Below are 144,179 nucleotides of genomic sequence, written 5' to 3' on the forward strand. Positions count from 1 at the left end.
TCATAGGTTAATCACAGAGGGTTGGTCGGGCTGACCTTGGTGAACGAATGCAGGAGCCGACTGGTCCTCTCCGACAACTCAATGGGTGTATCGCAGGAAGGGGTTAAAAGCTTGCACCAGGGTTACATGTATTGGGGATTGTAGTAGCACTGACCTACCTTAGTTGTATTGATAGGTGGCTAATAAATAATTTGATCTGCACATTATGTAGGATCATGTAATTGTGGTTGCATATATATGCATGATGATATGTTTCATTCACGAGCTCAGTGGGGATCACACTCTGTTATGTATGTTTTTCTATTACATGATTCTGCAGGTCGATGTCACGGTGGCGGGGAGGTTTATTACCAGAGGAGGGCCATGGTGGTTATGATGATATTGGTATGGACCCCAATGGAGGTTGTGCCATTGATGCGAGTATTCTCAGTGGTTACTGAAGATGACCCATGAAGGGTGTTGTTGATGCTTTTTGTTTTGGGGACTCCTTTTTGTTTTTGACAGGAGTTTATCCCCATTTCTGCTTTTGGTTTTTCTTCTTTCTTTTTGGGGCTTGAGTTACCTCGCCCTATGTATATTTTTCTTTTGTTTCAGTTGACGTATATAATAGCTTTTACTGTTCTGTTTGTGGGAATAAGAGAGAGAATGATCACACCTATTTATGTATATAACATCATTTCCTGTACTGCTACACTTCTTTTATTTGTTAATGTAAATATAGTTTTCTACAGCAGTCTGAGTTGTACTTATTTTATTACGATGGATGTGTGTTTGTGAATGGATTAACTGTTTCTAGATCCGTGGGATTTGGCGGATTGGCGGCATGCAATTCGGGTCACCTACCTAATCCTCTCAGGGGGTGGTTTGGGGTGTGATAAAGCTTGGTAGCAGAGCGTGAAGCTCTTTCTACATTCACAGACAATAGAATAGGAATAATAAATTTACAAATGATAAAACATGCAATAATTAAAAGCTACAGCGGGTAAATGTAAATAAAAGACATAACACATTTATACATTAATAAAAGGTTAACTGTGACCGAAGCCACTACATAAGTTCAATTGGAAGTACTACTTCCAAATACATCAGCTGACAAAAAAAAAACTACTACATAAACCATGATAAAAAAAAAAAAAAAGGAAAGTCAGAACTACATCAAAATAAGTCTGGCTAAATATAAGAAAACTTGAGGGAGGAAGCTACTCCTGAGGAGGTATGTCGCTCGATGGAGGTTGAGTCTTTCAGGAGTTGATGCGATAGTAAGAATCCCAGAAATCCAAGCACCGCTCCATGGAACCTACTCTCCCCTCCAGGGACGTGAAGCGCTGATCCATCCTCGTAGACATCTCTATAAGCTGGGTGCGGAGGCCCTGAAACTGTGTCATCATATCAAACCATCCGTAGGACTCCGACACTTGCAAACTAGTAGCACCAATCGGCACATAGGAGAGCAAATCAGTAAACTGTGCTCTAATCCCCTTTATATCACCCTGCCCCTTTAGGCCAACCTCCTACTCCTGCTCCTGTCCCTACTCCATCTCATCTCCCTCCTCTGGATCACTCTCAGATTCCCCTTGCACCTTCATCTTCAAGATTGAGGTCTTACTAATAGGTCTAGACCTATCCCTATTCATGTACTCTCCGGCCAGGGGAACATCAAAATATCGAAACACTAAAGTTAGGAACTTCTCGTAAGGTAGGTTCCCATCAGAAGGGTTCTGTGCATGGTAAAGCATAGCCTGCATCAGTAAGTTGATCACTGGACCCCCCTTACCAGCTCCCAATAGATAGTAAGTAATGTAAGCCCTAAGCATTGAGATACTACCCCGGTTACCGCCTTTCGGGTAGATGTTGTAGGAGATACATCTACTAATAATCCTGGCACTAGGCTTATATTCAGCCTCAGACTTTGGAACCCCCTCTGATCTAGTCAATGCCTTGAAGACCATCCTCCTAGTCTCCAAGCAAAACATGTCTGAAATGTCTATCCTGGGCTTGTAGTAACATCTCTCGCCTTGTTAGGCAGCCCTAGGATCTCTGCCAGGATGGCAGTGGTAAGTCTGATGTCCACTCCCTTCACTCTACTGTCCAGACCAAATTCTTGTGCCCCAGATGGCACAAGGTTATAGTAGAAATACTAAACCATGATAGGGTAACATGGCTCTGCGGGCGACAACATGGATGCCCAGCCTAGGGCATTGAACCTAGAATTAAACCATATTGGTGGAAGTCATCCACATGTACCACCCTTGCGTTTACTATGCTCTTGGACTAGAATTTGGTCCAATCTCTAGATTGTTCAAACCTAGAAAACCAGAATCGGTTGAAGTCTGGCTCCTCTGAGGAAGAATCCTGTCTTGGTGAGGCTGGTGGCACTGCAGAGGACGAGGAAGGCTCGGGGTCTGACCGCAGCCTCTTGTGTGCCACTGTCTTCCTTGCCATACTATGTCTTGTAGACATGGTGCTGCAAGAAGGTAGAATAAAAACAATTTAGGGCAAGGAAAATCTGTAATTTCAAAGCAAAAGAAGTGAAATCTATGGACAATAGTCCAAAATAGAGAAGAAATGAGTAGAACTTACCCTAGGTTGGCGTGGGTGCGCGGGAGACTCGTGCAAACACGTGGTTTTGGTGAGGAAGATGCCAAAATAGCCCTTGGAGCTCTGCCTTGGGTGTTTGGAAGGCTGTAGAGAGAAAATGAAATGAAAATGACCTATCTCGGACTGAAATAGGCTGGGCTTCGATTCTCTGGGCGATATGGCCTAACGCCCAGAGAATCGCCCAGAAAATGATTTTTCTGCTGTTTTAATATAAATATGTATGGACTTGTAAATTTCACCCAAAAATAGCATAATAAACCTAAAAACATCAATTAAATAATTATTTGAATAAAAAAATATATTATATAATAATATAAATAATTAAATAATACTACACATTATTGGTTAAACAAGGCAATAATAGGTTATTACATATGGGTAAACTATCAAAGTAAGAAGTAAGATATTTGGGAAATAAAATTTCTCTTTTATTTAAATGAATATATATATATATAATAAATAATAATAGAGTGTACTTTTAATATTAAATATTATGTGCCTATATTCATATGTGTACGAACCATGGTTGATTGATGTTGTGCAAACTTGAACATAGGTATGTAGGTATGTTGGATTGAGTAGTCATAGGGAGCGTAGACCCTACCACACCCATAACCTAGTTCAACCAGGAATAGGATCTAATAGGCTGTCGAGTGGAATATGAACCACGTAGGTACCGAGACACCTTGTGCAACCTCGAGCTGACCTATTTATTTTCCTGCTCATGCTACTTAATTTCCCTATAGTGTTGTACCTAATTCTTGTGATTAAGTGACCATAGTGGCCTGATACTTAGAACTTCTTCATGGCAGGACCTTATTGCGTTGTTCGGGCTTGGAGACCCCAGCAACATGCTATATATTAGGCAACTGAGGAAGAGACTGATTCAGATACGAGAGATATAGACCCGAGCTGAGAACTAGTTGGTTGTTTTCCTAGCACTTGCAAATACTAGTGGACCCATGGGTCGAGCCGTTTACCTAACCCTAGCTAACAGAGTTAGGAGTGACATAGCATACCTTTACGTGCAGACTGTTATCACAAGTCGAAAGTTATAGAGACTTGCCTGCTAGATACAAGTATATAATTAAGAAATTGTTATTTAAATTAAATTCAAGATAACATCATGCATAACATATCATAGAATAAAACACTCCTCAATCATAAAACAAATAACAAGAACAGTATATTAAACAAATAATACACCTTGCTAGGATGACAACATAATTTTCACTAGAACTGTGGAATAGGTAATGTACATGTGTTAGATAGGAGTTATTGTTGACCTCGATAAGAAGTGTTGGATTATTGAATAATTGGTTTTTTCCAGAAAGCAGACATGTCAACACTAGAACTAACCGAGGTGATCGTCGAGGAAGATGCCCTTGAATTGTCCCAGAGGTTGAGCTGCCGGACAGAACCGAAGCTCAAAATTTTAAAGTGTCGGCTACTTCGTCGAGGGCACCAATGGCTGCTCAAGCCACTGCTATGGCACCTCAGCCAGGTATAGCTGCTGGTGCGGTGAATGCCTTCATGACCACTATAATGCTGCCATGCAGCAACAACAGGAACTACTGGGCCAAATGTCTACACAATTTACGGCCATGATGCAAGAGCGTGCAGCACTACCTCCACCACCCAACCAGCCAATACTTTTTCCACCACCTGTACCTCAACACCTAACAAAAAACTCTACAGCCAAGGTGATGGAGAGGTTTAAGAAAATCCAGCCACCTGTGTTTTCCAAGTTAAATTCGGAGGCAATGTAGCCGGAACGGTGGATTAGTGCTTTAGAGAAGGCATTTGATGTGCTTGAATGTACGGATATGCAAAAGCTAATATGTGTGGGTTATCAGCTACAGAAGGAGGGTGAAGCCTGGTGGAAGGCCACCAAGCCAAATCTTGAAACCGCTCATCCAAATCCTACTTGGGAGCAATTCAAAGAGGTTTTCTTCAAGAACTACTTCCCAGAGAGCTTTAGGACAGAAAGGAAGTTGAGTTCTCTGCACTTGTGCAAGGAACCAAGTCGGTGCTGGACTATCACCAACGGTTCGAAGATCTGTTCCATTTCACTCTAGAGCACCTGAAAGGGGAAGTAAGTAAGTCAAAGAAATTTGAGAAGGGACTTAAACCTGAGATCAGGTCTATCCTGTCAATTATGGATATTCGCGATTACGCTCAAATGGTCGATAAGGCGAAGACCATGGAAGATAGATTGAAGGAGAAAGAAAAAGGGAGAGCTACAACGTCGCCAAGATTGGGCAAGAGGCCAAATAACTACCAGAACTTTGGTTGGCCAAATAAGGCTTTCCAAGGAGCTAGTTCGAGCCCCAATCCGACTTCGTATCGTAGGCCATATGTGGGTCAGAACCCTTTTCGCCCCACTTATAATCGGCCTGCCAACCAACCGCGAGTCAAGCGACAACGACAGCCTCGCCAGGCCGACCAGATACAAGCCAAGTGAGCCAAGCCTCAACACCGGTCGTGTTGTCCAACAAGTTCTACGTGTGCAACAAAGTAGGACATATGGCCAGGGAACGCATGCACCACAGATACAATACTTACTCACCAAACCAGTCCTATGCTAGACCTTTTCAGCCACGGGACAATCGAACACGAGGAAAGGTATTCGTGTTGGCTAATGAAGAAGTGGAGGCGAACCCCGATGTAATGACAGGTAAGTCCACTGAACACTACTAAATTGTAGGGAATAACCTATGGTTATGCGAAACCTAAAATTTATACAAACCCTAGGTACCCTGAATGTCTCAACCATTCTCGCACGAGTACTATTCGACTCGGGCGCATCCCACTCTTTCATTTCTACTACCTTTACGAGTAGGGTGACTAATCAACCAAGGGACATTGGGCATGATTTAGTAATCAGCACGCCAATGGGTAGTGTCATGAGCCTGAAGGAAGTCTACGACCCCTGTCAGATAGAAATTTGTGGGAAGAACCTGACCGCACATCTGATAAAGTTCGATATGAGGGACTTTGACGTAATACTAGGCATGGATTGGCTATTCGCCTATGGAGCAAATGTCATGTGTGCAGAGAAGAAGATTATATTCAAGTTAGATGATGGGTCGATTTTCACCTACCAAAGTGAACCGATGAGGAAGCCCAAAAGAATAACCTTATCCACCCTCTAGGCGCAAAAGTTGCTAGATGAAGGATGTCAAGGGTTTTAGGCCACTGTGATAGACACCGTGGCAAAGATAAAGCCTTTGGAAGAACTTGACATCGTCAGATAATTTCCTGATGTGTTTCCAAAAAGATCTGACCCAGCTACCGCCGGATCGTGAGACAAAGTTCGCGATTGATCTGATCCCTGGTGCAGCATTGGTATCCAAGGCACTGTATCGAATGGCACCTATTGAGTTGAAAGAATTGCAGGTCCAACTACAAGACTTGCTGAAGAAGGGTTTTATATGACCTAGCATTTCTTCCTAGGGAGCACTCGTGCTATTCGTGAAGAAGGATGGTAGTATGCCTTTGTATATCGACTATCGTGAAGTAAATAAACTGACGATTAAGAATCGATACCCATTGCCACATATTGATGACCTATTTGATCAACTACAGGGAGCAAGAGTTTTCTCCAAGATTGATCTTAGGTCCTGATACCACCAGTTGAAGATTAAGAGTGGCGATATTCATAAAATGGTGTTTAGAACTTGATACGAACATTATGAATTTCTAGTCTTATCGTCCGGGTTAACTAATGCCCTAGTAGCATTTATGGATATGATGAATAGAGTATTCCATGATGTGTTGGACAAGTTCATCATCGTGTTTATCGATGACATTCTAGTATACTCCAAGAGTGAAGAGGAGCATGCTCGACACCTTACCTTCTTGTTGCAGCAGTTGCGAGAACACCAGCTTCACCAACTATATGCCAAGTTCAACAAGTGTGAATTTTGGCTTCACCAAATTGGATTCTTGGGACACATTGTCACCAAGGACGGCATCAAGGTAGACCCAGACAAAGTGAAGGCGGTTCTCGAGTGGGAGACCCCAAAGAATGCCACTGAGATCCGAAGTTTCTTGGGTTTGGCCGGATATTACCGCCGGTTTATTGAGAATTTCTTACGCATCTCGGTGTCCATGACAAAGTTGACAAAGAAGAGCACAAAGTTTGAGTGGAATGATGCTTGCGAGAAAAGCTTCCAAGAATTGAGAAAACGATTGGTGACGACACCAGTTTTAACTATTTCATATGGCACTGGAGGAATGGTGGTATACACTGACGCATCCAGAATGGGATTGGGTAGAGTCTTAATGCAAAAAGGTAAAGTGGTCACTTATGCCTCAAGGCAGCTGAAGGAACATGAAAAGAACTACCCCACTTATGACCTAGAGTTGGCTGCGGTAGTCTTCACGTTGAAGATATGGCGACATTACCTCTATGGTGAAAAGAGTGAGATCTTCAGCGATCACAAAAGTTTGAAGTATTTCTTCACCCAGAAGGAGTTGAACATGAGATAGAGATGGTGGTTAGAATTGGTGAAGGACTACGATTGTTAGATCCAGTACCACCCTGGCAGGGCCAACGTAGTGGAGGATGCGTTAAGCAAGAAATCACAGATTGCATCTCTCGCTTCCTTGGTTGTAAGCGAGCAACTGATAGAAGAAGCCCAGAAGTTTGACCTAGAGCTCTTAATCGAAGGAACGGTTACACAGCTAGCAGCTATGGAGATACAGCCGTCGATCCGAGAGGAGATAATTAAAAAGCAGCCTTTTGACCCCGAACTGGATAAGATAATCTGGGAAGTGCAGTATGGTGTCCACAAGGACCTAAACTTTTTGCTAGCCCATGATGGGGCATTGAAGTTTAGAGATAGATTGTGCGTGCCTGACAATTACGAGGTACAAGACTGAATCCTTAAAGAGGCACATAACTCACCCTATTCAATCCACCCTGGAAGCACAAAGATGTACAAGGATCTGAAGAAGTACTATTGGTGGACTGGGTTGAAGCAAACCATAGCTATATACGTGTTCGAATGCCTCACCTGCCAACAAATAAAGGCTGAGAGACACCGACTGTATGGATTGTTGCAACCACTCCCTATTCCTAAATGGAAGTGGGAAAGAATTACCATCAATTTTGTGATAAACTTACCCAACACCAGGAAAGGGATGAATGCAATCTAGGTGATTGTAGATGGACTGACAAAGGTAGCTCACTTCATTCTCATTAGAATAAACTATTCGATGGAAAAGCTCGCCCAACTATACATTGAGAATATAGTTCGCTTATACGGCATGCCTATCAGCATTGTTTCTGATAGGGATCCCCGATTTACCTCAAGGTTTTGGAGAAGTCTGCAGAAGGCACTAGGATCTCAACTAAATCTCAGTACGGCTTTCCATCCTCAGACGGATGGACAGTCCAAAAGAACAATCCAGACTCTAGAGGATATGCTCAGAGCCTGTATATTGAAAATGAACGACAGTTGGGATGCCCACATACCTTTGGTGGAATTTGCATACAACAATAGCTACCACTCCACCATTGGCTTGGCACCGTATCAAGCTCTTTATGGTCAAAAGTGTCATACCCCGTTGTATTGGGACAAAGTTGGAGAACGAAAGTATCTTGGGCCCGAGATGATACAAGCAACCTGTGAAAAGGTGGATATTATTAGAGAGAAGATTAAAGCGGCTCAATCAAGACAGAAGAGTTATGCCTATAATCGAAGGAAGAATATTGAATTTAGAGTTGGAGAGAAGGTATTCCTCCGAGTGTCTCCAACGAAGGGATTGGTATGTTTCAACAAGAAGGGCAAGCTAAGCCCAATAAGAAGGGCAAGCTAAGCCCAAGGTTTATCGGTCCCTATGAAATCCTCAACAGAGTGGGACCCATACTATACTGGCTGGCATTACCGCCATCTTTGCAAGGTGTCCATGATGTTTTCCATGTGTCGATGCTAAGAAAGCACATCAACCCGGCACATGTCCTCTCAACTAAACTTGAATAGTTAGATGTGGATATGACCTATGAAGAACAGCATACAGAGATATTGGACAAAAAAGAACATAACCTCTATAACCGCATAGTCGCATTCATTAAGGTTCGATAGGAAAACAGTCCCATAGAGGAAGCATCGTGGGAACGTGAAGAAGAAATGCAGGAAAAATATCCCCAACTCTTTGAGCTACAAAGTAAGCCAATTTCGAGGGTGAAATTTTTGTAAGGTGGGGAGAAATGTCAAACCTGTCCCTGACTGGCTGGGAATTTGAATGAAGAACAGGAAACCCTGGCCAATCATCCAAGCACTCTGTGGAGCATCACACTAGTAGCTGATCCAATAGGAATGACTTCCTACATACCTGCCAGAAGGTAGATTGCAGCTCCATGCCACTGTATTGCACACTACATAATGTACATCTTGGACTCCAGGTATTCTCTCCCCTCTCCATGAATGTGGGGCCCACACCTGGAAAGATGTGTATTAGACCTTGGATAAGGTGTAGGTATAAGGCCTAAACCTTGGGCCAAGCCCCTATGCAAGCACAGTGAGTTACAGCTTTACTGTATTCTCTAGGTGATGCACTGGGCGATGCACACATCACCCAGTGAATCGCCCAGAGCGGTAAACTTGAATATTTTAAACAACAGAGATGTGGGGACCACCCATACAGACCATGGACACCCCCTAGAGGTAGATGGGAGTCTTGGGCACCATAAATTACCCTTGGACCCCACCAGAGTGGCCAGAATGGCCAGAATGGCCCAAAATCAAATACAAAAATGCATTCTTGGGGTGGGCCAGGCTGCCAAACAAGACCTACTAATGGCTGGTCTATAAATAGAGAGACCTCAGCCTAAATTAGAACTCTTATTACTGTTCAAATCGTGGGAGGAAGATAAGAGAGGAAAAGAGAAGCAAGAGAAGAAGAAAGGAAGGAGAAGAAGAAGGGAAGGAAGAGGGAAGCTTACCCTTGCCTCCAGATTCAGCTCCAGCAGCAACCTCAGCATAGATTTAGGTATAAAAACCATGTCCTTCATGCTGCCACTGCTGGTTCTCTGTCTTTTCCCTTAGATCTCTGTGTTTTGGATGTGTTTCTGGTCAGGGACAGCCCAGAACACCTGGGGGCTGCCATGTACTGCTCCAGATCTGACATGCAAACCAATTGCATGAAAGATCTGAGCATATTGAAGTGACTTTGCTGTTGTTACCTACCTGAGACTGAAACCAGTCTTTGTGCCAGACTGCACTGCCCTGTTACACCTAGAACAGGCAGTCTGGGCTTGGATCTGTACATGCAAGCTAGTTCTTTCCTAGATCTTAGTAGGGACAGTCTACTGCTATGATTTCACATGTAAATATGTCCTTGTATGTAGCCCAAACCGTGGCTTTGTGCTGGGCTACTGTTCTCTGTGGTGACTGGACAGCTCCTGGCTGCCAAATGGTGGGCCTAGGTCATGATCCATGTGGACCACTGAAAACCACTCCTCATGAGGTCCACAACAACCTTACATGCAAGATGGGTCAACCTAGGCACTGACTATGGTGAAAATTACAAGATTTGGAGCCTGTTCACGTTTCAAACAGGCTCTGGGTGATGCACTGGGCGATGCACACATCACCCAGTGAATCGCCCAGAGAATAGAAAGGGGCTGTTTTGCAGACCAGACCTTGGGGGCTTCCACCAGTGGACCATGAACAGTATAAGGAGGTGGTAAATGACCAAAATACCCCTCCTCACATCTGTCCACAATTATTTACACCTTGGGTACCCAAGTGGGCCCCACAGGGCCTGGCAACCCTGCCAGAACTGGTCCAGCTACACTACTAACTTAAGGACTGAATTGTGGGACTGTCGGGACCATGTACTATGTACTACATAGGTAAAATACCATACCTGTCCCTAAACCACAATCTCCGGATGATGCACCGGGACATGGACCCAAGGCCCAGTGTAAGACCCAGAGAATTCCATGTGATACTATACTGAGCACCGAGTCAGACCAGTGAGCCTAGACCAACACTAGGACATCCAAAAATAGTTTTGAATAATAAAAAACATATTTCTGATTTAATACTTTAGGATTTGATCCCGCGCTCGAGGTGCACTGCCAGACACTGGCTGGAACTGAAACTGAAACTGCAACTGAACTTGTAGAACTAGACCAAGGTGAGTGGAATGTCATTGCGTATGTAGATGTAACATAAATGACATGCTGAATTCAATTTTATAATATTAATATTGTGATACATATTTAATTCATAAATCTTTAAAATTCAATACACACTGTGTTGACTGTTGGAAATTATGTTTGATTACTCTATGTTGATTGTGAATGCTAGACTAGATGCCGTAGCCGGCTTGGAAATGAGGCATGTGGTAGCCCGTAGAATGGGATACGGTTGACATCGCTCGACTCATTCGATGCCATATAGACATGGGGTTAGAGTTTCATCACCCGTGCTACGCACCCTTACCAACAGGGGTTAAGATGTTGGATGCCTGTGGACGTGACTATATATATGAGAAAAGAAAAGAAAATAAATATGATTACACCGGAATGGTGATGATGGGCTAGATGCCGAGCTATAAGCCAGAAAAGAAAAAGGGATGGATGCCTCACAGGTTAATCACAGAGTGCTGGTCGGGCTGACCTTGGTGAACGAATACAGGAGCTGACTGGTCCTCTCCGACAATTCAATGGGTGTATTGCGGGAAGGGGTTAAAAGCCTGCACCAGGGATACATGTATTGGGGATTGTAGTAGCACTAACCTACCTTAGTTGTATTGATAGGTGGCTAATAAAAATTTGATCTGCACATCATGTACGATCATGTGATTATGGTTGCATATGCATGCATGATGATATGTTTCATTCACGGGCTCAGTGGGGCTCACACTCTGTTATATATGTTTTTCTATTAGATGATTCTGCAGGTCGATGTCACTGTGGCGGGGAGGCTTATTATCCGGAGGAGGGCCATGGTGGTTATGATGATATTGGTATGGACCCCGATGGAGGTCGTGCCGTTGATGCGAGTATTCTCAGTGGTTACTGAAGATGACCTGTGAAGGGTGTTGTTGATGCTTTTTGTTTTGGGGGGCTCCTTTTTGTTTTTGACCGGAGTTTATCCCCATTTCTGCTTTTAATTTTTCTTCTGTCTATTTGGGGCTCGAGTTACCTCGCCCTGTGTATATTTTCCTCTTGTTTCAATTGATGTATATAATAGCTTTTACTGTTTTGTTTATGAGAATGAGAGAGGGAATGATCAGACCTATTTATGTATATATCATCATTTCCTGTACTGCTATGCTTCTTTTATTTGTTAATGTAAATATAGTTTTCTGCAACACTCTGAGTTGTACTTATTGTATTACGATGGATGTGTGTCTGTGAATGGACTAACTGCTTCTAGATTCGTGGGATTTGGTGGATTGCTGGCATGCAATTCCGGTCACCTACCTAATCCTCCCAGGGGTGGTTTGGGGTGTGACACCAGTGATATCAAAAGGATCTTCCCACAACTTTGGGGGAAATTGTTCCTTTAGGATTCCTTTGATTTCACACAGATGACCCCTTATCCTGAGCCAATCATTCTTCCAATTTTTTAGGTTGAAAACTTCTTCCAAGTCAAGATCAGTTCCTGAATGGAAAACACAATGTGGCCACTCCTTAACCATACTTGAAATTGATCCTTTTGGCGTCTCACTAGAATGGCATTCCGTAAGGTCATGAAAGGTATAGAGGATGTTCCATTTTGCACACTCGAACAGTTGTTTGAGCCATTGGGGTCAGAAAGTAATTGCCCAAATATCAGGCAGAATAATGGCATCGAAAAATCTTTGGAGAGTAGAGTAATTACCCGGATGTCAGGAAGAGTAACGGCGCACAAGTGTCGGGCACTAGGACCTCGGACAGAATAATGGCATCGAAAAGCTTTGGAAAGCAATCTCCTGGATGTCAGGCAGAATAACGACATCGAAAAGCTTTGGAAAGCAATCTCCCAGATGTCGGGCAGAATAACAACATCGAAAAGCTATGGAAAGTAATCTCCCGGATGTTGGGCAGAATAACGGTGTACGGGTGTCGGGTATTAGGACCTCGGACAAAATAACGGCGTTGGAAAGCTTAAAAAACTACGCATTAGGACGTCGGACAAGGTGACAAGGCCATGAGAGACTTCGGGGTTTTGGGTAGAAACGGGTTAGGGAAGGCGAGTCTGTGGGACCCGGACTCCGAATAGAGGGACGAGGCTCAAAGTCTTGAAATCGAATTGGAGCAAGGCCCCGAAACTAGGAAAAAGAGGAAAAAGGGAAAACTAGAACTCTGGGGGTCCCCCCTCTCCTCAACTTGGAACTTGTTGAAATGAGAGGTGGGGATATTTATAGGAAAAAGTCCCATCTGACGGCGGCGTTGCAAAATCTGTGGCACTGCCAGACCAAAAAATCACGTTTTGGGTCCCCACAGCACCACAGCTTGGGGCGCTGCGCTGTCGTGCAGTGTCGCGAGGCGAAGACTTTGCTGGGTGCAGTGCTACCTCGCGGCGCCTCGGCTGGGTGCGGCACTGCAGTGCCGCGGCTGCGCACAGTGCTTTCAAGCCGTGGCTTTGGGCGAGGGCGTCCTGTGGGGTCGTACCGAGGATGCGAAGGACTATGGGTGGAAGTGAGGTAGAGCAAGGGGTATCCGGATTACTCTGAAGAAAAAGAGTTTAGAGGGCATTGCCAGTCTTTCATGTTCGGTTGTCGTCATCGCTGGGGGGTGACAAAATTCAACGTCTACACTTCCCTTGGTGAGGAAGACATGAATCATGCCTTGATTATAGGGGAGGTCGCTAATCAAGCGTTGATTGTGCTCTCCACTTTAGAAAGTATTAATAATCAAACTTTGATTGAAAATTCAATTTTAAATCCTGATGAGGCGGCCACTCAATCAAGGATTGCTTTTCAAGCTTTGATAGAGAATCCAATCAATAGTCAAACTTTGATTGAGAATTCAAGTTTTAATTCTGATTAGGTGGCCACTCAATCAAGGATTGCTTTCCAATATGATCAAGATGAGGTACAGGGCGGGTGGACTTAGGTGTTGGGTCGAAAAATTGTGAGGGACATAGGAATGCTCTTCGAGGTTGTCGTGTGGGTTCCCATATAGCAACTCTAGTTATTAACAAAACTCGAAGTCAAAGGAATACAAATCTTGGTGTTAAGGTGGTGGACACGGAGGTAGAAAAACATCAGGTTGAAAAGGAGTTAGGAGTGGGGTTGCAAAAAATTTCATCTCCCTTTTCGCTAGAGGAGGAGACTCTTTTGGCCCGTGTGGCTCTTGATCGGCCTGGTGTATATGTTGAATTACCCCAACGATCAAATAGAATAAGAACCCCCTCGGTGCACCTCACAGATCCCCCGTAGCATTATTTTAGTACATCTCTTGGGTGAGCAAGTGGCTTGTTTCCCTCGCCAATATGGTTTAGGACTGAGTCCCCTTTTTTTTTAGCTTTAGCTTTCTTTGCCTATAGTCTGTCTTTAGGCTTGTTTGCCTCCTTTTTAATCTTCAATAAAAATTTTATTTAAAAAAATATATATTTAGATTTTGTTTTATAACTTAACTAATTGTCCTATATGTTTAGATTTATTTGTTTTTGTGTTCTCTCTTCCCCCCCCCCCCCCCCCATAAACCTCTCACATTGCAAATAAAAAAATATCCATTGGCCTACACTTTTTATGGGTTGCTGATGGATGCAGAACCTTCAAAGCTGACCGTAGAGTAGATGGTGGGGCTGACTTACCTGATGATCAACCCAATTTTGAGAGAAAAATTCTTGTAAGATATGCCATTATAAGGACCCAAAGTTGTATATGATGGAATGTTCTCTATTTTTTTTCTTTTTTGTTAGGGGGGTACATGTAGGAAAAACAGGCTTTTATGTTTTGTTTCTCTTTTATTGTAAAGGTTATTTTGTTTGCTTTTATTTAATAAAGCGATTTATTTGATTTGATTTTTTCTCGATAAAGATAATAGTTCTTTTGTTTGGCTGATGTCTCAATTCTTGAGTAACAACAATTCCTTTTTCTTTTCTTTTAGGAAGGTATGGAATTTGATGGGATGGGTGGAGAAAGTAGATGAAGAAAATGTTCATATTAAACTGAAAATGAAGGGCTTGCCTGTAACTACTGCAATCTATTTAAACTGTCCTGAAGTCCATATGCAAGGTCATATCTCTACATTGAAACTTCATCTGTCAATGAAAAAAATGACCTCTTTAGTGTTTGGATTCTGAAGAAAACTCTTGCTGTAAACGACAAGGCACTTTGCAAGTATTTTGAACCAAGGAATCATGTGAAAGTTGTTTCTGTCTATCTTTGAAAGATTCATGGGGTATGTTACTTTTAGAATATAATGCTTTCCCTCATTTTAGTCATCTGTGAACCTTAATCTATTAGTAACTATATCTTTGTAACATTGAATGTTCAGCTGCACTGATACATGGTTGCATGAGAACGGTTGTTAGAGATTGAGCATCTATGGGAAACCATAATGGAGGAAGGGTTAGCATTTATGATTTTATGAGCACTCAAAAATACAATTGCACTTATTTTTATTTTTTCCCCTTAAGAGTTGTCATGGATTGAACTGCAACCACAGATACCATTATTTTGTGATTTTTTTCTATATATTTTTGTAATTGAAGTGAAAGTGATGGCTTCTTGGTAATCTAGTTGGGAATCTAGATTTAGAACGATTCAAGGGACTTGCCAGGGCTGCCATGATTTGTTCCAACAATGTAATTGGTTGCAGCAAACAAGACATGAATTACAAAGCATTGTCTTCCTTTGATTGGATGGTATCCAAGGCTCTATCTTCTGTTATTATATGTCTATATTTCTGAATACAGACATGGCTTAATAGTATTCGTATGAAATTTAGAAGCTTGATTATTCTCAATATTTAATTGATTGGCTTCTAATTGTTGTTATTTAATTATTGTTCGATGATGTATGAATAAGAGGACAAGGAATCTGAACTACCATAGCTATTGATTGTAGCTGTCATAATCTGTATACTTATTCTCAACAACAATATGTTATCAATTCTTTCTGCTTGATTCATGTGAGTGCCTCTAGATGGGTAAAAAATCCAAAGAAATGGCTGGAAAGGCATTTGATTCAGCACAGGACCTCAGCAGCACAGCAACCCAAACGGCCATGCGCACATGGGAAATGACTCAGGACGCTACTGAAAAGATCAATGGCACGATGGCTGCCAAGAGACAAATCTATGATAGAAAGAGCTGAGTGTCAAGCAAGCCATGAATACCATGAATTGATATGGTCTACATGTCTTTCAATGTTCAGTCGATCTTCTCTATAAAATGATATTGGGCCACAGGCCCAGTCCAAACAGCCCACAAGGGGCAGACCGGCCGAACCCACATAGGGGAGAGGGAGCCGGTCCCTTAAGTGACCAACTTCGCTCCCCCCTCTCTGTTAGAGTCCCAGTGGGGATCTAAAAGGAGTGGTCCAGGGTTTTGGCTTTATATATCTAAGATAGTCCAAAATCCTAGTGAAGTGCATAAGAAATTATTCTCTCCCTCTCTTCAAGTCCTGTGTTTTTCTTTTGGGTTTCCATCCCTGCTGTCCAGGGATTTGTGGTGTGGATTTCTGTAAGGAGAAACCTGTAGAGATCGTGGGGCTTTGTTCGTGTGCTCGTAAGCATAAGCTTGACTATTGATCCTTCTTCCGTTGCGCTTCTGTACACATTCAGGTATGATCCAAACCTTTGTTTATTTGGATCTTGGTGTATGTGAATCAACAATGTTATCAGAGCTATTGGTTTATGGTGCGCCTATATGGGGAAGAGATTTTTTTTTTGCAATTAGGGTTTATTGGTTTGGAAGGAGCATGAACGCTACCCATGGAGCGCAGCTCATGCTTCTCCCCTATTTCTCTCTCTTTCCCATCTTTTTTCTTTTTTTTTTCTTTCTTCCCCATGCCATGCCCTTGGCGCACGCCCACAATAGCAGCAGGCCATAGCCAGCGGCTGCCGCGGGTGTGTACATGGCGCACATGCACTGGCTGCGCACAGCAGCAGCAGCAGCGGGCGGTGGCCGCGGTCCATTGGGGCGTGCACATGGCAGGAGCTGCTGGTTGGGCCACGCAACTGCTGCCAAGCAAAAACATGAACAAAAAAAAAATAGGGTTCATGATTACCCATCTTTATGAATGTAATGGTTATGTTTGTTTTTAACAAAAAAAAACAATAGAAAGGTTCTAATCATTATACCGTCATTATGGGAATCAATGTTCTTGTTTAATGGGTATACAATCCTTACGGCAATAAAAAAAAAAATTCTGCTGCCATACTGTTTTGGCAGTGGGCAGAATTGTTTTTTTAAGGTTTGTTTCTAGGGTTTTTTTATTGGGAAGGAGATGGGTGAAGTGGAAATCCCTTCACCCACCCCCTACTTTTCCCTAATTGATTTTCATTGTGATCGCATGCCTAATTGGTATTATTTGCCCTTTTTTTATTTTTTTCTATTATGTGCTTGCAATTTTAAATTGGCATTTTTACCCTCCCGTGGCGGCATGACTTTGTTTGACTCACACCATATGGGTAAGAGGTCAAACCCCATCCCATGCAACCCTAAAATTTTTGTTTTATGGGATGGAATATTGGTGCTTGTTCTAAGGGATATGTTTAATGTATGTGCGATAAAGTTGGTACCTGGACATGATACAAGGTGTGATGCTCCCCAATAGCGATGTAGTAGGATTCTTGAATGTAAAGAGCTGGTTGTAATTTTTTTATTTTTTTTTGAGAAGCCATGTAGAGGGAGGCTACTGCACTGCGTATCATGACTTTGTATCAACTCGGCCTATCACTTCAAGTACCAATATAGGTCTCTTGTATGAGTCTCTTGCGCACCTGATGTATGGCGCATTAAATTGTGGTTTGGAGATGTCTTTTCCTCCAATTTTTTTTGTTCAAAATCAATTAAAATTATACGTTTCCAAACCCACACACTATGAGATTTGATTATGAGCCTAGCGAAATTTTTGGTCTCACCGTGTGGAAGAGGGAACCATTAGTTTTAATTAGGGTTTCTTAAACAAAAATTATTTTTGTGTGGATGTATACTAAATGTCCTCCCTTGCACATTGTAGTGATGGCCACCAAGAATGTTGTTGCTAACCTTAATCAAGGCAACAAGTTGGATGGAACCAACTATGACATGTGGCATCGTAAGATAAAGTTCTTACTTAATGAACAAGATTACCTTGAACACCTAATCTCTGAGATGGCTAAACCCGATGAGGGTACTACCGCCTGTCACCATCAAGAAAAGGAAGCCTATGAGGCTTGGTTTAAGAAAGACCGTAGTGCTTACTTTATCATGTTAAGCTTGATGCACGATGATCTCATCAACCAGAATGAGAAATGTGACATAACAAGTCCATATGGGACTAGGTTAAGTTAGAATGTGACGGTACATCAACTACAAGGTTGCGGGCCATGTCCTTGAAGTTTGAAATGTACCGTAAGGACCCCAAGTACAACATGGTTGAACAACTTAGGATTGTGAAATATATGATCCAAAAATTAGGAGATGCAGGGGTACACCTTACCGATGAGCAGTAGGTTCAAGCCGTCATAAGGACGTTACCTAATTCCTGGGCCCAAATGAAAGTGGTTCTCACACATAACGATAGTGTCAAAACTTTCAATGACAATGCCGCTCATGTGGAGTTAGAGGTGGAGCGCCTAGAGGTGATCCAATCACATGCCCTTGTCGTCCAAGCAGGGTAGTGCAAGACTTCTGGGTCTAAACCCAAGAGACAAAGGAAAATAGGGAATCAGGGATAGGCTCAGAATGCTACACCAAGTGGAGGCAAATCCGCCAAGCGCAAACGTGGCAAGCAAGGTGGAAAGAGAAACATCACCAAGGTCAAGTGCTATAACTGCCAAAAGATGGGGCACTTCGCTCGTGATTGTACTAAAGCGAAGAAGGTACCATTTTTACCCCTCTCTCCCTGTACTTTTGTCTGTACTCATGTTTTGGTTGTCCAAACCCAATCTGACTGGATTATGGATACAGGAGCAACAAGAAACATAGCGCGTGATCAAGGAGGGTTCGTAGATTATAGAAAGATTCTGGATGGTGCCCAAAACATCTACATGGGGAATTACATGAGTGAAGCAGTTTGAGGAGTTAGTACTTATCAGCTCACCTTGCGCATTGGGCGCATCTTACTACTTCATGATGTGCTATACGCACTGGAAATCCAGCATAATCTACTTTTCGTTACTACACTTTTGACTTTAGGTTATTCCTTATTTTTAATAGTGACTCTTTTGAGATATGTTTGGATGGTGGTATTTTTGGATATTGTAAACTTGAGAATGGTTTTGTTAAATTAGATTTGATAATTCCTACTGTTTACTCTTCATCTTTTATGGTTAATTCTGATATTAGTTCGGATTTGATTATTTGGCATGCTAGACTAGGACATATAGGTCAGGATCGGATGGGACGGCTAGCTAAAGAAGGCCTTCTTGGCTCACACTCTAAAGTCAACCTACTGACATGTGAGGCCTGTTTAGCTGGTAAGGCCCACCAAAAATCTTTTAGAAAGGCTAAACGGTCAACCCAGACCCTAGAGCTTGTCCATTCGGACATCTACGGACCAATAAACGTGAAGGCATGTCATGGTGCTTCCTATTTTCTCACCTTTATCAACAATTACTCGTGATTTGGTTATATCTATCTGATCGCTCACCACTACAAAGCGCTAGAATGTTTCAAACGCTTTGTAGCAGAGATTAAGAATCAACAAGGCAAGAGTTTAATAACTCTACTAACTAACCGAGGACACGAATATTTGTCAGATCAATTTAAAGACATGTGTGAAGAGAAAGGAATCACCAAATAGTTCACTATTCCCCACACCCTGCAGCAACATAGTGCAGCGGAGTGGAGGAATAGGACACTTTTAGATATGGTTAGATCGATGATGGTGCAAGCCAACCTCCCAATGTCTTTCTAGGGGGATGCTGTGTTGACCGCTGCCTACATCCTTAATCGCGTGCCATCACAATCAGTTCGTTCCACTCCCTATGAATTATGGAAAGGCGCAAAGCCCACTTTGGGGCATATGCAACCATGGGGTTGTGTAGGATATGTTCATAGTACCTCCCATAAGTTTGGGAAACTTGACCCTAGAGCTAAAAAGAGTATCTTTATAAGGTATTCTGATACCTCGAAAGGCTATGTAGTATACGGCGAACATCAAGATGGAGGGATGACAGAGAGTAAGTCTCGTGATGTGGATTTTATTAAGATCGATTTCCCCAACATTAGTTATGCTAGCAGAGATCTTTTTCTTTTTGAGATAGAGACTGATGTTTCACCTACTCTTGGCGAGGTGAGGAATTCATAACTCATCAAAAGGTCACCAGAGAGGGTGAGACTGATCATCAGCCTAGTGGGAGTGCGCCACTTAGTGATAGTGCACAACCAGAAGGTCAAGAACCCTCAATGCGTAGGAGCACACATGGACACGTACCCGGATGTCATTTTGAGATTGAAGGGGACGCTACCCTCATTTGTGTTCCCAAGGATGAGGATGAGCTAGCTTCAATGAGTGAGGCGCTCACTTCTCCAGCTAAGGAAACGTGGCAAGTTGCTATGAAAGACGAGTTGAGTTCTATGAGTAAAAACCAAGTCTGGGAGTTAGTTGATCTTCCGCCTGGTCGCAAGGCTATCAAGAACAAGTGGGTCCTGAAGGTCAAGAGAAAGGTAGATGGATCAATTGATAAGTATAAGGCACATCTTGTGGCGAAGGAATTTACCCAAAAGGAGGGTATAGACTATGATGAGATGTTCTCCCCTGTGGTGAGAATGGCCTCCATATGCCTCATTCTAGCCATTATCGTAAAGTTGGATTTGGAACTCTACCAAATAGACATTAAAACTATTTTTCTCAATAGAGAACTGGATGAGGAGATCTATATGGCTCAGTTTGTGGGCTTTGAGAAGAAGGGAAATGAGCACAAAGTATGTTGTCTCCAACGTTCCATCTATGGCCTTAAGCAATCATCCAGGCAGTGGTACATTAGATTTCACCATGCCATTACCACTGCGGGTTTTGATATGATTGAAGAGGATCACTTTGTGTATGTTAAACGGTCTAAGTCAAGGTTTCTTATCCTATCCTTATATGTTGATGACATCTTGTTGGCTGGAAATGACATTGAAATGATTGTCGCCATTAAAGAGTGGCTATCATCTACTTTTGAGATGAAGGACATGGGAGAGGCCAACTTTGTGTTGGGCATGAAGATTGTGAGGGACCGCTCTAGGAGATTTCTTAGTCTATCTCAAGAGACTTATATAAAAAAAAGTCCTAGAGCAATTCCATATGAACAACTCAAAACCCATTGACACTCCAATGGACAAGGCATGCACTTTGAGCCTAGACTAGTGCCTTAAGACTGATGAAGAGAAAAACCTAAAGTCCAAAATACCCTATGCGGCAGCAGTTGGTAGTCTGATGTACGCGATGATGTGCACGTATCCAGATATATGCTTTGTTGTTGGCAGGGTTAGCCGTTACCAGAGCAACTCAGGACCAGTTCATTGGTAGGTAATGAAGAGAATCCTCCGATACCTATGTGGGACTACAGACCTCTCGCTCACCTTTAGTGGTTCAGACTTGAGGCTAAGAAGCTATAGTGATGCTGATTGGGCTAGTGACAGAGACGAACGCAAGTCCACTTCTGGGTATACGTTTATCATAGGAGGCGGAGTTGTTACTTGGAGTAGCAAAAAATAGACCTGCATCGCCCTATCCACGATGGAGTCTTAGTATGTCGCATGTTCAACAACAGTTCAAGGGGTCGTTTGGCTCAGAAGGTTCTTGCAGAGACTTAGTGTTTCTGCTTACTCAGACAATGATGAGCTTATACATTGTGATAGCATGACAGCGCTGGCATTTGCGAAGGACCCCAAGTTTCATGGTAGAGCCAAACACATTGATATATGGTACCACTACATTCGAGACATGGTCGTGCAAGGTGAAGTTGTTCTACAACACATCTCCACTGGCAATATGTTGGCTGACCCTTTGACAAAGCCCATTGCTAGAGATGTTTTCCTAGTTCATGTTAGGAACCTGGGACTCAAGCGGATATGATGTGTATTTTTTGGAATACTTTTTATGGATGGACATTATTAGTATTTCTCTTACATTTATTAATGAGTATATATTTTTTTGAGCAATATTGTGTGTATATATTTATTATTGTAAAGATGTCACCAAACATTGAATCGACCCACTCACACGGGTGATTTGCCTCGGCGCTTGCGTATAGCGAGCGAGATGAGCCCATGAGCATTTGTGTTGGCCGGCACCTTAGTCGGAGTTAAGATGAGACCTTTACTTGGTCCAACTTAGAAGATACCACACTTCTAAGTAGCTTGTTAAATAGCCTGATGTGAGATTCTAGGCAGAAACCATGAGGGTGACTGTGCTAGACACTCAAGTTAGGCGCTTGAAGCAGCGACTAGACTAAGATCTGTATGGCATTTATATTTTCGTGAGTGACATGCTCACCTTAGTGGGAGTTGCGCCATAGCATGCATATCATACGGCATGTGCTTAAAATGACTAATAGTGAGAGTGACTGAATGGATCCCTGCTTCGTCATTGTGTGAGCCACATGGATTATATTAATCCCACAGTACCCTTATCACCTGAGACAATGTCATGAAGAGGACATCCAATGATGCTACTTTAATGTTCTCCCTAGGATCATGGATGATGCGGTCCAACGAGAAACGATTGGGAAAGTTGTTGGGGATAATTGGATTGACATGAAGGGCTCAGGGAAAGCCATCTGATATTATATCTTTATTTTGTGACTCATTGCTCGGGCGACTTGTTGTATTTGTGATCGACGTAGTCATGAGTGCATTGCATACAAAGGGTTAGCACTGCTCATCATGAGGGGTCGAGAGTGCTAGATCTGGTGTAATTGGATCATTAGGATATTTTGAGATTGTTTATGAGTGATGTACTATGTTGGCTAGATGGAAGTTTGATATAGTACTCCTACCCTGTATTATCTCGACAGGTCACACGTCGCATTTCATATATGAAGGATAAACACGGAATGAGAGAAACTTGAAGGCATACTTAAACTTATGCACCCTATGTGGGCGAGTGGGAGATGTAAAGCAATATTGGGCCACGGGCCCGGTCCAGACCACCTGCAAGGGGCACACCGGCCGAACCCGCATTGGGGAGATGGAGTTGATCACTTAAGTGACCAACTCCTCTCCCCCTCTCTCTTAGAGTCCCAGTGGGGATCTAAAAGGGGTGGTCTAAGGTTTTGGCTTTATATATCTAAGATAGCACAAAACCCTAGTGAAGCGTATAAGAAATTATTCTTTCCCTCTCTTCAAGTCCTATGTTTTTCTTTTGGGTTTTCATCCCTACAGTCCAGGGATTTGTGGTGTGGATTTCTCTAAGGAGAAACCTATAGAGATCATGGAGCTTTGTTCGTGTACTCGTAACCATAAGCTTGGCTATTGATCCTTCTTCCACTGCGCTTCCGTACACATTCAGGTATGATCCAAACCCTAGTTTATTTGAATCTTGGTGTATATGAATCAACATTCTCAATAGGATAGCCTAATGCTTTATCTGTTTTGTAACTAATTTTGTCTTTTTTTACCCCTCTCATGAAGGGGATATTATTTGGTAAAAATGGAACAGAAGTACTCTTTCTATGTAGGATTTATAGATGGCTAGGGAGTGCAGTACGATTTTTGTAGCAATAAATTCCATCTATTACATTCTTTTTCACATTTTTGTTTTGCAAGCATTAGACTTCTTCATAACTATATGATTTAATTAGTAACATAATAACTTAAGGTTACATTACATGTTTTGAAAGAAAAAAAAACTACGCTCATTCCCATTGTTCAAGATGGTTTGCCCATATACTCATTCTCATTGTTCATATTTTGGTTCTTTTTTCAACTTACATTATTCACGTGCAATTGCACAGATGCACACGTGCGTTTGCACGTGCGAGACTGAGGTTAATTGAGGCTTTTCATTGATTTTCTATTTAATTTGTTCTTTTTCCCTTATTTCTATTTTACTTTCTACAGGAGATTTTTCACACCTACACGGGTCGACACAAATTGAACACAAGCTTAAGACAGATATCATCAAAGCCTATGGTATGCTTACTACAGACAAATATCATCCTCCATAGCTTAACTTTATGCTCATGTTTCCAGTTTAGTAATTTTTATTTGATAATAATATATAATTCTTTGAGGTGGATAAGATGAATATGTTTTCTCTTCTCTTCATGTTTATAGAACTTTTGCAAAATGAGTAATCAAATACAATTACATTCAAAAAGCAGATTGAAAGAACAATGGAGAGATTGAAAAGTTGGAATGAGGTGGCTCACAATGACACTTTCAAAATTTGTTTTTATTTCTCCTTTTTTTTTGGGGGGGGGGGGTTGGGTTAGCTCTTTAATTTTTATTTTTTTGGCTTCTTTATGCATTATTTTCCTGTGCGATTGAAGCTTACAAGCAATGAGGACTTTCCTATAAGAGATAGTATTAATATCAAAAGTATATTGCATTTGCAGCATTTCGAATTTAACAGGTTTGCATCATCTTGTAAGAATCAAGCTCTTTCAACTTTTTGACCATCTTCTTGGATGCTTTGTTGGTAGTCAAGGAATTCCTTAGACTGCTCTGACAATTGTAGTGACTGTTCTATAGAAACTTCTTATTAGATAGTGAGTTTACTGTTGATTGTTTTTCTTCAATATATCTTCTTTTTGCTGAAAAAAATTGGATCACTCATATGGTGAAATCTTTTCCTTTTTGGGTCTATTTTGATTCTTTTGCCTGCTTTTCCCCCCTCCTTTGCTTATAGATGCTTTCAAAGTGATGAAGTCTGTTTTTCTTTCAATGAATACTGATACATCCAAGATTCACCGGACCAATCAACGGCTGCCACGTGTCACCGAGCGACCCGCTCTAGAACCAAGGAGAACCAACCGATGGTCCCACCCGGGCACAGCCAGCACCCAGGAGTGGCCTGCACCTAGGCGCGGCCTCACCCAGGCGCGGCCACACCCAGGAGCGGCCTCACCCAGGCGCGGCCTGCACCCAGGCGCGGCCTGCACTCAGGCGTGGCCTCACCTAGGCGCGGCCACACCCAGGCGTGGTCTGCACCCAGGCGCGGCCTCTCACTCAGGCGCTGCCTGCACCCAGGGGCAGCCTCTCACCCAGGCGCGGCCTGCACCCAGGCGCGGCATCGTGGACGCAGACGCGGACATCGGGGCCACTCATACCCAATCGTGTCACTACAGACTCATGTCACCACCAGGACTCTAGGCCACCGCTTAGAAGTCACGTCACCCAGACGGATTCAAGCACCAATGACGTTATCACCACACGCGGGTATCTATCCACCAAGGATCTTGATACCACCAGGACACTCCCTCTCGCGGGGAGATGGCCAAACAGGATAGAGCCCCGTTACCCAGGGCCTCTATCCACTCAACGGCACAATCGCCATCAAACTGGGACTCTCCACACCGCCATACACTACTATAAAAGGCAAGGTACACAACCCCATTGGGGGACATCTAAACTCATATTGAATAATCACTATTCATCTATTTGCTCAGGAGATCTAACTTTGGCATCGGATAGCCCCAGGCCGGAACCACACCGGTTCTCTTTGTTGACCCCTTGGTCCACTTGCAGGTGACAGCACTCGCAGGACCACTCGACGATTTCTTGACGCAACAAATACCTTCAAATTAAAAGGAAAGAAAGTTCTAATATTACCTGGAAAACAGATTTATTATTCGTACACTCCCAACCTAATACTGTTTCTCAACCAAGATTTTACATAACGCCCTGAAGCTAATTATGGAGAATCCAACAATGGAAAGGGATTAATAAATAATTTAAAAAAAAATAAACAGAATTGGATTGAAAGAAAAACATCCCTAGGTCAGAATGATTTAGCTCTTGCACATGCTATATGGATTTCTATTCAGTCAGGATGTAAATTTCTTTTGTAAAAGGAAGCTAATCAATAAAACCTTGCCCTACAGCTAAAAAAAAGAATAAAAGCAGTTGAATCCTCTATACTTAACTCACTTGGAAAAGGAATCTATTGATTTTTCATTTAAAGTTAGATCGGTTGGCAGAGTAACTATGATTTGAATTCCTTACCTGAACCAGTAATGCAACCTTCTTCTAAGGGGTTATTCCCCTTGAGAACATCCTAGGTGACAGTGCGGCTAAAATGATTAAACAGCCTCTTAATTTTAAAGTTGTAAATCTGGAAATCTACTTAGAGTTGGTTTGGGTTTCATTTTGCAAGAATTTGACTCAGTAGGTACATCACAGCAAGTTCAAGTTATACCAAAAGTAATGCTAATCACCTTGTTATTTATGGATATTAGGCAAATCTTCTAATATTGAATCGCAGCCAATCTTTTGCACCAATTTGTAGCCATCCTCAATTTATCTCAACTCGGAATTCTGTTATTGAACCACCAATTTGGACCGGATGGCTCAGCCTCTAGGTTGGAGTTCCTTGCCTGATAAATAAAAGGTTTGGGTATGGTTAGAGTCAACAGCTGACTACCTATCATCCTATATTGAAACAGATTAGAATCATTTTACTCCAATGAAATAAAATCTGTAGATTTCCATCTTCTATATTCTCAACCAAAAGGAAACTTCCTATAAGTACACACCCATCTTAACTATTCACGCTCTCTCATATCTCTCCAACAGTAACCCCTATGTTTTCTCACTGTCTCTCACATACGTCTCTTCTCTCCCTCTCACACTTTCTCAACTAATCTCTCTCTCTCTCTCTCTCTCTCTCTCTCTCTCTCTAACTAGCCATGAGATTTTGTACTTGGGTTTCTTTATTTTTGATAATTTTTAGTTTGGGTGGGTGAAATTGAAAGATGGGGCTATGACAACGGACTACAATCACTACCTAAAGATTAATGCTAGATATTTTGATTTAGATCAGGAACACTGGCTCTGCTCCAATTTCATTGCTAATCATCTGCCAAGGTCTATTAGTTACAATTGTCGATCCTGAGCTTGTTCCTTATGGAAACCAAACTACAAGATAATGACAACATCGTCTACCAGGTGCTATGGGACTCTATGCCCTTTTTGCTCAAATTTCATTGTTAACCTTTATTGATTTAGCTAGATTGATTTTGACCTATGGGTTTGGATTCATATTCTCCTTTAGACATTTTGGAGGAGTCTTTTTCTTTAAACTCAATTTCTCTCTCCTCCCCCCTTCAAACTCTTCCCCTCTATGCCCTCCCCTTCTCTCATTCCCAAGCTCTCTCTCTCTCTCTCTCTCTCTCTCTCTCTCTCTCTCTCTCTCTCTCTCAATACACACTTAAAGCCGATCCTGATTCTCTCTCGAACTCTCCCCAATGTTCCTTCCCTGTCACAAATTCTCTCATTCTCTCAATATATTGTTGGATTTATGTGTCCATCAAACCCAGTTTGGTCCGTTTTAATCCGGTTTTACTTTGTATTGAACCTTTATACATTTCAAACTTTTTGAGCATTATGTGTCTGTAAGTTTTACTTAAAATGGTAGTCACGACTAGGGTTTGGGCTGGGCACCCTTATCATATGGTCGTCGCATTGGGTATGCCTAGACATGTGATGTCAGGGTATGAATGCGAGTACTCACATGATCGATGTGTGTATTGGTGAAGAATCTACTTTGTCGATTCCCTCATGTATTACTGCCAGATGTAGGAAGGGATAGACATGTGTCACCAACACCCTTTACCTGAGGGAACCCTATCGCGGCAAAGTATGATCGCATTCTTTGGTTCATCAATGACTGAGACTTAAGTGAGTCAAAGCCGGTGTTGAGATGTGTGTCAGACCCTGGATGAGGTGTTGGTGCAATGCTCAAGCCATGGGCCAAACACATGTGTAAGCCCAAGGCCTATACAACAATGTTGCATTCTCTGGGCGATGCACTGGGCGATTGGCCCAAAGGCCCAGAGAATCGCCCAGAGTGGCTGAAACGATTTTTTTGGACTCCAGACATGTGGGGACCACCCATACAGACCATGAACACCCTCTAGGGATAGATGGGAATTTTAAGAACCATTACCCACCCCTGGAACCATGTTGACCCCACCAGTGCAGCCAGAATGCAGTTAAAAGTGCATTCTTGGAGAGGGGAGCCTAAGGCCAAACAGGCCTTAGTCAGGCCAACTCTATAAATAGAGGGGGGGGACTGCCATTTCGTCCTTGCTGTTGTAACTGAAAGAGAGAAAGAGAGAAAGAGAGAAAGAGAAGGAAAGGAAGAAGAAGAGAAGAAAAGGAAGAGAGAAGAAGAAGGAGGATCTATGCTGTCAATCTGTGCACTGAATCAGCTGCATATCACCTCCAGGTAATAATCTTTACCTTTGTATGTTGTTGTTCTCTGTGTTAGTTCCTTGATCTCTGCTCTGATGATTGTATCCCAGACCTGTAATGCCCAGAACATCACTAGGATGGCTTGGGATGCATCAAATCTAGAATGCAAAGCCATTGCATGTAAGATCTGATCATGATATATCAGTTTTACTACTGTTTTTACTACTGAGACTGAAGTCAGTCTCTATGCTTGACTGCACAGCACAGTTGCACCCAGATTAGGCAGTCTAAGCATGGATCTTTGCATGCAAGCTGATCCTTGCTTACTTTAGCATAGTATTAGTGTTCTACCATGAAAGTATAAGTAGAACATGCACTATATGTAGCCAAAACCGAATCCTTGAGCTTGAGCACAGCCTGGAAAGTTGTTCTCTGTGCAGTCAGAACAGCTGACTTCCAAACGGGAAAACCAAACCCAAAACCATTATGACCAATGGATTATACTCCAATTATGGTCCATGACCATACCTCATGCATCCCTAATTGAAGCCATCGCAGCCCCTGCTGCAAAATCCAAGAAAAACTACCCAAACTCGTGTTAAACAGGCTCTAGGCGATGCACTAGGCGATTAGCCCAATCACCCAGTGAAACGCCCAAAGATATAAATTGGGCTTATTTTGTGTCTTGGCTTTTTGGGCCTCCACCAGTGACCCGTGGGCTGTGTGAGGAGGTGGTAAATGACAAAAATACCCCTCTCCGCTTATGCTTGCTATCCTCCATACCCTAGGTACTCAAGTGGGCCCCACAAGGCCAGGTAACCATGTCCAAGATTGGTTTCAGCTGAACTGCTGACCTGGGTACTGGTTTGTGTGACTATTTGGGCCATGTATTGGCTGACTATGCGGTTAGGTACCAAGTCAGACAAATTTCCATTTCTTTGGATGATGCGCCGGGAGATAGACCCGAAAGCCCAGTGTAAAGCCCAGAGAATTCCAAGTAATAGCAGTATAAACACAAAGTCAGACCAGTAAGCCTAGACCAACACTAGGATATTAATACAACTTTAAATATTATTTGACACACATTATGATCTGACAAATTAGGTTTTGATCCCGTGCTCGAGGTGCACAATCAACCACTAATCGGAACAGAACCGACAGCTAAACCAGTAGGACCAGAACAAGGTGAGTGGAATTATACCGTGTATGTAAATGCGACACTGCTAATATGTCAACACAAATTACAAAAATACTGTTACACTGTTCACTTAATTCGATTACTATGAATTCTATTGAATAAAGAATACTTGTCCGGTGAATTTTGTGATTGAACATTGAATGTTGTATGAATTGCTAGATTAGATGTCGTAGCCAGCTTGGAAATGAGGCATGTGGTAGCCCGTAGAATGGGATACGGTTGATACCACCCAACTCATACGATGCCATATAAATGCATTGGGCTAGAGTATCATCACCTGTGCTACGCACCCTTGCCAACAGGGGTTAAGGTGTTGGATGCCTGTGAGAGTGACCATATGAAAGAAAGAAAGAAAAAAACAAGAAAAAAACAAGAAAAATGTTATGGGCTATAAGCCAGAGAAAAGACATGTGATATATGAAAGAAATGATGGATGCCTCACAGGTTAATCCCAGAGGGCTGGTCGGGCTGACCTTGGTGACTGATGCGGGAGCTGATCGGTCCTCTCTGACAACTCAATGGGTGTATCGCGGGAAGGGGTTAAAAGCCCGAACTAGGGATACATGTATTGGGGATTGTAGTAGCACTAACCCACCTTAGTTGTGATGTTAGGTGGCTAATAAATAAAATGAATTGCACCTCATGTAGGACTCATATGGTTGTGCTTGCATGTGCTTGCATGGTGATATTTCATTCACGAGCTTGATGGAGCTCACACTCTGTTATATATGTTTCTGTTAGATGATCCTATAGGTGGATGTTACTGTGGCGGGGAGGCTTATCTCCCAGAGGTGAGCTATGGTGGTTATAACGATATTGGTATGGACCCGGACAGAGGTCATACCGCTGGTACGAGTATTTTCGGTGGTAGTTGAGGATGACCCGTGAAGGGTGCAGCTGACTCTGTTTGATCTTGGGACTCCTTTTGTTTTTGTTGGAATTCCATCTTTTGTAGAGCTTTGTTTTTGGGTCTCGGGTTACTTTGCCCTATTTATATTATTGTATAAAGCTGTATCTAATAAAGTTAGGAGTTGCTTGTGTTTTGGGAGTGAGAGAGAGAAAGAACTAAAAACACTGTTGACGTATATATTTTCCTTTCTTTGTTTTTCCCTTTTAAGTTAATTTAAATATAGCTTTCCGCAGCTCTCTGAGTTATATATTATGTAATATTGTGGATGTGTGTGTCTGTGAATGGATTAATTGCTTTTAGATCCCTAGGGTTTGGCGGATTGCTACAGTGCAATTCAGGTCACCTACCTAATCCTCCCAATGGGTGGTTTGGGGTGTGACAAAGCTTGGTATCAGAGCGAGAAGCTCTTTCTACATTCACAGACAGTGGATTAGGTTGCAAGGAACTAAACATGTAATAAATAAAACTTATGGGGGCAGATGTAAATAAAAGATAAAACACTAACAATAAGCTTTAATAAAAACATGGCGGAAGCCATTACATAGATGCTAAATTGGAAGTACTACTTCCAGATACAACTGCAGGGAAACCAAAAAAAAAAAAACTACAAGCAAAGAATTACATAATCCACGATAATAAAAAAAAAACTACATAAAGTATGGCTGTAGTAAAAGAGACTAAATCCTAGGTATGAAACTGAAGCTGGGGACTACTCCTATGGACGATCATCGCTCTGCGGAGGCCAAGCTTGTCGTGAGTCAACTCGGTGGTAGGAGTCCCAGAAGTCAAGGCGCTGCTCAATGGAACCTACTCTCCCCTCTAGGGAAGTGAAACCCTGATCCATCCGCGTCGACATCTGGGCAAGCTAAGTGTGGAGACCTCGAAAATATGCCACCACATTAGACCAACCATAGGACTGAGGCACTGGAGGTGGCACCTGAGAACTAGAAGCTCCAGTCAGCCCATAGGAAGGTAGGCCTCCAAACTGTGTACCAGGATCCACCGGATCACCCTCCTGCTCACCCAACCCAGCTCCCTGTGCTGGCTCATGCCCCTCCTCCATCTCCTCCTCCTCAAACTCTGGATCGCTCTCTGGTTCCTCCTGCATCTTCATCTTCTGGATGGAGGTTTTGCTGATAGGCTTCGACCTATCACCTCCCTCATACTCGCCAGTAAGGGTAAGCCCAAAATATTGGAACATATGAGTCAGGAATCTACCATAGGGTAGGTTCCCATCTGATGGGTTCTGTGCATGGTAGAGCGTCACCTGCATCAGTAAGTAAGGGAGGTTGATCACTAAACCCCCCTTGCCGGCCCTCAACAAGCAGTAGGTAATGTAAGCCTAGAGCATAGAAATACTACCCCGGTTCCCACCCTTGGGATAGATGTTATAGGAGATGCATCTACTAATGATCCTAGCAGTAGGCGTGTAATCTGCCTCAGATTTCAAAATCCCTTCAGCCCTAGTCAAAGCTTTGAAGACCGTCCTCCTGGTCTACAAAGAAAACATATCAGAAATATCCACTCTAGGCTTATAGTAGCACCTGTTGCCTGTGTCAGGCAGTCTTAAAATCTCTACTAGTGTGGCTATAGTGAACTTTATGTCTACCCCTCTCACCCTGCTCTATAATCCAAACCCTTGCACCCCAGAGGCTGATACAAGGTTGCAGTAGAAATACCGAACCAGGTTCGATTAGCACGGTAGCGTAGGAGTTAGCATCGGTGCCCAACCTAGGGCATTAAAGTTGGCATATAGCCCGTACTGGTGGAAGTCATCTTCTTGCACCACCCTACCATTCATAATGTTTTTAAAATAGAACTTCACCGATTTTGGTTCCTCGGATGAGGAATCTTCTTTGGGCAATGGAGAAGGTACTGCCGAAGGTGAAGAAGGCACTAGGCCAGACCGCAGGCATTTGCGGGTCACTGCCTTCCTCGTTGTGCTGTGTCTGCCGCTTGTAGACATGGGTGCTGCAAAGCACGAAGAAGGAGAAAGGAAATTAGGGCACAAAACAGTAAAAATCAAACAAATAGCAAAGGAAAATGGGAACAATAGTCCTATAACAGTAAAATCGCGATGAAAACCTACTTGAACTCGCGTAGATGCGCGGGAGACTTGCAAAGATGCTTGGATTTGGTGAGGAATTAGCCAAAAAGTCCTTTTGAGCACTGCCCTAGTGGTTTGAGCTCTCAAAATAGAATTTGGAATGAAATAATGAGCTCATGGACTGTTTATAATTGAGCCCCGATTCTCTAGGCGATGCACTAGGCGATTGAGCCAAACGCCCAGAGAATGGAATTTCAACAAGAAATGCAATTTTAACACATGGGCTTATGTTTCCTATAAAGTAATGGTATAAATAACACCATTAAAGTATTTGTATGATAATGTGAATAAAAATAAATAAATAAATACATATAATAAATATCAATATTAAGCAAAATACATAAATGTATACGAGGTAGGATAAATAAGTAGGAAGTTGCAAGAAGAATATTTTTTTTTTATGTAGCCAAATTTGGGCATAAATATTATGCATAAGGTAATATTTATATACGCTTGGATGTATGAATCTTTGTGTGGATGATGGATGTGAAAACTCAAACATAAATATGTAGGCATAAATGGTGATGTGTGGTTGCGAAGTTTTGGGAATTTAGACATTACTTAAAACGTTGTGCCTGCAAGTAGGCCATACCTTACCCATAGCCTAGCTCAACCAAAGATAAACCCAATAGGCTACAGAGAAAAATAAGAAAATTTATACACTGTATAAATCCCTACCTGAGTGGTGTGTTAGACCCAGTGAAACACTGTAGCATTGTGTGCAACCTCGAGCTGATCCATTTAACTTCCTGTCTATGTTGCTTTAATTACCTATAGTGTTGAGTATGATTTTGAGCTAAGTGACCATAGAAACCTAATACCTAGAAATTCTCCATGACAAGATCTGACTGTGTTGTTCGGGCTTGGAGACCCTAGCAACATGCTCTACATTGGCGACTGAGGAAGAGACTAGCTTGGATTCGAGAGATTCAGTCCCAGGAAGAAAAGCGACTGATCATTTTCTTGGCACTCGCAGATACTAGCGGACCAGCGGAGTGTGCTATGTACCTTGCCTTAGCTAATGAGTGTAAGAGTGATATAGGATACTTATATATACAGGCCTTTATGACCGGGAAGAAGTTGGAGAGACTTGAATGCTAGGTACAGGTATAAGACTAAGTAACCACTGTTTAAAATAAATCTTTAACATGACATCTTGCATAACATACCATGGCATAAAACATTTCACAGACATAAAACTCTTAGCAGTAGGTAATATAGACGGAAATATCGTTGGTAAATATCACTTCTTACTGGAATGCTAACATTATTACACTGGAACTGTGGAAATGACAACGTACATGTGGTAGTTAGAAATTATATATTGTTCCCGTTAAGGGTGTGGGAATATTGAACATAAAGCTTCTTTCAGAGAATCAAACATGGTTAATACTAGATCCAACTAAGGTGGTCGTCATGGAAGACGCCCTCGATTTATCCCAGAAGTTGAGCTACCGGACGGAGCCGAAGCTCAGAATTTTGAAGTATCAGTTACTTCGCCAAGGGTACCAATGGCTGCCCGAGCTACTGCCGCTGCACCTCAACCAAGTTTGGTAGCTAAAGAGGTGAACACCATCGTGACCACCATGATGCGAACCATGCAACAACAACAGGAGTTGCTGGGCCAAATGTCTACACAATTCGCTGCCATGATGCAAGAGCGAGTAGTGCCACCACCACCACCCAACCAGCCAATACAATTTCCACCACATGTGCCCCCAACACATAGTGGAAAGCTCTACAGCAAAGATGATGGAGAGATTTAAGAAGCTCCAGCCGCCCGCATTTTCCAAATTAAATTCTAAGGCAATGCAGCTGGAGAAGTGGATTAGCGCCTTGGAAAAGGCATTTGACGTACTTGAATGTACGGATGCGCAGAAACTGATATGTGCTGGATATCAGCTACAGAACAAGGCAGTAGCATGGTGGAAGGCAACCAAGCCTAATTTAGATGCAACTCATCTAAATCCCACCTGGGAGCAATTCAAAGAAGTTTTCTTTAAGAACTACTTCCCTGAGAGCTTTAGAGACAAGAAGGAAGCTGAGTTCTCTGCTCTCTTGCAAGGAACCAAGACCGTGCTGGACTACCAGCAGTAGTTCAAAGATTTGTTCCATTTTGCCCCGAATCACATGAAGGGGGAAGCTAGTAAGACTAAGAAATTTGAAAAAGGACTCAAACCAGAGATCGGGTCTATTCTGTCGGTCCTAGATATTCAGGACCAACGCTTGCAAGAAAAGCTTCCAAGAGTTAAGGAACCGATTGGTAACGGTGCTAGTATTGACTATTCTAGATGGCACCGGGGGAATGGTGGTCAACACTGACGCATCCTGAATAGGATTGGGCGGTGTATTGACGTAGAAAGGTAAGGTGGTTGCCTATGCCTCAAGGTAATTGAAGGAACACGAAAAGAACTACCCCACTCACGACCTAGAGTTGGCAGCGGTAGTTTTTGCGTTGAAAATTTGGCGATATTATCTCTATGGTGAAAAGAGTGAGATCTTCAGTGATCACAAGAGTCTGAATTATTTCTCCACCTAGAAAGAGTTGAATATGAGGCAGAGGTGGTGGTTAGAATTGGTAAAGGATTATGATTGTGAGATTCAATATCACCCTTGCAAGGCCAACGGAGTGGCGGATGCATTAAGCAAAAAATCTCAAACCGCATCCCTCGCTTCCTTGGTCGTTAGCGAACAACTGATGGAAGAAGCTCAAAAGTTTGATCTAGAACTCATGATCGAAGGAACGGCTATGCAACTAGCAGTTATGGATATACAGTCGTCGATCCAGGAAGAGATAATTGAGAAGCAACTCAAAGACCCCGATCTAGCCAAGATAATCTGGGAAGTGAAGTATAGAGTTCACAGCGACCTAGACTTCTCATTAGCCCACGACGGGGCATTAAAATTTAGAGATAGATTGTGCATGCCTAGTGACTATGATGCGCAGGACCGAATTCTTCGAAGGCACATAATTCACCCTACACAATCCACCCTGGAAGCACAAAGATGTATAAGGATCTAAAGAAGTACCATTGGTTGATTGGAATGAAGCAAACTGTAGCTATATACGTGTCTGAATGTCTCACCTATCAGCAAATAAAGGCAGAAAGACACAAACTATATGGGTTATTGCAGCCACTCCCTATTCCCGAGTGGAAATGGGAAAGAATTACCATGGATTTCGTGACCAATCTACCCAACACCAGGAAAGCGATGAATGCAATCTGGGTGATTGTTGACGAACTAACGAAGGCAGCTCACTTTATTCCCATTAGGATAAACTATTCGATGGAAAAGCTCGCCCAATTATACATTGAGAATGTAGTCTGCCTGCATGGCATGCCCGTCAGCATTGTATTCGACAGGGACCCTCGATTCACCTCAAGATTTTGGAGGAGTCTACAACAGGTACTGGGACCTCAACTAAATCTCAACACGATTTTCCATCCTCTGATAGATGGACAGTCCGAAAGAACCATTCAAACTCTAGAGGACATGCTCAGAGCCTGTATATTAGAAATGAACGACAGTTGGGATGCCCACATACCCTTGGTGGAATTTGCATATAGCAACAACTACCACTCCACCATTGGCATGGCACCATATGAAGCTTTATATGGTCGGAAGTGCCGTACACCGTTGTATTAAGACGAAGTCAGAGAATGGAAGTATCTTAGGCCCGAAATGATACAGGCAACCTGCGAGAAGGTGAATGCAATCAGAGAAAAGATTAAAGCGGCCCAATCAAGATAGAAAAGTTATGCCAACAATCGGAGAAAGAATATGGAATTTAGGGTAAGAGAAAAGGTATTTCTCTAAGTATCTCCAACGAAGGGGTTGCTACGCTTCAACAAGAAGGGAAAACTAAACCCAAGATATATTGGTCCTTACGAAGTCTTCAACAGAGTGGGACCCGTAGCGTATCGACTGGCATTACCGCCATCCTTACAAGGCATCCATGATGTTTTCCATGTGTCAATGCTAAGGAAGTACATCAACAACCTGGCACATGTACTCTCAGCTGAACCTGAACAACTAGATGTGGATATGACCTACGAAGAGTAGCCAATGGAGATATTAGACAGAAAGGAACATAACCTCCGTAATCGCATGGTCGCATTCGTCAAGGTTCGGTGGGGAAATTGTCCCATAGAGGAAGCATCGTGGGAATGCGAAGAGGAAATGCGAGAGAAGTATCCCCAACTCTTCGAACTACAAGGAAAGACAATTTCGAGGATGAAATTTTTGTAAGGTGGGGAGAAATGTCAAACTTGCCCCTGATTGACTGGAATTTTGGAAGAAGGACAGGGACCTCTGACCAAACACCTAAACACACTATCGAGCATCACTCCAGTGGTTGAATTCAGTGGAGAACCCCTGAGGAAGTCCTCCTATATACCTGTCAGAAGATGGATTGCAGACCCATGCAGCGACACTGCCCACAGCATGATGTACTGCATCAACTACAGGTACTCTCTCTCCTATCCATATTTGTGGGGCCCACACCTATTTAGATGTGTGTCAGACACTGGATGAGTGCAATTCCCAAGCCATGGGCCAAGCACCTGTGCAAGCCTAAGGCCAATACAGCAATGCTACATTCTCTGGGCGATGCACTAGGCAATTGGCCCAAAGGTCCAAAGAATCGCTCAAGGAAGAAGAAGAGAAGGAAAGGAAGAGAGAAGACGAAGGAGGATTTGTGCTGCCATTCTGTCCACTGAATCAACTGCATATCACCTCCAGGTAATAATCCTTACCTCTGTATGCTGTTGTTCTCTGTGTTAGTTCCTTGATCTCGGCTCTGATGGTTGTATCCCAGACCTGTAATGCCTAGAACATCACTGGGATGGCTTGGGATGCATCAGATCTAGCATGCAAAGCCATTGCATGTAAGATCTGATCATGATACATCAATTTTACTACTGTTTTTATTCCTGAGACTGAAGTCAGTCTATAGTTGCACCCAAATTAGGCAGTCTGGGCATGGATCTTTGCATGCAAGCTGATCCTTGCTTACCTTAGCATAGGATCAATGTTCTACCATGAAATTATACGTAGAACAGGCCCTACATGCAGACCAAACCGAATCCTTGTGCCTGAGCATAGCCTGGACAGCTGTTCTCCGTGCTGTCAGAACAGCTCCTAGCTTCCAAATGGGAAAACCAAACCCAAAACCATTATGACTAGTGGATTATGGTCCATGACCATCCCTCATGCATCCCTGATCAAAGCCATGGCAGCCCCTGCTGTAAAATCTAAGAAAAATTGCCCAAACCCGTGTCGAATAGGCTCTGGGCGATTGGCCCAATCACCCAGTAAAACGCCCAGAGATATAAATTGGGCTTATTTTGTGTCCTGGCTTTTTGGGCCTTTACCAGTGACCTGTGGGCTTTGTGATGAGGTGGTAAATGGCCAAAATACCCCTCTCCACTTATGCTTGTTGTCCTCCATACCCTGGGAACTCAAGTGGGCCCCACAGGACCAGGTAACCATGTCCAAGATTGGTTTCAGCTGCACTGCTGACTTGGGTACTGGTTTGTGTGACTATTTGGGCCATGTATTGCCTGACTAAGCTGTTAGGTACCAAGTCAGACAAATTTCTACATCTCTGGATGTTGCACCAGGAGATAGACCCAAAAGCCCAATGCAAGGCCCAGAGAATTCCAAGTAACATCAGCATAAACACAAAGTTAGACCAGTAAGCCTAGACCAACACTAGGATATTAATAAAACTTTAAATATTATTTGACACACATTTATGATCCGATAAATTAGGTTTTGATCTTGTGCTCGAAGTGCACAGTCAACCACCAACCGGAACAGAACCGACAGCTGAACCAGTAAGACCTGAACACGGTGAGTGGAATTACACCGTGTATGTAAATGCAACACGGCTAATATGTCAACACAAATTACAATGATACTATTACATTGTTCACTTAATTCAATTACTGTGAATTCTATTGAAGAAAGAATACTTGTCCGGTGAATTCTGTGATTGGACATTGAATGCTGTATGTGAATTGCTAGACTATATGCCATAGCCGACTTGGAAATAAGGCCTGTGGTAGCGCGTAGAATGCGATACGACTAACACCACCTGACTCATACGATGCCATATAAATGCATTGGGCTAGAGTATCATCACCTGTGCTACACACCCTTGCCAACAGGGGTTAAGGTGTTGGATGCCTATGAGAGTGACCATATGAAAGAAAGAAAAAAGAAAAAGAAAAGAAAAGAAAAGAGAAATGTTATGGGCTATAAGCTAGGGAAAAGAAATGTGATATGTGAAAGAAAGGATGGATGCCTCATAGGTTAATCCTAGAGGGTTGGTCAGGCTGACCTTGTTGACTGATGCGGGAGCTGATCGGTCCTCTCTGACAACTCAATGGGTATATCGCGGGAAGGAGTTAAAAGCCCGCACCAGGGATACATGTATTGGGGATTGTAGTAGCACTAACCCGCCTTAGTTGTGATGTTAGGTGGTTAATAAATAAAATGAACTACACCTCATGTAGGACTCATATGGTTGTGTTTGCATGTGCATGCATGGTGATATTTCATTCACGGGCTCGGTGGAGCTCACACTCTATTATATATGATTCTGTTAGATGATCCTATAGGTAGATGTTAGTGTGGCTGGGAGGCTTATCTCCCGGAGGCGAGCTATGGTGGTTATGACGATATTGGTATGAACCCGAACAGAAGTCATACCGCTGGTACGAGTATTTTTGGTGGTCACTGAGGATGATCCGTGAAGGATGCAGCTGACTCTGTTTGATCTAGGGACTCCTTTTATTTTTGTTGGAATTCCATCTTTTGTACAACTTTGTTTTTGGGGCTCTGGTTAGCCCTATTTATATTATTGTATAAAGATATATCTAATAGAGTTAGGAGCTGCTTGTGTTCTGAGAGTGAGAGAGAGAAAGAACTAAAACACTATTGATGTATATATTTTCCTTTCTTTGTTTTTCCTTTTTAAGTTAATATAAATATAGCTTTCCGCAGCACTCTGAGTTTTACATTATTTAATATTGTGGATGTGTGTATCTGTGAATGGACTAACTACTTCTAGATCCTTGGGGTTTGACGGATTGCTACAGTGCAATTTGGGTCACCTACCTAATCCTCCCAGGGGGTGGTTTGGGGTGTACAAATGGTTTTTGCAAAATCTATTTTACATAAAATAATAGATTATATGTAATTATTTGAATAAAGTGTTTTATCGAATTTTGCGGGACCCAATCAGATACACAGACACTCTTATATGGACATGTACTACGGAATGGGGTTTGGCAGTACAAGTGTACATGCCCTAGATTCCATAATGATGGTGTTGATTAGTGGGGAGTTGTACATGATAATTTATTATCATATAGGGAGTTATTTAGAATTTGCTAAAATAATTGGTTCTATATTTAATTAATGGATATGGTGTTAATTGTAATTATCCATGAATTAAATAAAGTAATTAATTATATCATTCCCTATTAGATTCTGCTTTTTCATCAATAAGAAGCACTTTAAGTTTAAACAGAACTGCCAAACAAAGACAGAGAGAGAGAGTCAGACTCTCACTGGATTTTTTATTTTTCCATCCAGGGTTTTAAAAAACTCTAGTATTATAAAAGGGCCCAAAAACATAGAGGGGGGAGTGCTCCACGTTTTTGCCTGCCCCCCCCCCCCCTCTTGGATGGTTTTTGGCTCCCCCTCTCTCTCTTGTGATCTCTTCTTCTCCTTCTTCTTACTCTCGACTTGTTTGAGAGTTAGGGTTTTGGAAACCCAGATCTACTTGAAGAACAGAAGAGCATCTGAGATTGGCTTGAAGAACCTTGGTTGCACCATTGTAGGTTCAGATCTGTTTACTTGGAGTGCTCATTGGAGGAAGAACCATTGTCTATTGGAGGAGCAACACTTGAGGCTCATCAGGTTAGCATTTCTATATTAATTCTTCTTGTTTTTAATTATTGATTATTCATGGGATGCGAAAGAAACCCGAATTGATTTGTTTCTGCTGCGCATTCGGGTATGGGATGGATCCCTCTTTCCATGAGATGGAATAGAGATGAATTTTTCCATCTCTTTTGGGTTCCATAATTCTAAGGGACACAAAAGAGAAGGACAGGGCATTGGTTTATCAGACCAAACCCTAATTGGGATGCACCAGAGTTCCCATGGGCGACCATGTGAAACCCTAAAATTAAAATAGGGCATCCATGGGCAACCGTGGGCTAACCCAGGGGGTGCAATACCCTAATTGGTTTATAATTGGTTTCCCAGGGGAACCATGACATGATCCCAGGACCGTAGTTTAACCTATAGTGTAGTATTAGAGCCACCTTTCTCACCCATGAATAGGAACAAATTCTTACCTAAAACAAGGCCGAGCCCATGATCGATGCTCTCCAGACCATCATAGCCAGCCCCAACTCCAGCCATGAGCAGCGCGTTGCAGCTCAAAGCTTCACAGAACTCTTATACTTGGCAGCCAATAGTCCCCCCTGCATTTTAAGCACTAAGGGATGAAGGGGAAAACTCAAGACTGAAGGCTGAGAAGAAGGTTCAACTCACAACCCTCTCGACCAAGCTGCGAGGATACAAGCAAGAGGTAGCGGAGCTTGAGGCTGAGCTAGCTGATCTAGAGCACCGTAGGAAGGCTGTGTCCAAGAAACTGGAGAGGGCCAAGGCTACTCTGGCCACTGGGGTGTCCTCGGCCACTGATAAAAAGCAAGCATATTGCATCATCTTGTCGACGGGGGAGAAGCTCTCACACTAAGTAGCCTTTGCTTAATCGGAGATTGATAGGGTCGAGAAGCTGCTAGAGCAGGTTCGAGGGGATTTGGAGGGCAAACTGGAATCGCATGACGTCATAGGGAACTTACTCTTTCTTGGCCGATCTTTGATGATCTGGCCCTTGGTACCTGTTATTTTATGGTGGCTGCTGTGTCTCGGCTCGAACAATCTTTTTTTTTTTTGGTGGCCGATTCATAGCCTTGGATCATTTTGCGACCTCCCACATTGTTGGGTGGTACTTTTTCAAATACTTGCCGTTCAACGGCCTTAGCTACACTTGGCCATCCACTGTTCTCAAGCGATACGCCCCTCCCTTTAAGACCTGATGCACAACAAACGGTCCTTCCCAGGTAGGCGACCACTACCCAAATTTGAGATGCTTGTGCCCAATTGGTAACACGGCTTTCAAAACTAGATCTAAGTCAGTGAACACCTTATGCCTAACCGTTTTGTTATAGGCCTTAGCCACTTTGGCCTTTTGAGCCTGTACCCGATCGAGGGCCAACAAACGTTCTTCGTCCAAATCATCAAGCTCAGCCATCATGGAGTCCTTATACTGATTGGGGGACATCTCGTATTGTCTTGCCACCCATAGGGACTTTACGGTCACTTCCATAGGCAGGATGGCATCATGACCAAAGGTTAGCGCATAGGGGGTTGTCCCTGTCGCTATCCTCTTTGAGGTCCTGAAAGCCCACAGAACTTCTGACAGCATCCGCCCAAGACCTTGGGTTATCATCGATGACTTTGGACAAATTTACCTTGATAGCCTTATTACTTGCCTAGGCTTGACTGTTGCCCTGCACATAGTAAAGCATCGAGAAGGTAACGGCCATGCCATACTCCTACGCAAACTGAGACACTTCCCCCCCGGAGAAAACTGACCCATTATCGCAAGTGAGGGTCTCAGGCAGGCCAAAGCGGTGTATTATCTCACGCTTCACAAACCTTAACACGTCGGCCTGGTTGACTGACTTCATCGGCGCAGCTTCCACCCACTTGGTAAAGTAGTCGGTTGCCACGATAACGAATGCATGCCCCTGGGCTGATGGGGGAGTAACCTTCCCAATCAGATTGAGTGCCCACCCTCTGAACGGCCAAGGCTTGACAATGGGATGAAGCTGTGCCGCAAGCACTCCTTGCATGGGTGCATGCCTTTGACAAGCCTGGCGCCCTTTTGCATATTTGATGTAGTCCTGCAAGATGGTCGACCAATAATAGCCATGGCGCCTAAGCAGCCACCTCATTTTAATTCTAGCTTGGTGGGAACCACAAATCCCCTCGTGCACTTCGGCCATGACGAGCATAGACTCATCCAATCCTAAGCACTTGAGTAGGAGATCATCCTGACCTCGTTTAAAAAATTCTTCTCCAAGCAGGAAATAATTCAATGCATGATACCTCGTCTTTCGGTCTACTTTAGCATTAGGATTCTGGAGGTAATGAATGACCAGGGAAATCCAATCTGGCCGAACCTCATCCAAATTCCCCACCTTAAACGTTTCTTCCTCCAGGATGGAAGAGAAAGTCTTCCTCTGGATGATGAACACCTTCTCCACCTCTCCCCTTGAGAATGAAACACTTGAAGTGGCTTGGGCCAGGCCGTTCGCCACACTATTCTTTGCTCGTGGGACATGCTTGACCGTGCTGTCATCAAACTTGCCCAAACACTACTGAGCTAGAGACAAGTATGGGAGCAAGGTCTGACTCTCACAGCGGTACTCCTTGGCTAGATGCCTGATGACTAACTGGGAGTCACCAATGACTTTGACATTCTGGGCTCCCATCGCGTTGAGGGTCCTGAGGCCAATTATCAAGACCTCATACTCAGCCTGATGTTCTAGAAGGTGAGATGGGTCTCAACACCGACGGGGGATACCAGTACTATCCTTGCCCCTGCTGAGGCAATAGTCCTGGATCCATCAAAGAATAATTGTCAGGGTGTCTGCGCAATGGCGCTCACCCCTTCGCTCATGTCTGCCTCCCCTAGCTCGAGTGGGGGATGCACAGCGAGGAAGTCAGCTAAAGCCTAACCTTTGACCGATTTCTGAGGTACATATTGGAGTGAGAACTCCATTAAGGCCAGCATCCATTTTTCTATCTACGCCCTTATAATCGGTCTAGATACTTAATAACATATGTTTGACAAAGGACCAACATTGACGTGGGCAGTAAGTAATACATGAGTTTTGTACAGGCGACATACAATGCCAAGCAAAGCTTCTCGATGGGCACGTACTTCCTTTCCATATCGGTCAAAGCGCGGCTTAAGTAATAAAAAGCTTGCTCAAAACCAGCCTCATTGTCTTGAGCAAGTAGACTACCAATCGACTCATTTGAGGCCGAGACATACAGCTTGAGCGGCACCCCCTTTCGTGGTGGCATCAGTACAGGGGGTTCGGTCAAATAACGCTTTACCTCTTCAAAAGCCTACTGGTGCTCAGCCCCCCAGTGGAACTCATTGTTTAACCGAAGCCGTAACAATGAAGAGAAAGTCCTAACTCGACCAACAAAGTTGGAGATAAACCTCCTAAGGAAGTTGATCTGTCCCAAAAACTTTTGAAGTTCCTTCTTATTCCTAGGAGCCGGCGTCTGCATTATTGCCTTGGTTTTATTCTTATCGACCTCAATTCCTTTTTGGTGAACAAGGAAACCAAGGAAATTTCCTGCTGACACCCTGAAAGCGCATTTAAGGGGATTCATCTTGAGGTCGTGGTGCCTCATCCGCTTAAAGGATCTCCGGAGGTGCTCCTCCTGACTTATGGACTTGGCCATGACATCATCAATGTACACCTCTAAGAAATGGCCAATCATGTCATGGAAAATGAGGTTCATTCCCCTTTGGTATGTGGCCACAGCGTTCTTCAAGCCGAAGGGCATCACGACCCACTCAAACTTCCCAATAGCTCCAGGGCATCTAAAGGTCGTTTTGGACACGTCCTCCTCGGTGATAAAGATTTGATTGTACCTTGCATGCCCATCCATGAATGACAAGATCTGATGCTTTACGGCCGAATTGACCAGCATGTCCGCCATCGTCATTGGATACTCGTCCTTGGGGGTCACAGCATTCAGGTCTCAGAAGTCAATACAGACTCTTAACTTTTTGTTCTTCTTAAGGACGGGGATGACATTCGCCAACCACTGGACATAGCGAGTTGGCCAAATAAACCCTGCCTTAAGAAGCCTCTCAATCTTGTCCTTAATATTTGCCATAACCTCTGTCGCCATGCGCCTAGGGAGTTGTTTGACCAGTTTACACCCTTTCAAGATAGGTAAACGATGCTCAACAAGACTCCGGTCTAAACTAGGCAATTTGGTATAGTCCCAAGCAAAACAATCTTTATATTCCATTAACAAGTTTACAATTGACGCCCGGAACCCTAGAGTAAGCAGGCCACTAACAAATGTTGGCCTCTTGACATCCCCAGAGTCTAAATCAATCTCCTGGAGTAGATCTTGGACTTCGGCCAATGTCTCCTCCATCTTGGGTGGCGCCAGCCGGAGATGTTTCAACTCCAATCCTCGGCCCCTGGTCTGCACCGTTTGTAGAACACTCGGCCATATGAGCCTGAGCCGGCATCAAACGTTGTTCCAGACTGTAGAGATCCAGCCTCTTTATTATATCTATCGCTACGCCTTCCTTCTTGGACCTTCTATCCATCAAACTTTACTGTACTCAATGTAGGCCCGTCGACATCTGACGGCCTAAGGAGCCCAGAAAGGGCGTAGCTCAACTGTTTAGTGTCTTTAGCCACTATCGAGGCCATTGCCATTGCCATCGATCTTCCATCCTCGTCCTGGCCGATGAACGTAATGGGGGTAATCTCTCCACCATAGAGCTTGGCCTCCGCGTGGTTCGTGTTGACAAGGAAAGGCCTACTATCAGCACTTACCCACTTGATCTTTCCTTTGTCATTCCAAAAGACTAACAACTGATGGAGAGACGATGGGATGCAACTATTGGCGTGGATCCAATCTCGTCCCAGCAAAGCATTATAATTGGCATCAACATCCATAACAAAGAAGGTGGTTAAGGATTCCTTGCCCCCAATCCTAAGATCAATCAGGAGTATCCCTTTGGGTTTGGAAGCTCCGCCCAAAAAGTTAGTGACTGAGATGTCTGCCAATAGGAGTTCGGTCTTGTCATGGCCTAAACGCTTCATCATCCTTAAGGGGAGTATGTTAACCGCAGCTCCGTTATCGACCAAAACTCGTGAGATCGACTTCCCATTCATCTGGACATTGATGTATAAAGGTTTCAGATGCTATGTCATCTCTTTGCTAGGCTTCTCGAAACTCGCACTCAATTGGGTGGACTGTTGCCCCTTGGCCGTTGTCCCCAAGTCAATCATGCCGATCATCAACAACCCTTGAGGGACGGGGCTTTCAACCACACTCTTGGGGTCAACACCCATGATCATAGGACCGCCATCTTCCTCCTCAAACTCCTCATCAACAACATCCCGACCTCACAACTTGACTGGTACATCCATGGTAGAAAATAAACCATGTTGGTATGGGCCTTAAACAGGACTGGGGTCTTCACCGGGATCATATCGATCATCATAGTCTGGATGTACCGTTGAAGCTCAGAATTGTTGGTATACTCCTACTCTAAATAGTTGGATGTTCCTTTCTCGGGAAAAGAGGACTCTGACTTGGTCAACCCCTTTTCCTCCTCTACTGTGGCAAGAAAACCCGAGACCAGCTGCTGATCTACCTCGAAACTCGCTTAAGATCCTTTGCCTATGGCTGCAGGCTTCGTCCCAGTCAACATCTTCTCCTTCCCCTTTAAAGGGGGCTTGACCATCTATTGGTTGCCTCCTTTGCCGGCCTTGGGGTGGCCCATCAAAAGTGAGGTCTCCCCACGGACATCCCTTTCCCTCGGGAGCCTGCGTACCTGGCGCCTCCGCTCCTCCCTGGTTGGGAGAACGTCTACTCGGTCAGGCGGCCCCTTAAGCTGGCGACACGTCGTGGCTTGCTGCCTCTGCCATTTGCGTTTCTGGGTTCTAGTCATCCTTCTCCCTTGGTCGAAAGGGAACTTTGGATGTCTTGCCACATTCTAATGATAGTCCCTCTCGACCCTCGATCGGGGAATCACCATCCTGGGTGGATAGGGTGTGGAGAACCCTCTTGGTGAACCCTCTCGCACTCCCTGCTCTAGTATGGTAACGACAGATTGTAGGCGCGTTGGCGCCAACACTGATGGTCTTGCCACTCGATCCTTGGCAGATGGCCGCAGTCATGGTCTTCTTTTCGGTCTGCCAATTAACTGACGGTCTAGACCCTCTCCAATGAACCGTCTTTCTGACCTCGTCTCTAGCTGTCGTAGGGGCTCTCTTGACCATCCGTGGTCAGACCCCATGGCAGGATGCGTTGGCTTGACTTGTCTAGCAGGCTCTGCAGCGCGTGCAAGCTTCTCCTCTCGGCTACCTGGTTGATAATCCACTGAAGGAGCGCTCGACTCTGCCTGAGGCTTATTCTTATATAACTTCTTGTAGTGCACATAAATCCCCCATTGGAAGCGCTGGTCTGGTAACAGTTCAATGACCTCTGGGTCAACCCCTTTCTTCTTCTCCTCAGACAAATGCTGGAGATGCTTCAACGTGACTAACGGCTCTTTCCTCTTGAGTAGGCATAGCTTTGACAGGTCAGCATCCACCATGTTAACCGGTAGTAAAGGGTTCTCATTGACCAATATGATGCCTTTTCCCTTGTCTGGGAACTTTAGGTGTCCATCATTAATAGCTTTCTGCAATGCCATGTGCAATATAATACAACCATCAGTATTATGAGTAAAGGAGTTGTGCCACTTACAATACCTTTTCCCCTTAATCTCTTCGGCCGAAGGTATTTGATGTCCCTCTGACAGCTTGATCTGCTTGTCCTTAAGAAGGTGGTCAAAAATCGACTCGGCCTTGGATATATCGTAAGAATATTGAGTTCTACTATCCAAATTCCTAGCCGGAGTCAGCTTTGGCGTTGGGCTTGCCTCTGTGCGCTCGGCCATGGGGGACAGAGCCTTGCACACGTAGGGCTTCCCTGAGACTATCTCGGTGATGCTAACCTCGCATTCCTCATCAACCTCGAAGTCTGAAAAGTTAATCGAACTAGGGGTAGTGGCCCCCATGATTGCCTAAGCCGGTTGTTTATAGTAAGTCCCTGAGGTCGAGGCCTTTCGATCTTCCTCCTCCTTGAGGAGCAACTCGTAACTGGTTGCTTGGGCTACGAGCTGACCGAGGTCTGGGAACTCCTGACCGAAAATGCTTTCGTAATTTGAAGGAAAGCCCGCCCAAGGCCATCTTAGCATATTCTGGCTCTTACAAAATAGTCGTGCACTTGTATCGTGCCAACTTGAATCTATTAACAAACTTTATGGCTGACTCATCGGGCAATTGGTACATGCGTGCTAAGTCCAGTATGGAGACAAGGGGGTCAATCCAATAAAACTGGGTATGAAACTGATCCTCCATCTCACGCCAAGTTTGGATCGAGTCAGCCAGTAAGTTAATGTACCAAGTAAACGTTGAACCGGTCAGGGAATTTGGGAACAACCTAAGCTTCATGATTTCGTTAGCCCCTAAACTTCCACACTGGGTAATAAACCTCACTATGTGCTCGACAGTAGACGTATTGTCTTCTCCCGAGAACTTGGCAAACTGTGGAATTTTCTGAGTATACCCAAAGTCCAACTGGTCATAATGCTCTGGGTAAGGCTTTCTATACACCGGCCGGGTAATAGACCAAAATAAAGGATTAATCTGCTCTTGGATCAATCGAGTCAAATCCTCCTGCTTAACAAGTACTTGATTAGCCTGCTCTGCAACCATTGGCTGCCTCGGTCGGACCTCTGCCTGCCCCTCGTTGGTTGGTGGAGGAAAATGACCAGCATACGGCCATTCTGGCTCTAGCAGATTCATCCTAGGTACCATTGGCCTTTGATAAAAAATTGTACTCGCAAGCCCAACGCGCTCTCCTCCTCCTGCTTGGAGTCCTGCTGTTGGACCAACCGTGGTGACTGGCACGACCGGGTTCTCGATCTGCAATGCCGGAGCAATAGCTCCATTCTGGGGGAGTGAGGTCCTAAACGCTATGCCACTTGGTCGTGCCGACTGGCTGGACAAACTACTTGCCTGACTGAAAACACCGAGATAAGCTCCCTGAGCCGCTGGCATGCCGCTCCTTTTCCTACCACACTGCCAACTTGCACAGCTAGGGTCTAACCGATATAGAGTTGGGCAATCTGAGGTGGCCGCTGTTGGGCCAGAAACATCATAACCAACTCTTCAAAACGGGTCTGGGTGCCATTATAAGCCTGGGCCATGGAAGCCACGATGCCTTTCATGTCCTCTATCCCCAATTGCAGGCACCCTTGTGTTTTAGCGGCCATGCGGGCCTGCCCTTGCAACAATGCAGCCACGAAAGGAGGTACATCAGCGTCTAATTGTTGTTCACCTTGCTTGACTAGCTAATCAACATTTTCGACGTCAGACTCATCCGTACTGATATCCTTGTTACGTTGACTTGCTCTGGTCTCAACCACCATCACTATCGAGCGTCCGACCGGGTGTGCCAAAAATGTTATGCTAAAAATCCTTCAACCAGCATAGTGTGGCTGGAATGGAACAAGACACTATGATCAGTCGTGGCGGTCTAGGGTTCTACTTGTGCCCCGGTATTCCAAGGACTTCTCAAAGATAACAAACAGACAAATGACCTAGATAATGGATTAGAATTGCACTTAGATTACTTGTCGTGAACGATCTACAGTGCAAATCAAAAGGGTGCATAAAGCAAAAAAAACCTTAAGTTCACACCATCGTGAAAGTAAAAGAAAACAATGCAAGGAAAGTAAAGATAAGTAAAAATTGGAGGTTTGTTGTGTGTTTGATTGATGCCTCTTCCTTGCTCCCCCTGCTTATTCATATAGTAAGTATAACCGCAAGAGACAGTTTCCTTGATTATCGGCCATAACTGTGCCATGTTTAGGGGACCACTCCTTCTCAGTTCAAACTGCAAAGAAATTGCCCGCCGCCTTGGCCGATGAAACCACTTCTGACTGAAAGTGCCAAGATGCTATCGGTCAACTTGCTTGGCCAAGCTGCCCTGTGGCCGAGAGCCCCTTCCTGACCGTGACAGAGTAGAGCGAAATCTGGGTGTAAACAGTTGGTAAAAAACTGACATGGTCCAATCAAAAGCTGGCCAGAATAGAAACCGACTGATTAAAGGCCGGTTAAGTGGCCTCTCTCAATTGTCTATCTACTTTCTGATGTTTTCTTTCTCCAACCAATGTTGTTCTAAGTTTTCACATTCCATACTCTCTTGCTTTGCTGTTTACATGGCTTTAGTCCTACATCAACTAGCGACTAAAGGTGAGGAGAGACAAAATTCTATGAATAAGGTTTCTCGGTTGTGTTGGTTAATCGGTGGTTTAATCATCCAAAACTGAACTGGTTGGTATAAACTTGATTATCGATTGATTGGAATGAGCCTGATTGCACTGCTATATTGACCGATTATAGGTAGATCAAAATCCAGCCTATGAGGATCGATTAGTTAAACGACGTGGTCAAAATTCTAGGTTCTTAAAGTGGTGTGACCAATTTCTACCAACAAAAAAAAAAAGGGAAATTTTCATGTACCACCCCCTCAGGTATCATGAAAGTATAATCACACTCCCCAGTTTTGGAAAATTCTGCATACCCCCCTGAGGTTCACAAAAGTTAACACATGCCCCCATTCCGTTAGTTTATGACTAACAATGTTAAAAACATGGGGTGAACTAACAAAATTTCCCTTGCAAAAAAAAAAAGAACCTGCAACTCATCTTCCCCAAATCGATTGGGGAAGATGAGTTGCAGGTATCCTTGAGTCTTGGATGTGCTAGGGTTTTGGTTCCTGTATAAACATCACCAGTGTAGACCCTATACACTCCATACCCATGCCTAAGGCTCTGCTTGCATTGGTCTCGATATTGACTCCCTCTCGCCCAAGTCTCCACACCATATCCATCATAATTCTCATTGAACCAGTCACCCTCATACCTCCTACTCATGTAATAGTAATAAACACCACTACCAGAGCACTTACCCTTATAAAATTCACCCTCATAGACATCTCCATTACTGTATGGTTGTGCGGTGATGGACCTTTCTCTCAGATTTCTGCTTCGACCCAATTGACCAAAGAACCGGTGGAGGAGGGCGAGAGGCAGTGGAAAAGGAGAGCTTTAGAGGGAATGACCGGGTCAGGAGTAGATGGATTGAGGGCAGGCAAGGAAGGGCAGGGGTTGATGGAGAGAAGAAGAGCGGCAGAGAAAGCGAGAGTAGAAAGGAAGTTGAGGAGGAATGAACGGCGAGGGTTGAAAAGGAAGAACTAGAAAGAGGGCAAGGAAAAGAGGATGAGGAGGCGGAGATGGACATAGATTCGGTGGATGTGTGACAGAGGTCGTGGGGGAGGCGGGAGGCAGCAACCCTAGTGGGCAATGATATCTCCAGTGGAGAGGGACAGGGTGAAGTCAGCGAAGATGAAGAATTCAAAGGAGAATAAGGTGATTGGTGGAGATGGTTGTTGTTATGGTGATGAAGTGAAGATAAGGTGGGTGAGCGGGAGAGGATGGAAAAAGGGGTGTGGTTCATAATGGGTCTCTTATGGGTAGTAGAGAGAAGGGTCTTGGTTGATGGGTTTGTGATTGCATTGTGGTGGGTTTGATTTTGATGGGGGTACAGATAATGTTGTGGTGTTGATTGCAACAGTTGGTGATTGAGATTGTGAGGGTGGGGTTGCTGATGTTGGTGAAGATTATAATGGGGATGAAGATGAGGAAGAGAAAGATAAAGGGTTTGAGATTTGGATTTGAAGAAGGCTTGAGGGTTGAGGGAAGGAGGAGGATTGGGTGGTGTGGAATTGATGGTGGAGGTGCTTCTGGTGGATTGGGAGGAGAGGCGGTGTTGGATTGAAATCGGAAGAGATAATGGCACACTGAGACGAACTCAGTAACTCAAAGATCTGAAACAATATTAAAAAGCGCCATTTCCGGAACCAATACCCTAGCACATCCAAGACTCAAGGATACCTGCAACTCATCTTCCACAATCGATTTGGGGGAGATGGGGAAGATGAGGTGCAGATTTTTTTTTTCTTGCAAGGGCAATTTTGTCAGTTCACCCCATGTTTTTAACATTGTTAGTCATAAACTAATGGAATGAGGGCATGTGTTAACTTTTGTAAACCTCAGGGGTACGTAGAATATTCTAAAATGGGGGTGTGATTATACTTTCGTGATTCCACAGGGGTGTAAGTGAAAATTTGACCGAAACTAACTTGAACCGACCGATTGGCACCCCAGCTTTGCATCATGAACCCTGAAAATGACTATGAAGATGAGAAATTACTTGAAAATATGACTATCAACTCGCTGTTTCTTAAATCAACATTCCCTTTCTCGTTCTCTTTTTCTCTCTCTAATGGAGTCTCTCTTGGCCAACTATGCTTCTTCAGACGACGAAGAAGAACAGCAGCAAATCTCCTCCAAGTCCACCTCAAATTTTTGCGAACCAACCTCCATCTCTAGAGAACCCCCTAAACTTTCTTCTTCTCTTCCCCAACCCAAATCCTTTTCTTCTCTCTTCTCCTCCCTTCCTCCTCCCAAGTCTCACCACCCAAATCCACAAACCCCTACAAACCCTTCATCTTTAGAACCCAATCCTGAACCCACCAAACCTAATTCCATCTTCTCTTCCCTTCCCCCTCCCAAGTCTAGCCTCCCAGACCCATTAGCACTCACGAATCCCTCAGCTTCAGATTCCAATCCCAAAAGGGTTGTTCAATTCAGGCCTCCCATAAACCAATCTCTGCTGTCCCGAGATGTCGACGATGATGAAGATGAGGATGATAAGCAAAAGGAGAGAAAACCCACCAACGAATTCAAGTCTTCAGAACCAATCTCCTCTTTGAAATCTTTCTTTTCCAGTCTACCAGCTCCCAAGAACTCGCTGGGTTCAGGTACTCCGTCACTGGGCTCTGGTCGGAGATCTATCGTCAAAGCCGAGGTACCCACATCGAATTCCGACGGTTTCAAGCAGGAGAATGAAACCGGCACAAGTAGATACCTGGGGAGTCATGAGGGAAATTGGGTTGATGGGTCATCTGTGGCAATGGTGGAAGCAATGGATGGTTCTTCAGAATCTTCATTTACAGGAGCTGAAACTGCGATTTGGCTTCCGGGAAATAATCCTTATGAGAACTCTGACTATGAGATTTGTGGGAACTATGCGGGCTATGGGACCTACGGTACCTATGAGGATGGGACCTATGGTACCTATGAGGGTAACCGGGTCGATGAATCCGCGAAGGTGAAGATGACGTGGCCAACACCAGAGATGTCAGGGGCAGCTGAAAATGTGGTGAGCATGCCTGGGAAGAGGGGACGGAATGACGTACCTGCAGAAATAGTTGAGGTGAAGCAGGATGAGTTGATAAAAAATAGACCAAGGGAGGACCAGGTGAAATTGACTGGGATAGCTTTTGGGCCTTCTTACCAGGTACCAGACATGGCCTTTATGTATTCTTCTTTTCCTGAGCTCCATGTGTTGAACTTCATGTTGGTTTGACCTTTTGTTTCTTTGTAGTTCTGCTAAGCGATTTGCAATTTTTTTGCTCTCACTTTCATGGTCTTATTTTGCCACTGAATTGTAATACCTGTGTACTCCTAGTAATGTATACTTCACATAGAATTATATCGTTCCTAAAAGAATAAGGATCACCAACTGAACTAATTACACAGTATAGCCATTCAGTAATATAGATCCTTGTATTCTGCAAACTCAATTCACAATACTTGTGGTTGGCTACACAACTCCTGTTCCACCCTTCCACTCTATTTATGCTTATATGGCCCATTTCATCTTTGCCCCTTTTTGTTACCACCTGTGCTTGTTGTTTCCATACCTCCAATTTTCGGCAAATCAGTTCTTCTTACTGGTGTATTTATTTGTTGCTCGTGTCTGGACCCTTTTTTAAAGACTTTCCTTGTCTTATAAACCCTTGTTGCTACTCCAAAGTCCCTCTTAATGTGTTCAATTTTGTTCTGTCCTTGCTAGTCTTTTTAGTCATCCATCTCAACGTCATTTGTTGGCTAGAGACTCATTTACCTGGTAAATTGTTTATTTGTTCCTCAACTTTCAGTTCTATTTGCCATTGTTTTTCTTATAGGTGCCTTATAATCTGCCTTTGGATTTAATGCAATGCATTGACACTACAATATGCCATGGACTCCTTTTCAATTTATCCACCTTGTTTTAATTCTTTGAGTAAATCCTGCTCAATTCCCTCCTTAGTTTTGACTGAATGAAAATAACAGACATGGTGACTCTAAGGTTTGACAACCCCCCAACCCCCCCCCCCCCCCAAAAAAAAAAAAAGAAAAAAGAAAAAAGAAAAACAAATTCACTCTAATTTTTCGTTGTGTCAACTATCTTGATTGTTTCTTCATTTGCACTCGTACATTTACTAAATTTTTACTACTGTGTTTTTTTTTTATTTGTCTGACTTATCTACTTATCTTAAAGCCTGTTGATTCTAATGTTTTGGTTCATAATTCTGTTCATGGCATTTATACCTTCTTTGGTCTTATCAACTAAAACAGTTCGCATTTATGCCTTCTTTGGTCTTATCAATTAAAACAGTTCATCAGCTAACAAAATATTAACTATGGGACTTCATCTTGTATATGTATGGCAGAACAGCTTCCAAGATGGATCTATCTTGTGCCAATTTTAAAAAAATACTCTTGAGCAAGTACATTATGTGAGTAACAAATGTCATGTAATCATGGTTGTATGCAAATATGCCCTTATAAAAGTTTTGATAATTTAAGAACTCCAACAAAATTGGGGACAAGGCACAGTTTCAATTTGTGCAGTTTAAATGATGCAGGGAGAAATTGGCTCACAAGGTTCTAATATAGAACCTGGTCCACATGTTGGTCCCAGACCAGCACCAAGCCAAGCCCAGACCTTACGGATAGGCTGGCCAGGACCTGGCCTTCTGAGTTTATTTATATGGTTCTTTTTTTTTTGATCCACTTAGGTCCATTATTTTGGAACAACTGCTGGAGAGGACTTTTAGTATTTTTAGTGTCTCTTTTAGAATTCCAGGAGTTAGTTAATTTTCATGGTTTATGTTTCTATGTATTAGGGGTGGGGTTCAATGTATTGGGTGTTGTTTTCTATGTATGGGAGATAGGATCTATGTATCAGAACTCCTTTTCTTGTTTGGAGTTCTAAGAGGCCAAAACAACCTCTTCTTCTCCCCCCTCCTATATAATGAAATTTGTGGGTTGCAGTTATAGCATCCAGAACATTGTGGAAAATTCCTCTCTCTCTTGAGATTGAATGCTTGTGTCACTCAGCATTTGCCAAGGTTGACTCCTACGGCGGGTAGACTGGTGGTACTCCAATTCTACATCTATCTATCCATCTTCATCTTCACCACCACCAGCATCATCACCATCATCCAAGGTAACCTCCATATCAGATCTGATTCTTCATCTTCCATCCCTTATATTACCTATAGGTCCCAAGATCTGAACTAGATCTTGAAACCCATAATCCCTCTATCTATTAACTTATAACCTACCCCATAATAGCCCTATTAAGTTAGTATTCTCATCCAGATAGATCCTGATATGCTACGCCTTCCTGGCTCCGCCCTATTAACTCCCTTCATTTTTAAGACCCAAGTTCTTTTACCCAATGGGAGAACAACCATATTATTTGTTGATGAAAGGCGACGAGACAACATTATTTCACAATCTGTGGTGGATTTGTTGTCCTAGACAAACGAGATATTCATCAAGCCTGCCAATCAAGTGATTGTTGAATTTGAAATGTCCTCATACTATGACAGAGCTCAATGTCGAATCTTTCCAAGTTCAAAGAGAATTATCAGAGTTGGTCGTGATTGGCTAGAACAGCCAAAAGGTGAGATTGATCCGATGACAATGTTAGGCGATATGGTGCTCTCGGTATTAGTGTCTTGCACTAATAACGAGATGAGAGAAAGGGTAGAGTAGGTAGTATTTTGTTATTTTATTTTTTATCTTTTTACTGTTATGCCCTAAGTTATTATTATATATTGAAGGTTTGTGATTCCCACGTTGCACAATCAATTCTCTCTCTTGGTTTTCTCTTCTCTTCTCTTTATTTTTCTCTCATTATTTACAAGGTATCAGAGCTATAGGCACTGTTACAGCTCTTCTTGATCATCTTCTTCTCTTTTCTTAAGACTTCTATTGGGATTGAAGTGTTCGTGGTACATTGAAGCTTTGCGCCATCTCTTCTCTTTCGGTTGAAGGGGTGCAACACCCTATGCTGTGTTTTGGGATTGTTTAAGAGACTAGTTCATGTTCTAAATTAAGAACTAGTTCTCTTTTTATGCTTTTGGGTGATTGATGGAGTGAAGATTGCGTTGGAGCTTGAACAACAATATCGGCAGCACCCTGTCAGGGTTTGGAGATCGATTTCTCCCAAGGTGAGAATCGATTTTTTGTTGAGCTTTTGGAATTCCCTTTTTTGAATTTGCTAGGGTTTTTGGAGCTTGTTGAAGATTTCAGAAGCTACTACAGAGGCAGAATTTGGTTTGGATCAACCTTCTTTTCAGATCGATTTTTGTCAGGGTTTTCTGACAAAATCGATATTGGTCAGGGTTTTTTTTAGAATCGATTTTTTCTGGATTTTTCACCTTCTATTGCATCTTTACTCCATCTGTCGGCTGTGAATAATGTTTGAACACTCGAAGAATGTGGTGATTGAAGTTTTATCTTCAACATCAAATCGTATTACTGAAAAGAAATTGGAGGGGCTTACCAACTTTCAACAATGGAAGAAAATTGTTAAGTTGGTTCTGACCGGACATGATCAGCAGCATCATTTGTTCAAAACTAAACCTGATGATGACCCATTATGGGATACTATTGATGCAAAAATCTTGGGACAGATGCTGAATTCTATGGAGAACCAAATTGTTGATCTAGTGACTCACATTGACACTGTCAAGGAGCTGTGAGAGTATCTTAATTGATTTGACCCAGGAGTTCTATAGGTCTGATTGAAAGGGTCGCCCTTTGACCCAATATTTTGGTGATTTCAAGAGTATGTATGAGGAGCTGAATTCTCTACTTCCTATCGCTTCTAATGTGGAACAAATGCAAAGTCAGCGGGAGCAGCTCACTGTTATGGGATTTTTGGGAGGACTTGGGAAAGAGTTTGATTCAATCCGTTCTCAAATTCTTGGTGGTGACAAAGTAGCCATACTATCAGAAGCATTTTCCCGAGTGCTGCATGTCTCTCGTGAGAGTTCTACTTCAGTGGATACATATGCTCTTGCTTCTTTTCCACCTAACCGTGGGCCCAATAGTGGGGTTGGTAATGGTGGTAATGGTAATAGTGGTGGTGGTGGTGGTCGTGGTCGTGGTCGTGGGGCTGGTTCTGGTAAACCTCCTACTTTTGATACTCAGGTTGCTTTTGATAATTGTGGTTTGGTGAAGACTTGTCACCATTGTGGTTGCCCAGGACAATCTAATGTTTTTGTTGGAAACTTCATGGCAAACCACCACAACAACAGTTTGCCAATTCTGCTGCAACTACTGAGGGTGCTATTTCTACATCTCCACAGTCTGAGGGTAAGACCGTAAAGATGTTTGATGAGGAGTATTCTCGTTTTACCCATTTTCAGATTTCTCAGTCATCCTAGCCTCAACTGCCACTTGTATTCAGACAGGTAATGCCACTGCATGTCTTTCGATTGCTACTTATCTCTGGATCATTGATTCAAGGGCTTCAGATCATATGATTGGTGTCTCAGGTATATTCTCTTCCTTTCATAAATCATCATCTAGTGTTACTTTAGCTGATGGTTCCTTAGCTAAAGTGACTGGTATTGGCATTGGCACTGTTCATGTTACATCTTTGTCCTTATCTTCGGTTCTTTACTTACCTGACCTTTCTTTTAATCTCGGCTATTAATTGGTTCATCAAAACCTATAATTGTTCAATAACCTTTTTCTCGGACTCTTGTGGATTTCAGGATCTTACGACGAAGAAGATGATTGTTAGAGGTCGTGAATCGGGGGGGGGGGGGAGGGGCTATATATACTTGAGGACACTTCATCTGTGGCGTGTTCCAGTGTGGCATCACCCTCACCAGATTCATTGTCTTTTGGGTCATCATCCTTCTTTGGAGAGTTTGAAACTTTTAGATTCTCGTTTTAGGTCTCTTTCTAGTTTAAATTGTGAGTCCTGTCAATTTTGGAAACTTCACTGTGTGAGATATCCTCGTAGAGTCAATAAACGGTCTGACCAACCTTTTCCTTTAGTTCATTCTGATGTATGGAGTCCTTGTCCAGCCATTTCCAAGTTGGGTTTCCGTTATTTTGTTACCTTTGTTGATGACTATTCCAGGGTTACCTGGCTTTATTTAATGAAAAATTGTTCTAAATTATGTTCCATCCATAGTACGAAATCTTGCGCGATCTCGTCGAGATTCTCGGTTTTTTAGAAATCCGAGTCGAGATGGAAGGGGAAACATGAAAGTGCAAGATCTCGTCTCGAAAAAGCTTCAAAAATCAGTGAAAAAACAAGAGGAAAAATGCAAGATCTCGGCGAGATCTCTGCGAGATCTCGGGTCGAAAAGTGGATCTCGGGTATGGGTACCATGATTTGACCCAAATGACTTGTTTTAAGTCTTAAAACAAGTCTGATTTTGCCAATTCTGTCGACAGAGAGCTCTCCAACACTCTTCTTCTCTCCAACTCTCTTCTTCTATCTTCTTCTCTCAATCTTCTCTTCCCATGTTCATTTTTTGGTTGGATTGAAACATTTGGAAGGTGAATTTGGGGGGTAAAGTGAAGATTACAGCTCAATTTTGGAGGATTGCTCAAGTTTGTGAAGGTTTTTTGAAAGGTAAACCCATTTTCCCTAAACCTATTTTTTTGAAAAAAATTTGATGAAATCTTGGTAGATGGGTGTGATTTTGAGGTATGTTATACAAGTTAGGCCGATCTATCACTTGATGGTGGCCGAATTTTTTTTGGGTTATTAAATTATTTATTATAATACATCATTATGTTATAATATTTTATATTTGAAGGTATAATTATTTTTAATAAAAATTATAAATATTATTTTTAATTAATATATAAATACTAGGGTTAGGGAATAAATAAGAGATAGGTATTTGATTGTTCTAGTAGCTTCATATTATGTGTAATAGTTATAAATACAATACTTTAAGTGTTTCTTACCTTACTTTAAGTCTATAATAATTACTAATACATGTTTTTTTATGTAACAGTGTAAAAAATCAGATGAGGGTTACACAATGGGGGATATAGCATGGTTACATGGAGCCCCAATGTCTGAGGACAAAAAGAAGTCAAAGTGTAACTACTGTGGGAAGATTCTAAATTCTGGAGGAGCAACTAGGTTAAAGGAACATTTGTCTGGTCTGGGCAAGAATGTTGCCAAATGCCAAAATGTTCCGAGCCAAGTGAAACTGGCAATGGCACAAAATTTAAGAGGAATACGGACAAAGAAAGCTGAGAGGGAGAGAACAAATAGCTTTCGATGAGGCAGTGCTAGAGAGGCGTGGTGTAGACATCCTTGGGGGAGTAGGAGATGATACTGAATATAGGCCTACACCTGGTGAGTTCCAATCAGAGGCTAAATGGAGGATTTACCAGTAGACTTTGGCAGCGAGTAGGCAAAGTTTTCATTTTGACAATATCAGGTCATATGAGCAAGCAAGAGGAGCTGGTGGATCTGGCTCAGCTGCATCAGTGCAAGAAGATGAGAGGAGGAGAAGCACTGGCACAAGAGATATCCCATGGCCCCAAGCCCGACCACGAGCACGTTCCCCAGATACCATTTTTGAGCAGGATCCATCTACCTTTAGGCAGCAAGATGCCTTCCAGCCAACCATCCCACAAGTGTTTGGTGGTAAACAAGAGGATGCACGGAAAGCCTTCAGCAAGTTCATGCTATGCAATGGCATTCCGGCTAATGTAGCTCAAGGAACCTATTATAATGCATTCCTTGATGCTGCAGGGAGGGCTGGCCCAGGATGGAAGGGGCCTACACCATATGAGTTGTATAATGTATATTTGCCTAAAGAGGTAGAGGAGCTGAAAGAGTACATAGAGGGTCTGAAGCCATTGTGAGACGCATATGGGGTTACTCTAATGGCTGATGGTTGGACTGGACCTACTAGACAGTCCATTATAAATTTCATGGTGAGTTGTAATGGGAAGATTGTCTTCTTGAAGTCTGTTGATGCATCAAAGCATGTCAAGGATGCATCATACTTGTACAAGCTACTAAAGCAAGTGGTAGAGGAAGATATATGAGCAAAGAACGTTATCCAAATTGTGATGGATAACGGTTTTAATTTTAAGAAGATTGGAGAGAAACTGATGAACAAGAAGAGTAAGAGGATCCGCCTCTTTTGGACTCCATGTGCAGCCCATTCTATTGATCTAATGCTGAAGGACATGGGGAAAAAAGCTTTGGTGGCTGGTGTGGTCAATAGGGCAAGGCAAGTGACCACCTTTGTGTATAACCATGGTTATGCTTTATCCTTGATGAGGGAGAAATGCAAGGGGGATTTAGTGAGGCCAGGTGTCACTAGATTTGCCACCAATTACATTGCATTGAAGAGCATCCAGTCAAAGGTGGTAGGTCTTAGGTCAATGTTTGCAAGTGACCAATGGTTTACTTGGCCAGGCTCTAGGACACAAGAAGGGAAGGCAGCACAAGAGACCATTGCAAGTAACGGATTTTGGAATGACTTATATAAAGTTGTTGCCATATTAGAACCGGTGGTGGCAGTACTAAGGATGGTTGACACTGAGAAGAAGCCTACCTTGCCCCACATATATGCTGCCCTGCAAAAGCTAAAGGAAATGGTCCGAGCTGCAGTACCCCGAAGTGCTCGCTCATACATTAACATCATTGATGAGCGATGGGAGAAGCACTTGAGTCATCCCTTGCATAAAGCTGGTGAATTCAACACTTCAACATCTATACACTTTATGTGAGTTTTTACATTTACATATTCAAACTTCTAAAGTATTAAGTCACTAACAACTTATATTTGTGGTTTCCCCTTTACTAACATACTATTTGAATCCAAAGTACCAGTACTCGCATGATCTTGGGCTGACACGGATTTATTCTTGGCGATTGATTGTTATTGAGAAGTTGGAGGTCAATCCCAAGACACAATCTGACTGCAATGATGAGGTGAGACTATGGGACTTTGGTATTTTGCTAGTCAGTAAAGGCATGTAATTACTAAATAGCAAACACTGATGCCTCTAACCCTGTTTCAAATTTCAAATGTAAATAGATCAAGGCCTTCAGAGAGGCCTCAGCAAGTTTCGGTCGAAAATCTGTAGTGGAGGGTAGACAAAAGTCAGACCCTGGTAGGTGGCAATGTGGCATGATTTTACATATATGACTTATAATTTTATCCCTTTACAATTTATATATTCTTAATATTCTTTGTTTATAATGCAGCTGACTAGTGGGTGCTGTATGGTACAAGTTCACCCAACCTGAGGAAGGTAGCAATCAAAGTGTTGTCACAAACCTGTTCATCCTCTGGCTGTGAGCGCAACTGGAGTACATTCGCCTTGATACACTCAAAGAGGCGGAACAGATTGGGTAGTCAACGACTAGAGCAACTGGTGTATGTGCATTATAATATGAGACTAAGGATGAGGCACATACAAGAAGAATTTGAGAAGAATGACAAAGAGCCCATCGAGCTAGCCAACATATTCCAGGAGGACTCTGATGAGGATGAGGATCCCCTATTCCAGTGGGTGAGGGATCGTGGTGCACCAGAGATGGATGAGCCTGGAGGTAGGCCTGATTCCACTATTCCGTCCGTAATCGGCACAGATATTGAGGACTATATGTCGCAAGAGGGGCGTGCACATTCTCAGTCACCGAGACCATTTGAGGCTGCAACAGGAACTCCTCTTGATGATGATGGTGATGGTGATGGTGATTGTGATGGTGATGACCCTGTTGGTGGTGATGACCCTCCTGCTGGTAGTGGTGGTGGTGGTACTGGTGGTGGCATGCCTGCTGGTGGTTATTATGATGATTGTCATGAGGGGATGCACGACCAATACCAGCAAGAAGTGGGAACACAGCAGGACCCTGTGCGTTTCATAGGTGAGTTTCAGTTTACACATGCCACACAAGATCAAGACCATGGTGGCCACAACAAAACTTACAAGAGAAGGACGGGTCCCAAACAGAACTAACCTCAGTATGATGACACGAGTATGAACACCATGGTAGCAAGTTTTGGAAGCATGAGTATGGATACTGGTAGTCAGCATCAACCGTGGCAATCATATTAACCTCATTATGAGTATGATTATGGCCAGCAGAGCACCGGTTCTGAATATAGTTCCTATTGTCAATTTGGGCAGCCAACACATGCGTATGACTATCAAAGTAGTGAGTCTGGCATTGGGTCTAGCATTGGGTCCATCGATCTGTCCACATTCCAAGTCCCAGGCATTCCTCAATATGACAGTAGCATAAGCGGTGCACCTCATCCTTCATGGCAACGGTCTAACTCCACTGTGGAACAGTTATACCCTAAGTTAGGGATGTTGGCATATGTGGATGAGAACTCTTATATGAATGCTGTGGAGGACTATACACAACAGTTTAGCAACAATATGTCATGGGAAGACTATGTGGTACAAATAGGGAATGAATATGCCATTCAATCTCATTTTATGTGATAAAGTTGTAACTTGTAACTTGTAACTTGTAATGCTTATTAACTTGTTTCCTATTAATTGAATGTTTTGTTTGAGTTCTATATACATAAATTATGTCATTAATGTATCTATTATGCTATTTTAATATGTTGCCACCTAGCAACTAAGGGTCCGATGTAAAAGTCATATTTGGACTTTGTTTTTGCAAAATCTAATAATGCCATTGTGTTTAAATGGCCTAAAATAGGCTATGTACCAATTTTCAGACCCAACAGAGCCCTAAAACCCACCGAGATGGGCCTCCGAGTCAAAAAAAAAAAAATTGCAAAAACTCACCGAGATCTTGGCGAGATCTCGGCCCAACTCGGTTTTTTCGTGGGCCGAGTTGGCTCCGAGACCCGAGTTTTCGGACCATGGTTCCATCTTTTATGCATTTGTGAATGAAATTAATACTTAGTTTCAGACTCCTTTGCTTGATCTATATCGTAATAATGCTAAGGAGTATTTTCTGTCCCCTTTACTGAATTTATGGTTCAACGTAGTAATATTCATCAATCTTCTTGTGCCAACTGTCCTCAACAAAATGGTGTGGCTGAGAGGAAGAATAGACATTTAATGAAAGTCACTCGATCTCTTTTGTTTGAGATAAAAGTGGCTGAAACTTTTTTGGGCAGATGCTGTTTTAACTGCGTGTTACTTTCTTAATTGCATGCCTTCCTCTGTTTTACGTGGTAGTATCCCTTATTCTCTATTATTTCCTTTTATGCCTTTGTTTGAATTACCACCACAGGTGTTTGGTAGTGTTTGCTTCATTCGGATCATCGTCCTAGTGTTTCAGAGTTGGATCCTAAAGCTCTTAAGTGTCTTTTTGTTGGTTATTCCCGCACCTAGAAGGGTTATCATTGTTACCCCTTTGAATTACAAAAATAGTTTGTTATTGCTGATGTTACCTTCTTTGAATCCACCCTTTATGATGCGTCTTCATTTACTATTTTTGAATTGGATGATGATCTTCCCGATTATGTTGTTCAGTCTCTTATTAACCCTGTTCCACAATCTGCCTCATCACAGACACCTCCTATTGTGTTCCAACGTCACCAATGGAAAGTATGGGCCCCACTCGTTCCGATTGCCTTTACTCCATCTACCGCTTTGCCTACTAATCCTACAATAGGTACCTCCTTCTTCCTTGGAATCTTCTTTTGATCTTGATATTCCTATTGCTCATTGTAAAGGTGTTCGGAGTTGTACCCAACACCCCATTTCTAATTTTGTGTCCTATTCTGGTTTGGCTTCCACCTTCAATTTATGTTGCATACCATTGAAAATCATCTTATTCCTAAGTTTGTTGCAGAGGCATTATCTAATCCTGGTTGGAGGGCTGCTATGAATGAGGAACTGTTGGCATTGGACGAAAATCAGACCTGGGATTTTGTTCCCTTTACCCTCAGGTAAATGTGCTATTGATTGTCGTTGGGTGTATGTGGTGAAAGTAAACCCTAATAGATCCTTGGCCCGTCTTGTGGCAAAGGGCGATGCCCAAGTATATGGTGTGGATTGCTTGGATACATTTTCTCTTGTGGCGAAGCTTACTTCTGTTTGTATTTTGATTTTCCTTGCATCTACTTATCAATGGCTTTCATATCTGTGGCTATGCCCAAGAATGCCTTTTTGCATGGGGATCTTCATGAGGAGGTTTATATGGAGCAACCTCCTGGGTTTGTTGCTCAGGGGGAGTTTGTTTGTTGCTCAGTGTGTCAGCTCAATAAGTCGTTGTATGGGCTAAAACAGTCCTCTGGGGCTTGGTTTGGCCGGTTCATTGAAGTTGTTTTAGAATTTGGGCTAACACGGTGTGATAGTGACTATTTAGTGTTTTTTTGCCGTTCTGATACAAGGAAGATATTCCTTGTTGTTTATGTAAATGATATAGTTATTACAGGAGATGATGCTTCTGGTATTGAGAACTTGAAGGTACATTTATAGCAAAAGTTTTAGACCAAGGATCTGGGAAAGTTTTTGAAGTATTTTTTGGGTGTGGAATTGGCTCAGTCAAAGAAAGGGATTTCGCTGTCACAGCAAAAATATATTATTGATCTTCTTTTAGAAACAGGGATGTTGGGTTCTAAACCTCTAGATACTCACATGGATCCCAATTTAAATCTTATAGCTGATGATAGTGATGTTTTAAGTAATCTTGAGAAGTATCGGAGGCTAGTTGGGAAAATGAATTATCTAACAGTGATTCGGCCTGATATTGCCTGTCCTGTTAGTGTGGTGAGTCAGTTTTTATCTGTTCCTTGGACGTCTCACTGGAGGCAATTGTGCGCATCTTGCGTTACCTCAAAAAGGCTCCTGGATGTGGTCTCCTCTATAGTGATCATGGTTATGGACGGATAGAGGGTTTTTTGGATGCTGATTGGGCAGGATCTCCAGTTGATAGGCGGTTGACTACAGGTTATTGTACATTTGTTGGATGGAAGTTGGTGCCTTGGAAGAGCAAGAAACAGACGATAGTTGCTTGTTCCAATGCAGAGTTAGAATATAGGGCTATGGCACATGCTACTTGTGAGTTAATGTGGGTGAAACTGTTAAATAAGGTGCACCAGAATACCCCCACGGTATTCTGGTCTTTTTACAGCTTTATTTTTATTTCTTCATGTATTCCTAGCTATGTCGGTTATGCTTGGGCTATTTTTGTCTTTTGGTTGTACTTCCTCATATAATAAATATAAGGCTTGACTGATCTCATCGATCATTCAAGTATTCTCCCAAATTCTGTCTTTTATCATGGTATCAGAGCTACATTCTCTAATCTAGCCTGTTTCTTAGCCCCCCCCTTCCATTGTTCTCCCCTTTCTTCTCCTTCCACTTGATCCTCTTCCCCCCCCCTTCCTACTCGATCTTCTCCACTTTTTTTCCTTGTTTCGCTTTCCAAATTAGGGCAGATCTAATGAGGTGATCGTGTGATATAGATGCTCTGCCCTAATTAATCACCTCTTCAATTGATGGTTTAATAAGTTTTATGGTTCGATAGCTGCTGCCCATATTTTTGCGATTTTTTTTGGAGCTCTCCCCTCTTGAAGATCAGTCTCTCCTTGCAAATTGAAGCTAGTTTTCTTATTTGGGATCCATCACTGCAGTTTTTGGACAGCTGCTTACACAGGTTCTCTTCCCAAGCATTGAAGCATCTCCCCATATCGATCTCCTTTCAGGGTTTTTTGAAAAACCTTGACACTTGTCGATTTGGGTATTTTTTGTTCTCTGCATGGGCTGTTAATCGATTTTCTCTTTCAGGGTTTTCTTCAAAACCCTGCTTATCGATTTTTTGGGATTTAGGGTTGCTTGTTGCTGCCATTATATTCCCAGTTTTTTGTGCTGCCAGGGGGACCTTCCATATCAGGCCTTTATTTTTTGTTTTGCTGCCGAGGTTTTATCTACCCCATGGGAGACTCGGAAGTTACCACGGCCAACTCTGGAGGTGATTCTCAGCCCTGGACAGAATTCCTCCCTTATGCTGCCTCCATTAAACTTGATGGCACCAATTACCTCATGTGGGCCAGGTCTCTCTCCTTGACTGTGGCAAGTAGAGGACTCAGTGGGCATCTTAATGGCACTTCTAAACAGCCTACTGAAGATGGCCCTGCCAAGACTTGATGGGCTGCCAATGATGCTATGGTTATGTCTTTTGTCTTGAACTCCATGCCACAGGAACTTTCCAACCAGTACCTTCTTCTTGACACAGCCGCATAGATATGGGCTGCTGCTAAGGGCACTTATGGACAATTGGGGAATGACGCACAGGTGTATGACATCCGGAAGACACTCCATTATACTACCCAAGAGGAGCTGTCAGTTACTAAGTACTATGCTGTCCTCAAAAGTCTGTGGCAACAATTAGATCACTATGCTCCCTTTCAGCCCACCACAGCTGCTGATGTTACTGCTTATTCAACTTATGTGGATAAGTTTCGTGTTTATGATTTTCTGGTTGGTCTTAATGCTGATTAAGATCCCATCCGTGTGCGCAAGTCCTTGGTAGGGTGCCTTTCCCTACATTGGAGCAGGCCTTCCCTTATGTTCTTACTGAGGAAACATGTCGGGCTGCAATGATGTTGGGTCCTCCAGTTGAAAGATCAGCCCTACAGGCTGCTGGTTCTAAAGCTTCTCCATCTGACACTAGTGCTACTGCCACTGCTACTGCTGCTGCCCCTACCAGGGAGCCTGTCAAGTGTGAACATTGCAATAAACTCTACCACACTAAGGCCCAGTGCTGGAAATTACATGGGAAACCTACTGATATTGAGGCTAAACGTGGTCGTGCTAAACCTAAAAACAAAGCCAATCACACTGAAAGTGTAGCTCTAGCACCCACTGCTGACAACAGTTTCTCCCAGGAGGAGTTCCAGGCTCTCCGGCGTGTGTTACAGTCTTTCACTGCATCTACTACATCTGTTCCTGCTTGTTATTCCACTCCATCAGGTTCCCACTTTGCCCGCTCAGGTATTTCCTTTGCTGGTCACTGTGCATTGGTTGTCTTCACTCCCAGGATTATAGACTCCGGTGCCACTGATCACATGACAGGTTCTTCTACCCTTTTTTATACATATTCCCCTTCTTCTGGCAAAGATAAAGTTCGGGTGGCTGATGGTTCCCTCTCTTCTGTTTCTGGAAAGGGGTCCATCAGTTGCTCCCCTTCACTTACCTTGTCCTTTGTTTTGCGCATTTCAAAATTTACTACTAATCTTCTCTCTGGTAGTAGTATTACCAAAAATTCAAAGTGACTTTTTTCCCTACTCATTGTGTCTTTCAGGAACTGGACTCGGGGGAGACGATTGGATCGGGTAGGCTGCATAGTGCCATATAGGGATGTAAATGGATAACCGAAATCCGAATCCGAATTCGCATCCGTATTCGTTTAGGGGCATCCGTATTCGTTTAGAGATATCCGGAAAAAAATCCGAATACTCCGATTAAAATCCGTCCGACAAAAAATCCGAATACTTAATAATAAAAAATTAAGTAAATAATGATTTTTAGGGTTTTTGAAGATTAAACAAGTTCTAGAATATGATGAAAAGAGAATCATGATCTAAGAGATATGGATTGAGAGAGAATTGTATCCGCTAGGGGGAGGAAGGTCCGGGTTACACAAGGCAGATATGTAAACGGATGGTCGAAAATCCGAATCCGATCCGCATCCGAATCCGTTTAGAGGTATCCGTATTCGGCCAGGGAATATCCGGCTCCGATCACATCCGATCCGTATCCGATCCGAATCCGATCCGTTTACATCCCTAGTGCCATAGTGGATTGTATCTTCTTGATGATGGACCGCAACAAGCTTTGCCTTCTCAGTTATGTTAGCCATCTTCTTTTTCTTCTGAATTGCACCAGTGGCATTCTAGATTAGGACACCCCCCTTTGGGCACATTATCACTTTTATTTTCAGCTTTGTTTAAACATTGTAATTAGGAAGAATTTTTTTGTGAGCCTGGTGTCTTGGCCAAACAGACACGATCAAATTATCCTATATCTAATAAAAGAAGTTCTTCCCTATTTCAATTAATTCATACTGATGTGTGGGGACCTAGTCGTAAAGCCTCTCTTCATGGCCAACGGTGGTTTGTTACATTCATTGACTGTCATTCCTGTTTCACTTGGGTATACCTTAAGCAAAACAAGAGTGAAGTTTTCTCTTGGTTTCAGCATTTTCATAAGATGGTCCAGACCCAGTGTAATGCCACTCTCAAGATTTTAAGGAGTGACAATGGGACAGAGTGCATGAAAGGTCAGTTCCAACGATACCTTGCTGCCCATGACATTTTACATCAAACCAGTTGTGTTGATACTCCAGCCCAAAATGGTGTGGTTGAGAGAAAAAATCACCATCTCTTAGAGGTGGCTCGGGCCCTAATGTTTGCCCGCCATGTTCCCTCCTTTTATTTGGGGGATGCTGTCCTTACTAGTTACTACGGCCTATTTGATTAATAGGCTGCCCACTCGGGTTCTTGCTTCCAAGTCCCCTATTGAGCTTTTACATGGCTCTTCCTTTTATATTGTTCCCCTTAAGGTTTTTGAGTGTGTGTGTTATGCTAGGGTTACTAGATCTCCTGGCAAACTTGAGCCCCGTGGTCTCTGCTGCATTTTCTTAGGTTACTCTGCCACCCAGAAAGGGTGCAAATATTATTATCCTCCTGCCCGCCGTACCATGGTCAGTAAGGATGTTATCTTCCATGAAGCTCTCTCTTATTATTTGTCCCCACCTCTTCAGGGGGAGAGTTCTAGTGAAGATGTGTTGACCATAGACCCCCCTTTTAGGCATGTATATGATGAGTCTACCCCTGCTGTCCCTGATGTTCAGCCGGCTGTCCCTGCTGTTTCGAGTGTGCCTGATGTTCAGCCTGCTGTCCCTGCTGTTCCGAGTGTGCCTACCCCTACCCTTCCCTCTACGTCAGGAGGAGATATTCCTACACAGGGGGAGCTTCCCTATTCTCCTTCAGGGGGAGATGTTCCTGCGTAGGGGGAGGTTCCTACAATTCCTGCTCAAGGGGAGGTCACCCCAGTCCAGAGAACCATTGGTGAATTTCAGCGAAGGATTGATGCGACAAATTTGAAGGTTTTTGCAAGGAGCAGGACCAGACCTTGGGAGCTTCAATCCATTATGACACAAGTTCCCATTCAATTGCCAACTCCGGATCTAGAACCTACTTCTCCACCTGGTAATACTTCCTCTTTGGATCTCCCCATTGCTGTTCGCAAAGGTGTGAGGACTTGTACTCAACACCCTTTATCTCATGTTGTTTCTTATGATTCTCTTTCTCCATCTTTTCGTGCATTTGTTTCTTCTCTTTCTTTTGTTCGTATTCCTCAAAATTGGTAGGAAACTCTTACATATGGAAAGTGGAAGGCAGCAATGATGGAAGAAATGGACGCCGTGAAAAAAAATAACACATGGGAGCTTATGACTCTTCCACCAGGGAAACAGACTGTTGGATGCAAGTAGGTGTTTGTAGTGAAACAGAAGGTGGATGGCACTGTGGATAGGTATAAGGCACGTCTAGTGGCCAAAGGATTTACTCAGACATATGGAACGATTACCAGGAGACTTTTGCCCCTGTAGCTAAGCTAAATACTGTCCGAGTATTATTATCTTGTGTAATCAATCTTGGATGGGACTTGCAACAGCTTGATGTGAAGAATGCCTTTCTGAATGGGGAACTCGATGAGGAAGTGTACATGGACATTCCACCAGGATTCTCTTGTGACTCCAATCAAGGCAAAGTGTGTAGATTGAAACGTGCTCTTTATGGGCTGAAACAGTCCCCTCGAGCATGGTTTGGCCGTTTTCACAAAGCAATGGTTTCTGTAGGTTACAAGCACAGTAATGCAGATCATACTCTCTTTATAAAGAGGGTTGGTGAAAAACTTACTATCTTGATAGTCTACGTTGATGATATTATTGTTACTGGCAATGATTGTGGTGAGATCAGCAGGTTGAAGACATTTATTGGCCAAGAGTTCGAGATTAAGGATCTAGGGAGACTAAGGTATTTTCTTGGGATTGAAGTTGCCAGATCTTCGAAAGGTATCTTCCTTTCCCAACGAAAGTATGTCCTAGACCTACTGACTGAGACGGGTTTGTTAGGGTGCCATCCTTCCGATACTCCTATGGATGCCAATGTTTGTCTCAAGGAAAAGGAGGGTGAACCGGTTGATAAAGGGAGATATCAAAGACTAGTAGGGAAGTTGATTTTTCTCCCTCATACTCGTCCTGACATTGCCATTGCTGTAAGTCTTGTCAGTCTATTTATGCATGATCCCTACACTTCACATATGGAGGATGTTCTTCGGATTCTTCGCTACTTGAAGTCAGCTCCTAGGAAAGGAATTCTCTTGTCTCCTCATGGTCACTTGCGGATAGAGGCATACACTGATGCTGATTAGGTAGGTTCCCTAGACCGTAAGTCTATTTCTGGTTACTGTTCTTTTGTGGGTGGCAATCTTGTCACCTGGTGTAGCAAGAAGCAGAATGTGGTGGCTCGTTCAAGTGTTGAGGCAGAATTTCATGCTATGGCACAAGGTATTTGTGAGCTACTCTGGTTGAAAGGTTTGCTACAAGATCTTGGAGTTCCTATTCGCCTTCCCATGATGCTGTATTGCGACAACAAGGCTGCCATTAGCATTGCACATAATCCGGTACAGCATGATCGAACCAAGCATGTTGAGGTTGATATGCATTTCATCAAGGAAAAATTAGAAGAAGGCCTTATTTGTGTTCCTTACGTGAAGTTTGCTGATCAGCTTGCTGATATGTTCACCAAGGAACAACCTGGAAAGGTCTTTCATCCTAGTTTAGTCAAGTTGGGCATGAGTGACATTTTTGCTCCAACTTGAGGGGGAGTGTTAAGTAAGGTGCACCAGAATACCGTGGGGGTATTCTGGTCTTTTTACAGCTTTATTTTTATTTCTTCATGTATTCCTAGCTATGTCGGTTATGCTAGGGCTATTTTTGTCTTTTGGTTGTACTTCCTCATATTATAAATATAAGGCTTGACGGATCTCATCGATCATTCAAGTATTCTCCCAAATTCTGTCTTTTATCAGAAACAGTTATTGGCTGAGCTTGGGTTCGTTGTTGGTTCTTCGATGCGGCTGTGATGTGTCAATCAAGCTGCTGCCCATATTGCTTCAATTCTTGTGTTCCATGAAAGAACGAAACACATTGAGGTTGATTGTCATTTTGTTCGAGAGAAGCTGCAACAAGGGCTTGATTTCTCCTTTTCATGTTCGTACAAGAGAGCAACTTGCAGATGTTTTTACAAAGCCTTTGGGGAGTGCAAGAGTGGTTTATATTTGTAACAAGTTGGGCATGATTAACATCTATGCTCCAGCTTGAGTGGGAGTGTTAGGCGATATTGTAAGTATTATTTTGTTTTTTTTTTTTGTTTGTCTTTTTCCTATGATGCCCTTATTTTATATTGAAGGTTTGTGGGAGATCCAACACAAGTTGCGACTCCCAAGTTACACAATCAATTCTCTCTCTCGGTTTTCTCTTCTCTTCTCTTTCTTTTTCTCTCATTATTTACAGACAATATTTGTATCCTAATACCCTCACATCTACGCAAGACTCAAGTTCTGAGAGGATTAAAGCCAATAATGACCACACCAACTGTGCAACCACAGGACGAACTGACTAGATCATCACTAGATAAAGAAACAATGATTGAAGCATCGTCAACAATAATTGAACAGATCGAAGATTCTACTGGACAGCGTATGTTGAAGAAATTCAAGTGCACAAAACATAAGAAATTCAAGAAGACCACCAAGCTAAAACAATAGATGAGAACGTGATCAATAAGTTCAACACTTCCATTGAAGCAAAGATTGCTGATACAGATCCGAAGATTTCTATGGATACTGTTTCCACTATTGAGATAAAGAATAGTGAAATAGTTTCTGAAGAATATGTGGTTACTCACTTCGTAACTGAGATTGAATCAAAGGTGGAGACTGGGAATATTGATTTTATTTTTGCCCAAACTGTTTTGACGAACGTGAACCACAGTTGCACGACTACATCCCCGACTTCAGAGAGCTGCCAGAGCATTGTTTTGGATTAAAGTCTGATCTCCATCACACCATGCTGATTCCTTCCTTGACCAAAGAAGGGGAGAATTGATGCAGGGAGAAATTGGCTCACAAGGTTCTCATACAGAACCTGGTCTACATGTTGGTCCAAGACCAGCACCAAGCCAAGCCCAGACCTTGCGGATAGGCTGGCAAGGACCTGGCCTGCTGAATTTATTTTATATGGTTCTTGTTTTTTTGAGTTAGTCGATTATGGAATGGGCAAAAAACAAGTGGAATCCAGAGCTTCTATTTTTTGGTTTATAGATCATCTAAGGATTGCAGATCTAGGGTTTTTCTTGGAGCTTTTTGGAGGGTGTTAGGGTTTCAAGATCGTTTTTTAGCTGAATGTTTCCATAGAGAGCAATATTTCAGAAGAAGAAGAAGAAATTACCTTCTGAGTTGAATGAGATGCAGTAGCAGGCAGTTGCAACCGGTTGCAGGCGATGAGCTCCAACCCTTAGTGATGGAGAGTTGCAGTTCCTTTGCTTGCTACTCTTTTCATTTCGTTCTTTGCCTTCGTTCAGGTGGTGCTGATGCGCAGTGGTAGCAGGGGTGGTTGTGGCAGATCCGATCTACAGTATGATGCTTCCACAAGGATGGAGGATGCAGGTTGGATCGTTTGCACAAGGAGCAGGAAAGATGGGCCTTGGCGATGCTGTTCTGTCCTCAGATCAGTCCTTCAAGCTTCTGCGAGAGAGAGACTGGGGTGAGCTTGAGGAAAAGTCGTTCGCAAGGTTTATCAACCCTTTTTTTATCGAGAACAAGTGTTTTAAACAACATGCATGCTCAATGCTTCCCTTCTCAGCACTATACCTTCTTTGCCTCTTATGATCCTTGTTATGCTTGGTGGAGGCTAACCTCTTTTTGTTCCTTGTTGGTTGTCTCAAGTAGTCAAGTACTCCTTGTTCTTACCCTTGATTGCTTTGATACTTGATAACTAACTTGAACATGTAAACACTTATGTGTGCTCTTTGGTATCCATTTTAAGTTGGGTCCAATTTAGTTAGTCAGAAGGTGGCATTAAAATTTCATATGCCTCTTTCTACCCCATCCATAACATATAGTATTTGAAGCTAAGGGTGCTTAAACATGAGATACCTATTTAATGGAATTTATAGGTCTATGTATATTAATATTCATTGCTCCATTAGTGAGCTTCTCAAGTGATGCACTCAAGTCATTAACTTTTGAGCTCAAGGTCTCACTGGTTTTTATAAGAGAATCATTTGCATTTGATAGAGTTGAGATCCTATTCAAGTCATCATTTTTTGAACATACAACCTCAAATGCAACATTTTGTTCTTCAAAAAAGTTTAATTATTCATCATAAGAGGGATAATCACTCTCCTTTTATTTACCTTGCTGGAAGTTATTTTCACTTTCAAGTGCTTTCAAGGAAGAGCTTAAACTATCAATTTTTTAATTCAAAGTTCTCACTTTTGAGAATTTCATTTGATAGCAAGGATCTCGCCACTGAGGGGTCTAGGGAGGGTTATAAAGTACGCAGTCTTACCCCCGCTTCGCAGAGAGGCTGTTTCCTAACTCGAATCTGTGACTACTAGGTCGTAATGGAGCAAGCGTTACCATTGCGCAGAGGTCTGCCCTCTGTATAAATTATTAATTATACTTAGTAATTCTTCATTTGAAGAAGAACTAACGTTATGAGATTATTTATTATCCGTTGAGTAAGAATCCTCAATGTGGTTGTAGGACAGACATTGATTGTCCCCGAACCTTATTGTTATTGACATTGCTCTTCGGAGTGTTAAGTCCTTGACGAAGAGAACTGGGCTTTGAAACCAATTGTTGGACTGGTGTCAACTGTCAACCCAAGAGGGGTGAATTGGGTGATGCGGAATAATATACCCAAATAAAAACTTTACTATCCAAATCAATAGATGAATGCAATTATTGTAAGGAAAGGCGAAACACAATTTAGAGAAAGGGGGAAAGAGACATTGATAACTCAATAAGATTTAGAGGGTTCGGCCTCTTGTTTACATCCACTACCTACTGATACTCATACACTTGAACTTTCCACTATGGATCAATTTTCAAATGACATTGCCTTCTCACAGTTGTTCTTCCAAGCTCACAATTGACCCAATTGTTTTGGTTAACACTCAAACCCAAGTAATTTCTCAACAATGAAGTCAAAAGAAATAGGGTTTGTGGTTTGGAGCTGTAAAGCAGAAGGGAAATCAGTAGGGAGCAGGATTAGGGGCTGTTAGAACATGGGAGATTGGGAGTAGTGTTGGATCTGAACCTGATGAACTAGAAATTGGATGATTTCAGGCATAGTTGCCACGGCATCTAGGCGACCTAAGGCGGTGGACAGGGTCCAAAACAAAGGCGACACCAACAAGGCGACCAAGGCGCCTGGACGCCTTGACAACTATGGTTTCAGTAAGATAACATAATCTAGTTTTAGTTGGGACAATGAACAAGAAATAGTTTCTTTTATAGTTGTACCCGGGAAACTGAGTACTATTTTCAAGGCACAGGAGCTTCTATGCAATGATCAATCAAGACTGTCACCAAGTTTGACATTTGACGTTTCAGTTTAGAATAGTATTTTGCCTCATGTAGTTGTGGAAAATTGGGGAAGTTTTGTTATAATATTTTAAAATGAGGTTATATGCAGTGGACATTCTTAGGACCAAAAACTACAAAAAAAAGCATCAATATATAAACTATAAGAAATAAACAACGCTGGGTATCATAGTAGCTGAGAAGATTTGATTCATTATCACCCAAGCTTTTTTGTTTTTTCATATTTGAACTTTACTTCAAATACTTATTCCATAGATCCATATAGACATGATAAACCATTGTAGAATCCTTGCATCGTGTTCTCCTTCAAACACAATATAATCTTGTGTCATAATATTGAAATAGTAAATGGAAGCATTCATATCTATTGTATGATTTACAATTCTGGACAGTAGTACCTGGTGAATCTTCCCTTCCACAAGCTGTATTAGAAAAGGTTCCCCTTTCTACTTGATTGTTTATTATTATTGAGGTAGTTGAGGTGTTCGATAAACTCACAATAAACTTAAAGTATGGTGGCTCATTGAAGGAATTAAGGTGAAAGTAGTTATGGTAAAATCGTACATATCCAGTAAGCTTCATGCTTGTCCAGTATTCTGATGGTATGGCTATATTTTGGGTCTTTTGCTAGAACAAGTGGACTATGTTGGGGTTAGAATTGAGTTCTCTGAAGCCTTATCTCTCTTTCTTATTAATTTAAAAAGAAATAAAATAGAAGCTGGGGGTAGAAAGACGAGCTGTTTCAAAATCTGCTTTACTTATCCTATGCTTTGTGGGTATAGGCAAACTCCTATTGACTTACTTGGGCATAAATTAGGTGCTCCATCTAAATCTTGTGAATGTTGAGACTTGGTGGTGGACAGACTGTGTGATAGGTTTTCCCTCTGGAATTAAGGCATCTGTCTAGTGATTTGCATCACTCCCAGCAAAAGAATCTAAATAGGCTTTACAGAATATTTTACGCCTTTGATGCATATACATCACATAAATGGGTTTATTATACTGGAAAAGTCTTGGGTTGGGTTCAGTACATGTTGGGCCTTTGGTTCAATGGGTTTTTATGTAATAAACCACTTTAAAGGGCCTAAAATATGGGTTGGAGGAATGAATATGGGACTTGTTATTACTTAAGTTGTGGGGTCTAGTTAGAGTCCTATTTCCTTCTGTTTAATTGCTATTACAGTGTTTTAGTTGGGCTGGATTAGGTCTCTATGAGTCCAGCTTTGTTTCAAGTTGTTTTCTTGATTATTTTATAGTATCCTAGTCAGTTAAGCTTAGTTTGAGTATGTTTTTGAGTCTTTTATATAATTTTGTAAAGGGCTATAGCCCTCCATTCAAATGTAATTAGGAGAAATTTGATCCTTATTGTCCGATTCAGAGCTATTCTATGTTTAATTGTTAGGGTAAATTTCATGGACACCCCTTGTAGGTTATTCGAATGGCACAGACACCCCAAAAATTATCAAAATATCAACCTTCCCCCTGACGTTAAGCACTGTTAGCTTAAAAGTTGAAATGTCTATTTTCACCCTCTTAGTTATTTAAATAAAAACTTCTCATTCCATCTTCTTCCTTCTTCTTCCCTCTTCATACTGTTGGAGAACTGCGGCATTGCAATCTTGGGCGACCATCACCTATGGCAACTCCAGCTCCGGCGACAATCAACTGCGGCAACTCCATCTCCGGCATCACCTGCGGCAACTCATCATCATTCCCTTTAACTTTTCTTTCTCTCAAAGTCACCTGTGTATCCATCAAACTGACCCAAGTCAGAGTTCAGAAGAAAGACCTACTTCCATAAAACACTCTGGAGCCAGTGCCCTTCGAAGCTGGTGATTTCAGATCGGAGTTTGACTTGGGAGTTGCAGTTCCCAATTTGGTAGGCTCGTTGTCAATGTCTAGTGGGAGTTTCATCTTTGCCAAAGAGACTGTAAATTGTTGCATGCTTTTCATGTACATGTCCATAATATCTCTTTCTAGTTTCTATAAAGTTTAATACAATCAGTCCTCGACTGCCCAGGCTAGATCTGGCACTACTGCTGTCGAGAAAGAGAAGCCACTTCTGGTGGGTACTCGAAGGACCAACAATTTCTTCCGCTAGTCTTCCAATGAAACCACAAATCCGTCAGATTGAGTCATTAATGATTATCTCTTGTGAATTCACCTAGAAGGGGGGAAATAGGTGAAGGTAGGGAAATATAAAAACTTATGCGGAAATTAAAATCAATCACCAATGTAAAGACAAGCAATAAATGAAATTGACATAAGAGAATTATAGTGGTTCGGCCAACATTTGCCTACGTCCACTCCTCTCACCTTAGAGAGAATTTCACTAAAACAAATCTTGAGTGAGAGCAAGAGAACTCGTACAAATCTTGATTAAGAGCAAGAGAACTCAACTACTCTTGATTCCGAGCAAGAGGACTCAACCAATCTTGATTCTGAGCAAGAGGACTCACTACTCTTGATTCCGAGCAAGAGGACTCAATTAAAACATAAAGTAAAAACTACTAGGAAAAGGGTTACCTCAACCTTAGTAGGAGTGTATGCTACTTTCCACCTTTGGACCTTAAGCTAGATGAGGTTGAGGAGCTTGAGTGTGTGAGCTTGTGATGATTGGATGCTTGAATACTCACTTAGGCTATTACAATTAGAGCTTGTGATGAAGTCTCTTAATGATGATAATTAGTAGTCATTAGATCCTTAATCAAGTGAGTATTTATAGGCTAGATAGCTCTAATCAATTAGGAATCTATTTCAAGATCGGATTCCAAAAGCCATAAATAATCCGGTATGCTAGATTATGATCCGGTATGCTAGATTACAATCCGGCATGGGCTGGAAGGCTACTATGAGTAATTTCCTGAGATTGCAACACTGATCCGGTATGCCGTTTCATGATCCGGTATGCTGGATTTTCAAATTTGTTAAGTCCTTTATTGGACTTACATGGATGAATCCAATTGGGTTTGGTCACATGGATTGGGTTTAATTTAAACTCCTAAAGTCCATCTAAATGAATGTATGCAAGTTTGTGCAATACATTAATTGTGACTATAAACATGATACAAGATTAAACAAGTTCTATGAGGTCTTGTATCCCATTGAGTTGCTTGAATAGAAGTCTTGAACGTAGTCCTTCATTTTACAACATTCTTTTGAAATCTTTGTCTTAGTGCATCAAGCTTTTACATGCTCCCCCTTACTTGATGCTCATCTCTTATGAAGTCTCTCTATACAATATAACACAGGTTAGTACAACTAACTTATTTGTTATCATCAAAACCATAATGGGTGATGTGTGGAATTTACCCCAACATCTCTGACCCTCCCCGAGTGTCAACTTGGGACTTCTGTATCTCTTTCTAGTTTCTATAAAGTTTAATACAATATATTGTTTTTCAAAAGAAAAAACAAGTAGATGAAGGATTGAGAAAGCAATCTGGATAATCGGCTAATTTTATGCCGTTTAGTTATCTTCTCGTTCAACAGTAAAATACTGCTTGATTCATTACATCCTTAATTCCTTTTTTCAATGCACAGTTACGAGTGATAGCTTGTGGCAGAAGTTTCCCCCTCCCTCCACCAAATTCATTACATCCTTAATTTTATGCTGCTCTTGCTGTTCTTGCTTCTTCCACCTTCAAAGCATGGAAATCGAAGAAAAAATGACATCGATTACAGAACCCCCCTTCCTTGTTCTTGCTTCTTCCACCTTCAAACCATCGAAGAAGACGATGATGAGAATGGTGTTTGTATTTGGGGTTTTAACCTTAAGGGTATTATGGGAAGTTCACCTTGTGGTAAGGGTACTTTTGCCATTAAAAAAGAGTTAACAGTCACTTAACTGCACAGACCTAATGGAGTGGACTAAGTAGAAATAAAGTCATACTATAAGGGGTGTCTGTGATATTTTGATAGTTTTTGGGGTCTGTGCCATTCGACTAACCTACAAGGGGTGTCCATGAAATTTACCCTAATTGTTATTACAATGTTTAAGTTGGGCTGGATAAGGTCTCTCTGAGTTCAGCCTTGTTTCAAGCATGGTTCGAGAACTCGCGAGATCTCGCCGAGTTTCTTGGTATTTCAAAAAACCGGGTCGAAACCACCTACGCATTATATTTTTCCAATTTCTCGGCGAGATCTTGAGATCTCGGTATCGTTTCGAACCATGGTTTTGACCCATATTTTTAAGGTTTTTTCTATAATTTTAACATTATATTTTTTACAATTTCTCGGCGAGATCTCGGTATCAGTTCTGGATATTGTTTTGACCCATATTTTTAACCCATTTTAGACCCATCTACCCCATTTAAAAGAACCTAACATGGACAGAACTCGCAAATCCCGGCGAGTTCTGTCCTAACGCTCTAAAAAATAGAAAAAAACACCTCCCACCTCCATTTTCTTCTTCTTTGCTTCAAATCTTGGATGGATTGCATGGTTTCAAGTGTGATTCAACTACTAAATTGAAGATTCAACTCCAATAGTCAAAGAAACATCACCTATTTGAAGATTTTTCAAAGGTATTCCCTCTTTTACCCAAGTCTATTTTTTTCAACAAAATTTGTGCAATCGTTGATAGATTCATGTGGTTTTGAGATATGTTAAACATCTTTGGCCGATCTATCACTTGATGGAGTCGGAATTATTTTTCAGTTATTAATTTTTTTATTATAATTTCTGGAAAAATAAATGATTTATTTGAAAAAAAAAATTGAAAAAAATAGGATGAATAGTGATTGTTTGGAAATGATTTTCATATATGTTGAACAACTTAGGATACTCTATAGTCTCATGGATCAGTTTTTTATTTTCACCCATTAAAAAAGTTATTTTATTTTTCAGATTTAATAAAAATATTATTAAAATTAAAAAAATATATAATATTAAGGAAAAATACTTGTTGTTTATGGAAAATTATGTGCAACATATGTACATAATGTTCAACTTCAAATGGTGTCAAATACATCATTACATTATATTTTTCTTATACTTTAAGGTATAAATATTTTTAATAAAAATTCTAAATATTATTTTTAATTAAGAAGTAAATACTAGGGTTAGGGGATGAATAAGAGAGTTATTTTATAGTTCTAGTAGCTCAACATTATGTTTAATAGTTATGAATAGCATACTTTAAGTCTTGAATACATTACTTTAAGTGAACTATGGTTATTAATACATGCTTTTTTATGTAACAATGTAAAATATAAGACATTTTGTACACAATGTCTGATATAGTATGGCAACATGGAGCCCCGATGTCCGAAGACAAAAAGAAGTCCAAATGCAATTATTGTGAAAGTTGCTATCTAGAGGAGCCACCAGGTTAAAGCAACATTTGTCTGGTACAGGCAAGGATGTTGCCTCATGCCCAAATGTTCCTACCCAAGTGAAACTGACAATGGCACAACACTTGAAAGGAGGAAGAATAAAGGAAGCTGAGAGGGAAAGAATGCAACAACAGTTTGATGAGGCAGTACTAGAGAGGCCTGGTGTAGAGGTCCGTGGAGGAGATGATACTGACTTTAGGCCTCCACCTGGTGAGTTTCAATCGGAGGCTGAATGGAGAATTTACCAGTAGACTTTGGCAGAGAGTAGACAAAGTTTGCATTTTGAGAATGTGAGAAGATATGAGCAGGCAAGAGGAGCTGGTGGATCTGGCTCAGCTGCACCAGTGCAAGAAGATGAGAAAAGGAAAAGCACTGGGACAAGAAATATACTACGACCCCCAACCCGACCACGAGCACATTCTCCAGATCCCATTTTTGAGTAGGATCCAACAATTTTTAGGCAACCTGATGCCTACCAGCCAACCATCCTGCAAATGTTTGGTGGTAAACAAGAGGAAGCACGGAAAGTCTTCAGCAAGTTCATGCTTTACCATGGCATTCCAGCTAATGTAGCACAAGGAACATACTATAATGCATTCCTTGACGCTGCAGGGAAGGCTGGCCCAGGATGGAAGGGGCCTTCGCCACATGAATTATATAATGTATATTTGCCTCAAGAGGTACAGGAGCTGAAAGATTACATTGATGGTTTGAAGCCAATGTGGGAGACATATAGGATTACTCTTATGGCTGATGGTTGGACTGGACCTACTTAGGGGTGTCAATGGGTCGGGTTGGGCCGGGCCTGCCCCAAACCCTGACCCGACCGTAGAGGCCTTAACCCTGACCCAACCCTGCCAGGGTCAAGAAACTCTCAACCTTGACCCGACCCTGCCAGGGTCGGGCCGGGTCGGGTTGGTCCTGATTTATGGCGCCGTCCACGTGTCTCGTTAGACCATGTTTTTGTAACATAGGATCTCAACCTGTGGGACAGCTAATAAATATGTTGAAAAAAACGGCGTGTGTATAGACTCTCTACAATTGTAATGGTATCCCCTCAATAGGCTTGGAAGCTTATAGGGGCTACAACTAAATAACAATCATGTCAATGACTCTTTTTATGGCCCTGATCAAAATAGTAGATGATCTACTCTTTTTATGGGTTCCCACTTCATGATGATGACAAAGCTAGTAGTTGTCTCTCTACAATTCTCTTCTGTTTTTTTTTTCCTGTTTTTTTTTTTGTTAAGAAAATACTTATATTAAGTATATAATATATATATATATATATATATATGTAATATTATATATTTATAATTAATACAGGGTCGGGCCGGGCTAGGCCCAGGATCTAAACCCTGACCCGACCCGACCCTGCCAGGGTCAGACTATAACTAAACCCAAACGCGTCCTCAGGGTTGAAAAATCAAGGTCGGGCCCTGGCCGGGCTCAGGGTGGGTTCGGGCCAGCCGGGCTTTATTGACACCCCTAGACCTACTAGACTGTCCATTATAAATTTCATGGTGAGTTGCAATGGGAAGACTGCATTCTTGAAGTCTGTCGATGCATCAAAGCGTGTAAAGGATGCGTCATACTTGTATAAGGAGTTGAAGCAAGTGGTGGAGGAGGTAGGAGCAAAGAATGTTATCCAAATTGTGCCGGATAACGGTTCCAACTTTAAAAAGGCTGGAGAGAAGTTGATGAATAAGAAGAGTAAGAGGATCCGACTCTTTTGGACTCCATGTGCAGCACATTCTATTGATTTAATGCTGAAAGACATGGGGAAAAAAACTTTGGTGGCGGGTGTGGTAAATAGGGCAAGACAAGTGACAAATTTTGTGTATAACTATGGTTATGTTTTAGCCTTGTTGAGGGAAAAATGCAATGGAGATTTAGTGAGGCCTCGTGTCACTCGATTTGCCACCAATTACATTGCATTGAAGAGCTTTCAGACGAAGGTAATAGGTCTGAGGTTTATGTTTGCAAGTGAACAATGGTTTGGTTAGCATGGTTCTAGGTCAGAAGAAGGGAAGGCAGCACAACAGACCATTGCAAGTGACGGATTCTGGAAGGACTTGCATAAAGTGGTTGCTTTATTAGAGCCAGTGGTGGCAGTACTGAGGATGGTTGATACAGAGAAGAAGCCTACCTTGGCCTACATTTATGCTGCCATTCAAAAAATGAAGGAAATGGTTAGAGCTGCTATACCTCGAAGTGCAAAGTCCTACATTAACATCATTGATGAGCGGTGGGAGAAGCACTTGAGTCATCCATTGCATAAAGCTGGTGAGTTCAACATACTTTACACTTTAAATGTTAAAACTTTTTTACATTTACATATTCAAAACCCAAAGGCATTAAGTCACTAACAAATTATATTTGTGGTGTCTACTTTACCAGCATACTATTTGAATCCAAAGTATCAGTACTCCCATGGTCTTGGGCTAGACATAGATTTGTTAGTGGCAGTTCAAGCTGTTATTGAGAAGTTGGAGCCCAATCCAAAGATATAAGCTACCTGCAATGATGAGGTGAGAGTATGGGACTTTGGTACTTTGGTAGTTAGTTTATGAATGTAATTACTAAATAGCAAATACTAATGCCTCTAACAATGTTTGAAATTTAAAATGAAAATAGATCAAATACTTCAGAGAAGCCTCAGCAAGTTTCAGTCGACAAGTTGCAGTAGAGGGTAGACAAAATTCAGACCCTGGTAGGTGGCATGATATTACATTTATGAATTATAATTTTATCTCTTTAGAATGTACATATTCTTAATATTCTATATTTGTAATGCAGCCGACTGGTGGGTGCTTTATGGTACAAGTTCACCCAACTTGAGGAAGGTAGCAGTGAGAGTGCTTTCACAAATTTGTTCATCCTCCTGATGTGAGCGCAATTGGAGTACATTCTCATTGATATATTCAAAGAGACGGAACAGGTTGGGTAGCGAACGACTGGAGCAGCTTGTGTATGTGTACTACAATATGAGATTAAGGATGAGGCACATACGTGGAGGAATTGAAGCTAATGACAAAAAACCCATTGAACTGTCCAACATTTTTCAGGAGGATTCTGATGAGGATGAGGATCCCCCATTCCAGTGGGTGAGGGATCGTGGTACACCCGATATGGATCAGCCTGGGGGTAGTCCCGACCCCACCATTGCGTCTGTAACCGGTACTGATGTTGAGGAATATATGTCGCAAGAGGGGCATGCACATTCAGAGTCACCGAGACCTTTTGAGCCTGTTGTAGGAAGTCCTGCTGATGATGATGATGGTGGTGATGATGACAGTGGTGATGGTGATGGTGGTGGTGGTGGTGGTTATTATGATGATCGTCATGAGGGGATGTGCGAGCAGTACCAGTATGAAGTGGGAACGCAGGAGGATCCTGTGCGTTTCACAGGTGAGTCTCAGTTTACACATGCCACTCAAGATCAAGACCATGGTGGCCACATTAAAACATACAACAGAAAGAAGGATCGCAAACACTCACATGCTCAGGATGATGACAGTAGTATGAACACCATGCTTGCAAGTTTCGGAAGCATGAGTATAGATACTACTAGTGAGCATCAGTCATGGCATTCATCTCAGCATCATCACGGCCCGGTTCTAAATATGGTGACTATGGTCAGTTTGGGCAGTCAGCAGTTGAGTTTGACAATCAAAGCATTGGGTCAGGTTTTGAGTACATATTCCCAGTCCCAAACCAGCCATACACGCCTCAAACTCAATATGACAGTAGCAGTGGATCTCACACCTCATACCAACAGCCTCCCATGTACCCTAGGATAGGGAGTTTGGTATATGTTGATGACAATACTTATGTGGAGGCTGTGGCACACTATGCGTAACACTTCAGCAATTCTATGACATGAGAATTCTTTGTGGATCAATATGGGGAAGAATTCATTATTCGATCACATTTTATGTAACAAATTCAGAGAACATTGATGTAATGTACTTTTTATTTGAATGTTTTGATTGATATGTACTAAATTGAACGTTTTGATTGCTAATTTGCTATGTACTACTAAATTATGTGTAGAGTAGGCTGTTTTAGTACGACTCGTCGCCTACCAACCTATGGTCTAAAGTGAAACTCATATTTGGACTTATTTTTTTGGGAAATCTGGGCATGCCATTGTGTTTAAATGGCCTGAAATAGGCTGAATACCAAGTTTCAGACCAAAAATGTGTAAAACCCACCGAGTTGGGGGTTCGAGTAAAAAAAAAAAAAAAATGCAATAACTTGCCGAGATCTCGACTTGTCTCGGTTTTTGGCTGGGCCGAGATGCCTCCGAGACCCGAGTTTTCGAACCTTGGTTTCAAGGGGTTTTCTTGATTATTGTATATTCCTAGTCAGTTAAGGATCCTAGAGGGCGGGATTTGGTGCAACTGTATGTGACCAAGTGGTTATAGGTTCGAGTCTGGAAATAGCCTCTTTGAGAAAGCAGGGACTACATACATTATGACCCTTCCTAGACCCCGCAATGGCGGGAGCCTCGTGCACTGGGTATACCCTTTTTTATCCTAGTCAGTTAAGCTTAGTTTGAGTCTGTTTTTGAGTCTTCTATAATTTAGTAAAGGGCTACAACCCTCCATTCAAATGTAATTATGAGAATTTGGAACCTTTTGGTTCTGTGAGATTCAGAGCTATTCTACTGTGGTGATTCAATAGTGTCTGGTGGTGATTCTTGAATCACATTTATTATTCTTCTTCTTCATTTGTTTTGTTAATCGATTTTCAATTTTTCACTCTAAGTTAACTTCTTCGAAACCCTGTTTTCTCATCTGAAATCTTAAATTTGAGTTCTGATTACTGTTCTGGTTTTATTACTAAGTCGTTGCTGTTATTTGTTCTTAAAAATAACAGTTTTCTGAATCTGGTTTTCTATTTTGTTTCCTGCTTTACTGGTTTATTTAACTTTTGAAGCACTTAACTGAATTCTGATTAGAATCCTATTTGCCCATCGATTCTGCAATTCTTGAGTTTTCCTACTTCCAGTAGGAATACTTCATAACTGAAAATCTGGCCATTAGATTTCGGTCTTACCTTGCAGAATTGTTCTACATTAAATTCAGACGAATCGACCAGACTTTGACTGAGATCTATCTTGTTTGGATTCTGTTATTGGTTTTCTATTGAAATCTGGTTTATTCCTTACCTGAGATCCTGTTGCAAGCTGATCTCCCACTGGATCTCATTGGTTTGAGGTTAGCACTGCAGTTGTCTTTACTGAGGATCCTGGCATTGGTGGCTAAAGAAGATTCAAAGTTTACAAAAGAAACTTTCTGTGGAAGGTAAAGGAGATGAGAGGAAATTTCAATTGGTTGGCATTGAATTTGCAAAGTGAAAGAGTTTGTGGGTTTGATCATGACGAATGTGAGAAAGATGGACATCTTTTTACCTGGCAAATGTCTTTGGTGGCTCAATGAGGGGCAATTCTTCATGGAAAAATCATTGATACAGGCAGGGTCTAGAAGCCTGTGGGTGATGGCCTTTAATTGCAAAGTAACAGTTGAGGAACTGATTTCTATATCTAGTCCAAGGGAAAACCTGTAGTACTATTAGAGGGATAAGTTCATTTATTGGGAAAAAAAAAAGTGGTGGTTACCGTTGTATTCATAAAAATCAGAACTGAAGCTCTAAACAGAAATTTACATTTAGTTTTGATGCAGATAAGTCATCTTAGGGGCTTATTTTATTGGAAATAAGCTTTGGGTTGGGTTATGTATGTCTAGGGGCTTTGATCCCATGGGTTTTCTTTGTAATTGGCCACTTTAATGGGCTTAAAATGGGGGTACAAAGTTGGAAAACGGGATTTACTTCATTAGTTTAGTTAGAGTCCTGTTTTGAGTCTGTTTCTTTCATTATTTTAGTTTCCTAGTCCATTTGGGTTACCTTATTAGTTTAGGATTGGGTTAGGCCTTTCCTTTTTAGTGTCTAAGTCTATTTTTTGAGTCTTTTATATAAATTTGTAAGGGAGGCCAGCATTGTACACGAATTTGATTAATGAAATATTGGCTTGAGCCTTTGTGAAAATCATGAGATAGGATGGGTGAGATGCCCAGGCTGAGATGGCTAACCCCACCTTCCCCATTCCCTTCCTCCATCCCCTTCCATCGGTTTTTTATTCCAAACCCTAGTTCCAGTCAAATCGAGTTCAAGAGTGCTATAAGCTTTTGGGATTTTTTTCAACTGATTGTCACATTGATTTCTTGAAGATTACTATATCAAGATCATTGCTGCCAGGGTACATCTCCGTCAACCAATTAGCAAGAGCAATCCAAACATCGATATTGGATAATCTAGCGTTTTCTCAAGACCCTAATTGCTGCTTGATTTCCATTTTCTTGTTCTGATTGGTTTCTTCTATTAGGGAGTTTAACTTAATTTTTCAAGAGATTATTCAACTTCAATTACAGCTTCAACAGGTCATTGATTTGAAGGATTCTATTGTTTATTTCTCTTGTTCACTTGTGGTTACCAATTTGAGATCTCATCATTCTCTTCCAACCAATTTGAGATCCCATTGTTCTGGAATTATTGGACTGATCTTTTGCTGGAAAATGTTCTTCATTTTAGATAATGAAACCATTCCATTATTACCAACCCAAAGAAATACGACCTCTCCGAGATGTACGGTTCATACCTCTTTCTCCTAAGATTCTGAAGGTTTTCTATTTGATCCTGCCCCGGATTAGACCTATTCTGGTTCTAATCTTATATTATTTGGTATCAGAGTCTACCGTGGCCAGCCATGAAGACGCTAAATTCAGTCATTGTGGATATGGAAGCTAACCCCGATATACAGATTTGCGAGCCTCAGGTTGATGATGATTGGGCAGTTAATGCAGCCCTTGATGGTGACAATGATGATGACCTCTTGGATGATGATACTGAAGAGATCTATGAAGTCAATGTCACGCCCCAAACCCCCCCTGGGAGGATTTAGGCAAGTGACCCGGATATCCTACGATATCCGCCAATCCCCAAGGATCCAGAAGCAGTACTTACACATCACAAACCACACAATGAGGGTAAAAAGATAATAAATGTATATTAGAGTGCAACGGAAGGCTTGAACTACCCATAGATGATTTATATCATTTATAATAAAATCCCAAATACCTATGTTATACCATATACATATCCATTTATGTTCAATAAATACATTATCTTGGTGATTACACTTCTTGAAAGAAAGAAACTTAAATAATCACAAAATCGTCGCTAAGCAATAAGATGAGGAAGATCTACAGTTCCATCGACAGTCTCATTGTCCATTGGCAAACTAGTACCTGCAAAATCACCTAAAAGAGAATATACAAGAGTGTGAGCTCCACCGAGCCCGTGAATGAAATAAAACCATGCATGCACATGCAAGCATAACCAAATGAATCCTATATGAAATAAGATTCTTTATTATTATTAAGCCACCTAACATCACAACTAAGGCAGGTGAAAGTGCTACTACAATCCCCAATACATGTATCCCTGGTGCGGGTTTTTAACCCCTTCCCGCGATACACCCATTGAGTTGTCGGAGAGGACCAGTCAGCTCCTGCAGCTGTCACCAAGGTCAGCCCGACCTGCCCTCTAGGTTACCACTGTGCTACCACTAGTCCTATTAACTGATGGGCCTATAGATAGAGCAATGTCTCCTTGAGACATTGGCCTCACACATTTCTGTGCTACCACCACGTCCTAGTGATCATGATGGGTCTACTGACCGAGCAATGCCTTTCAGGACATTGGCCTCCTTTTGTGGTATCCAACACCGAAACCCCTGTTGGCAAGGGTTCGTAGCACGGGTGATGATTTCCTAGCCATATGCATTCTATATGACATAGTATGAGTCGGGTGGTGTCAACCGTATCCCATTCTACGGGCTACTACTGGCATCATTTCCAAGCCGGCTATGGCATCTAATCTAGCATTTTCACATATAAGCATTATCATCCATTTTCAATGTCATCAGATAAGATTTAGAATTTAAATAAGAATATAAAGCAATTTAAAGTAATTAAAGACGGTAAATATTGTTCTTCTTGTTGTCATGACCCATCAGTCATGTTACACCTACACTCATGGTGTAATTCGACTCACTTTGTAGTGCTCCTGCTTGCTCTTCTGTCGGCTCGGTCCCAACCGGTGTCTGACACTGTGTCTCATACTCGGGGTTATAACCTAAATTAATTGGATAATTAACATACATCAAACATGAATCACATCTGATTGTGGTCCTAGGATTGGTCTGGGTTAGCTTGGATTCAGTCTTGGGTACACAACCAACAAGTTACAGATCTCTGGGACTTGCACTGGGCCTTTAGGTCAAACGCCCAATGCATCATCCCAGAGATGCAGTACCTCAGTTTTAAATAATTTTAAGGGAAAATTAACTTGAACATGGTCCTACCAAGTCTGCATATCAGGGCCAAAGGTTGCAGCTCATGCTTGGCCCAATTTGGGTGTGGATACTTGGCTCTGTGGGGCCCACTTGAGCACCCAAAGCATAGATACCAGCAAGGGCAGTTGGGGGAGGGTATTTAGGTCATTTATGGGTTGTACACACTGTTCTAGGCTTGAGAATGAAGGTCCCAAAAGGCTGATCTCGATTCTAGCCAAAACAGCGTCACTGGGCCTTGCACTGGGCATTTGGGTCAATCGCCCAGTGCATCACCCAGAGATTTCATTTGCAGGATTTTCTTGGATTGAAATGAAATTTCAGTTCATTTAGAGGCATAATTGGGTTATGGTTCCTTCTAAGAAAATGAAGATCTATGAATCTAGTTTCTAGCAAAGTTGGAATCAAAGAAAATGAAGATTGGATTATGAAGTTATGTTATTTTTATTATACAAAGGGCAATCTGTCAAAACAGTAGGATTCGATTTTGACAGCAACTTGAAATGAACTTTTAACTAACTTAGAGACATAACTAGGTAATGGTTTCTGCTAATAAAATGCAGCCCTATGAGTCTACTTTCTAACAAAATTGGAACCAAGACAAATGGAGTTCGGATGGTGGAGTTATATCATTTTAACTAAGAGAATGTCAATCTGCAGAGTAACAGAATTTGATATTTATGTTGGGATTTAACATGCATGTATGGATCCGTGGCTCTATCTTACTATTCATGCTTTATGCACATGGTTTGGCATAAAACTAAGCTATATTCATGGCTGGAATTGAGGTCTAAGCAATTCTGGGTTTGTAAGAATGTGGATGAAGAGCAATAACATAGAATCCATGGCATGCATACAAGGATCCATGGTTCTATCCTGCAAATCATGGCTTACATTCATAGTTTAGCACGATGGTTAGCCAAATCATGGCTGGACCTTAAGTTTAGGTACATTCCAAGTTTGAGAAGAAGGTAGGAGGTAGGAGGTAGGAGGGAGAGGTTATGCAAGAGGATCATGCATCCTAGCTACCAATTTAAGCATTTCATACATGGTAGCATGCAAGGTAGGAGTTTGGGTTCAATTTTGTAACTGTTTTTCCAAAACATAATTTTATAAGGAAGGTTTATGAGATGAGAAGGTCGGATTCTAGTGGTGCTTATCTTGGGCCTTGAGAGCAAGAGGTGAGCAAGGCTCCTTATTCTTCTCCTTCTCTCTCTTCTTCTTCTCATCTTTTCTTTCTTCTCCTCTCCCCCACTTTCTTTCAAGTTCTCTTTTTTTCAGTTTTGCTGAAAAGAAACCAACGAAGATGGGTTCCTTTTATACTTTATTTTATTTTTATTTAGATTTGATTTATGAAATTACAATTTTACCCCTCCTTTATCCTTGTATAGCCAATATGTTATATTTTCTTTATTTAGTATCTTGGGTACCCATCTAAATGTGTAAGGACATCAATGTCCCCATACTTTAAATGAAATGTCTTTAAGTCCTAAACCTATGAAATTCAAGTCCTACCCTACCTTGCCTCCATTTTCCACCAATAGTGATTAGCCTTCTTCTTTGACTAAGATACCCTTATAAAGTAAAAAGACTTGATTACCCTTAGTCTTATGTTTTATTTCAATTATATCTAGCCTATCCCAACTTGCCACCTATTTATTAATTTGAAGTTTCTTAATTCTCACCAATAGGATCCTTCCACATGGGATGCCATGTGGCCTCCAACAATTGTATGCATAGAACATGCAATATATGTCCCTATGCTTGAGTGTGCCATGTGGCTACCACTTTAGCTGGGCCCCACATGCGTATTTGTTTTTAAAGTTGAATTTCCACTTCATCACATGTCTGTTATTTAACTTATTTAAAATTTTATATATATGTAAAAGTATACATGGGTGGGGATTTGAACCTGCAACCTCCCACTTGAATAGCCAAAGTAACAACCAGTGGGCTAAGACTCTAATTTGCTAGCTTTTGAAGAATAAATTACTTTATCCTTTTGTTCTTACTGTTTTGATCACAATTTTGTTTAGGAAACCCGGAATCGACTTTCGTCAGTTGTATAGGTTTCGTTTTAAGGTTCTTATCAATAATTTATTGATCCTAAGAAATGTTTCACATTGTCACTGCTCAATTTTTCATGAGTTGGTATAATTATCCTAATGCCCCTATATTACAAATATAAGTTGTTTTATTGTTTACCGATCGCTAGGTTAGACCGGCGATGCATTTGTTGGTAACCAAAGTTAACGGGGAAATATTAATACAAAGATGCGGGTATTACATTACGTCATTTATCTCAACCATTCGTTCAACGCTCCACAAGGTACTGGTACCTTTGACCTTGGGTTTTGGACTTTTAACCAAAAAAATTCAAATTAGCCTGCCTTTTTTGCACGGGTTTATCAAAGGTTCCCATACTTCGTTTAAATTCACAACATTTCCAATGGGAGTGCTAACCACCGGTTTGTGTTCCAAGCTCTTCGAGGGCACATTTCTCTTATTGCAAAATAGCAGAAACAAAAAAGTGTGATGTACTAGAGTCATTATCACTCGGTCAGGTGAGGATGATATGGATAAAGTACCTGTCATCATATCCAGATTCGCCTCAGCTTCCCTTGTGTCCAAGGTATATACTTGTTTTTGGACTCTATTGCTTTGGGACGGGAAAGGCCGAGTAGTAGGTGGATCCCGTCGTGGCGCACGAAATCTGCGACGAGGACAATCTCTAGTCATGTGTTCAGGCTGTTTACATGTATAGCAGTGGCTAGGTCCAGCAAGCGGATAGGTAGGTGCAGGACAGGTAGGCTATGAAGCAGTCAGGCCTTCTTGACTTGACACCAGGCAAGGTGGTAGAGTGGATTGGCTCGAGGCTTGGCGATAATACTGTGCAGGTTGTTCGAATGTTGGGTGAATGGGTTGATAGCTCATCTGATCTAGTCTGATATGAAAGACTTTGATGTGATCCTAGGCATGGATTGGCTGTTCACCTACGGAGCTAATGTCATGTGAGCGGGGAAATAGGTTTTGTTTAAGTTAAGAGAAGATAATGAAACCACTTGCAAGAATGTGTAACTGATAAAAGAATGGAACCGAAACTGAAGGATTTGACAAAACCTTGCTCAACAATAGGTATGAATGGAGTAATGGATCCCCGAATGTCCCCTCCATTAGCGGGAGTGAACAATAGTGATTTTATCAATATTCCAACTCATCCTAAAGTTGAGATTAGGTATTGGGGAACCAGAAGTGAAAGTATTCATAGGAAAAGCCATGTGGGCAAGATGGTGTAGACTTATGCCACACAACCCAAAGCTATAGAAGTATAGATAGCGAAATACGCGTAGGTTGGTTGGATTGTTTGATTTTGAGGTATATGTTGGGAGTTCGCTTTTCCTTAGGCCCATATAATCAAGCTGAACATTAGATCAATCAAACCCGGGAGTAATTTAGCTAAGTTGTTGGGAGTTGGTTATGTTTGAGAACTAAACCTTTACAACTAAATAAAAACAATGAGCGATGCCTATACAAGACGGAAGGGCCTGAAGTACGTCGTGGGCGATTAGGTATTTCCTTGGGAATCACCAACCAAAAGGGTGATGCGGTTCGATAAGAAAGGGAAGTTAAATTTGAGAATCATAATCAGTGGCGTATTGATTGGCAGAAGTCCATGACGTATTCCATGCATCGGTGTTGAAGAAGTACCTCCCGAACTCGACTCATGTCTTGACTCAGGAACCACTTGGGCTCGCTGCCGCCATGACCTGTCAAGAGAAACCCAAAGAGAATGTGGGATGTGAGGAGCACAATCTCCACAACCGGATTATCTTTTTGTAAAGGTACTGTGGAGTAGTCGGCTCGATCAACGAATGTCCGGTTGACGAGAAGATGAAAGGCGGTCGAAGTATCCTCATCTACTTGAATCCATAGACACATTCAATTTCGAGGACGAAATTTGTATAAGGTTGGGGGAATGTTAAACCCGTTCAAAAAAAAATGCAGGCTAATTTGAATTTTTTTGGTTGAAGGTCCAAAACTCGAGGTCAAAGGTACTAGTACCTTGTGGAGCGATTGAACGAATGGTCGAGATAAATGACGTAATGTAATGCCCGCATCTTTGTATTAATATTTCCCCGTTAACTTTGGTTGCCAACAAGTGCATCGCCGGTCTAACTTGGCGATCGGTAAACAATAAAACAACTTATATTTGTAATATAGGGGCATTAGGGTAATTATACCAACTCATGAAAAATTGAGTAGTGACAACGTGAAATAATTCTTAGGATCAATAAATTATTGAGAAGAACCTTAAAACGAAACCTATACAACTGACGAAAGTCTATTCCGGGTTTCCTAGACAAAATTTTGATCAAAACAATAAGAACAAAAGGATAAAGTAATTTATTCTTCAAAAGCTAGCAAATTAGAGTCTTAGCCCAACTGGTTGTTACTTTGGCTATTTAAGTGGGAGGTTGTAGGTTCAAATCCCCACCCATGTATACTTTTACACATACATAAAAATTTTAAATAAGTTAAATAAAAGACATGTGATGAGGTGGAAATTCAACTTTAAAAACAAATATGCATGTGGGGTCCAGCTAAAGTGGTAGCTACGTGGCACACTCAAGCAGTGACATGTTGCATGTTCCATGCATACAATAGTTGGAGGCCACATAGCATCCCATGTGGAAGGATTCTATTGGTGAGAATTAAGAAACTTCAAATTAATAAATAGGTGGCAAGTTGGGATAGGCTAGATATAATTGAAATAAAACATAAGACTAAAGGGTAATTAAGTCTTTTCACTTTATAGGGGTACCTTAGTCAAAGAAGAAGACTAATCACTATTGGTAGAAAATGGAGGCAAGGTAGGGTTGGACTGGAATTTTATAGGTTTGGGACCTAAAGACATTTCATTTAAAGTATGGGGACATTGATGTCCTTACACATTTAGATGGGTACCCAAGATAATAAAGAAAATATAATATATTGGCTATACAAGGATAAAGAAAGGGTAAAATTGTATTCTCATAAATCAAATCTAAATAAAAATAAAATAAAGTATAAAAGAACCCATCCTCGTTGGTTTCATTTCAGCAAAACTGAAAAAGAAGAGAAGAACTTGAAAGCAAGTGGGGGAGAAGAGAAGACAGAAAAAAAGAGAAGAAGAAGAGAAAGAGAAGGAGAAGAATAGGGAGCCTTGCTCACCTCTTGCTCTCAAGACCCAAGGTAAGCACCACTAGGATCCGATCCTCTCATCTCATAAACCTTCCTTATAAATTCTGTTTTGGGAAAACAGTAACAGAATTGAACCCAAACTCCTATCTTGCATGCTACCATGTATGAAATGCTTAAATTTGTAGCTAGGATGCATGATCCTCTTGCATAACCTCTCCCTCTTACCTCCTCCTTTCTTCTCAAACTTGGAATGTACCTAAACTTAAGTTCCAGCCATGATTTGGCTAACCATGGTGCTAAACTATGAATGTAAGCCATTATTTGCAGGATAAAACCATGGATCCTTCCATGGATGCCATTGATTCTATGTTATTGCTCTTCATCCATATTCTTACAAACCCAGAATTGCTTAGACCTTAGTTCCAGCCATGAATATAGCTTAGTTTTATACCAAACCATATGCATAAAGCATGAATAGTAGGATAGAGCCACGGATCCATGCATGTATGTTAAATCCCAACATAAACATCAAATTCTGCTACTCTACAGATTGACCTTCTCTTAGTTAAAATGATATAACTCCACCATCCGAACTCCATTTGTCTTGGTTCCAATTTTGTTAGAAAGTAGACTCATAGGGTTGCATTTTATTAGAAGAAACCATTACCTAGTTATGTCTCTAAGTTAGTTAAAAGTTCATTTCGAATCCTGTTATTTTGACATATTGACCTTTGTATAATAAAAATAACATAACTTCATAATTCAATTTTCATTTTCTTTGATTCCAATTTTGCTAGAAACTAGATTCATAGATCTTCATTTTCTTCGAAGGAACCATAGCCCAATTATGCCTCTAAATGAACTGAAATTTCATTTCAATCCTAAAAAATTCTGCAAATGAAATCTCTGGGCGATGCATTGGGCGATTGACCCAAACGCCCAGTGATGCTGTTTTGGCCAGCATTGAAATCAGCCTTTTGGGACCATCACTCTCAAGCCTAGAATAGTGTGTACAACCCATAAATGACCTAAATACCCTACCCCAACTGCCCTTGCTGTTATCTATGCTTTGGGTGCTCAAGTGGGCCCCACAGAGCCAAGTATCCACACCCAGATTGGGCCAAGCATGAGCTGCAGCCTTTGGCCCTGATATGCAGACTTGGTAGGACCATGTTCAAGTTAATTGTCCCTTAAAATTATTTAAAACTGAGGTGTTGCATCTCTGGGTGATGCACTGGGCGTTTGACTCAAAGGCCTAGTGTAAGTCCCAGAGATCTGTAACTTGTTGGTTGTGTACCCGAGACTGAATCCAAGCTAACCTAGACCAATCCTAGGACCACAATCAGATGTGATTCATGTTTGATGTATTTTAATTATCCAATTAATTTGGTTATAACCCTGAGTACGAGATACAGTGTCAGATACCGGTTGAGACCGAGCCGACAGAAGAGCAAGCAGGAGCACTACAAGGTGAGTGGAATTACACCATGAGTGTAGGTGTAACATGACTAATGGGTCATGACAAGAACAATAATATTTACTATCTCTAATTACTTTAAATTGTTTTATAATCTTATTTTAATTCTGAATCTTAATCTGATGGATATTGGAAATAGATGATAATGCTTATATGTGGAATTGCTAGATTAGATGTCGTAGCCGGCTTGGAAATGAGGCTTGTGGTAGCCCGTAGAATGGGATGCGGTTGACGCCACCCGACTCATACTATGCCATATAGAATGCATTGGGCTAGAGTATCATCACCCGTGCTACGAACCCTTGCCAACAGGGGTTTAGGTGTTGGATACCACAAAAGTGTGAGGCCAATGTGTCAATGAGGCATTGCTCGGTCAGTTGACCCGTCATGATCATTAGGGCATGGTGGTAGCACAGAAATGTGTGAGGCCAATGTCTCAAGAAGACATTGCTCGGTTGGTAGGCCCACCAGTCAATAGGGCTGGTGGTAGCATAGTGGTAACCTAAAGGGCTGGTCGAGCTGACCTTGGTGACTGATGCGGAAGCTGATCGGTCCTCTCCGACAACTCAATGGGTGTATCGCGGGAAGGGGTTAAAAGCTCACACCAGGGATACATGTATTGGAGATTGTAGTAGCACAAAACCTACCTTAGTTTTGATTCTAGGTTGCTTAATAATAATAAAGAATCTCATTTCATATAGGATTCATTTGGTTGTGGTTGCATGTGCATGCATGATTATGTTTCATTCACGGGCTCGGTGGAGCTCACACTTTTGTATATTTCTTTTTAGATAATACTGCAGGTGGATTTCTCGATAGTTGGGAGACTCATTTCGCTGAGGAGGATGATGGTGGCTACGACCTTTTGGGTTTGGACCCTGAGGGAGGTTATCCCTCTTGTGCGGGTGACCAGGGTGGCCTTTGAGGACGATCCTTAAGGGATGGGCAGCATACTAATCTAACCTTTTGGGGACTCTCTTTGGGTAGATAGGATATACTAAACCCCCTTGTCTTGTATAGCTTGTTTGGGCTCTTGATGTTGTAGGCCTCTTTTGTATTTTGTAAAGCTATTGGTTAGAAAAGTATTGACTGCATAATCAAGTGGTGAAATGGAGTAATGAACAACGTACTGTTTATTTTGAATGTTTAATGATAAGCTTTAGCTTCTGCAACACTCTGTATTTCTTTTATCCATTGTTATGGGCGTATGTGTTTGTGAGTTATATTAACTGCTTCTTGATCCTTGAGAATTGGTGGATGTCGTAGGATATCCGGGTTACTTGCCTAAATCCTCCCAGGGGGTGATTTGGGGCGTGACAGAGTATGGTGAATAGAATTTTGGTTACAGAAGCAAAAGGTGAGGATTGACACCGGCATTGTATTTTTATACTTTAATGGCTAGTGGACCTTTGACATCACAGGTGATCGTGGATAGTGGAAGCTGTGTAAATGCTGTATCTCAAACCTTTAACATACCAAGAAAGTTGAAAATAGAGGCTCATCCACAACCTTATAAAATTTTCCTCCCAACAACAACACTTTGGAGATAAATCAACGATGTTCGGTAGTCGGTACTGCTGAAATTGTTAGAATATGAAGAAGATGTTTGGTGCGACATCATACCCATGGTATTGACTGATGTCTTACTGGGACGACCATGGATGTATGACAATAATGTGCTGGTGGGAGGTACCAAGAACCAATGTTTCTATGATTTCAAGGGAAAACCATTGGTATTTAATCCACTCAACGTGCTAGACATGAAACTAAAATTGAAGGTTGCCCAAGCCAAGCGCCAACAACTGTTGAAGCCTATTCTTGAGAAGCAACCAGCAAAGGAGGAATGTAAAAGCCTTCAGCAGCAAACAAGTGCTATCACGAGTAAAGACAGCATGTTGAAAAGCCGTTACTAGTATTACCTTACACAGAGTTCTTGACACCTAGTGAAGAATCAGACATAGCACCTTTATAGAAAGAGTTCGAGTTTGTAGCTGAAATGGTTGCCGACACATATGTGGATGACCACATGGATAAATTTGAGAATGTTGAAGCTGAGCAAGCGAGTTTGTTATTCCCTCAAAGTACCAAGAACGCCCTCCTTGTCTATACGATTACATTTGTATTGTCAAGGTCCTACCTGAATTTTGCTGTGGATCGAATACGGACGTGCCCCATGTGAAGGTTAGTCCCCAACTTACCAAAACTCATGATCGAGTTTTTTCGAAGTAGGGGAGAATTGATGCAGATAAGTCATCTAAGAGGCTTATTTTATTGGAAATAAGCTTTGGGTTGGGTTATGTATCTGTTGGGCCTTTGATCCCATGGGTTTTCTTTGTAATTGGCCACTTTAATGAGCCTAAAATGGGGGTACAAAGTAGGAAAATAGGATTTACTTCATTATTTTAGTTAGAGTTTGTTTCTTTTATTATTTTAGTTTCCTAGTCAATTTAGATTACCTTAATAGTTTAGGATTGGCTTAGGCCTTTCCTTTTCAGTTGCTAAGTCTATTTTTGAGTCTTCTATATAAGTTTGTAAGGGAGGCCAGCATTGTACACGAATTTGATTAATAATATATTGCCTTGAGACTTTGTGAAAATCTTGACATAGGATTGGGTGAGATGGCCAGGTTGAGATAGCCAATCCCACCTTTCCCCATTCCCTTCCATCAGTTCTTGATTCCAAACTCTAGTTTAAGTCAAATCGAGTTCAAGAGTGCTATAAGCTTTTGGGATTTATTTCAACTGATTGTCACATCGATTTCTTGCAGATTACTACATCAAGATCATTGTTGCCAGGGTACATATCCATCAACCGAATCAGCAGGAGCAATCCAAACATCGTTATAGGAGAGAATCTAGGGTTTTCTCAAAACCCTAATTGTTGCTCGATCTCCATTCTCTTGCTCTGATCGGTTTCTTCTATTGAGGAGTTCAACTTAATTTTTCAAGAGATTATTCATGTTGAGAAGTGTACCACGATAGGGGGAGCATCCTTATTGTGGTTGAGTCCATTGTGGTTTCCTTTATTGTTTTGTGTCTTTAATTGTTAGGAGTCAGTTTCCTGATCTAAGTTTCCTTATTAGATTAGTTTCCTATTTTCTCTCCTTGGCTGATAAGGAGTTAGTTTCCTTTTTCTAATGTAACTTTCTATTGATTTTATTATAAATAAGACAGAGGGAGAAGAGACTACTCTCACGTTACTGAGAGCTAACATAATCGGCTTCCCTTCTCTTCTTCTCCCTCAATCTATTTCTTCTCTTCTTTCTTTTCTTCTCTCTAAAGTTACTGGTTACAGGTCCTAGGTTTTCTACATGGTATCAGAGCTAGGCAACCAGTGACTGATTCTCTCCAAGATTTCCGTTTTGAGACTCTATTTTAAATTCTGGTTTAAAGAAAGAAACCTTAGTTCATAGAGGAAGAAGAGGAACTAGGGTTTCACATACTGGTTTCGATGACTGCTGAAATAGTGTCTGAAGATCATAGCTGAAGTTGGGTGTGCATCGATTCATCGAATGCTGCTATTAATTTCTGTGAAGAACTAATGTTGTGCTCCATCGATATGTATTTGCTGTTCTATTCCGCGCTATTCTGCTATCGCAAGTTACGATTTATTTCCATCTATGGATTGCTGCTATTTTCCCATCTGCTCTCAATGATCTGCTGTCATTACTCAATTTGCTACTGAATCAACAACTTTACTGTGCTCTGTTTCTGGCAGTAATAGTCGATCAACAGATTCGAGTTGATCCTGTTAGTTGCATCTTCTTTCTTCCCGCGGCTTAGGGTACCATTACCTCTCTTGGAGGCAACCCAGTATACTGAGTTTTAGGTCAAAACTCAAAGGGAGTGGTGAGATATGTTCTTGAAATCAGACTTGAAACCATAACTACCGCCTTATCTGGTTTCAGGGATTTTTTGTTCAACCTTACCTTCCTTAATTCTTCTTTTTATTGCTTGCATTCAAGATGGCAGTGTGTTGCGATTCTCCACCCAAAATTTCAGGGTGATTGGCGATCGAATGAAGAAGTACTCTTGATATACGTTGGTTCCAGTTCTCTGCCTTAAGAGGTAGGAGATGACTCCCCCTTTCATGTCTTTATCTAATGTCTGTGATTCCATATATGCTCCTCCTTTTACCCTTAATTCAAACATGTCCTTTAGTTATTGTCCCTTCCTAGTTTGGCCCCTTACAATAATATTAATTTCTGGACTGGCTTAATAGCTTAGAAAAGCTTTTTGACTGGAAAGACATGCTAGATCAGAAAAGGGTAAAGTTTGCTGCTACTCGTCTAAAGGGACATGCCGCGATCTGGTGGGACAAGATTCAAGCAGATAGACGGTTGAAAGGTAAGGAACCTATTGGAACGTGGGAGAAAATGAAGTCCATATTATGTGGAAAATTCGTTCCGCCGCCCAGACGTTCTTCCAGAAACTCCAAAACTTACGCCAACAGGAAAGAAGCGTACAAGAATATACTGAGGAGTTTCATCAATTATCCATTTGAAACTCCTTAAATGAGCCCCTTATTAGAGTAAAGATGCTCAAAAGGTGGTTCGGTATGTGAATGGATTGCGACCCCCAATCCAAGATGAGTTATCGTTACACCGGATGCCGGATGTTGATTATGCTTACCAACTAGCATTAAAGGTTGTCTCGACTATAAACACTATTTCCAATAACCAAAAATGTGACAATGAAGTCCAGGCTTTGCCAGGAGAGGGTGAATCTATTGAGTATCGTTTAGCGAAGCTTGGACTTCATTGTCACATTTTTGGCTATTGGAAATAGTGTTTATAGTCGAGACTGCAGATATGACTCAAGAGCAGGTACCTTGCTGGATCAATGAACAGATAGAGTCAACGGTACGACAGATAGCCCTGCCTACACGTGAATTAGCTTCCGAGGTCGAGCAGTCTCAATTTCACTACAGGAAAATAATTATAGATTGATCTATATCAATCCCATATCTTCATACAATAGATAGTGTGGTAGAAAGGTGCATCTAGTTCTTTCTACCATACTATTTATTGTTTTGGATCTACATACCGCTGATTCAATCCAGTCCACTCATTTCATTTAAGACTTTGTAATCTCTTTCATTTCTTCAATCATTGATAAGAACTAATAAATAACTCAAGTTTCATTCAAATGCATCATGAGAACATACTGTTTTTACGTAGATGAAAAGTTCTTAAGTAGTAGGAACTAGAATAAACAGTGCAGTAGCAATAAATGCTTGGTACTTCCATAATCTCATCATCACGGAAATGCGTTCATTTCCTCTGCATCCACCCCGATCTATGATACTATCGGAGTGAAACAAGGGATCTAAAGAAGAAGAGAGGCTAGAGTATATTAGTAACAAGTAAATCCTTTGTATGTAAGAAGACTCGAGAGATTTTGGGGATAAAGACCAATTGCAAGGCAAGAGACGACCCAAAAAGCAATTGATCATGATCTCTTTCTCCTCCTGGATACCTAGATAACCTAAATGAAGCTTCTTTCTTCTTAGGGTTCTCTAGGCTTGTATCCAGTATGGAGCCAACGTCGAAGTATAAGTCATGGCAGCCTCCGACTGTTCCTGTTCCCTGTTGTTTGTAGCAGGGACGCGGCGCACCTCTCACTATAGCCTATCTCTTTGGATTAGGTCCGTGTCCACTGCAAAGCAGCTTTCAATGCTGTCTCATAAACCTATTCGACTTGTACAACTTCAGAGGAGGGTCGCACTGTCGATCAACTTCCTTGGTTTGGGCACATATTTTTGGGTGAACAACTCGGGCTAGATGTACTTAACAGGAAAGATTTCATACGAACCATTAAGGACAGGGGACTTTACACTTAGGTTTTGGAAAGTGTGAGGGCGCTTTCTTTCTTCTTAAATATGTTCTTTTCTTTTCGATGAAATGACAGCTGGACTGACTGTAGGACAATTGTGTTGGATTGGTGCGCAACTTCGAATAGATGGAATGTAACTAGACACGTGTTTAAGCCAGGGTTTCATTGCACAAAGAGCCCACGTTCAGTGAGTCTATTGGAGGAGATGTTTTTGTTACAGATATTGGCTTCATAAGAAAGAAATAAGAAAGAAAAAGTGTAAGTGGCATCTCTCGTTGCCTTCATGGATTTTTGCATCTGAATGACCGAAAAAAGAGAGCCGAGCTATGTTTGTTTTGGGATCGGAACGATCGGCCAATCAGGATCAAAGATGGCTAAGGTAGCGGGTGTCCACCTTGTCAACAAATAGGAAAGCAATATAGTCAGGATTGGGTGAAGAAAGTGGAACCTTCTCTATCTCGGGATCCGGGAGTTTTCCTTTCCCTTTGAATCGAGGAAAATTGAGTCGATAAGACGACAGAGAAGATAGCTCACCTAGTACTACTTTTCTCAAAGGAGTGAGAGGAGAGAGGAAAAAGACAGAACATTCGCTATCGAACCCCATAGGCTTGTAGTAGGGAAGCCGAACATTGCTTAAGATAAAGCACAGTGAACAGCAAGCCCTCCCTTTATTATCAGATTGCCACTCCTCCCTTAAATTTGGCCTTGCTTATGCATATATATATGGATTTCACTTAAATTACGATTCTGCCATTACCTTTTGTTATTGCCTATTGTATACTTGGATGGGTCCATCCCGAATGAAATTGGGTATTTTGACTTGGGTTCCACATCAATTGGAGATTGCATGATGTAATTACAGAATTGCCATTGGGTATACATATGTACCATATTATTGCTTTGGTGGGCCCCAGATCACATCAATTTGTTTTTTTGGCAAATTGGTACTTATATGACATTGAGGTTGGAGTTTGTTTTTGAGGGGGAGATTGAAAATTATTGAGATGCTGGTCATTTGATGCTGGGTATATACCAAACTACCATTGCCCTTTTTAATTCCGACATTTCTTCAAAATCCTTGAAGTATAGTTGCCCAGCTGGGCCCCGAACACATATGGGATTTGTACTTCTTTGAAGGTTGGACCTTGCATGGTGGTTGTTGGCTCCAGTGAAGGGAAGTTAGAAACTGATATTGAGATTCTTTTATCTACGGCTATTATTTGTGGTGCTCTTGTTTATGGGATTTATTGTGATGCCTGTGCTTTGAGAAGTTGATTATTGGCCATTATTTGTTCACGTGTAATGCTACACGTGAGGGGGAGATTGGAATTGGATATTACTATTTGCTCTGCACAAGTCATCAATTGGAGAGTCTTACCTTTCTCTAGATTATTTCAGTGAAGATTTATTATCAGCTTGTGTCTTTAGTAACGTCCGAAGTTACTGCCCTCCATCTTTACTTTTAAGCATGATATGGTTGTTTTTGAAGATCGACAGGAAAATTACACTTTGTGCGATTGAATTGGTTGTGCATCATGAACTTACCGCGCACATTATTTAGAGGGCGCTAGAAAGTCACCCAGACGGAAGTGAAGAAATAGAATATGTAAATACAAAGAAATGAAGGAAGATCAGATTCTATTTGTACTGTATCTGAAATGAATCTTGTCTATTCCTACCCTTCAACTTCTCTAAAGGGTTTTGATTCTTCCTTTGTTTGAAGATCGAGTTCTTTCCTTATATTGAAGATTGAGTCTTCCCTTATTAGAAATCAAGTTCTGCAATTATTGGAGAACATCTGTCATTGTTACCTATCCGCTGTTTTTGGATTGCGGTAGATGTTATCTATTGTCCACTTTTGTTCGTTGCTGATGGTTCGACACAGCATTTTATCTATTGATGCTACTGATGTTGATGTGCTTGGGTTGATATTTCTACTGGTTCACTGAAGTCTACAACTACTATTCAAGACTGGTGTTGAGTTTGATTTTCTATTCTTTTTGGTCCAAGCTGGAGCCTTTCTTTTGATATCTGTATACTCCAGCTTGAGGGGGAGTGTTGAGAAGTGTACCACGATAGGGGGAGTGTCCGTATTGTGGCTGAGTCCATTGTGGTTTCCTTTATTGTTTTATGTCTGTAATTGTTAGGAGTCAGTTTCCTAGTCCAAGTTAGTTTCCTTGTTAGATTAGTTTCCTATTTACTCTCCTTGGCTGATAAGGAGTTAGTTTCCTTTTTCTAATGTGACTTTCTATTGATTTTATTATAAATAAGACAGAGGGAGAAGAGACTACTCTCACGTTACTGAGAGCTAAAAATAATCGGCTTCCCTTCTCTTCTTCTCTCTAAAGTTACTGGTTATAGGTCCTAGGTTTTCTACAATTCAACTTCAATTGCAGCTTCAACAGGTCACTGATTTGAAGGATTCTATTATTTATTTCTCTTGTTAACTTGTGGTTACCAATTTGAGATTTCATCATCATTCGTCCAACTAATTTGAAATCCCATTGTTCTGGTATATTGTTTGACTGATCTTTTGGTGGAAAATGTTCTTCATTTTAGATAATGGAACCATTCGATTACTACCAACCCAAAGAAATACGACCTCTCTGAGATATACGGTTCATGCCTCTTTCTCCCAAGACTTTGGAGGTTTTCTATTTGATCCTGCCTGGGATTAGACCTATTCTGGTTCTAGTCTTACATTAAGTTTAGGAACACAGAAAAGTTCTGGATATGGAGTCAATAAGCTAAATTATCATGCAATCTGATCTGATATTGTAGAGCTGACTATAAATTGCAGAAAAGCAGATTCAATTAAATGATTAAATCCAGAAAACAGCAATAATTTAAGTTATTTATGGAGAAAAGCAAATAAGAGGTTTTTTGGCTCGATATATTGATTTCTAACCCAACTTCTTTTAGAAGTACCACCAAATTTTTTTCTTAATGATCACATGAGATTTCATGAGATGAGAAAGGGATCTCTCAGGATGGAATCTCATCTTTCTAGGGAACTCAACCATCTACTTCAAATTTGTAGCAACTCAACTATATTTAAACAGCGCCTGCAAGTTTACCAGGAAATGAGTCTTCATTGGTTGGCTTTAGTTTATTTAATGGTTATTGACGAAATACAGAGAAGAGTTAGAGAATAATGGCTTGTAACATTATGTCCACTACCCACTTTATTTATAATAGACTAGGGAACTTTTTAGAATAGGTGCAAGTACAAGAATTCCCCTAGGGACAAAATAACTAAAATACCCTTGTACCCCATATTACAACACTCCCCCTCAAGTTGGTGCATAGATGTCAGTCATGCCCAACTTGGAAATAATCGGATGAAAAACTTTACTAGACAACCCCTTAGTAAACATCTACCAGTTGCTCCGCTGAAGCAAAAAATGTAACACAAATGACCCCCTTGTTCAAGCTTTTCCTTGATAAAGTGACGAACAATCTCAATGTGCTTCGTCCTACCATGCTGAACCGGTTTGTGTGCAATGTTGATGGCAGATTTGCTGTCACAAAAAACTGCATAGGGAGCTAAGTAGGAACATACAGATCTTGTAGAAGGCCTTGAAGCCAGAGAAGTTCACAAATACCATGGGCTGTAGCCCTGAACTCAGCTTCTGCACTTGAACGATTGACCACTGCCTACTTCTTACTATGCCAAGTGACGAGATTTCCACCAACCAGAGTACAGTATCCAGTGGTGGATCGTCTTTCATCAGGAGAGCCAGCCCAATTAGCATCAGTATAATCTTTAACACGGAGATGATCATGAGCAGAAAAAAGAACCCTCGACCAATGTCAGACTTGAGGTACCTCAAGATCCTATGAACAACTTCCAAATGACCAGAGTAGCGATCATGCATGTATTGGCTTACCATACTGACAACAAATGCAATATCCGGTCTAGTATAAGACAGCTAAATCAACCTCCCAACCAATTTTTTATATCCTTTATCTACGGGTTCACCATCCTTTTGCTTGAGGTGAAAATTTTCCTCTATAGGAGTATTTGCCGGTTTGTACTCCAACATCCTAGTGTCAGTCAAAAGATCAAGAGTATACTGCCGTTGAGAGGGGAAGATACCTTGATTTGATCTTGCAACCTCAATTCCGAGGAAATATCGAAGCTCTTTAATCTCAAAATTGGTACCTAGAAAGGTCTTCAACCGGGCTATCTCACTACTGTCGCTTCCTGTAACCACAATGTCATCGAGATATACAATAAGAACAATAATCAACTCACAATTCTTCTTGATGAACAAAGTATGATTAGTATTACTCTATTTGTAACCCATAAACATCATAGCTTTATGAAAGTGTCCAAACCACACCCTTGGTGATTGCTTTAATCCCTCAAATGCCCGCCTTAACATTCATACCTTGCCGTTGGTATTTGGACCGGTAAAACCAGGAGGAACATCCATGTAAACCTCCTCTTCTAGTTCCCCATGAAGAAACACATTCTTCACATCTAGTTGTTGCAACTCCCATCCCAAGTTTACAACACATGGGAGAATTATCTAAACAGTGTTTAACTTGGCCACAAGAGCAAAAGTTTCCTGGTAGTCGATGCCAAATGTCTGAGTAAAGCCCTTGGCAACCAATCGGGCCTTGAATCTATCAACAATTCCATCCATTTTTTGCTTCACAGTGAACACCCATTTGTACCCCATTGGTTTCTTCCTCGGAGGTAAAGTGACCAAGTCCCAAGTCTCATTTTTTCTAAGAACTTTCATCTCTTCTACCATAGCAGCCTTCCAATTTAAATGTGCCAATGCTTTCTACTGTTCTTAGGAATAGAAATGGATGACAAAGAGAAAACAAAGACATGAAAAGAGGGAGAAAGAGATTCATAGGAGACAACATTGGAAATAGGATGAAAAGTACAAGTCCTAACCGGTTTACGGACAGCAATAGGTAAGTCAAGTGTGGGATCATAAGTGGGAGAAGGCTTACCAGATGGAGACTGACTGTGTAGGAGAACTTAGATCAGGAGGAGACGATTGAAGTGGCCCAGTGGTAGTGGTGGTGGCTTCGTCTTTCTGTTTTCTACTTTTGTTGCGAACAAAGACCTTCAAAGGAACCGTGGGAATGTCTTGGGTAGCCGTGGGTTTCCCCTGAACCAAAGTCATGTATTCCTCTTCCTCTTCTGGAGCTAAAATTGTTTCATCCGGAGCTGAAATTGGAGGTGTAACAATAAGTAAAAGATTCTTACCTCTGCGGCAGACTGTGATGGCTTTTGAACAGGAACAAGGGATACTTAAGAATTTAAATGATCTAACAAAACTGCAAACACAGACTTATCTATTTGCAGTCTTGGTTGCAGCCTTGGTTCTCACGGCAGTGACACTTGTATAGGATTAGGATAAAAACTAGGGTTTTGGCCTTTGGAACGTTCTAGGAGGTGATTCCAATTTCCAACTTCTGAACTTCCAAGTCCAAACGAAAGAAACAAATAGGTTGAATCAAAATTCCACAGAGGAGAGGAGAGGAAGAAGACGCAGCGGTAGGGTGACGAGAGGAGAGGAAGAAGACAAGGATCTTCATGGTTCCTCTCTTAGGATTTTTTGAAACTTATTTGGTTTGGTTTGATCAACCGGACTGATTGGGGTTGATTGTGGAGAAAACCAAGTAAGGATTTTAACTTTTGCAATTTTCTAAAAAGAACCGTTAGATGTGCTTATATACAGGTGGCACACCAAGGGAGTGTGGCAGCGGGATGGCTGCCAAGACGTTGGCAGTAGAGGATCTGGATCCTTCTTGTGACAAGGACTCTCCATGAAGAGGTGTGACACTTGGAAAGTATGCTTCATTCTCATGGAAGACTACATCCATAGAGACAAACACCCGGTGAGAGGGAGGATGATAACATTTGTACCCTTTTTGAGTTGTCGAGTAGCCTAGGAAAATGCAACGGCTGCCACAAGGGTCAAGTTTACCATGCTGATGATGGTTCCTGGCAAAGCACACGCAACCGAATACTTTTGGTGGCACAACAATATTAATGGAACCCATGAGCAGCTCCAAGGGGAAGCGAGAGTTCAAGACACGGGAGGGCATCCGATTAATGAGGTATGCAGCCGTGAGGACAGGTTTGCTCCAATAAAGTGTAGGGACGTTCATTTGAAACATCGAGGAATGTGCAACCTCCACAAATGCCGATTCTTGCATTCGGCAACGTTGTTTTGAGTAGGGGTGTCCACACAGCTGGTTTGGTGAATGATCCCATGCTAACCTAAATAATTCTCAAAAAGCTGTCCACATATTCTCGCCCATTATCTGAACGAAGAATTTTGATCTTGGCATCAAACCGAGTCTGAGCCATTTGGTGAAAGAGTTGGAAACAGCGGAAGACCTCATTCTTCTAGCACAACAGGTAGATCCAAGTAACCTGAGTGTGGCAATCAATAAATGTAACAAACCAACGGTATCCAATAATAGAAACACAACGGGCAAGGCCCAACACATCAGAATGGATTAAATGAAAATGCTCCAAACTAATATTATCAGAAGGTGGATAAACCGAACAGGTTTGCTTTGCAAGCATCACAAAAAAAATTGTATGGGTTACATTTCTTGGCCAAAGTCCCGATGGGAGGATGACCTAGTTGATGATGCCATCTGTATAAATCGCCTAAAGCAACTTTAGAAGAGCTAGGAGGAGCTTGTGTCCTCAATGCTGAGGAGTCTCTAGCATCCAAGAAGTTTAAGCCATTAACCAATTTACCACAACCAATCGTTTCCTCCGTCACCAAGTCCTGGTCCCCTGGAAAACACAATGGGACAGAAAAAAGGTTACTTTACAATTTAAATCCCTAGTAAGGCTACTAATGGAAAGAACGTTAGTAACAAAATTAGGTACATGTAAAACAGAGGATAAAGAGAGTAAAGGAGAGCATTTGACCGAACCCTTCCCAAAGATGGAGGAGAGGGAGCCGTTAGCAACCCGAACTTTACCCATACCTGAACCAATAAAATACTCAAAAAAAGAGTGAGATGAACCAGTCCTTTGGTCAGTGGCCCCTGAGTCAATTATCCAAGGATTGGATGCAAGATCGACACTGTGACCACTGACAGAAGTACCCTTGTGAGCAAAGTGAGAATCATAGGTGTCTAACATGGAAGTAGCAACAGATGCAGATGGAGAAGAGCTATTCGGTGTAAGGAGACGGTGGAGCTGGACCATCAAATCTTCCGGAGAGAGAGACGTGCCAATGGGAGCAACTTCAGTAGGCTAAGTTTGGTGTGCCTGAGCCGAACCAGTCCCACGGCTACGACCACGGCCACGACCACGACCTCTTCCATTACCATTTGTAAGTTGTCCATGGAGCTTCTAACTGAATTCTTTGGTGTGGCGTTCCTTCCTGCAGTACTGACATTTAATAGGGCCCTTGTCAAAGCTAGGGCGATCACTGGAATGCTGATTCCCTCCATGGGAAGAGGATCCATTCCCTGAAAAAAAGAGCAGATCAATCTGGGCAGCAGGTAACATCGCTTAACATCGCTATACGACGGTGATCTTCAGATTTAACCATAGCATACACCTGCTCCTCTAGAGTGGGAAAAGGATCGCGACTCAGAACATGAGCTCGGATCTGATCAAATTCAACATGTTGCAAGCCAAGAACACATACACATAAAACTTGTCTTCTCGCTTGTGGAACTTCAAGGTATCATTAGGGCAGGAAGTAGAGAAATCTTCATAATAGTCTAACTCCTACTACATGCTACGCAACTTAGAAAAATACTGGGACAAGTTATCTCTTTCTGTTTCATCTCATAAATCTTTTTCTGGAGTTCATAGACAAGAGCATCATTACCCACTTGAGAGTAGGTATCCTTCGCAGCTGAATCTAGTAAGAGATAACCTCGTGCAATATTTGGGAGCATGGAACTAAGGAGATAGGACATTACCAGATAGTTGTTTGAATGCCATTTGTTTTGAGTAGGACCAGCTTCTTCAGCCTTTGTTGTATCCCCGATGAGAAAACCAGAAAAACCACGGGACGCAATAGAAATAAAGCAGGAGTGAGACCACATCAGGTAATTGTTCCCATCCAATTTAATGGAGCAAACAGGGAACTTAGGAAAGCCGCAATCGCTGCAAGTGTCTGGAGAAGTAACATCAGTAGTCACGCCTGACATAGTTGCTGGTCAGAGATAAAAAAAATCCAACTAAAGGCCTCTTGAAATAAAGGCAAAGCCAAATCAGGCGAAACGAACAGTTTTGTCGAAGAGAAACATAGATCTCAAAAAAGGGAAAGGAGATCTCCTTAAACAAACATGGGGTCAACAAAAAGAACCCTCGGTGGAAGAAATCACCACCGGGGGGGTGGGATAAGAGAGTGCTGAGAGAGAGAGGTGGCGGCGGCAGCAGTGTTGGTGCTGGGACTGGGAGGCAGGACTGAGAGAGGGAGAGCTTCTAGGGTTTGCCCATTAGGGTTTGGATCCCCATAGTGATCTTCACTCTGATACCATGACGAAATAGAGAGAAAAGTTAGAGAATAATGGCTTGTGACATGTCCACAACACACTTTATTTATAATAGACTAGGGAACTTTCTAGAATAGGTACAAGTACAAGAATACCCCTAAGGGACAAAATAACAAAAAATACCCTTGTACCCCATATTACAACAGTTACCAAATCAATTCTACAGATTGCTTTGACCCATGATGTTTGCTTGGATGACTATCCTTGATGGAATTTATGAAGCTCTTGCAGGGTTCTCTGCTTCCTTTTTTACGAAACCAGTTTATATTCTATTCATCATAGCCAATCCCAGAGCCCATCTCAGGTGGGTGGGATCAGGAAATTCACTTTTATCTTTTTTGTCTTTTGATTAGTTACAAAACAACTTTATATTGATAGAGAAAACAGAGATTCAGATGATCCACCAAGGGTTCAGCATTAATATTATTATAATAGTATGAAATACAAGAGTACATAAAGGCATATAAAATTTCCACTTGTCAGAAAGGTACCCTCTTTCCTGAAACAAAGCCCTTGGTCAAAGAACTTTTTTTCTTTGCCAGCTTAACTGCTCTCTCATTTGCACTCTATGGGAACCGTGGAAAAGAACAAACCAAACAAGGGACTAGTTAGCAATAAGTCTGCTAGTATGCGAATAACACCACAGATCCTCAGAATGGTCTGGCATCCAGTAGAAACTTAATTTGCACCAAATAAGATCCCTGAGGTGAGAGCAGAAAAATCAATATGCAGGTAGAATGTAGCGGAGGCAGCACTGCCACTCTGCCAGTGAGGAAGCTGAGGACTTGGCAATTAGGTCAACAGTATAGATGGGGGTGGGATTCTTTCTTGGGTCCAAGGTGACAACATGCCTTGTTGACACTTCATGAGTACGTTGATTTATGTTTATTGCTTTATTTTTCGATGAACATGCTTATATTATATCCTATACTTTGTTTATTTTATGTTGAATTTCTCATATTAGGTTATTACTAGCATAATTGTATCATATTGCATTGATATGGCTTCTATGTTGCATATACGCATAATTATATAAAATTATCATTGCTATATTACATATAGTCGTATACTGTACACCTAGGCAACTCTTAGGCGGGCACTCCTTCAACGCCTTGGGTCATCTAGTCGTCTTGACAACTAGGTACTCCCACCCTGGTAATATTTGTATGACCATACCGATTGCAGTCACTAGCCTGAAATAAAGAAAGGATATGGTAGGAAGATACAGTAAGGGATTTTCTCTGCAAACTCCTTTTACAAATTCTGAGCGAAGGTTAGTCTTCTTCAATTCATAGATGGATTTTAGGGAAACCTAGGTTGGAAGGGTTGTGTGTGTTAATATTTTTAGGCAAGATTCGCCACTGAAAACTGAAAGAGGGGAGCATACATCTTGCAAGAATGTTGTTTTTGTCATGGCTGAAGAATCTATGAACCAGATGAATGGCACTAGTTCTTTGTAGTTTTTGAGGTGGATTAACTGATGCTTAGGGAGGTGGACAGTGTTTTTTTTTTTTTGCATTTTGTTACTGAATATGGATTTTGGAGTTTGTGGTGTTCATTGTACTTTTTGTATTCTGTTGGTGCTGTGGAACACATGAAACTTTTAAGGGGGAGAAAAGACATTTATAAGGAATTTGTAGATAACGTTGGCTGATTATTAAGGGCATGGTTTTTGTTTTGGATAATTTCAAAGACCTTTTACAAACACATGGTGGCTCCTCCATTTCTAATTGAATGCTTGATCATATAGTTTTGCACATGTTGTATAGGATGTAGTTCACACTGTACATTCTGATACAAATTAATAAAATATGTATGTTTCTTATTAAAGAAATTTCCTGACCTAATCTTCCCCTGAAGAATAAATAAATTGTCAGTAATGCTTTATGTTTGAGATGCCTTAAAAAATTTCAATTGAATTTAGTTCGGTAATCAGAGCTTGTTGGTTGACCAATTTGTTGGACCAGTGAGGATTTTTATCCACTAATTATCTTGTTGAAAGAATTCAAGGTCCTGCTTCCCCTCTAAACATAAAATATCAACTTTATATCATGGCTTCAAGTGAAAGAAAAACAAGAGAACAATTAACAAATAATAGAAGTCCTTAAATAGGTTGTGCAGGAGAATATAAACAGTCATGTCAGACTTCAGCTTGTTTCTGCATTTTAAGGGGGTGTTTTCTGTTTCCCACATGGTTAAAAATCTTGACTCAAGAAACAACTGTGACAATTTTTAGGGAAGGGTTCTCTGAACCTATAGCATTTCTTACTCCTCACAATGGAATTTTGTATTCAGTTTTATGAGGAGAGAAAATAAATAAAAAATCTCACGTGAGGAGGTGTAGTAAACGCTGTAGGTTCAGGGGCATTTTTCCCCAATTTTTATTATAAAATTGAAATTCTTTGATTGGGTTTCTTCTCTCCCTTGTTCTGTAGTGTTCTGTAAACATCAAGGAATTGTGTCATGGCTAGCCTACCCAGAAACATAGACATTCTTGGTTACATTTTCTTGAAATTTTCATTTATGATTATTTTTTCAATATTGGTTTTTAGTAGAGAGGGAGGAAAAATGAAAATAATGCACTAAATCTATAAGATCTTCTCTTGTAGCCTATATCGAGTAAGGTGAAGCCTTCAAAGCTCCACAAGAGGAAGCATCAAATTGGATCATTATACTTTGATATGAAGCAGAAGGAGATGGAACTTGCGGAGCGTCGTGCCAGAGGCTTCCTCACAAAAGCCGAAACACAGGCCAAATATGGTTGGTGAGTTGAAATGGGGATGCTCACTACAATGCAAGTCTTCGAATATTGGAAGCAAAGACATAATTTCCTTGATACACTACATGTAACTGTTTGTCTATCCAACAGACTCGCGTTTGGTTTCTGTCAAAGCTTTTAACATCTTTTAGTGTATGTTTTGGGGAGCTTCTTGGGCCTTTGCGTCTCAGATTCTAAGAATCCAGCTTTCTCATCTCTCCATATGAGAGCGTCTAAAATGTAGATCCATTGGGAAGGCTGGTGCTTGGAATCTTGTACTGCCAGGAGCTGATAAACCGGGCAGGAGAGGCATTCCCAAATAAGCCCTTAGTGTCAAAATAGAACTACTGGTTCTTAGGTCATCTCTAAAGAACTTGCTAGCCTTGCATTGGTCTGGCCCTTGCTTTTGTGGTCTGACCCTTAGTAGTGCAGGTTAAATGAGGCACGGCCTTGCATTGCCCGGTTTGTGGTCTGACCCCTGTTCCCTTGCCCTTCTAACCTTGTCAATTAGCTATACTCGGGCCGTGCTTCCTTTCTGAGGCCCAAACTTCAAAGTTACTTAATATCTTCGCTTACAGGAAATAGTTGCCATTAAAATGAATGACACATCAGGCCATCAGCAACATGGGCTTCCGTGTGAGTGGACTTATCTCTCTAGTCAGAGTTGAACCTAAAATGAGCATGCCAAATGAGCTAAAACCTCATTCAAAGTTTGAAAATTTATAAAAAGGGATTTCTTCCTTCACTATGCCTAGTGAAGTATAACGACTCACTATTTATCACATGATAGTACATGGGTTAGTCTATGTGATAGATGATCAAGCAAGCATCTCATTGGTATAATTTCTTCATAAATTGTGTGGAGAAAGTAGTTGAAATTACAAAAAGATCTTATTTTGTATTTTGTATTCATCTCTTGCTTATGTTGGTCTGAAATTTGGTCATTGAGGTGTATGTGGGGTCTTTTATCACATGGACTAACCCATGTATGTTAAGTGACAAATAATGAAGAGTTATAATTCAATACGCATAGTTATGCCTAGAAGGACCCAAAAAAATGTTGCTAGCTATGATTATTGTATATTGTAGTTTGTGCCATGTTTGTAACTTTTGTTTTGTTTTTTGTTTTTTATGAAAAAAAGACTAACATTAAGAACTTAATTAGTACACTTAGTTATATTGTGTTCTAATTGAGAGGCAAATAGCTTAGAATATTTAGCTAATCCAGCATAAGTATGAGCTAAGTGCACATAATCTCTACCATCTTTAGTAACCACCATAGATTCATTAGACTTAAATAGTTGTTTGATATCATATAATATGTTACGTACGTAGATCTTGGTGGAGAGAAAATAGATAAACAAATAAAAAAAGGGGGAAAAGATAGGAGATAATATAGAGATTTGGCTCTACAGATGAAGTTGGGCGTTTTGGCACAATTGGGAGGCCGTCAATTCTCTCTCAAGATAAACTCAAAAATTAATTAAGATTTTTCTTCTTACTTTCTGGTTCTTCATTCATCAATAAATACGCGAACAATATTAATTACCCACTTCCCTATTCCTACAATTTCCCTCAACTCCTACAATATCTCCCTACAATTCATCCCACTTTTAATAACTACATATAATAAATAGCCACAATCCCATGCATATAATTAATAATAACTAACTACAATCACAAATAAATACACCTAAGCAAGAACCGACACTAAACATTCCATACCCCTATAATTTGGTCTTGCCTTAAGTCCACTAAATTACAAATAAAAATTAAAAACAATTCTACCCGGATCCCAAATCTTGGTTTGGTAATTCCTAAGTTGTTTCTGTCGATTGCCAATGTTACGTCCACGAACTCGTTGGTCCAACAATGCTTGAAGAATTTGATGAAAATCCCGTACGGATCTGGAACGGTCAATCTTCGAACAAATCTCTTCCAATCACTCTTGTTTTAAACCATTGAACAGAGGAGATACACTCGTATAGACCCGGGATGGTCGATTTCCTCGCCGTGCCTAGCTCTCATGTCATTTGTTACGTACACAGATCTTGGTGGAGAGAAAATAGATAAACAAATAAAATAAATGAGAGATATAAGGACGAGAGAGAGAGAGAGAGAGAGAGAGAGAGAGAATGTGTTTTACAGACGAAGCAATGGCTGGCTTGGATGAGGAAACCTACCTCATCTCTAAGAGATATATTAGGGGATTCAAATCATATCCATTCATTTAATATCTACCTATTATTATAGGCTAAAGAAGTAGTTATAACTCTTACAACTTCTCCACAAGACTCACGTACAACACAACCCAATTATCCCTGACTCCTTCCCACACGATATATATAAATAAATAACTAATAATAACTAAAATAATAATTACTAAAATTATCCTAATAATAAAAAGGGAAAATTACATGATTAGCTACTTTTGGGTTTTCATTTACAAAACTGTCCACCCTATGTTTGAGTTGACAAAAATAGACAAAAACAAGTTAAGGTTTACAAAACTGGACAAAATAGTGTCTCTCCCTCCCACACTTACTTTTTTAGATATTTTTACCCCTGTCATTGCCTTTTCGCCCAGGCATCCTCCATTCCCTGCAACCCTACACCCTTGTCCCAGCCACCGTCATTCTCTGCTACCCCAAGTAACAGAGGAAAAAAAAAGAGATATTTTCAGAGGGGAATTGCCGAGGAAGGAAGGAGAGTCACTGTTTTGTCTAGTTTTGTAAAACTAAACTTGTTTTTGTCTATTTTTGTTAACTCAAACATAAGGTGGACAGTTTTGTAAATGAAAACCTAAAAGTAGCTAATCATATAATTTTCCCTAATAAAATTATAGACACGTAACATAATAAAACAAAAAGAAACATTGTGCACTGCTGAGAAGATAACCACGATACCAATTGGGCAGCATCTATCAATGTTTATATATGTTTAATGCCCTTGTCAGCTGTATCTGGTACCTTGCTCAATTGCTTTGGCTTCTGCTTCTGGAGCGAAACCTAGAACAAAGCCCCGAAGGAAAACTTCTGTAAGCAAGCCATTACGTAAACATTTCCACAAGAAAATCTTAAACTTTGGATGGAGCTTAAGCTTCCAAATACAGCGCCACGGAAAATAGGGATGAGAAAGCACAGGTGGACAAGTAATAGAGGCCAGGGAGATACGAAACTGCTACTTTTGTAGTCAACACGCCAATCTGGAGAGAGGACAAACATAGTGATATGGGAAAGCAAAGAGGGGAATACAATTTTTTCAATATGAGCAACAACGTGAGGAGGGAAGAAAGAACGCACTAGTGGCATATTCCGATTGTGAGAAGAATTCAATAAGCTCAATGACATAACAAAACGAAGAGTTAATTTGGATCCGAAAATCTGGTAACATAGATATTTGAGCCAGTCCCAATCCTCCAACAGACCATCTTGTGAAAATCAGGTAGATGTTGTCCGGAAATATTTAGCCCGAAGCAAACTGACTCAAATAGCATGCGGATTAGTCAGGATCCTCCAACATAATTTAAAAAGCAGAGCCTTATTGTGGATACTAAGCCTCCCCCTCCCAAGGACTTAGGTTTACAAATAGTATCCCAAGAAATGGGTAGTACTTTCCATTGATCCTGCCCATGACCCCACCAAAAATGACTTGAATAGAATTCAGTTCCTTACAAAGGGATTTGGGCATTTTGAAAGCAGATATCTGATAGATTGGAATGGAATTTAAAACAGATTTATCGAAGACAGTTCTACCTGCCACAGAGAGGGAATTCATTTTCCAAGTACTGAGTTTACTCTTCGTACGAAGAATAACAGTACAAAAATTGATGCGTCAAAACCTTACAACCTAGATAAAAAGAGTCCGAAGAAATCTTGCTAAACCTCAATATTCAATGATGCATTGAGAAATTTGAGGATTATATTTTTTGCTGAAATGCACCAAACTCTTGGAAAAATTGATTCGTCGACCTGACATCATCAAATAATTGCAAAATAGATTTAATTGCCATTACATGCTTTTCCGTTGCATTAAAAAAGCTGAAGCAATTATCAGGAAAAAATTGTGAAATTTTAGGGGTAGAATGAGCAATCTTAACAACACGAAATAAATTTTCAGTCTCAGCTGTTGAAAGCATATGAGAAAGGCCGTCCATTATAAAAAGAGAGGGAAAAGAAGATAGAAGGTCTCCTTGACAAAAACCTCTAGAAGGAGTAAAATGAACGAAACCTGCACCATTTAACTTAGTAGATTAGGAAACAAAAGTTAGGCAAATAGAAATCAGATCACACCACTTATCACAGAAATCCAAAGACTCCATCACAAAACGAAGAAAACCCCATTCAACATATCAATTTTGAAAGCTACATATCCCATTTTTCCTGTTTTTATGGTTTAGGAAGTGAAAAATCTCATGGGCAATGATAATGTTATCAGATATTTGCCGCCCTTGAACAAAAGCACCCTGAAGAGGTTTTTATGGTTTAGGAAGTGAAAAACTCATGGGCAATGATAATGTTATCAGATATTTGCCGCCCTTGAACAAAAGCACCCTGAAGAGGTGCAATAAAAATGATCCAAAATGGGTTTCAGTCTATTGGCCAAAAGTTTAAAATGTTTTTATAGAAAATATTACATAAACTGATTGGACGAAAATAATCTACTGAACAACGGTTTGGATTATTGCGTCAAGAAATCATCAGTGTGATCCTCCAGGAATTGAGCCTGCACAGAGGGATAGATAGGCAAGGGAGAGTCGATATTCTTTGGCGAGGGACTCTGTGATGCCTAAACCAGGTTTCCTTAGCAGCAGATATTTCAAGAGAATTAAAGATTCAAATGCCCTTTTTGGGGTATGTACTTGGTTATTTATAAGATTGGTCCAGTAGAAGGAGGCGGTGAGGGAGAGTCCCTGGTTGGTAAGTGTTTTATTTCAAGTAGGAGACCGCATTGTAAAGTCCCATTAGGAAAGATCTTCCCCATTTGGTAAGAGTCCATCTTTGATTTGGATACGGCACAGAGCCGTTGATTTATCGGGCAAATGCACGGATTTGCTGAGCTAGCACTCCACAAAGGGTGGAGGTAGTTAATTGCTGGTTGGGCATGTGATAGGTCGGTCAACACTGGGGGTCCGACTATTAAGCCTCGGTTTCGATGGTTCACCCAGGCCGACCTCGAGGGGTTGGCTAGGCTCAACTAATTGCTTGATCCGATGTCATGAGTTCGGCCCTAGCAAATAACGGTTGGACGAGGGCATATTCTCCAATCGTATCTAGTCTCGATCCGACCTATGAGGGTCAACTCGAATCATTGTTATGACCATGATGGCTCTTGATCCGTTCCTAGTCAGTCTTGACTCCGGTTCGATCTTTGGGACCGGGTCATGGCTTGCCATGTATCCGACCGTGGTTAGTGGGCACAATATATGGTTTATCACTTGCCCCACAACTGTCATATCCAATAGATTGTCCCTAGTCCTAGAATTTTTACTATTATTAGTTTACAAGTTGGGGGAGTTGAGAAGGCTAGTATATCTTTCATTCACTACTTCCAAAACGGATGTCGACCTTGAAAGAAGACAGCAAAAGCAGTAATCCTAAGCTATGTGGCCTAAAAATACAGTTTTGATCTTAGTAATATGACAACATAAAAATTTGACAGAAAGATTGCTACTTGCTCTTGTACAGATTCCTTTAGACCTTCTCACAATTTATACAGTGAGACCCACATGGACATTTCTCTCTCCTATTCTGACCATGTGGATGAAACAAGGATACGAGGCTGGTTGCATATGTGATGATTGTGCCTATGGGGCACATTGATAGAGGATGATGATCCTGCTATTCTTTTTGATACATATATATATATATATATATATATATATATATATATATTCTTTTTGTTACATTGATGTATATTTTGATGTTATAATACTTATGTCTGGATGGGACATTGGTTGTGAAGAATGGATAATGAACACACAATTAAACTATATGATATCACTTGTTAGATTTCAAATTCTAGATTTTATTGTTATATTCTATCTTTCGCTGCTCTGATTTATGATTATGTGATTGTGGACTGTGAGAGCTAGCTATTGCTTCTGTGATCCTAGTGGTTAGGTAGGGTGTATGCGTACATCTTAGTCATACTACTCTAGTTTTAGGGAGTGGGGTGTGATAGTGTGGTATTAGAGCGAGAAGCTCTGGCCTAGCTAACCCATAGTCTAGCGGTCTCTTGATCTGCTCTGTGTTAGGATCGAATTAATAAAAGACTAAAGAACAAACTAAATGCAATAGAAGACAAAATTAGGAAACTTCCTTAGATAGGTGTGAAAGTCGTTCCATTCATAATTCATTGAAGCATAATACATTCGACTTACACTTTCAAAGATAAAAAAGAAAAAAAAAAGAAATACATAAATAAAGGGAAAAGTGCGAAATCCACAATAAATATAAACTTTTTGGAACTTGTGTGATTTCAGGTTCCAGCTCTGAGTCTATGGTGGCATCGATGCTATGGGCTGCATTGGTCGAGGATACAGACGAATCTCTCGACACTCCTATAGAGTATTCTAGGGATTCTTCCCAACTTGCCCTTCTGGAGTCTGAGGACCCCTGTGGAACCCTGCACCGAAGTTACCTATGTCGGATCTGCTGCCTGAAGGCTATGCAGAACCTCTCCCTTAATTAAACTTGATGTAAGTATAATTTAAATGTATTTTTGTAGTGTTATGTACGACCAATTAGAGTTATAGGGGGATTTTGGTCAAATTGCCTCTGTGGGATCCACGTCCCCAGTGGGGAATCCTATTCCTAACATTTACCTGTATTCGGATTACCCCTGATGTCGTATGACATCATTCTATGGTTAGAATAGAATAATTAGTATAAAATTCTGGTTAAAATAAATTTTATAAATTAGTTTTAAAAACTGATTTTTACTTTAATAGACCAAACAACCCTTAATAATTAAACCACTATATATACAATTCCCATTTCACTATTCCCATATCTAACCAAAAGAGGGAATCGATCCAGCCTTAGGAAATAGAGAAAAGAAAGGAGAAAGAGAAGAAAAGAAGGGAGAAGGAGAACTTACCTTGGGAAATTTGATCCTGGCTTTGATTTGGAAGCTTGGAAACCTCCATTAGAGATCTTGGAGCAGAAATTCAATGCTGCATCTTCTATCTCTGCTGCTGCTCATATAGGTAGGCCTCAATCCTTGCTGCTCCCATCTACTTCTTCCCTAATCTCTTCTCTAAATTCTCTCTAATTGCAGCCAAAGCTACTGGCTGCCATTAATGCTTGCAAACCAAACTTGAATGATCAAATTGGACCTAATTAATTACTGTTTTAAGCCAAACTATGGTTCAGCCATGGCTGCAACTCATAGAGACCCCCAATTCCTAGCTAAATTAGTTAATTTAGAATCCTAATTTGATTAATTTGGGGTTAATTGTTCAAATCCCTAATTTAAATTAGACTTTGAAATTAAACCTCAAAATTAACAATTAAATAAGCTGACACACCTTAGAATTAGGTCAAATTATGAAATTCAGCTCATGCATGTGAAGATCCATACAAGGAGAACAAAACCCCCAATTTTGGAGTTTGAATCGGATGCAGAACCAGGCCCTGAACCGATCGACTGGGTCAGCCTGGGCCTGAATCCGATTCACCTATTTGATTCCCAATTTGCCCTCCAATGGTTGGGTACTGTCTTGGACCTATTCCAAACCCTAATGCTTGCTATTTTTCTACTGTTCTAGGATTGTCTCTGCTGTTTTTCTTCTGTTGTTGTCTGGTCTGCTGGGAATCTTATTGCCTAGGCTAGCCTAACACAGGTAAGGGAATTTGACTTTAATTTTGATGTGTTTATGACCTTAATTTGCTGTTGTTCTGAATGCCATGTCATGCATCATCAAAACTACTCAGATGCATATAGTTTCTTAACTTGTATTTATTGCATTAGAATTTGCATGTGAACTAGGTTGCATTGGCATCTTGCATTGCATTGATATTTATTGTTATTGTGAATTTATTGATGGTGAAGTACTGTACTATTATAATTCAGCTATCCATACATGTGCCATCATGAATAGATTGCACTGGGCTTGGTTGTATACCATCACCCAGTACTACGTCCCTTACCAACAGGGGAAGAGGTGTTGAACAACCCGTGGTACAGCCGAAGGGTATGCCGGGGTATCATTCACTGTCCTATGTTAGCGTGTGTACTCCGCTGTGGGAATAAACAGTAGGGTTGATCTTTGGGGGTCTGCTAGGGGCTGCTTGGTGTCATGCCTGAACTGGTGGGTCCTCACCGTAGTAGAATTGTTTCGCTCGGATGACCAACGTCTGGTTATGTGTTTCCAGAACCGAGGTTAGCATCTACTACAGTAGTACTTATACCTCATTTGACTTAGATTCCTTGTTAGGAGCATACTAGATTAGGACATTCATCATGAATTATTGTGTTGTGTTTTGTATGCATTTTCTTACTGGGCTCAGTTGAGAGCTCACCCCTGATGTATACCTTATTTTTCAGATGAGACTACTCTCGGTGTTTTTGGTACTTCTGTGGGGACTCCTTCTGCTCAGGATCCTCCTACTGCTCATGGAGTTGATACTCCTCTACTGGTGGAGCACGAAGCTTCATGCTCATGTGACGACTGCGCCTTCTCCTGATCTTCCTGATTGATCAGACTATCTCTACCCTTTTTGTTATAACACTTTTCTAGTAAATACTGTATATAGTCTTTTGGTGATTGAGTTACTTCTTTTGTAGTCTATCGATGTAACTCAGATGTACTTAAATGTTCACAGATATATATATATATATATATATATATATATATATATATATATATATATATATTAAAGTTATCACTAGTTCTTCCTTTATTATTATCTTATTGCTTTATTTAATTGCTTCCACTGCATTTAAATTCTGATTATTATGAATGAAATTGCGAATAGAGTACTGCATTTGCGATCCTGGTGGGTTGATTGGATGTGAGACACATCTAGTCACACTTGGCCGTTATAAACCGGGCCGGGGTGTGACATTTAAGTGGTATCAGAGAGATCATGCTCTATTTCTATTCGCAGTCAAGTTCATGATACGGCAGCTCTTGGACTCATTGACCTGAAGGTGAGTTCAGTCTAGGGTTAATTAAAAACCTTAATTAAAAGACATTAAGTAAAAAGAACTTGTTTGTAGACTGCAAATGTAAAGGTTAAAAAAAAAAAAAAAAAAAACTTGTATTTCATATATATATAAATATATATTCGAGTCTGTACAAAAATTTCAGCCCTCAGGCTAATTTGGTTACATACGTTAGCTTGTTGTCGTAAGCTGGGGGACATAGCCCTTACAAGAAAAGTTTTAAAAAAAAAAAAAAAAAAAAAGAAGAAGAAAGGAAAATACAAGTTAAGTCTAAACTAAAAAGACTAGAAGCATCTAGCGATCATTGTGGTGGTGGACCCTGCCCATGGAAATGAGATCTTCACTCTGTAAACTAAGTCTCCATGGCGCTCATCCTCCAACTCAACTGAGAGAAGCCTTGCTCCATCGTCCTCCCCATACTCTCCAGCCTACTAAATAGCCGTGCCCATGTAGTCCCATCACCAGTGTACTCTGGGGCAGCAGAGGAAGAAGAAGCACCTGGATGGCCAAGTGGTGCTGCAGGCTGTGGTACTAGGGGATGATCAACAGGCATAGGTGCTGGAATCTCATCCTTATCTAAATCCTCCTCAAACATGGGTGCATCCCCCTCAACAGCAGGCTGTTCCATCTCCGTACAGTCTGGGTGGCCTAGCTCTGGAGAGAAGGCTAGCACAGGAATGTGCATCTTCACTAAAGACACCCGGTTCACATTCAAGACCTTCTTTGTTGAATATTTCTCATCAATCAATGATACACCGAAACTCCTGAACACCCTGCTGAGGAGTCGACTATATAGAAGGTTCCTTGACCTCGGGTGATCATGCTGGTAGGCCATAGTCTACATGATCAGGTAAGGCAGGCAAATCTCATAACCACAATAGAGGCTGTAAGTGGTGATGATCTGCATCGAGGATAGCTCGGTGCGATGGCCCGACTTAGGAGCTATGCAGTGGCTGCAGATCCTGGATAATACTCGTGCTGAAGGGATGAAGTGCAATTCCAAAAGTATTCTATCATAAGACACTCCGTTGGTGAGCACGGAGAAAAGCCATCGGATCTCGGACCGTGCTAGGAACACGGTAGTCTCGGTCCTTGGAGGGTAATACCTCCACTCCCCTCTGTTAGAAATCCCTAGAATCATGGCCAGTTGTCCTATGTTGAAGGAGATCTCCCTCCCCTTCACATAGCTAGTAACGTAGAAATCGTTGCCCTCGTGCCTATGAGATAGGTTACTGTAGAATAACTGGATAAGCCTGGGGTAGCAGGGTGCTCTGGCTGAATCATGGACAGCCACCCTATTGCTTCGAACCTCTCTTGGACCTTGAAGGTCCGTAGATCATCGAGGACTACTCCTCGCTCTATCTCGATATTCCTCTCCATAAAATGCTCTATAAAATGAATTTCTTCTTGGGCATTTCGGAAATATAGAGGCTCAAACTCATCATTAGGATCGATAGCCCCTCTCCCTCCCTCTTCCTCTACCAATCCTACCTCACCCTCGAGCTGCTACCATTGAAGATCAAAGGCTGCAAATTATATAAAATACATGATAAGTAATCAAGCCAAAAATATATATACTACTCAATGTATGCTTACATATAGGACAACAACCCATATGTAAGCGCACATTGACAAAAAGAAATACAGCAAGGACATAGGCTAAATCAAAGGAAGAAGTGAGTGGTTAAGCCAAGTATAAAAGAAAGAGTGTACATTGGTGTGTATGTATACATGTCAGTACGCAAAAACTCATTAAAGGTCTAACAAATATAATAAAATAGGTTAGACTAAATAAACAAACAAATCTAGGCAAAAAGTGTCATAGGGACATTTAGTCAAACATCTCACATGCACATATAGACATAGGTTTAGGAAAAAGCTAATGAGTACCCAAATTTTGGTAAAAGATAGGGTATTTAGGGACAAATCACCATAAAATACCTATTTATAAACTAATGAAGCTTAAAACAGTAAAAAAGAACTAAAGAATAGCTTAGAAAAATCATTTGGGCATTTCTTTAAACACTTGCTGTGCACAGTGAATGTTTGAATAGGAGATATGTAGTAAAGGGAAGCAATAGGATGAGACAAGTAAAGAGAGGATACATTGTTCTAAAATAACCAAAAAGAGAAGAAAAATGTAAAGAAAAAGCTAAAAGAAGTATTCCATTCAAGAACATGGAAAAGTGTAGAAAGACCTAACAAAAAATCTAAAGAACAAGAGAAAACAAAGAGAAGAAGTAGGATTTGAACACTCACATTAAGGTGAGAGTTTAGGATCTTGTGTTAGGATCCTTTCCTTAGCTTAGAATTGCTCCTTTGTAGCCTCCCTAGAGAGTTCTCAGGCTTAGAGAAAGGAATAGGAGAAGTAGGAACCGAATGGAGTTCAAAATAGAAAAGTTCAGGATTTTCACGTTTTTAAACAAATTGGGTCACTGCTGACTGAACCGGCCGACCGGTTCGACCCGACAATGAATCCGATTCACTCTAAGGTGTGAATCCGGTTGGACTTTTAACTCTTAATATAATTTTAAAAATTGTTTCATAAATACCTAAATAAATATAGTATATGTATACTATAATATGTTAAATAAAATTGTAATTATGATTATATAAAAATATAATATAATAAATAAGATATTAATAAAATAATAATAATAATATTATTATATTACACATAAATACATATAAAATAAAATAAAATGAAATAAATTAAAATAAAATTTCAATAAAAATAAAATTTATTAAAAATATTTCTTGTTATACGTAATTCATATACGTGTATATGTATGTAAGTATACGTATATTAAGTGTAAAAAAAAAAAAATTAAATAAATAGTATATATATTGATTTTGGTCTATATTATACTTAATATTACTGCATGTATAAGTAATAAATATTATTTAAATATTGTACTTGTATATATTATTTTATTTTATTATACTATTCTATATTATATAATTATGTGTTTTCTTTTTAGGAATTCGGGTTATTGGCTTAACACACAACTGCCATTCAAATGAGTTATGTGTTAAGGCCAATCGAGGAGTACACTTACAACCCTAAAAACATCGATGAGTTGAATCGAGTACTCGAGCTACTCACAAATGACCGCTTGTATCTCCAGTCGATTCTCTAGAATGACAGTAAGTCCTTGATGACCAGGGACTTCTATATCATCGATCGAAGGGTATAATACCTTCAAGCCTATACCACCTGCATCGAATCCATCCTTCATAGATGGGCGAATAAACTTCCAGGCCTTCCTTGAATTCTATTAAGTATGATGAATCATGCTCTATTGTTCTTACTACTTTATCGTTACTGTGCACTCTATTATGTTAAACTGATGCATGTGCTGATAGTTTGATGTTTATCTTCTTTTCTCAACTGATCATTATGGACCCACGACCTCCTAACACATATCAGAGGCGTAACGCGGGGGGGGGCATGCACAAACAGCCTCATCCTGTAACCCTGCCCATAATTATCCTCCAGCTGAGGGTGCACCGGGAAATCCCCCTGACATGCCTATGCACGATGTTGCTGGTCTTGTTAATACTATCATGGAAAGGCAGCAACAACAGATGCATCAGATGATCACTGACATGGGTGATCAGTTTCAGGCAGTTATTAGGAATATACAAACTCCGCAGGCAGCCCCTGTAACCCCTACTATTCCTCCCCCTCTTACACAGCAGCATGATGCAGAAAGCCGCATGATGGAAAGATTTCTTAAGATGCAGCCCCTCACTTTTGCTGGAATTAGTAAAGACATCTTACTACCCGTCAAATGGGTAAAAGAAATGGAGAAGGCCTTCAAGTTTCTGGGCTGTAATGAAGAGCAGAAACTTATTTGTGCTGGATACAAGCTCCAATATGAGGCTGAAGCTTGGTGGGAAACTACTAGGCCTATTTTGGAGGCAGCACACCTAGTTATAACATGGGACATCTTCAAACAGGCCTTCTTTGCAAATTACTTTTCCACTAGAGTAAGAAAGAAGAAGGAGATAGAATTGGTAGAGCTAACATAGGGACCTAAGTCTATGTTAGAGTATCAACAAAAGTGTAAAGAGTTGTTCTTCTTTGCCCCTCCTCACCTGAGTGATGATGAAGCAAAGGCACAGAAATTTGAGGATGGATTGAGGCCACAGATTGCCTCTATAATGGCCACCAGACCGACTCAAGGTTACTCAGAAACTGTGCAAACCACAAAGAAGATTGAGGATAAGCAGAGAGAAGCTTATCATGTTAGTCAGTCATCCGACAAGCTAGCAGGCCTGCTCTTTGATAGAGGATTCAGCAAGTTCAGTAAATCTTCTGGATCTAGTGCAACTCCAGCCTTGCCATAGAAGAGTCAGTCTGAGTCAACAGTGTTCAGACCAGTGTATGCAAATCCTACCACCAAGGCAATAGATGCAGTAGCTCCAGCAAGTGCTGCAGAGTTTAAATGCTTCACTTGTGGACAGATGGGACATACTTCTAGGACGTGCTACCACAAGAGACCTGCGTATCCTGCTCTCCAGCCAACCAGTAAGCCTCAAGGCCAGGTCTACTCTGTGACTGCTAGTGAGGCTGAAGCTAACCAGAATGTAGTTACTTGTATCATTCTAACTTATATCTTATTTTATTTTGTTAATGATGTCATGCATACATAATCACCAACTCATGACATATAGGTACCATTCTCATTTGCTCTACTCCTGCATACATATTATTTGATACTGGAGCAACACATTCCTTTGTGTCTCCGTCGTTTGCTAAGAGAACTGGTGTGTCATCGAAGTGTTTGGTAGAGGGTCTAGTAGTCAGCACGCCCACTGGGTCAAGGATAGACTTGAACATGTTGTATGAGCCATGTGTTGTGAAAATTGCTGGCAGAGATATGAATGCACATCTGATCCAACTCGATATGACTAACTTTGATGTCATATTGGGGATGGATTGGTTAGCAGCGCACAAGGTAAATGTACTATCTGCAAATAGAAAGATAGTATTCCAGCCTAGAGGCGAAAAGGGATTCATCTTTGTGGGTGATAAGAAGAAGAAACCCAGAAAGATGGTGATTTCAGCTTTAAAGATGAAGAAGATGTTGAACAAGGGATGCCAAGGATACCTTGTGTCTGTCACGGATACCAGGACACAGGTTAGGCCTATGTTAGAAATCCTATTGTAAGGGAATTCCCTGATGTTTTCCTTAAAGATTTGACAAGTCCACCTCCACCTAGAGAGAATGAGTTTGTGATTGATCTAGTACCTGGAACGGTGCCGGTATCTAAAGTACCTTACAGAATGGCACCGATAGAGTTGAAAGAATTACAGGCTCAGCTTCAAGACTTTTTGAAGAAAGGTTTATAAAATCGAGTATCTCACCTTGGGGTGCTCCAGTCTTGTTTGTGAAGAAGAAGGACGGCTCCATGCGCATGTGTATTGATTACAGAGAGTTGAATAAGATGACGATCAAGAATAAGTATCCTTTATCAAGGATTGATGATCTCTTTGATCAGCTTCAGGGTGCCCAAGTCTTTTCGAAGATTGATCTCAGATTAGGGTACCATCAGCTTCGAATCACGAAAGCCGATGTTAGTAAGATAGCTTTCAGGACTCGGTATGGACACTATGAGTTCCTGGTAATGTCTTTTAGGCTTACTAATGCCCCAGCAGTTTTTATGGCTTTGATGAATAGAGTCTTTCATGATGTCTTGGACCAATTTGTGATAGTCTTCATTGATGATATCTTGATCTACTCTAAGAATGAAGAGGAGCATGCCCAGCATTTGAGATTTGTCCTGCGGAGATTGAGAGAGAAGCAACTATATGCAAAATTCAACAAGTGTGAATTTTGGTTGCCCCAAGTTGGGTTTCTAGGCCATGTAATTTCAGCCAGAGGGATTGAAGTAGACCCAGGGAAGGTTGAAGCTGTAGTGAATTGGGAGAGTCCCAAGACTGTGACAGAAATAAGAAGTTTTCTGGGATTAGTTGGTTACTACAGGAGGTTCATAGAGAACTTCTCCAAAATAGCTATGCCCATGACTCAGCTTACTAAAAAGGGTGCCAAGTTTGAATGGAATGAAGAATGTGAGAATAGTTTTCAAGAACTAAAGAAGAAGTTGATAACAGCCCTAGTCCTTGTTCTTCCTGAAGGAACTGAGGGGATGGTTGTGTATACAGATGCTTCCAAAATAGGGCTAGGTTGTGTGTTGATGCAGAATGGGAAAGTCATTGCCTATGGTTCTAGACAACTGAAGGATCATGAAAAGAACTACACTACACATGACCTAGAACTGGCAGTAGTTGTGTTTGCATTGAAGTTGTGGAGACACTACCTGTATGGTGAAAAGATTAAAATTTTGACAGACCACAAGAGTTTGAAATAATACTTCTTCACTCAGAAAGAGTTGAACATGAGACAAAGAAGATGGTTGGAACTCATCAATGATTATGAGTTTGACATTCAATACCATCCTAGAAAAGCCAATGTTGTGGATGATGCACTCAGTAGAAAGTCCTCTGATTGGGCAGAAGGTATAATGGTGGTTAATGATGAAATTCTGAAGGATTTCCACGCATTGGAAGTGGAGTTTATATTTGGGGAAACTAATAAGTTAGTTTCATTCCTGACAATGCAACCATCACTGAGAGCCCAAATCATATCAGCCCAGTCTTCTGAGGAAGAATTCCAAAACATTGTGAATGCTATTCGTACTAGGACACAGAAGGATACAGATTTTATGGTGATAGCTGATGGAGTTCTTATGTTCAGGGACAAACTAGTGTACCTGATGATAGTCACTTAAAGGATTTGGTTTTACAAGAGGCCCATCATTCTCAATTTTCTATACATCCAGGGGGTACAAAAATGTACCGAGATCTGAAACAGTATTTCTGGTGGCGTGGTATGAAATATGATGTAGCAACATTTGTTTCTAAGTGTTCTACTTGCCAATAAGTCAAGGCTGTTAGACATAGACCACAGGGACTTCTGCAACCCTTAGCCATACCAGAGTAGAAATGGGAGAATATCACGATGGACTTTGTCATTGGCCTTCCTCGCACTAGGAAGGGGATGGATACAATTTGGGTAATTGTTGACAGATTGACTAAGACAGCCCATTTCATTCCCATGAAGATTACCTACTCTATGAATTAATTGGCTAAACTTTATGTGGACAACATTATCAAACTACATGGAGTGCTAGTGAATATTGTGTCTGACAGAGATCCCAGGTTTACTTCAAGATTCTGGAAGAGTCTACAAAGGGCTATGGGTACTGAGTTAAGCCATAGTTCAGCACATCATCCTGAGATGAATGGACAGTCAGAGAGGATAATCCAGACTTTGGAAGACATGCTCAGGGCATGTGTGCTTGAGATGAGTGGCAGTTGGGATGAACACTTATCTTTGATAGAGTTTGCTTATAATAATAGCTACCACGCATCTATTGAGATGACTCCATTCAAGGCTCTGTATGGTCAGACATGTTGTACTCCTTTGTACTGGGATGAAGTTGGAGAGCGACGTATGTTGGGTCCTGAATTGATTTAGAAGACTTGTGAGCAGGTGGACCTGATAAGAGAAAAGATTAAGGCTGCATAGTCCAGGCAAAAAAACTATGCAGATAAAAGAAGGTAGCACATTCAGCTCAGAGTTGGTGAGAAGGCATTCTTGAAGGTGTCACCAATCAAGGGTGTTGTGAGATTTGGAAAGATAGGAAAGTTGAGTCCTCGATACATTGGCCCGTTCGAGATCCTAGCTAGAGCTGGTGCATTGGCCTATCAGCTTGCGCTACCCCCATCTCTTGCTGGTGTACATGATGTATTTTATGTCTCTATGTTGAGACAATACATCCTTGACTCATCACATCTGCTGCCTCAGCAATCAGCCGAGGTAATTGCCGATCTGACCTATGAAGAGGTGCCAGAAGAGATTATTGATGTGAAAGAGCATAACTTGAGGAATCGAACTATCTCTTTTGTGAAAGTTAGGTGGAGTAACTACTCTGAAGCTAAGGCATCTTGGGAAAGGAAAGACTTGATGAAAGAGAGATACCCATAGCATCGATGCCACCATAGACTCAGAGCTAGAACCTGAAATCACACAAGTTCCAAAAAGTTTAAATTTATTGCGGATTTCACACTCCACCCCCCTATGGGCTGCATCGGTCGAGAATACAGACAAATCTCTCGACACTCCTATGGAGGATTCTTCCCAACTTGCCCTTCTGGAGTCTGAGGACCCCTATGGAACCCGACACCGAAGTTACCTGTGTCGGATCTGCTGCCTGGAGGCTATGCAGAACCTCTCCCTTAATTAAACTTGATGTAAGTATAATTTAAATGTATTTTTATAGTGTTATGTACAATCAATTAGAGTTAGAGGGGTATTTTAGTCAAATTGCCTCTGTGGGACCCACATCCCCAGTGGAGAATCCTATTCCTAACATTTACCCGTATTCGGATTACCCCTGATGTCGTATGACATCATTCTATGGTTAGAATAGAATAATAAGTACAAAATTCTGGTTAAAATCAATTTTAGAAATTAATTTTAAAAACTAATTTTTACTTTAATAGACCAAACAACCCTTAATAATTAAACCACTATATATACAATTCCCATTTCACTATTCCCATATCTAACCAAAAGAGGGAATCGATCCAGCCTTAGGAAATAGAGAAAAGAAAGGAGAAAGAGAAGAAAAGAAGGGAGAAGGAGAACTTACCTTGGGAAATTCAACCCTGGCTTTGATTTGGAAGCTTGGAAACCTCCATTAGAGATCTTGGAGAAGAAATTCAAGGCTGCATCTTCTATCTCTGCTGCTGCACATATAGGTAGTGTTAAAACCTGCCCCTGACTGACTGGAATCTTGACTGAAGAACAGGAACCCCTGACCAGGGAACCAAGAACACTGTGGAGTATTACTCCAGTGATTTGGATTGATGAAGAAACCTTGTGTGGATCATCCTTCATGCCTGTCAGTAGATGGATCATAGACCCTTGCAGCTGCACAGCTCACAGCATTATGTATAGCCTGGACTCTAGGTAATCTCTCTCCTCTCCATAACTATGAGACCCACCTCTGGAAAAGTGTGTAAAAACCTCTAAAGGGAATGTGGGGACAATGCCTTGACCAAGAGTCAAACCCCTATGCAAGACCCATTGAGTTTCAGCCTTGCTGGGATCACTGGTCGATGCACTGGGCGATGCAGACATTGTCCAACGTGCAAAATTGTATATTAAATTGGTTTTTAATTATGGGGACCACCCATAATGGACATGGGCACCCTCCATAGATAGAGGGGAGTCTGAGGGACCACCTCATACCCTTGGTTCACTGTGAACCCCACCAGTGTGCCCAAAATCATTGAGAATCAGTTTAAAAACTCATTTTGAAAAAAGGCCTTAACAGCCAAATAGACCCTAGTATGGGCTGGGCCTATAAATAAGTGAACCATGGGCTCATTTTAAGCCTTTGCTACTCCTCATTTCGTGGGAGAGAAAAGAAGAGAGAAAAGAGAGAAAGATGAGGAAGAAGAAGAAGAAAGAACAAGAAGGAAGGGAAGGAGGGGCTGCCACCCATCCAAGGTTGGAACCGAGCATCCAAACATCTGTACAGGTATATAATCCCTGCTCATACCTGCTTATTTCCTTGTTGATGCTTGTGTTGATGTGTTTTTGCTCTCTGGTAGCCCAGAACAGCTGGGAACTGCCTAGAACTGCTCCAGATCTGCCATGCAAGCATAGAGCATGGAAGATCTGAGATTTTAGAGTAAAAATACAGGTTTGATATGCTGGTTCTGGAGCCAAAATCTGGCTGTGCATGGCTGCACTGCCAGATGCACTGTTGTTTGACTGATTGGAACCCTGGATGCAAGCTTTGGTTGCATGGGACCAAGCCCTAGGTGGTAGCAACCTTGAATCACCATTTTACACCTGTTTCCAGCTTAACATATAGCTAAAACTGAGATTCATACCTGAAGAAAACCCTATCATACTATTCACTAGGCTGTCTAGGCAGCCTCTGGCAGCCAAGTGGTGGGCCCAGTGGAAAATCCACATGGACCAAAAGGAAGATCACCCCAGGGGTCACCTAGCACCCTAACATGCATGGGGAGATGATTTGGCCACTGCCCATAATCAACAACCTAGGAATCTCAGCCAGATGTCGATTTGAAGACTCTGGGCGATGCACCCAACGCCCAGAGCCATCGCCCAGTGAGAGAAACACTGCTGTTTTGGAATTCTGAATTGGGGGACCTCACCCACTGGTCATGGTATTATATGGGAGGGTGGAAAATGACCTAAAAGCCCCTCTCCACATTTGTCCATATGGGGGAATGCTTGGGAACCCATGTGGGCCCTGCAGGACTTGGAAACCCTGCCGATGCTTAGTCCTACAGCACTGTCAAGTTGAGGATAGCACTGTAAGCTTATTATGACCTAGGGTCAGGTACTAACACTAAGAATGACCATTTTATCCCTAGACCACCATCTCTGGATGATGTACCGGGACATAGACCTAAGGCCCAGTGCAAGGCCTAGAGAATTCCAAGTGAAAACTAACTAAACACCGTGTCAACCCAGTGAGCTTAGGTTAACCCTAGGATCACCAGAGTTAGATTGGAATATTAAAATAATAATTTCTAATTTATATCTAGGATTTGATCCCACGCTCGAGGCCTACAACTAGACTGCTGTTGGAACTGAAATTGCAACCGAGTTCTTAGAACCAGACCCAGGTGAGTGAAAGTATTATCATATGTGTATGTGTAACTGTCATACTATGCCGGCAGTTAAGAATTTGAAATTATAAATGCTGTGTTATCTAATTTTGTTCAATTACTCAAATTATTACACATTGACTGTCTGTTGATCAACACTGTGAATTTTATTTGATGAATGTGAATGTTAGATTAGATGCCGTAGTCGGTTTGGAAATGAGGCCTGTGATAGCCCGTAGAATGGGATGCGGTTGACATCACCCGACTCATACGATGCCATATAGACATGGGGTTAGAGTTTCATCACCCATCCTACGCACCCTTGCCAATAGGGGGTTAAGGTGTTGGATGCCAGTGAGGGTGACCATATGTGTATATAAGAAAAGAAATGGAATAAAAAGAAAGAAATGTGTTTACACCGGAATGGTGATTATGGGCTATAAGCCAAGAAAGAAAAGAAAAGATAAATGTGATGGATTGCCCTACATGTTAATCACAGAGGGCTGGTCAGGCTGACCTTGGTGAACGAATGCGGGAGCTGACTGGTCCTCTCCGACAACTCAATGGGTGTATTGCGGGAAGGGATAACCAAGCTCGCACTAGGGATACATGTATTGGGGATTGTAGTAGCACTGACCTGACTTAGTTGTATTGTTTGGTGGCTAATAATTAATCTGGACTTACATATCATGTAGGATCATGTGGATTGTGGTTACATGTGCATGCATGATGATATGTTTTGCTCACGAGCTCAGTGGGGCTCACACTCTGTTATATATTGTTTTTCTTTAGATGATTTTACAAATCGATGCCGCTATGGCATGGAGGCTCATTATGAGGAGGAGAGCCCTGGTTGTTATGGTGATATTGGTATGGACCCTGACGGAGGTCGTGCCGATGATGCGTGCATTCTTGGTGGTCATTGATGAAGACCGTTGAGGAGGGCACTTGATGCTTTTTTTCTTGGGGACTCCTTTTTGCTTTTGTTAGGAGTTTATCCTCGTTCTATTTGTGGTTCTGCAGTAGTTTTCTTACTTTCTTTCTGGGGTTGAGTCAGCTCACCCCGTATATATATGTATGTATTTTCTTTGGCTTATTTTCTTGTCAGTTTTACTTTCCAGTTTGTGGGTAGTTGGGGAATGTATCAGAACAATCATATGTATGTATATATTATCATCATTTCCCGTATCGCTACGCTTTGTCTTTGTTATTGTAATTGTTGTTTATCTGTTGCACTCTGATCTTGCTTATGGTAAAGTGATGAATGTGGTTCCGTGAATGTACTAACTGCTTCTAGATCTGTGGGATTTGGCGGATTGCCGTTACGCAATTCGGATCACCTACCTAATCCTCCTAGGGGGTGGTTTGGGGTGTGACAAAGCTTGGTATCAGGGCATGAGGCTCTTCTTATATTCACGGAGTGCAGATTAGGGTTAATAAGCTACCAACACTAAAACAAGTAATAACTAAAAGCTACAGGGGAGGTAGATACAATTAAATAAAAAGATGCATAAATTACCATTAAATTTAAAGATAACTGTGGCTGAGCCACTACATAAGTTTGATTGGAAGTATTACTTCAATAGTTACATAAGCTGACAAAAAAAAAAAAAAAAACTAAATACATCTCGAACAAAAGAAAAGTATATAAGCTAAAAAAAAAAAAAGTCTGAACCACGTAGCATAGACACCAATGCTAGTCAGAAGAACTACTCTGACGGAGGCAAGTCGCTCGGTGGAGGCTGTAAATGGTACGAGTCAACACGGTAGAACTTGTCTCAAAAGTCCAAGCACTGCTCAACAGATCCTACCCTGCTCTCCAATGATGTGAAGCCCCGATCCATCCTAGTCGCCATGTCAGAAAGCTGGGTACTGAGGCCCTGAAAATGTGACATCATCTGTTCCCACTCGGAAGGCCCTGAAACCTGAGAACTGGTAGGCAAGTCTATGAACTGTGTGCCAACACCCTCGAAGTCGTCCAGACCCACATCCTGCTCATCTACACCTGCTCCTCTCCATACTCGCCCTGGATGTCTCCCTCAATATCTCCCTGCTCCACATCCTGCTCATCATCACCTGGCATCCCTCCCATCTCCTCATCCTCTGGTGGATCCTCTCCTGGTACCTTCATCTTCAGTATTGAGGTCTTATCAATAGGCTTGGATCTATCCTTCTCCATGTACTCTCCTGCCAAAGGAACCTCAAAATGCCAGAAGACTAAGGTAAGGAACTTCCCATATGGAAGGTTCCCATCAGCTTGGTTCTGTGCATGATACAACATGGCCTGAAGTAGCAAGTAAGGGAGGTTTATAACCGGACGCCCTCTACCTGATTCCAGAAGGCAATAGGTGATGTAGGCCCTCATCATAGATATGCTGCTTCTATTCCCGCCCTTCGGGTAGATGTTGTAGGACACACATCTACTAATCACTCGAGCACTGGGCTTATAGGAAGCCTCAAACTTGGGTGTGCTCTCAGACCCAGTCAGTGCTTTGAAGACCATCCTCCTAGTCTCCAAAGAGAACATCTCAGAAATTTCCATCCTAGGCTTATAGTAACACCTCTCTCCAATGTTGGGTAAGCCCAAAATCCCTACTAGTGAGGCAGCGGTCAACCTAATATCCACTCCCTTCACTCTACTCATCAACCCAAACTCTTGTGCCCCAGATGGCACTAAATTGCAGTAGAATTACCAAACCAAATTGGGATAACAAGGCTCGGTAGGTGTCAACATAGAGGTCCAACCTAAGATATTGAACCTAGTAAAGAGATTGTATTGGTGAAAGTCATCCACCTGAACTACACGGCCATTGACTATCTTAAGGGACTTAAACTTGTCCCACTCCTTAAAATGCTCAAACCTAGAGAAGAGGAACCGGTCAAACTCGGACTCCTCCGAAGAGGAATCGTCCCTAGGTGAAGATGGTGGCACTGTGGATGATGATGATGAGGAATGATCACTCTCCACTCGAAGCCTCTTCTGAGCTACCAATTTCCTAGCCGTACGGTGACTAGTAGACATTTTGCTGCAAAAAGAAAAGGAAAAAGAAATAGTTAGGGCAAGAGAATCTAACAAAACCCTAGGTAAAGCAAGAATGAATAACAAGAAAACCCAATAGGTGAATGTAGCCAAGAAATCTTACCTAGGCATGCGTGGATTCGCAAAGAACTCGAAGAAATGTGAGGATTTGGTGTGGGAATGGTCACACTACCCTCCAAAGAGTTTCTCCAAGTGTTTAGGGAAGTTTAGAAAGAGTTAGGAGTGAAATGGACCCCTCTCGGACTCATATACCTGTGCCCCGATTCTCTGGGCGATGGCACTGGGCGATGCATCCAACGCCCAGAGACATCGCCCAGTGAATGTATTTTGCTGATTTTTAAGTTATAACACATGGGAACTTGGATATCACTTGTAATAACCTTGTTAAACATAGAAACATGAATTTTCATAAATGTTTTAAAAAAAAAAAAATTAAAAAAAAAATTTAATTAATTAAGCGAACACAAAAATTTTATGAAAATGAGGGAATACAACTCTTATTTGGGGATTTTAGTGGAACACATGTAAATTGTTTTCCTTATTAATGCCAGTATCTAAATATATATATATATATACTTATGAGAATTAATGTGCATGTAAAATATTTATTTATTATGTGGTTGATATTGTGACGTACAAACTGAGTGGAGTGCTGCTATGTAAAACCAAACATAGATATGTAGGTATGTTGTAATACGTATTTACGACGTGTAGGGAGCGTAGGTCTTACCCTATCCCAAGACTAGGTCAGCTAAGAATAGGATCTAATAGGTTGTCTAGCCAATCAAACACTTTAAGACGCTAAGGTACCTCGAGCCAACCCAAGTATATTTTTATTGATTTATAGTCATTTAAATTCCAGTAGACATGTACTTAATTCTTTTAATTAAGTATAACCTGATGCTTAGAACCATTTTCTATGACAGGACCCATTACCTCAGCCAAGGTTGGAGACCCCAGCATCAAGATCTATATTAGACAGCTATGAGAGAGACTGAGACAGATACGACTAGTACTACCCCGAGCCGAGAACCGATTGGACTTTTATTTAGCCCTTGCTACCATTAGTGGACCAGGGGAGCGAGACTTTTATATGTCCTTAGCTGAAGAAGTAAGAGCCGACATAGAATACCTACTTGCGATAGAGTTTGTGATGGGAAGGAAGCTAGAATTGCTTGCCTGTTAGACCAGGTAAATAATTAAAAGTCTTTTAATTTAAAATTTGAAGTCACTCATATAGTGTCATACATAGCACATTATTACATAAAATGTTTAAGAAAGAGAAACGAGACACAAAGTGAAAGAAACACCACACAATAAAAAAGATAACATATCTAATAATCCACCTTACTGGTGCGACTCATGAAATTCACTGGAACTATGGACTAGGTTTGCACCTGCACTAACTAGGAAATAATTGTTGACCCCAATGAGCAATATATTGAACATGCTCCTCTTTTCAGAGAAGCAACAATGGTTAACACAAGAAGAAGTTCACGTGGTGGTTGTAAAGGAAAGCAACCTCGTGTTATACTAGAGGTTGAATTGCCAAACAGAACTGAGGCTCAAAACTCTGAGGCATCGGCTACTTCATCAGAGGCACCAACGGCTGCACAAGCCACTGCTGCAGCACCTCAGCCAAATGTGGCAGCCGGTGACGTAACTGCATTCATGACCACTATGATACGGACCATGCAACAACAACAAGAATTGCTTGGTCAGATGTCTACACAGTTTGCAACCATGATGCATGAACGTGCGGCACCACCACCACCCAACCGGCCCGTACTATTTCCACCACCTGTGCCTCAACACCTAGCGGAGAACTCAACCGCCAAGGTTATGGAGAGATCAAGAAATTCCAACCGCCTGCATTTTTCAAAATAACTTCCTAGGCAATGCAGCCAGAACGGTGGATTAGTGCCTTAGAGAAGGCATTTGAAGTACTTGAGTGCACGAACGCATAGAAGCTAATATGTGCGGGTTATCAGTTGCAGAATGAAGCTGAAGCCTGGTGGAAAGCTACTAAGCCTAACTTGGAAGCTACTCACCCGAATCCCAAGTGGGAGCAATTTAAAGAAGTTTTCTTTAAGAACTACTTCCCAGAAAGTTTCAGGGATAGGAAAGAAGTTGAATTCACTGCACTGGTGCAAGGGACCAAGTCAGTGCTGGATTACCAACAGCGATTTAAAGACCTGTTCCATTTTGCTCCAGAACACCTGAAAGGGGAAGTTAGTAAAGAAAAGAACTTTGAGAAAGGACTTAAGACTGAGATCGGATCAGTATTGTCAATCATGGACATCTGGGATTATACTCAGATGGTCGACAAGGCAAAAATGATGGAAGATAGATTTAAAGAGAAAGAGAAAGAGAAAGCTGTGACATCATCTATAGGCAAGAGGCCAAATAATTTTCAAACCTATGCGTGGCCAAATAAAGCTTACTGCGGAATCAATTCAAATTCCAACTCAACTCAATATCGTAGGCCGAACGTGGGTCAGAACCCTTTTTTCCCCACATTCAATCGACCTGCTCAACCGACTATGAGTCAAGCGACAACAGCAGCTTCGCCAGCCCGACCAGTAACAAGTTAAGTGAGCTAAGCCTCAACACCTGCTGTTCCACCCTATAAGTGCTATGTGTGCAATAAGGCAGGGCACATGGCTAGAGATTACAGATCACGTGGGTATGGCAACAACTCACCGAATCAGCTCTACGCTAGACCTTCTCAGCCACGGGACAATTGGACGCGAGGAAAGGTGTTTGCAATGACGAATGAAGAAGCAGAGGTGAACCCCGATGTATTGATAGGTAAGTCTACTAAACACTACTAAATTATAGGGAATAACTGGTTTACTTCATGTGACCTAAATTATGTACAAACCCTAGGTACCTGAATGTCTCGACCATACCTGCACAAGTATTATTCGACTCGGGCGCAACCCACTCTTTCGTTTCTACCACTTTTACGAGTAGGATGAAAGATCAACCGAGAGACATCGGGCATGAGTTAGTAGTCTACACACCGATAGGTAGTGTTGTGAGTTTGAAGGAGGTTTACGACCCTTGTCAGATTGAGATCTGTGGGAGGAATCTGACTGCACGGTTGATAAAGATGGATATAAAGGATTTTGACGTGATACTAGGCATGGATTGGTTGTCCGCCTATGGTGCAAACGTCATGTGTGCAGAGAAGAAAATAGTGTTTAAAATGGATGATGGATCAATCCTCACCTATCAAAGTGAACCAAGAAGGAAATCTAGGAAGATAAACTTATCAGCCCTCCAGGTGTGAAGGTTATCAGACGAAGGATGCCAAGGCTTTTTGGCCACTGTGATAGACACAGAGGCAAAGATAAAACCCTTGGAAGAGCTTGAGGTCGTCAGAGAATTTCCTGATGTTTTTCCAGAAGATCTGACGCAGCTACCGCCTGACCGCGATATAGAGTTTGCAATTGATCTAATTCCTGGTGCAGCACAGGTATCCAAGGCACCATATCGGATGGTGCCAATCGAATTGAAGGAGTTACAAGTTCAACTTCAAGACCTGCTAAAGAAGGGATTTATACGACCCAGCGTATCACCCTGGGGAGCACCCGTGCTGTTTGTAAATAAGAAGGATGGTAGTATGTGGCTGTGCATTGACTACCGCAAGCTAAATAAGTTGACTATCAAGAATCGATATCCATTGCCGCGCATCGATGACCTATTTGACCAGTTATAAGGAGCAAGAGTTTTCTCCAAAATCGATCTTAGGTCAGGATACCATCAATTAAAGATAAAAAGCGGCGATATTCACAAAACAGCGTTCTGAACTCGATACAAACATTACGTGTCAATCCCCAAACCACCCCCTGGGAGGATTTAGGCAAGTGACCAGATATCCTACGACATCCGCCAATCCCCAAGGATCTAGAAGCAGTATTTATACGTCACAAACCACACACTAAGGTTAAAAGATAATAAAAGAATATCAGAGTGCAATCAAAGATCGAACTACCCACAGATGATGTATATCATCAATAATAAAATCCCAAATACCTATGTTATACCATATACATATCCATTTATGTTAAAAAAGTACATTATCTTGGTAATTACATTTCTTGAAAAAAAGATACTTAAATAATAACAAGATCGTCACTATGCAACGAGATGAGGAAGATCTACAATTCCATCGATAGCTTCCTCGCCCATTGGCAAATCCGTTCCTGTAAAATCAACTAAAAGAGAATATACAAGAGTGTGAGCTCCACCGAGCCCGTGAATGAAATATAAACCATGCATGCACATGCAAGCACAACCAAATGAGTTCTATATGAGATGTAGATCATTTTATTTATTAGCCACCTAACATCACAACTAAGTCAGGTCAGTGCTACTACAACCCCTAATACATGTATCCCTAGTGCGGGATTGCTTACCCCTTCCCACGATACACCCATTGAGTTATTGGAGAGGACCAGTCAGCTCCAGCATCTCCCTACCCAGGTCAGCCTGACCAGCCCTCTGTGATTATCCTGTGAAGTGACCCTCAACATATAACTCAATGATCACATTTCTTTTCTTTTGGATTATATTGTGGCATAAAGCCCAGACATAAAGCTCATAATCACATTTATTTCCTTTTGGATTATATTGTGGCATAAAGCCCGTCATAAAGCTCATAATCACATTTCTTTTCCTTATTATGGTTTTAAGCTCGACATATAGCTCATAATTGAATTGTGGCTTAAAACCCGGAATATAGCTCAAGGATTATACGGTCACTCCCACAGGCATCTAACACCTTAACCCCTATTTGCAAGGGTACGTAGCACGGGTGATGAAACTCTAGCCCCATGTCTATATGGCATCGTATGAGTCAAGCGGTGTCAATCGTATCCCATAATACGGGCTACCATAGGCCTTATTTCCAAGCCGGCTACGGCATCTAATCTAGCAATTCCACATGCAAGCATTATCATCCATTTTCAATGTTCATCAGATAAGATTCAAAATTCAAATGAGAATATAAAATAATTTAAAATAATTAAAGATAGTAAATATTATTGCCATTGTCATGACCCATCAGTCATGTTACACCTACACTTATGGTGTAATTCCACTCACCTTGGTTTGATCCTACCAGTTCAGTTGTTTGTTCAATTCTGGCCCATGTTTGGCTGTGTACCTCAAGCACGGAAACAAATCCTAAAGTAATAAATCAGAAATATGTTATTTTAATTATTCAAAACTGTTTTGGATAACCCAGTGTTAGTCTAGGTTCACTGGTTTGACTCGGTGCTCAGTCCGAGATCACTTTAAATTCTCTGGGCCTTGCACTGGGCTTTAGGCCCAAGTCCTGGTGCATTATCCAGAGAATGTGGTCAAGGGGTAGAATGGTCATTTACCACTGTAGTACATGTTTCTAGGTCATAATAGTCTTACAACATAGTCCCTAGGTCTGCAGTGCTGCAGGACCAGCAGAGATAGGGTTCCCAAGCCCTACGGGGCCCACTTGGGTACCCAAGGCATTCCCAATAAAGGACAGATGTGGGGAAGGGTATTTTAGTCATTTCCAACCTTCCCACAGTGTCCAGGGGGTCAGTGGGTGAGATCCCCCAGGTCTGCCCACCATAACAGCCCATTTTACCTCATTGGGCGATGGCTCTGGGCCTTGCTGCATCGCCCAGTGGTTGTACAATCAATGTAGGCTGAGTTTCCAAGATGGGGCCTACAAGGCTGGGATCAGACTTGATCCTCTGCATGTCAGGGGGGTCTGGTAGCCCCTGAGGTGGCCTACCCATTGGTCCAATTGGATCCTCCATCAGATCTACCATCAGACTGACAGTGGCTGCCCAAACAGCCCAGATGAATAGTGTCACAGGGTTTTGGCCAGGCTTGGGAGTTGGTTTCAGCCACATGTAGGGCTGGAAAAGCATGAAAAATTAGGGTTCAAGGCTACAACTACCTAGGGTTTGGTCTAATGCAGCCAGGGCTTGCATCCAAGGTTCCAAACAGTCCAATAACTGGGCATCTGGCAGTGCAGATGTGCACAACCAGACTTCGGCTCCAAGAATAGCATATCAGACCTGTATTTTTACATAAAAATGTCAGATCTTCCATGCTCCATGCTTGCATGGCAGATCTAGAGCAGTTCTAGGCAGTTCGCAGTTGTTCTGGGCTGCCAGATGGTAGAAACTCAATCAATAGCATGGACCTAAGGAGATGAACAGTAACAGCAGGTTTATTATATGAAAAATGCTCAGATCTCACATGCAACAGGCTTGCATGTTCGATCTGAGGCAGCACAAAGCAACCCTTAGCTGTCCTAGGCTTTCCTTGGCAAAAAATGATACCTAAGCACTGAGATCCATGAAGATAAATTGAGAATAACAGTAAAACAGCATGTACAGGTATAGCTTTATACCTGAACTGAGTTGAGAATGGCTGCTGGAGCAGATTTGATGCACAGGTAAGCTCTTCCCTCTCTTTTCCATCTTCTTCTCCTTCCTTTCTTCCTCCTTTCTCCCTCTTTTCCATCTCTTTTCTCTTCTCTTATGCTAGGGCAGTAGGGAAAACGAAATAAGGGCTGGGCCCTCCTATTTATAGACTTTCAAGGTACTAAGGTTTGTTTGGCAGCTTAGGCCCATTCCTAGAATGCATTTTCAAACTGATTCTCAGTCATTCTGGGCACTCTTATGGGCTCCACAGGGGTCTAAGGGTATGAGGTGGTCCCCCAGACTTCCCTCAACCTATGGAGGGTGCCCATGTCCAATATGGGTGGTCCCCATATATCTGTACATTAAAATACAGCAATTTCCCACTCTGGGTGATGTCTCTGGGTGATGTGTGCATCGCCCAGTGCCATCGCCCAGAGAATTCATCTGCAGAATTGTTTGGATTAAAATGAAATTTCAGTCCATTTAGAGACATAATTGGGACATGGTTCCTTCTATGAAAGTGAAGCTCTATGAATCTAGTTGCTAGGAAAATTAGAATCAAAGGAAAAGAAGATTGGATGATGAAGTTATGTTATTTTTATTACCCAAAGGTCAACCTGTCAAAACAGCAAGATCCGATTTTGACACAAACTTGGGCTAAACTTTTAACTAACTTAGAGACATATCTAGGTAATTGTGTCTTCTAGAAAAATGCATCCCTATGAGTCTAGTTTCCAAAAAAATTGAAACCAACACAGATGAAGTTTGGCTGGTGAAGTTATATCATTTTAACTAAGAGAAGGTCAATCTATAAATTAGCAGAATTTGTCATTTATGTTGGGATTTAAGATATATGTATGGAATTGGGTTCTTATCATCAAATCAATCATGCAAATTGATGTTTGGGTTTAAAAAAATGTTTTATCTAAAACACTCATGTTGATGAGGGTCATTACTATTGTAGCCTAGAACTAGGATTTAAGTCCAAGGGTCCTAGAATCAAGAGATGGTACCTTCCTTAGCCAGTACATTATGCTGTGGGTTGTACATCTATAAAGGTCTACAATCCATCTTTTGACATGTATGTAGGGGGACATCCTCGGGGCTTCTCCATTAAATTCAATCACTAGAGTGTCACCCCACAGTGTGCTTGGATGCCATGTCAGGGGTTTCCTGCCCTACATTTAAATCCCCAGCCAGTCAGGGGCGGGTTTGACATTTTTCCCCACCTTACAAAAATTTCATCGTCGAAATTTTCTTACCATGAAGCTCGAAGAATTGGGGATACTTTTCCCGCATTTCCTCTTTGCATTTCCATGATGCCTCCTCAGTATACTGGTAGCTTTGACCTCGAATTCCAGACTTTCAACAAAATTTCAAGTTTGCACGTATTTTTGGGCAGGGGTTTTACATTTCCCCAACCTTATAAAAATTTTGTCCTCAAAATTGAACGTATCTGAGGATTCAAGTAGATGAGGACACTCTGACTGCCTTTCATTTTCTCATCAATCGGACATTCCTTGATCGAGCCGACCATCCCACAGTACCTTTACCACAAAATAATCCGGTTGCGAAGATCGTGCTTCTCACATCCCACATTCTCTTCGGGTTCCTGAGTCAAGTCATGAGTCGAGTTTGGGAGGTACTTCTTCAACACCGATGCATGGAATACGTCATGGACTTCTTCCAATTAGTATGCCACTGGTCATGATTCTCAGATTCAACTTCCCTTTTTATCAAACTGCACCACCCCTTTGGTTGGCGATTCCCAAGAAAATACTTGATTGCCCATGACGTACTTCAGGCCCTTTTGTCTTGTATCGGGATTGCTCATTGTTTCTATTGAGCTATAAAGATCTGGTCCTCAAACATATCCAACTCCCAATAAGTTATTTAGATTATTCCCAAATTTGATTGATCTAATGTCCAGCTTGATCTTGAGGGCTTAAGGAAAATTGAACTCCCAACATATACCTCAAAAGAAGTTAAATGATCCAACTACCCCCACATATTTTGCCTAATAATCTATACTCCTACGACTTTGGGTTGTGTGGTATAAATCTACACTATTTTTCCTACACAACTCTTCCTATGAACACTTTAGCTTTTGGTTTCCCAATACCTAGTCTCAACTTTAGGATGAATTGGGATACTGATGGAATCCCTCTTTTTTACTCCCAATAACGGAGGGGACATTCGGTGACCCATTACCCCCTTCATACCTATTGTTGAGCAAGGTTTTGTCGGATCCTTTAGTTCCAGTTTCATCTTGATCTTGGTTGTTCTATTCGTTTGGTTTGCAATATAACGCTTTACCAAGACCTAATTACGCGCCTACAATCTTTTATCTTCCTCCCAGAATCTACATACTAATATAGAATTTCCAAGTGGACAGGGTCTATAATCTTTATTTAATTTCACAACGTTTCAAATAACAATGCTAACCACCCATTTGGAAATGTGGGCACCTTCCTCTTATCAGCAAACTCAGTAGAACGAAAGAGTGTAATGAACCAAAATCAGAGTAACACTCGAACAGGTGAGGATGATACGGGTAGAGTACCTATTATTATTCCGAATTGGCCTCAACTCCCCTTGTGTCCAAGGCATATACTTATTTTTTTGGACTTTATTGCTTTAGGACGGGAAAGGCTGAGCAGTAGATGGATCTCGTCGTGGTGTATGAATTCTGCGATGACGACAATTCCTAGCCATGTGTCCAGGCTGCATGCAGACATAGCATCGGTTGTTCAAATTAGATGGTCGGGGCATAGCTGTAAATTATGCCGATTGGCTCGAAGCATGGCGATAATACTGTGTAGGCTATTCGAATATTGGGTAAATGGGTTGATATGCTTGACCCATTTCAGGCCCACGGTTCTGTGCCAGGCTAGGGCTTAAGCTAGATCCTTGGAAGGTCTTGTTGGTCCACTCTAAATTTTGGAAGGCATTAGTCCCCTTGCCTAGCTCCGTTGATATCGTGGTCCCCTCGTTTAGTCTATCCTCTATCGTCTTGGCTTTATCGACCATCTGTGCATAGGTCTGAATATCCATGACTGACAGGATAGACCCGATCTCAGGCATAAGCCCCTTTTCAAATTTCTTCATTTTGCTAGCCTCCCCCTTCATATGTTCCAGTGCGTAATGGAACAAATCCTCAAACTGCTGTTGGTAATCTAACACTGTCTTCGATCCTTATACGAGGGCAGAGAATTCGGCTTCCTTCTTGTCTCTGAAACTCTCAGAAAACTAATT

General features: G+C 41.5%; 1 protein-coding gene across 2 annotated transcripts; it reads left to right on the plus strand.

Annotated features, from left to right (window-relative positions):
* Positions 1–51,486: 51,486 nt before the first annotated feature.
* Positions 51,487–111,699, plus strand: LOC122661954 (proline-rich protein PRCC). Of its 2 annotated transcripts, XM_043857473.1 has the most exons (3): positions 51,487–51,662; positions 51,795–52,606; positions 111,417–111,699. In XM_043857473.1, the coding sequence occupies exons 1-3, from the start codon at positions 51,530–51,532 to the stop codon at positions 111,573–111,575; spliced, it is 1,104 nt and encodes a 367-aa protein (XP_043713408.1). In that variant the 5' UTR covers positions 51,487–51,529; the 3' UTR covers positions 111,576–111,699. The 2 variants fall into 2 exon arrangements, with proteins under 2 accessions (XP_043713408.1, XP_043713407.1); XM_043857472.1 differs by having other exon boundaries at positions 51,487–52,606.
* Positions 111,700–144,179: the final 32,480 nt, after the last annotated feature.

Source organism: Telopea speciosissima, chromosome 5 (assembly GCF_018873765.1).
Source record: "Telopea speciosissima isolate NSW1024214 ecotype Mountain lineage chromosome 5, Tspe_v1, whole genome shotgun sequence".
Classification (NCBI taxonomy): Eukaryota; Viridiplantae; Streptophyta; class Magnoliopsida; order Proteales; family Proteaceae; genus Telopea; species Telopea speciosissima.

Coding starts and splice junctions, on each gene's coding strand:
- LOC122661954 (XM_043857472.1), top strand. CDS start 51,530: ATGGAGTCTCTCTTGGCCAACTATGCTTCTTCAGACGACGAAGAAGAA. Junction 52,607..111,416: donor CTTTTGGGCCTTCTTACCAG/GTACCAGACATG, acceptor CTTCTCTTGTAG/CCTATATCGAGTAAGGTGAA.